This window comes from Podarcis liolepis (genome assembly GCF_965112155.1).
Source record: "Podarcis liolepis genome assembly, chromosome: 1".
Classification (NCBI taxonomy): Eukaryota; Metazoa; Chordata; class Lepidosauria; order Squamata; family Lacertidae; genus Podarcis; species Podarcis liolepis.
This window is the reverse complement of record NC_139554.1, coordinates 73,496,429-73,640,607: the sequence shown is the minus strand read 5'-3', so window position 1 is coordinate 73,640,607 and position 144,179 is coordinate 73,496,429. Positions and strand designations below refer to the sequence as shown.

At 44.7% G+C, this 144,179-nt stretch overlaps 3 protein-coding genes across 4 annotated transcripts; 1 reads left to right on the top strand and 2 right to left on the bottom strand.

The window, feature by feature from the left end:
- Positions 1–34,482: 34,482 nt before the first annotated feature.
- On the bottom strand, positions 34,483–38,123 carry CDKN1C (cyclin dependent kinase inhibitor 1C). The gene is made up of 3 exons (XM_083494146.1): positions 36,500–38,123; positions 35,841–35,967; positions 34,483–35,267 (listed from the first exon to the last, which is right to left on the bottom strand). The coding sequence occupies exons 1-2, from the start codon at positions 37,092–37,094 to the stop codon at positions 35,846–35,848; spliced, it is 717 nt and encodes a 238-aa protein (XP_083350272.1). The 5' UTR covers positions 37,095–38,123; the 3' UTR covers positions 34,483–35,267; positions 35,841–35,845.
- An 18,627-nt stretch (positions 38,124–56,750) lies between these two features.
- Positions 56,751–130,282, top strand: SLC67A1 (solute carrier family 67 member 1). The gene is made up of 11 exons (XM_083488980.1): positions 56,751–56,876; positions 62,637–62,855; positions 64,104–64,201; positions 65,358–65,503; positions 65,945–66,077; positions 91,650–91,765; positions 92,934–93,044; positions 96,770–96,870; positions 119,268–119,369; positions 124,998–125,118; positions 129,995–130,282. Exons 2-11 carry the CDS (start codon positions 62,673–62,675, stop codon positions 130,180–130,182), a joined length of 1,299 nt encoding a protein of 432 aa, XP_083345106.1. The 5' UTR covers positions 56,751–56,876; positions 62,637–62,672; the 3' UTR covers positions 130,183–130,282.
- Positions 130,283–132,575: 2,293 nt separating this feature from the next.
- Positions 132,576–136,664, bottom strand: LOC310703189 (pleckstrin homology-like domain family A member 2). 2 transcript variants are annotated; one of them, XM_083495349.1, is made up of 2 exons: positions 135,144–136,664; positions 132,576–133,022 (listed from the first exon to the last, which is right to left on the bottom strand). In XM_083495349.1, exon 1 carries the CDS (start codon positions 135,612–135,614, stop codon positions 135,183–135,185), a length of 432 nt encoding a protein of 143 aa, XP_083351475.1. In that variant the 5' UTR covers positions 135,615–136,664; the 3' UTR covers positions 132,576–133,022; positions 135,144–135,182. The 2 variants fall into 2 exon arrangements, with proteins under 2 accessions (XP_083351475.1, XP_083351474.1); XM_083495348.1 differs by having other exon boundaries at positions 132,576–133,019; positions 135,144–136,662.
- Between the last annotated feature and the right edge of the window lie 7,515 nt (positions 136,665–144,179).

Below are 144,179 nucleotides of genomic sequence, written 5' to 3'. Positions count from 1 at the left end.
CTCTTTGCTGACAGAGAAACTAGGGGTCCATTTCACCAAATTTCTCAAGGAAGGAGAATAAATTCTCCAACAGTTTCTTATAGGCAGGGCTTAGTAAGCTCATCCTGAGTTCAGACCATTGGTCCATCAAGCTCAACATGGTCGACAGTGATTGGAAGGGACTCTCCAGATTTTCAGACAGGGTTGTCTCCCAGTCATACCTGGTGAAACTGAGACCATCTATGTACAAAGCAAATGTTCTGCCACTCAACTATGGCCTTTTCCTCTGAATGGCTTGTCATTTGCAGTGGCACTAACACAACCTCTTTCTTTTCACATTCATCACAATGCCTCAGACCAAGCATCGTTCAGGGGCATTGTGGGCTGCGCAGGTTTGGGTGGAGGGTGGCAGCAGCCAGAAAAAGGGTGGCTATTCAGCCAACATTCTGCAAAGTGACCTTCTGAAGAAAAGTAATAAACAACTTATCAGAAAAATGTCATCTGAGAAATTTTGTCTTGGATCTAGTAGGGTATTGCAATTATGACATAGTGAATTGAGCAGAACGGAAGGCGAGAGGTGGGTGGTGAATTTTTGCCTCGCATGGAGCGCTGTTGAAATTTCAAAGACCAAAATTTGCCCTGGTGGAGTTAAGGTGGGATTTTTTCCCACCTGGCCAATGGAATTCATGCATTACACACATTTAGGTGCATCTTTCTGTGGGTTACAGGTGGTCCTGATTGCCAAGAGAAAGAGAGCATTACATGCCTTTCTGGAAGGAGAATCAAAGCAGCTAATCCAAAACTGGATGTGGATTGATAGACCGAATGGTTAGGAAAGTTATGTGCTTGAAGCTGTTTGCCTCAGTATCAGTGAGAATGGCATCAATTCTGAATGTAGCATTAATTAATATAACAAAAGCAGCTGAAAAAAGTAATTAATTGAAAGGAAATGGATCACAGTAGTGGGAGTGAGGTAATTAATATCCATGGTGTGACTAAAACTGAACTAGCAATCGGATTAGGGATTTGTATTATCACAATGTTTTGCAAACTCAGAGTTGAAGTTTTGAAGTCATTACAAAATGTCTTCACAGGAGAAGCACTGTCCAGGGCTTAAAGGTTAGCAGAAAAGTTAAAAACACAGATTAAGGAAGAGTGGGCAAATTTCTTTTACCATTTTCAAAAGTTTAAGGTTAAAATCGTAAATCACGTTCTGTGGAAAAGATCAAATCTGCTTTGAGCCCTATTAACCTTCATGTTATTTTAACCTAGTCTCTTGTGTTCTCCAGTTATATGTATTAAGCTTCAAATGCATTCTGTGACAGATATTATCTGTAGCTAACATCACTGCTCCCAGTGAAATTGCTTTCGTCTTCCCTCACTCCTCCATCTTCAGTGGGGCTGCATGGAATTTCCTGTTTTTCCAAAGAATGCACATGCAAAGACATAAACAAGACTGTGCGTACTAAACAAAATTAAAATGTGGTGCCCAGGCAATTCAGACTCAGCTCTACAAATAGCTGGATTTTGTGACATTCATGAAAGGTGCAATTTAAAGAAAGTAGCATAAATGATCTTATTTTGCATAATTAACTCCAGTTTTGCTAATCATGAACACTGTCAGGCAAGAAGCCAGTGGACATTGTAGTCACCCATCTTTCTGGCTTCAAGGGTTTCAACAGACCAAACATTTTCAAGTGTATCTTTACAGCCCATAAGGCAAGGGTGCCTAACCTATGGCCCTCCCCATGTTGTTCAACACCATCAACCACATTGTGAATGTTTTGGAAAATCTCGCTCAATAGTTTAAACGCCAGCAGAAGTGGCTTCATTTTAACTCAGTACTCTGAAAATAAATGGTGAATCTGTAATGTAATTCTTTTTTTTCTTCTTGAATAATTACGGTGAGAAAAACATAGGAATGATATTACTTCTACTCTCTTGTGGCATTTTGTGATCCGCATTGAGACCAATTTTGTCAACCCAGTTTGCAGTGTCAAACTAAACTGGTGCAAGAGTTAGTCTATGTGCCTGTCATAGTGCTTGCTTGACAGATACGATTTGATGTGTGAATGGCAATTACAAGAATGGCCTCCACTCTTCAGAGACCATAATGTCAACTGTTACAGTGCTGCCTCATTTACACATATATTTATTTATAAAAAAATATTTATGTACCACTATTTATAAAATATATCTGAGCGGTTTGCAACAACTGTGCATAAAACCATACAATAAAAAGCAATTAAAAATTGAATTGAATTTAAATGAGCTAAGTATTGTGGAAATATGTATTCTCATGCCCCTTGCGTAGGGAGGGGAGGGCCATTCCTATTATATGTGCTAATGGACGGCAGCCAGGGCACATTTGCTGCTTTCTTCCCCTTTTTGACCAAGTCTCAGCAAGCTAACCTCAGTTGTGGGCCAGATTTTGCCTTCAATCACATGCTGAACCTATTGAGGGTTTGCAAGTTGAGTGGCAAAATGAAATCCACGACAGCTCCTGTGCATGTCATTTGGCAGCCACATAACCGCAACTAAAAATCAGCTGGTTTAAGCAAAAACACTTTCTGAGGCTACAATGGATTAAAGTGGTCCCGTGACTGGGCTCTTTACCAGTCAGAGGCAGACACTGAACTGCCTTCTGAACATGCAGCAAAAGGAGAACTAATGGTCAGGGCAGTTAAGTCTCAGAACTGTTCACTGTAATACAGTGGTACCTCGGGTTACATACGTTTCAGGTTACAGACGCTTCAGGTTACAGACTCCACTAACCCAGAAATAGTACCTTGGGTTAAAAACTTTGCTTCAGGATGAGAACAGAAATCGTGCTCCAGTGGCACAGCGGCAGTGGGAGGCCCCATTAGCTAAAGTGGTGCTTCAGGTTAAGAACAATTTCAGGTTAAGAATGGACCTCCGGAACGAATTAAGTTCTTAAACCGAGGTACCACTGTATCTTGTAGGTAGGTTTGATGCTCCACTTCCAATACTAGTTCTTGCTTTGAACGGCCTATTGTCTCTGCTCTGCTATAGAATATAGACTAGACAGCAACTACAGGAACCAGGAGGAAACAAACCTAAATGGTGCCAGTTGTCAAAGTCAGGGGTGTCTCTTCTGCCCCTTGAAACTAAAGAAGCAGGCAACAAGACCAAGTTTTGGTGGTAGGCAGTATGATAACTGCCCATAAAATATTTTTCCTTGGTCAAAAGGAGTTACCGTATTTTTTGCTCTATAAGACTCACTTTTTCCCTCCTAAAAAGTAAGGGGAAATGTGTGTGCGTCTTATGGAGCGAATGCAGGCTGCGCAGCTATCCCAGAAGCCAGAACAGCAAGAGGGATTGCTGCTTTCACTGTGCAGCTATCCCTCTTGCTGTTCTGGCTTCTGACATTCAGAATATTTTTTTTCTCCTCCAAAAACTAGGTGCTTCTTGTGGTCAGGTGCGTCTTATAGAGCGAAAAATACGGTCCATTTCATGCCTGGACTCACATTTACATCATGAGTCCTGAGGGCCCATCAAGTCCAGCATTCTGTTTCCACAAGTGACCATCCAAATACTTCTGGGAAATTCGGAAAGCAGGTCATTTCGTTCCCAGAGGTAACAGCTCTCCTCTATTCTTTGTTTCCTGCATTTGATATTCAGCATGGGAGAGACCTCTCCTCCGTGAATTTTACTAGGCCCCTTTTAAAGCCATCTAAGGCAATGGCTACCACCACATCTTGTGATACTGAATCCCATAAGTCCAGTATGCATTACACAAAATAGCGCAGGAGACATTACATTTCACATTTCATATAACATCCTTAAAGCACAGAAAGCATTATATATCATTGAGCATCAGTGCTGAAACTGAGCCAGTAGAGGGAGCACATACAACAGTGTGCTTTTGTGGGTATCATAAAAAAAACTTTGTGACAACTTGCCTGTGATTGTTGAGAAGAAAATGTTCAACAAATTTTGTACGTGTCTCATTTGACCTCCGTGGCCTAGAAACCCTTAATCTCACCTCCTTCTTCAGGTTGTTGTTTTTTTCTTGTTTTCAGTAGAAAGTGTATTCGCAGAAATTTGATCTTTTCCCATTAGACAAAAATTTAAAGCGAATGTCTTTGTGTTTCAGTGTGAAGTTTTGTTCACCGAACTGAAAACATAGCTTCTTTAGGAAGGGCAAAGAATACTAATGTAGATTTATCACTTTTCTCTCCTGAAATCTGCAGGCACTTAAGTACACACACTCGTGTGTATTGTCATTTATTTTATTTGTCTTATGCCTTTGTTAGCCTTGCCTGTGCAAGCCTTCCTGCTGCAAGATTATCTATGAAAAGCCTCTTCAGAATCAACAGAGCTAAAGATTTGACTCCTGTACAACTAGCTAGCAGGACTTTTGCTTCATATTATACGAACATCATTTCCTGCGTCAGAAGCAAGTCACCCCTTGTGAAGGACAGATCCAAGAAAGGTCTGTACAATATATTGCAGTCGATGTTAAATTGTTTTCTCATGACTCAGTTCTAAGACTCCATGGTGAATACCTGCTTGGCTGTGGCTGATGTGGTGGTTCTTTTCACAACATACTTGGTTTTTAATAACAAATGTGAAACTGCCAGTGCTAACTAGCCCAGCCCAGCCCAGCTCAGCTCATCATTTCTAGCAACATAGGGCTATTCACCTAGGCTGTAGCATGCCTGATATGGCATGCCAGCATCAAAGCTGCTGTGCAGCACTTGACTGAATGTACAACAAGAGGAACAGGAATGGAAGTGGTGACCTGCTTGATGCATTGCATCCACACACCTGAGATCAGCCAGTGAGGACTCTCAAGGGAATTGCAAGTACCTTGTAGCTGAACAGACCTGCTCCACATGCTTTGGCACACTGAAAAAACCTTGTTGGCTCCTGCCGCTTCATGCATTCAGCACCAGCACTGGAAAGCACCCAGCTCAAGCAGAAGGGCTGCAGGTGGAGATCTCTCCAGGCTCAGCTCCAGGGATAGAAACTGCTGCTGCTGCTGCTGTCACTTTCCAAGAGGAGGATGCAGTGACTGAGATGGCAGCTCCCTCTGCTTTACAGAAATGTGTCCAGGGAGATCCATCAAGCCTGCTCACCTTGAACTGAGAGCTTCTTGGGGCTGCTGTAGCTGTAGCTGTCCTGAGAGCCACTATATTGGAGTCATGGAAGAGGCAAAGTACGGTGAAGAGGGTAGATGGCCTTCTCTTTGTCTCCATCCACACATGGCAATTGTTTGTTGTTACTTCCTACTGCCAATCAGCTATTGCTGTCCATGATGAAACTGCGTAGTCTGAAGTCCAATGATCAAATTAGCACTGTGCAATTTTCATAATGCATCCTCCTCACAGTGAACTTCCTTGGATCTGTGGGTTTGAGTCGCAGCAAATAAAAATTCCCTCACCATCTCCTTTGGCCTGGTCGAAGGCGAGGAGTGATTGGTTACAAAAAGTGTTCTTGAAGAGTGTGTGTGTGTGTGTGTGTGTGTACACTTGAATCTTGCCAACTCACTTACCATGGGATGTTTAGGGCCATCTGCCACCGCAAAAATACAATACTGGATTCTTGAAACGTAAAAACAGATCGTAGGAAAAGACATGTTTTAATGAACTGAGTACAAAGAAACATGGTTTAAATAAGCTGAAAACAGAAGCAAGGTTCAAGGATCTGTTTGTTAAATGAACACCCCAAGCCAAATTGTGTTTTTAGTGCTGGAGAATGTTGGCTGTCTGGTTTCTGCTGAATGTCCCAGATCTCTCTCACTGGGATTCATGTGGGAGAAGCAGGGGGTGAATGGTAGCCTTTGTTTGGCTTTTCTCGAGGAATCTAATTATCATGTATCAATTGATTGCAAAGACCAGAACAGTGACTCTCTGGAAAAGCTTTGCGCTGAAGACACTGAGCTCATCTGCATGGTAAAATGCGGGGGGGGGGGGGGGGAGAGAGAGAGAGAGAGAGAGAGAGGGAGAGGGAGAGGGGGGGAGAGAGAGAGAGAGAGAGAGAGGAGTGTTTCTTCTCACTCTGGATAAAAATGTGGTGTGAGCAACACATAGTCACATTTAACTTGTACTATTGCTTGCCCTTAAACTGGAGTTGGTAACTTAGCAACTTTAGGGGCGGGGAGCCATGTCTTTGACAGCAGCCGATGAGTAGAAATCAGCAGGCGAAGCTTTCCAGGGTAAGAAGATAAACATTGTCACCTACCAATTGAGGCAAATCAAGCTGCTCAACAGGGGGTGGCTCAAGAGTTGGAAAACCAAAATTAAGCTCCGGACTGACATGCCACTCACAACACTGCGACAGTTTATGTTTGTACTTCAGTTTCTCTGTAAAATGAGATTATTAATTTGGAAAGCGTATGTTAAGTATATTAAGTGATCAGGGCTATGATAGCTTTACCACCCCGTCTGTTCATCGGAATGTGTACCTTATGTCGTGTGGCATAGTATAGAAATCCTCACCATAGCTTTCTTTATTAATTGTGGTTTCTTCAATGTCACCTTCTTTCCTTTCACATGAAACTTTATTTCTTTTTAAAAGGATAAATTCTAGGCTTGTACGTGCTTTGCTCTGAATGTGTGTACAAGTTGTCTCTACATGTGCCAAACTGCTTTTGACTCCTTCATGTGTCATCCTTGTATGAAGGATCCTCATGCACAGGAGAAGCAATGGGACTGTTCCTCTATGTCTGAGTCCATCCTTGACACCTATATGTTGAACATGGACATCTGATGAAAAACCTGCATGCAGAGAGCACAGGGTTCTGGAACCCTGATTTTGCAAGGTTCCAGAACATGCATAAATCAGCATTCACTATGCAGACATTCACACCCAATGCATGGGAGTGGGGAGTTTTGCTGGCCTCACTCTCCCTCACATCCCCTCCTACCCATGAAGCTCCCCCCTCCTCAGATACCTCCTCTAGACTTTAACACTAAGAGGTAAAAGGTAAAGGACCCTTGGATGGTTAAGTCCAGTCAAAGGCTGGACTATGGGATGCGGCGCTCATCTCGCTTTCAGGCCAAGGGAGCCGGTGTTTGTCCACAGACAGCTTTCCGGGTCATGTGGCCAGCATGACTAAACCACTTCAGGTGCAATGGAACACTGTGACAGAAACCAGAGCGCACAGAAATGCTGTTTACCTTCCCGCCACAGCGGTACCTATTTATCTACTTGCACAGGTATGCTTCGGATCAGCAAGCCCAAGTGACTCAGTGGCTTAGACCACAGCGCCACCCGGGTCACTCTTTCACACTACAGGAATGTTGATCCATCAAGCCATGTCACAGGATCACCACAGCAGAGTCAATAACAAGCAGCTCTAACAGGCCAGGTGCAGTTCTCTGCTAATAGGATTATCGATGCATTTTGTGCATTTGGCCATGAGCTAGCATCAAGTCTGAACCTGTGCATGTTTATGTGGAAGTAAGGCCCAATGAAATGAACCAAACAAACTTTTCTTTTTTTACATGCATGTAGGACTGAAGTCTGTGCACGCAGCACAATCCTATGCAAGTTTAGTTGGAAATGAGCCACACTGACTTGAATACATCCAAGTTTGTCTAGGTGCCAGCTTTGGAGTGCAACCCTATGTATACTTATTAGGCCATCAGCCACACTGAATACAGCAGGTCTTGCCTAGTGTGTGTCAGATTAAACTAAGTCTACAATCGTATGCATACTTACCTGGGAGCAAGTTGTATTATACGCAGTGGGATTTACTTCTATGCAGATAGTCTTAGGACTGCACTGTACAGTTGTTTGGTTTTGCTTTCTTCTTGCTACAGATTAATAAAGCTTTAGTTGTGTCTTTGCCGCTTATTATGTGCTCTTTGGCATATGGAGATATTTCAATTTATCATTTGGAAGAAAGGGCTAATGAAGGTCACCTTTGTGAACTGGGAAACATTAGGGCTAACATTTGTGAGTTTATCTCGTCTGGTTAGCATGACACATATTTGGTTTAAGTTGGTTTTTTTTTTAAAAAAAGCATGCATAAATAATTGCACATGCCTATTCTGTGTAGCCAATCTATACCATCCTTTCCTTCAAGAATGTACAATCCTGAACTGTCAAATAATTCCCTGTCCCACCTCTGAAGAGTAATGAAGAATTCCCCCTATGCAAGCTGCAGGCAACTTCCATTCTATTCCTTCCTATTCCTTTCCAAAAGCAGTGGAGCCACGAGTCTCCTGTCACTCAGCCTTCTGCCCGGCTGATCATTGTGAAAAGAGCCACCCAGATGATAGAAGCACATGAATATTGACTGCAAACAAATGCGGACAGAGCGGCACCTGGAGGCCCTAAATACAGCCCTGGAGCCTGGAGGAAAGGAAGGGAAAGGAAGGAAGGCCACTAGCAAGAGCAGGGCACTTCCACTACACTCCTTCCTGGAAGCTGCAGGTCCCTTTGTGACACTGGCCTTCTCGACACCCTCACATTCTCCTGAGCAGACTGTGCAGGAACCAGGAATCTGCCTGGGTCATGTTGCCCCCATTGAGTGCTCCCACTCTTTCCCTCCATCACTGGAAAAGTTCACAGATGCAGCTGCAGCACTTGTTGACCCTGAGCCGAATGTGTGAACAGCCTCCACTAAACAGTATTAGTTTTGCATGGAGATCAGGTGTGTTCGTTCACACATGTCAATTGTCATATATTGCTAAGTCTGGGAGACATTTTCCAGGTTGGTGTTTCCTAGCAGACCTGTGAAACTGCTATTTGCATTGCTAGCTGCAATGGCTGTGAAAGGATGGAGAAACTCCATAGCTCAGGGGTAATGCATCTGCCTTGCATGCAGAAGGCCCTACGTTTAATCTCCAGGTAGGTGGAAATGCCGCCAATCTGAAACCCTGGATAGAGCTGCTCCCAGTCAGGGTACATAATAGTGGGCTAGATGGACCAATGGTCTGACCCCTGTATAAGGCAACTTGCTAAACAGCCCTCCTTCTCAACCCAGCAAATGCAACTATACCTCCTCCATTGGACAATCCCATAGACATGGAAGAAAATTGGTTATGTTTTAAGATTAAAGTAAGGTTTATTGATAGGGCTTTCCTTGGATAAAACTATGATTATCACTTTAAAAATCAACATGCCACAAGACCCTGTTGATTTTGCTGCAACAGATGGTAACATGGCTACCTGTCTAAAAACGTAATATAGTGTGTTTGAATGAGTGCAATATGTTGGAATGTATAATGAATGGAACCCACAACATCAGGTGTCAATTGCCCTGTTCACTTTGCAATGTAATAACATCATTTGCCAACAATACTCAACTCCTACATAAGGCAAAGAGGCCAATCTCTACACAAAAGAATAAATAGACACAGATATGACATCGGAAATGGCAATACAATTGAAAAACTAATGTTGGAACATTTTAACCTCCCAGGATACACTGTAACTAACCTTAAGGTGGCCACATTCAGTATTGCGGGGTTGCCAACCTAGTCTCTACTGCACACTAAGTGAGCATTTCAGGACTCGCGGTAGGGGGTTCTACGGCACAAGCTGAATCCTCCTTCCATTGAGCACTGGTGGGTGGTAAGGAAATTTTACCATCAAGAAAGATGCATTAGTGGGCGGTAGGTATAAAAAGGTTGACTACCCCTGCAGTATTGAAACAAAGGAACTTCAAAAGGAGTCAGCAAGCTGAAACCACTACAATTCGTAAAAAAGTTCAATGGTATCACTTGTGGATTGAATCAGAACAACAGATTTTTAACACACTGTGTGTTAATTAACTTTCCAATGCCAGAATGTCTTTGTTGTTGTCATCATCATCATCATCAACAACAACAACAACTGTTTGTGAATTAGTGTTTTATGTCCAGAATGGTAGCCATGCTGTTGCAGCAAAAAGAACAGAGAGTCCTGTGGCACCTTAAAGACTAACAACTTCATTCTGGCATAAGCCTTTTTGGACTACAGTCTACCTTATATATACAAACTAGTTTTTTGCAGTTATATATGCATGTGGTTTTGTATATTTTATTTTTCTCTGACTTTGCTCTTTACAACTGCACCACCTCCAACCAAGATTTGTGTATGTGCATGTATATGTGTCTAGCTATCCAGTTATCCAGCAGTCTCCACTATAATTCATATGTCTGAAGGCCCAGCAGAGTCAGAGGCAGCTCTGAGCTGTAAGTGGATGGTGGAAGAACGTGTGTGTTCTAGAAACCACGAAATAAGGAGAAGAGGGGCGGCAGGAAAAAAGGGAAAGAATGGAGTGGCAGAAAGCATTGGGGGGGGCGAAAGTGAGGGAGGGAGATGATGTGGCTGTGTCCACTTTGGGCTCTGACTCCAGCCGATATTGACCCTGGTTCTGCATACTGTCAACTGTGTCCTTGTAATTGACTTTCCTTCCGTTTAGCAACTTCCATATGTGTGTGTGCAAAATTCCTCACCCCTGTTTTAAATGTTTTTGCTTTCCCCACATGCACAATGCAAATGTAAAAATGCCTTGATTAGCATGCATAAAATTGGGCAGAACAACTGAACTTCACCCCAGGAAGTTATTTTCCTGCATCCAAATCTGCTACAATAACTGTATCTGATCAGTAATGCTGTGGATTCTGGAGAACCCATTCTTAATCCACCAGGGAGCGAAAATAATATGTGGAAGAGTACACAAATGAGTTTATGTGTCAAGAAATGGTTTCCAATGTGTGTATAGCTAGTTGGCTCTTTATCAGGAGCCAAGGTTTCTTTACTTTGAAGAAATATAAAATCAGTCACACGCTAGACTCATCAAATTGTCACACAGTCTCATCAAAGACAGGATAAAATATGTACGTAAATACTCTCCACACCAAAGAGCAAGATGTTTTAAGCAGACTTTAAACAGGAGTATTAGCACTCAGAACAAGCACTCCATCATTATTTTGCATCTCTGGGGGAACATTAAAAAGATAAAGGTACCCCTGCCTGTACGGGCCAGTCGTGTCTGACTCTAGGGTTGTGCGCTCATCTCACTTAAGAGGCCGGGAGCCAGCGCTGTCCGCAGACACTTCCGGGTCACGTGGCCAGCATGATGAAGCTGCTCTCGCGAGCCAGCACCAGCGCAGCACACGGAAACGCTGTTTACCTTCCTGCTATAAAGCGGTACCTATTTATCTACTTGCACTTAGGGGTGCTTTCGAACTGCTAGGTGGGCAGGAGCTGGGACTGAAAGATGGGAGCTCACCCTGCCACGGGGATTCGAACCGCCGACCATACGATCGGCAAGTCCTAGGCACTGAGGTTTTACCCACAGTGCCACCCGCGTCCCCGGGGGAACATTAGGTGTACATTTAATATCCTTTTTGATATGCCTTGCACTTTGTTGCATAGACTATCGGTCATATGTATGTATAGTATATACAAACACATATAGCCAAATAGACACATGCTTGTATATGTGTGATGAGACCATGTGACAATTTGCTGAGGCCAATACAGTATGACTGATTTCATTACCTGTTGTTTCCCCCACTGAAGAGACAGTTGGCTAGAGGCATGATTGGGATTTGTTTCTTGACTAGTACTTCATTCTCTGTTCCCTTTTATGCATTGCTTTTCCTGATGTTGTGTCTGGCACATCCTTAAACACAGCCTAGAGTGGCCTCACTGGGCATATGTGGAGGTATTATGCAATGAGAAAGATGGATTCTATTGACCTCGCACATGCTGCTGAAATCTACTAGAGAGTCCTACTTCATTTTTACAGGGATTCTGGTTGGGTGAAACCCTGAATCCACTGCCAGGGTTCAGCTAGACTTGCATTTGAAAATCCCTATTTTTAAAATGCCTAATTTGCAGAACATTCACACTTTTGCACAAATACAGTGTGAGGGGCTTAAGGATACTATCATGTGTAAACAAACGTTTGTTTTGTTGTTTCTGGGTCTCACACTTTAGATTGCAGTTTATGTTTACATATCTGCTCTCTTTGTTTTGCTCAGATAACTTGAATTGTCTTCCACTGTGCTTCAGTACACATCTATATAAATATTCATTGCCTCATTTGCTGATCATTCCCTACTTAAGAGTGTCTGCATTCGATCCTGCTGCTATAGCCCATTTGGGCTTCCCTGCAAAGCAATTAAGAGAAAGTCTTAAAGGGATTTGGGGAGGAGTTATTATATGCTAGAGAAACTAAACTAGATTCCCCCCCCCACTCCGTTGTAAATGCAGTTACATACTTATTTCCCCAACAAAGTCTTCATTTTACTATTAAGATTTTCCAGTTATGCTGCAGAACTTAATGTAACTACAGTAGACAGTACAGTCAGGCGAATTCATCAAAGTAAGGCCGGAGAAAGGCAGGCCCATAGATGCTTATGTCATTTATTCACCAGCAGATTTCATTGTTGTAGCTGCTTTGGCTTGTCAGCTCTGTCAGCAGAACTCCTATGCATTTATCTCCTGCTTGACAGGTAGAACTGCAACTGGTGCCACCTCTCCTGGCATGGAGATGCTGTGACAATAAGCTGAGACTTGCATCGCAGCAACTTTGACTACCCTGTGTTTTCTTGCAATGCATCAGCTCCTATTCATGCAGTCAGTCTTACTTTTTTTGTTTCCTTTGCTCCCTCCTCGTTTCACCCCCCCCCATCTTTGATCACAACTGAGTGTCTTCTAAAGTTATTGCTGTGGAGCTCACAGTGTGACTAGAACCAGTCATCATCATCATCATCATTAATAATAATAATAATAATAATTTATTATTTATACCCCAGCCACTCTGGGCGGCTTTCAACAAAATGTTAAAATACAATAGTCCTTCAGATATTAAAAGCTTCCCTAAACAGGGCTAGGGCTGCCTTCACTGCCTCTTAGCCTTACCTACAGCACAGGGTTGGTGTGAGGATAAAATGGGTTGGGGTCAGGAGAGAGATGTACAGTGCCTTGAGTTGCTTGTGGGGAAAGACAGATATAAATGTAGTTAAATATAAATAAATATGGATGGGAAAGTGGAGGGTGATAATACAATATTTCAGTACACCTAGATGTGGGACGGATGGATGGGGGGACAGGATACACCACACAGTTGTGTTTACAGAAGTCACATATAAAGACAAAACATTTCTGGCCTTTTAAGGAAGCAGTAGCTGGGGGAAAGTTGGCAGTGCCCCCATTAAAATGGATTCTTTCAGGGTGGGGCTTTCCAGACCAGTCTGTTATCGTCCCACTCCAGGAAAAAAGATTTCACAATCTACTCTGAAGATCCTTCTTTAACGAGGGCACTTACTGGGTTGCTAGAGCCATGGAAGCCTGGCAGTGTGGTGTGACAGCATCCAAGAGTCCCAATGAATTTGCCGGGACTTATTCCCAAATAAGCATGCACAGGCTTGGACGGCAGGCTTCTTTGGAAGTAAATGATGATGTTGAAACTTATGGGTCTAACTAGCTTCCAAGTCAATCTGTTTAGGGGTGGTCTGTGTTAAAGGAAGGGGGGATAATTGAAGTAGGTGCAGATTGGCTTTCACTTTGACACAATCTGTATTAACTTTAACAATGAAAGAGGTGGCAATTAAAACGGTTCAGGAAACCCGATTTTCTTATTGTTCCAGTTGTATCTGTCTCTACAGCCAGAGTGGGCATTGTAACTCTCCAGCGGTTTGACTTCACACACACACACACACACACACCAGGAGCACTCTTCTATTGTCTCCCAAGACACCTGGATGCCAGCCAGCCAACCAGTTCCTTTTAGATTTCTCTCTGACCCTGGAAAACCTTTTGCTCTTTCAAGATGGTTCTTTTGGGGGCTGCTTGTTTTCCTCCTGCAGATCCTGTTCTTGTGAAAAGAAACAGATCCAAGAGAGCCCCACCAGAAGCTGGAACCATGAGCAGAGGAGGGTCTGGAAACCAAGCCTTATGAGGAACGGTTGAAGGAGTTGGGTATCCTCAGCCTGGTAAAGAGGAGACTCAGTGGAGCTATGAGAGTTTCAAGAAAGGAGCTTCTGACTAAACATCAGGAAGAACTTTCTGAAGGCAAGAGCTGTTGGACAGTGCAATGGACTCTCTTGAAAGGTTGTGGACTCTCCTTCCTAGGAGGTTTCTAAGCGGAGCCACCTGTCATGGATGCTTTAGCTGAGATTCCTGCCTTGCAGGAGGCTGGACTAGATGACCCTCGAGGTCCCTTCCAACTCAACAGCTCGATGATTCTGTGAAATATCAGGGCAGGAGCCGAAGGAGCAGCATCAGGGAAAGGGACGGGATCTAGCAGACCACTAGCTCCCTGCTTTTGATCTCCGCAGGAGAACTGGGGTGATGGTGATAGTCGCGGTAAATCTGCACCATGAAATCTCCGCTCTCAAACCGCAAGTGCCGAGTGGTTTGGCGGGTGATGGTCCCAAAGACTTCAGGCTGTCACTCGCTGCAAGTTCCCTGCAGAAGCTGCATCTCCTCCTCGCATCTCTCCCGGCTATTAGCCGCCTATTACGGAGGTGTGGTGCGCTGTCTCGGGCGCCTATTTCATCCCGGCCTGCCCTCCCTCCATTTCCTCCTCCTCCGCCGGCCGGCCGACCCCCCCCCCAACTCCATCCCCATCTCAGACAGTTTTGATGAGTGGTTTTTTGTCCGGATGGTTTGTAATGGTGCCTGTTTTGGGGTGTCCCGGGGGGTCCGGGAAGCTTTAATTCGCTGACAAAGGCTCATTTGCAGGTCAATGCCGTGGCACACTCGCCTCTCCCCTCCGCCTCCAGCGCCTTTTGTTCCCCCTCGCCTGCTCCTCATGCCAGATGGCCGCGGAAAATGCTAATTTCTCTCTCTCTTTTCGCCTTTAATTGCGGCTCTTTGCAGATGGGGGCTGCGGAGTGTGTGCTTCATTCAAATGAGATTTGCTTTTGGGTTTCCAGGCACGTTTCTTAAGTCCTATCCGAGTCAGGCAGGGATTAGTTTGACAGGGAAGTGATTAGATTAAAATCTGCACATGGGACTTGCTTCTCTTCTCTCTTTCTCTCTCGCCAAACCCTCTAGGAATAGCCTGTGGTTGAGACCCCAGCCTAAGAGCTGCTCCAGGATGGCAGGTCCCTCGCTTGAGGGATGACGCATCACAGAACTGAACAGGCCCCACAGATAATCTCCCCAAAGACTTTCCAGAGGAGCCTGTCCACACCTTCAGCAGCCAGATACAGTCAAGGTCTCTCCAAGTGAGGAGTAGTCTTTGGCAATCACTCGTAGCTGAGTAAGATTGTCTTCCATGAACATGGTCTTAACAGTGTGTCTGCAAGTGGCTTTGGAGGCCAATGCTGAATCCACACGGCCTTCCACAGTGGGGACATAGGTTTCTGCGCCGGGAGTTAATTATGGTGAGGATTTGCCAAACATGCCTTCCTCTTAGCATATTTCTCCCTTTCATCCTGAGTTTGTACTTCTTCAAAGTCCATGACACCTTTGGTAAAGGCTCTTCTCCAATCGGAGCGCTCGCAGGCCAGTGATTCCCAGTTGTCAGTGTTTATACTAGAGTTTTGAATATATGCCTTGAGAGCAACTTTAAACCTATTTTGTTGTCCACCGGGATTACAATTTCTTAAATTGGGAATAGAGTAGTTGCTTTGGAAGACGATAATCAGGCATCTGAATGACATGACCAGTCGAATGAAGTTGATGTTGAAAAATCATTGCTTTGACACTGGTGATCTTTGTTTCTTCGAGTTACAGATAGGTAGCCGTGTTGGTCTGCCATAGTCAAAATAAAAAAATTCCTTCCAGTAGCACCTTAAAGACCAACTAAGTTAGTTCTTGGTATGAGCTTTCGTGTGCATGTACACTTCTTCAGATACACGCTGTATATACACTGTGTGTATCTGAAGAAGTGTGCATGCACACGGAAGCTCATACCAAGAACTAACTTAGTTGGTCTTTAAGGTGCTACTGGAAGGAATTTTTTTATTTTGTTTCTTCCAGTACACTGACATTAGTTCAACTGTCTTTCCAAGTCATATGTATTTTTTTCTGGAGACACTGTTGATGGAATCTTTCAAGGAGCTGGAGATGGCATTTATAAGTGGTCTATGTTTCACAAGCATACAGTAAAGTTGGTAGTACAATAGCTTTGTAAACAAGCATTTGTGTTTCCCTGCGAATGTCCTGGACCTAAAATACTCTGCGTATAAATGGAGAGAAAGCTGCGCTTGCAGAGCTCAGGTGATGCTGGATTTCGGCATCAATGTCATAGAGCTTCAAGCAGGTAGTAGAGAAGCACTAGATGCTCAGATGTTCCTACCAGACCTGCTATATAATGGGAGAAAGTCCTGGGTGGAGGGAAGCTGCTACATCTGCACCATTTTCCCACCACCTTATTTTCCTTAGGAGGAAAGATTGTGTGAATTTTCCACATATACAGGTGTGGAAATGTGGGGCTTGGTAGAAATATGCACCTTTATGGCCACTGAGTGTTCAGTCACCAGAGGTGAATATGTAAGGAAGTGCCTGGCCATTTGCCTAACAGAACACCTAAGCCAAGCTATAGAAAGGTGCCTTATATGGAGCAACCTCGCTGGTCCAGGTAGCTCAGGAATGTCTTCCTCTGGCCTAGCTGGCAGCAGCTCACCAAGGTTGCAGAACAAAGTTTCCCCAAGCTTCACCTGGAGATGCTGAGGACTGAACCAGTGGCCTTCTGCATGCATTCAGGCCTTCTCATTCAGTAACTGTTGCTCATACATGGCATGCAAAAGGCCCCTGCTGGGTCAATCCTTGATAAAGCTGGGAACAACTCCGACCTGCAACCCCTTGAGCCAAACAGTTTAGAGCTGGGATGAGGAACCCAAGGCTCACAACCTAATTTTATTCAAGAGATGGCAGAGAGAGAAAGACTGTTGTGGAGAGGGGATTCTGCAGTCTTGCAGTGCAGCAAACACGGCCCACTTGGGCTTGACCAGCTATCAGCTGCAGCTCCAAATCGACTTTTCCTATGGGTCAATGGTAGGGAAAAGGCTTCCCACCCCTATTTCAGACAACATTAAGCTAGACAAACAATTGCCGGACTCAGGAGGAGTCAGCTTCCTATGCTCTGCTTTTGAATATTTCTTCACATAAAAGAAGCTCCCTGCAAACATAGTGGGGGAAGAGGTTATATTCTAGTTATTTGTCAGCTTTACTATCTGCAATGTGCTTTTAATGTGGAGCAGCATTCAGAACTGTGCTCCCCCTACTCATAGTCTGTTACACTGCCCATTTTACCACCTCAGCACCTCATGTGGTTACATGGGAAGATTCAGCGCTGCCTGTCATTTATATTGGACGTCAACTGCAATCCTAAATACACTCACCAGAGTGTAGAAACCCTATAGAACACAATGAGACATATGTGGATAGAGTTTTGTCCTTTGCCTTCACAGCAAATCTATAAGGCAGACCATGATTTTTTCCATTGTACAGATGGGGAATTAGTTGAGGGTGGCACTAGATTCTCATTTTCTAGAAGACCATGGTTAAAATGTTGATCAACTGAAGCATGCTTTTAATTAAAAAAAACATATTTAGGGTGAGAGAGAGAGAGAGAGAGAGAGAGAGAGAGAGAGAGAATATTAACATTTATTTTTATTTATAATTTCCATACAATGAGTTAAACATTTGTTCAACTCATCACTTGCATCTCCAAGAAAGATGGAAAACATTCATGGAGACAGACTTAAATATACAGCATGATAGATGCCCTCCTTAAAAAAAACCCTACATTTATTACATTGCAAATAGGATTAAAATATTTCTTAGCCTGTTAAAGAAACCAAGCAGCCAGTTCATTCATTCTTTCATTCACTGAACTGGAACATACCTTGGAAGCATGGTAGGAATTCTCTGGTTAGTCCACCCTAGATTGTATAAGTCATAAGGTAACTGGTGGGGTAGACTTAGAGGTTAACTATATATTACAGGCAAATGTGTATCACAGATCCCAAGGCTTCCCCTCCCCCTTAAAATAAAAAGCTGCTTTGAGAGGAGTTGTTGAAAAATGTAGAAACAATGCTGGGGGAAGGTGCTTCAGCCTCTTTCAAACTCATTTTTTCTGCTCCAAATCACTCCCATAAGATTCCTATCAGATGCTTTGAAGGCAAGCAAGGAACTGGAACCACGGTGGGGATAGCTTGTGAGAATGCAATTCTGCGCTGAAACGTTGCAGGTGGACATGGGGTTAAGCACCCACACTGCATCTCCACTCCAGAATTGCCTCTCTTGAAGCAACATTGATGCGTAAGGTGCTTCAGTGGTCGTCCTTTATTCATTAGGATGGAGAATGAAGGTAGTTTCTGAAGTGGTTAAGGCCTTTGTTTCCCATGCACCTCTTTTCTCTCACTGATGCTTCCGGTTAAACAAGTTTTGCACATTTGTGGAACCACCTAAAAACATGTTTCAACAGGTGGACATGGGATGAGCATATGCACTAACAGCAGTGATCTCTCTTTCATGGGTGTAGCCAAGGGAGGGCAGGGGGGCAGCTGCCCTCCCCTAGATCAAGTAAAACAATAGAAGTCACTTCAGTTTTGCCCCCCACCCCAAAATCCTGGCTATGCCCATGCCCTATTTCAGACCATCTTAAACTCCGAAAAACAGACGACTGCCTTTCTCTAGCTTTCGTTTGATGATATCCCCAGGGCTCCATTGCGTTTTTGTAGTTGCATTTAATTTAAAGTGATATAAAGGCTTAAGATGAAGCCTGTTGAACTCTAATCTATGGAATAGAGCAGGGGTAGGCAACCTAAGGCCCAGGGGCCGGATGTGGCCCAATTGCCTTCTCACTCCAGCCCGCGGACGGTCCAGGTTATTTGTGGGACCTGTCTGGTATTTTTACATGAGTAGAATGTGTGCTTTTATTTAAAATGCACCTCTAGGTTATTTGTGGGGCATAGGAATTCATTCTCCCCCCCCCCCTCAAAATATAGTCCGGCCCACCACATGGTCTGAAGAATGGTGGACCGGCCCATGACTGAAAAAGGTTGCTGACCCCTGGAATAGAGCGACGGAGCTGGCTGCCCAAGCCAGGCCTCATGCATTTAATGCATTGCAGATGCACTCATTTCGCAGGGCACACATTATGGGACAATCTAAGTTGGTTAGTGGTTGTAGCCATAGCTGTTCTAGAACACTTGCCTAGGGCAACCTGATTGAATTAGGCAAGGAAAGGCTGTGAGATCTGTGCTGAGCTCTATCCACTGATTTGTTAGATCAGTCTGGGCAAGATGGTTTGTTTTTAATGTTGGGAGCGAATCTTAATGGCACAGAGACTTAAACCAGAATCCTACAACATGACGTGAAATGTGTGCATCCGGAAGCATTAAAGCAGTTTCAAGCATGTCTGTATCTCTGTGCTGTGACGTTTGCCCCAAGGCAGTTTATTTTGCAGGCCTATCTTTAAGCCCAGGGCAAAAGGGAAAGTCTTAGAAGTTCAGTGTGCAGCTGAAGTCTAGGGCACTGCAGGACTGGGGACAGCTCACTCAGGGCAGCAAAACTTCCTTTCCATGGAGACAGGGCAGTGTGGTACTGGCATGCACAAGCCACTAGCATGGCTTTGTAGCTTCTAAGCCTGTGCTTTAAAGTTCAGCATGTTAGGCTGTGTTTTTGCAAGTTTGGCACCTTTTGCTTTCAGCGTATGTAAGCATCATGAAATGAGGGGGAATTACACCATTTGATCTATTGCTTTTTCCTGTATTAATGTTGCCAGTGCTGGCTGACTGCCAGCTGGTTCATCTGCTGTTGTAGCTTAGTGGCTTGTGAGCTAAGAAACCCTGGCTACAAATTCCACCTTCTCTCGAATAAGTCACCAGTCCTCAGTCCCTACTGATCTTATGTTGTACAGGCATAATGACACAGAGCTATCTTAAGCTTGGAAAATCCAAACATAGGAACATCGGAAGCTTCCTTATTCTGAGCCAGTCCAGTGGTCCCATCTAGCTTAGTACTGTCTACACAGACTGGCAGGCTTAATCCCACTGAAAAGCAATACAAGAAACTTCCAAGCAAATCTGTTTGGAACTGGGGTGCAGTTCTTACAAAAAAAATTGTCCTTAAAAGCAACTAACACAAATAAAAGTGCCACATCACAATCCAACATTTTTAAAACTGCATTGCACCCAGAGTCTTATTAAAATACTTCCAAGTTGCTGTGTCACCCATTTGGTGGACTATCCTATATGTTCTTTATTTTTTTAAAAAATGCAAGAACCTTTATTTGCTTAGAGGCTTGCCAGTAAAAAGGCCTCAAGTCTTAATCCGCTTTCTGCTACACACCAATGAAACTTAGGAAGCTCTTTGACTATTGACTTTTTCATGTGGAAACCGATCTGCTGAGACTGGAAGTGAAAAGGGGCCGTTCCTTGGAAGAAGAAGAAGAGGCGGGGGGAAACCCCTCTGAAACTTTGAAGAAGTCGTCATCCTTGGCCTGTGTTATAGCAGCAGCAGCAAAAGCTTTCTGATCCTCAGATTTGTAAACTTGTAGACATAATAATGCCATTTCTCTAGTGTTAGCAGGTGTCCTGTCTGGAAGTTGCTGCCTCAGTCTCCAGCAGTGCTGGGAATTAGAAAATTGTCTGTCTTTCCTGAACCGTGAAGTGCTTCTCTTAAATAAAGGCCAGGTCAGATGTTAAAGGGACATTCTTGTCTTCTGAAGCCGAAATAATCTACAGTCACGTAGAGAAATGAAGGCACCCTTCTCCTGAAATGGTCAATCTCTTGATCGGCCCATTATATTCTGAAGACTGAGATAATGGGTGAGCAAATAAATAAATACAGACTCCTCTGCTTTCTTGACATTTCACAGTATTCCCCTTTCAATCGCCAGTGCATGCTCCATATCAGTGTAACCTCTAATCATTTTCCTGTTGAGCCTCGACCTTTATAGCCAATATATAATTTCACTGAAAATTATTTCAAGGCTTCTTTTCCCCCAGCCACCCTCAGCCCACTTCCCTGTAATCCTTTCTTTTCTTTTTTATTTTGCTGGCATGGTGTTGTATTGCTTTTACTGAGTTTAACAGTCATGTATCTGTGGGCATCTAAAGATAATAGAATAATCTGATACTATTTCTGTTTTGTTTCCAACTCTCATCCTAATTATTTTGGATATAAAACAATTAAGACAGAAATCCTAACACATTTACTTGGAAATAAGCTCTACTGAAATCAGAATTACTTTACAAATAATTAATAAACCAAGTTGAGTGCAGGGCCATGATCAGAGGCACAGATGTGCCAATCTACATGCGCTCTACGTGGGGCTACCTTTGAAGGTGACCCGGAAACTACAACTAATTCAGAATTCGGCAGCTAGACTGGTGACTGGGAGTGGCCACCGAGACCACATAACACCAGTCTTGAAAGACCTACATTGGCTGCCAGTATGTTTCCGAGCACAATTCAAAGTGTTGGTGCTGACCTTTACAGCCCTAAACGGCCTCGGCCCAGTATACCCGAAGGAACGTCTCCACGCCCATCATTCAGCCTGGACACTGAGGTCCAGTGCCGAGGGCTTTCTGGCGGTTCCCTCACTGCAAGAAGTGAGGTTACAGGGAACCAGACAGAGGGCCTTCTTGGTAGTGCTCCCTCCCTGTGGAACGCCCTCCCTTCAGATGTGAAGGAAATAAACAACAATCTGACTTTAGAAGACATCTGAAGGCAGTCCTGTTTAGGGAAGTTTTTAATGACTGATGTTTTAATGTATTTTAAATCTTTTGTTGGAAGCCACCCAGAGTGGCTGGGGAAACCCAGCCAGATGGGCGGGGTAGAAATAATAAATTATTATTATTGTCTTAACTGGTGGGCAGGGTTCACAAGGGAACAGATGACACACGCACACAGAGAGCTGTTTAGGACTTTAAATGTTAAAACCAGCACTTTAAGATGAACTTGGAAACAAAAGGGTAGCCAGTGTAAATGATGGAAGCCAAAAGTAGTGTGCTCCAGTCTCCAAATTCCAGATAGCTTCCACATTCTTAATCTTTGGAATCTTTTGAATTGTCCTTCAAGGAAACTCTGGATAAAGAGTTTTGCAGTACTTGAAACTGGGCCTTGGAAAATGAGTGTTTCAAGGAAGGAGGTCCCTCATACAGAGTCTACATCGCTTCAGCAATAACAGAACTCTGTCCTGTGCCAGTGCCTGGCTTCAGTTTTATTTACCTGGCAGAAGCGTACCTGCCTCAGGATATATTCATTCACCCACTATTAGAGGAGTAGGGAAGACCAAATACATTGTCCTGTTGAATATTTTTATTTAAATTCTGAAGATGGAAGGCAGGCAGGGTTTTTATGGAATGGCTTTGGGGAATCAAGACTTCAGGAGAGACAGCTGTAGAGTGAATTCTGCATTGTGTTGTCAGGCTGAATCAAAATGGGGTTTATTTTATTATGAGCTGGCCACCCAGCTGCAGTAACCTGATTAGTTCCGTATATATTGGCAGAAGTGTCCCACCATATCTATTTTCCTCCCCATAATCAATTCAGTTTCCAAAGAGGCTCCAGATGGGCTCTTTGCAAGGCTTTTGATTAAGTAGCATAACATATACAGCAGTCTGTCCTCCCGCTACCCAAAAATACAACACACTTGCTATGAACTCACTCCCTTAACAACGATTGAGGAAGGCATATTTAGGAAACAGGAGAAGGAATGAGGGGTGATGAATATGCACAATTGTTATTTACACTGAATACATTGTGACAAAAAATGGATGGATTTTAAAAAGAAAATGAAGATATTCCCAACGTTTACCCCTTGTCTCATCCAAAATTATTTCTCTGCTAAATAACAAATGCTGGTGTGAAGAAAGAGACCTATAGGAAATTAAGGCAAGTGGCTGAAAACAAGGTTTGCATAAAAGAACTAATATTATTAGCCTTTTTCTTCTTGCTGCACAAATTAAGAAGGGGAATTTTTAGCTGGACTTTAATAGGAGCTGTCCTCTGTAAGGTGGGGAACAATGTTTTTAAAAAAACCATCTGTGTACAGCTCTTAATTAACTGCTATCAATGAAATAAGGAATTGCACAAAGATTATTTTTTTAAATATACCCAAGGAGATGACAATAACGTGAGTCTGTTCATGAGCTACCCCTCAAATATTACCTATAAATGGATAGATAATGGTTTCTTTCGGTGACAGAAGCATTAATTAAAGGAAGGACACAGGGAGACTGTTTTTAAAAATGGCAATTTAGTCAAGCTGATATTGTTTAATTTATACACAGGAGTTGCAGTCACCAATAAATGTTCTCTAGCTGGGTCTGAGGAGGCAAAGAGCGATTTCCATCTGAGCATTTGGCGAGGGAAGAGTCTGACAGCCACATCAATAGAAAAATGAAGGTAGATTTTCCCACTAGCCAGCTTTCCCTTAATTTCCCTGCAGTGTGCCTAACCCTTTGGGAAAGTGCTGTAGGATTATCGCTTAAGGACACTCCTTCCATTCCAAGGAAGGAGGATTTCAACATGCTAAATTCACTTTCCGGCTGCTGGACAGGAGGAAAATGTTTCAAAAGGAACATTGTAACCTCTGTTCTTGGAAGAATGAGCAAAGACAAAGAGAATTTCTAGTTCTCATTAACTCCAGAGGTTAATATTATTCTAATTGGTCCCGTTCTTCTATTGTCACATGAATCCTATATAGAAAATGCTTGATGCTGTAATATTCCTTGTAAACTAAAACTCTGCCATCCCCAAAACGCAAAGCTTCTAAATCTAATCAGTGTGTAATGCACACATCCACATCCTTGTGACAAATGGCACTTTAAAGTCCCCTGACAGATGAAGAAGCCTCAGTTAAATATTTCAAGATCTCCGCTACACAAGTTTCCTCTAATGCATGCACTTTTGGGGGACATCTGTCTTCGGCACCTAATAAAGTGGTCTAGGTATAAAATGAACTTCATAGGATTGCTTTGACACTAAAGGCACATATGGCTCATAATTAGCTGGATATCTCTTATAGTTAAATGATTCCTCCCTCTCTCTCTCTCTCTTGCCCATTCGCATCAATAATAGAAGCAAACAAAGTTCCAATTGTTCCCTGTTGCGGGACATTATGTGCCTGAATAAATGGATGTTGGCTGTGTCTACATGGATTTGCCATATGGCTACAAAGGCCAGAAGAATAGGGGCAGTGTGCTTTGTGCTGGGAATAAGAAGGAGGCAGTGCTATGCAGGGTGTAGCCAGTCAAAGTCGAGAAGGAAAACAGAACAGCACACCTTCCAAAGATAAAAAATGAAAAATCATACTCCCTTGTCCTCTCCTAGGACAAAGCGACTTGGAAAACTATTTCTATTGTTTCCAAGTGGATATTCACATATTCGGTACCCAAAAGGTGGGCATTTGTTAACCAAGTCTACAAGGGATGCCAATTGATACTGCAAGAACTGAGACTGCAGAAGGGGAGTAGAATCGGGCTCAAATTCAGAGGCCGAGTAAAATGGCTCTCTGACTGTTCCTGAATCATCTCCAAGGAAATTTTTAAAAATCCAATGGTTTTCCTTATCTTGTAGAACCCAAACTCTGTTACTTTGTAGCAGGAAAATACGTGGTAGCGTTTTAGTTTCCTCAAGGATAATTTTGTGTGCAATAAATTCACAGCCCTTACTCACTTGTTGTGGCCAAAGCAAACTCCTCTTTCAGTAGCAGGGAAATTATGCTCATCTAGCACTCAAACCAGAACGTTTCACCCACGGAAAAATGCACTGTGCTCTCCAGCTGGCACTTCACTTGAGATAATTTTGTGTGGATTGTGCCATAGTGCACCTTTCAGATAATTCATTGACATGCCCTCTGAAATATAAGACTGTCAAATAATTTATAATAAAAAAAAATTGGCCATCTAAAATACATTTGACAGTCTCTCATCAAAGGCTTGTGGCTAAACTTTGCAGCCGTGGGATGAGAAGACAGGTCCTCTTACAGATTAGAAACTGGTTAAACAAAAAGAAGTAGAGTGGGAATAGATGGACAGATCACAACAGAGAAAGATGGCATGCCAAAATGGGTTCTCCCAAGGATCTGTACTGGAACCAGTGCTGTTTAACTTTCTCATAAATGAACCGGAGTTAGGAGTGAGCCAGTGAAAGGCCCAAGTTTTAGGATAACACCAAATTATTCAGAGTAGTGAAAATCCAGGTGAAGACTTTCATAAGGAAGAACTGAGAGCTTCATCCTAAAGTGATGCACACTACAGCAGAAAATCTTCACACCAGATAAGAGATTGTGGGGCCATGGTAGATAGCTCATAGAAAATGCCTTCTCAGTATGAAGGAGCTGTGGAAAAAAAGCAAATTCCATGCTGGGAAAAAGGAATTTCCTGGAGGGAGGTCCCTGAGGATCAATATTGGGACCTGTGAGCAGTAATGTAGCCAATGCTGATGATACCAAATTGTTCAGGAGGATCTAAACATAAAGTTATTGTAAGGAGCTCCAAAACTGGGTGAATGGGCAGTAGAAAGGCAAAGCAATGTAAGCATCATACTGAGGCATTAAAAAAGCCTAAGCCATTACACCCTAATTTTATATATAAGTTAACAAGGTCTGAAATCACCAGGAATAAGACCTTTGGGCCATAATGGATAGCTGATGAAGGTGTCGACCCAGTGTGCGGCAACTGTGAAAAAGGTGAATTCCATGTTAGGGATCATTAGGAAAGGGGTTGATAATAAAAATGCCAGTATCATAATGACATTTATACAAATATACAAAAATACCAGGAACACTTGGAATAATGTGTTCAGTTCTGGTTGCCTCACCTCAAAAAGGTCATTGTAGAGCTGAAGACAGTTCAGAAAGGGCAGCTACAATGATCAAGGTGTTGGCTGAAGTCCCCTATGCGGAAAGGTCACAATATTGGGGACATTTTAGTTCAGAAGGAAGCGCACAGAGATGATAGAGTGTATAGAATTGTGTGTGATGTTGAGAAAGTGGACGTCCAATGAGCCAATTATCTTTCATAATGCATAAGTGAAGCTGAATCTTGGAAGATTCAGCAGGCAAAAGAATAGTACTTCTTTACACAGCACATAGGCAAACTATGGAATCCAATGTCACAAAATGTAGTGATGACACCAACTTGGGTAGCTTTTAAAAGAGGTTTACAGAAGCCCATGGAGGAGAGGGCTGTCAGTGGCTGTGTTCTGCCTCCACTGTTAGAGACAGTGAATACCAGTTGCTGAGAATTACAAGTGAGGAGAGGACTGTTGGACTCGGGGCCTGCCGGCAGGATTCCCATGGGCATCTGGTTGTGAGAACAGGATGCTGGCCTAAATAGGTCTTTGGTCTGATCCAGCAGGACTCTTCTTACATTGGACTCCAGCTCCCATTAGCCCCAGCTAGCATAGCCAATAGTCAGGGATGAGGGCCACTAATCCCCCATTCCTGCTGTTACATAGGCATCTGCCTTATAAAAACAATTCATATTGTAATATGTATAACTGACAAGCATACTAACACATTGTCAACTTGCAACTTTTTCCTAAGAGAGAAACCGAATCAACAAATTTCTAAATTATTTATCAGCCTGTGATAATTTTCAGTAGACATTTGTACACCACCTCAGCTTTTGCCCTCTCTTCTAATTCTGTCAATTCACCTAGCTATTATTATAACAGAACTGAACAACACAATGCCCTGTTTCCATGACATTTTGGAAACTCAAAAGAGTATTATTTTCCCCCCTTCTTTTGACATTTTGGTGCTTCCAGGCTGTCACTATTTTCGGGTGGGATTCAGCCACACTCTGGCAAATTCAGAATGCAGAATCATAACTTGATTGGAAGGTCACCTGCTTCCCAAAAAGAACAGACTTTTTGTGATAAGGAAAGTGACTGGAAAATATGCTGGATAGCGTGGGTATAGACTTGCTTTGATCTAACTCCCTACAAACCATTCAGGATGAATATTGAATAAATGGTGTCCTGTCTACAATTTTCCTGGTTTCTAACTTCTACAAAGGCTTCTCCACTCGTGATGGAGCATACATTTCTATAAAGCAGCAGCAGCAGCAGCAGCTGCAAAAACCAATTTGGGACTGTCCTGCAGCATCCTAGCCTGGATTGGAACACCCACTAGTCTAATGCTAAACATAATGTCCACCTCTCAACATCCCAAGATTTCAGCCACTGGCTTGCTGCAACTTGGAGCTTTCATAGGCATCAAATGGAAGTGGACTGAGGGTACTTCCAGACTGGGCCTTGATATTGCAAGCAAGTCATTGAGATATTGCAAATGGTTAGTTGGCAACAGTTTTGTTTGTTCTTTTAAAAGCTTAAACCCAGAATAAAGGGTAGCTGAATACAGACTTGCATTTTGATGCCAATGACATAGGGCAGATCTGAACCATACATTTAAAGGACATTGAATGCATATTTCGGACACATTACTTCCCCCAAGGAATCCTGGGAACTGCAGTTTGGTAAGTGTGCTGAGACCTGGAGCTCTGTGAGGGGGCAACAACAGTTCCCATGATTCTTTGGAGTAAATTGTGTGCTTTAAATGTGTGCTGGGTGTGCTTTGAATGTATGGCATGGATCTGCCCATAGGTGCCCACATGGATGAGGTGTTCTGATCCCACAATAAGCTCCCATCTGGAAGCATCCTGAGAGGGTGGCAGAAATTCGTACTGGTGTACAAGGATGATAAACTAAGGGCAGACCACCCCCCCTCCAAGGGTCAGGTGTGCTTAAGCTCACTCATTTCCCTGAGCTCTGGACTGTGGCCGATTTTGACATAGCGTGTAACAGCAAAAATACTGGAAAAGCCAAAATAAAAAGCAAAACAGGCAAACGAACACCCCCACTCCCCAAGATAGCTGAAGTGCTGCTCTTCAATGGGAGCTAATCTCTAGATCTTAAAACCCTTGCGGGAGCATCCAGAATTCAAGGTTAGCTGCTGTGCCGCTCGCCAAGCTCTTTGTGTACAGATAAAATAGGATGCTTTGAAAAGCAGCTAAACTCCTAAATCAGTTTAATAACTGCCTGAGGGTGGCTTCTTGCACCTTAGCGGAGGGCTGCAGCCGCCGAGGCCGGGCCATTTGAAGGCTGAGGCCTGCGGATCTTTCATTTCAGAAGCTCCTATTCTTAGCCATGGGGGTGGGGTGGGCTGAGACAATGGCAGCCCCAGAGACACCTGCTTGCATGAAAGCAAGAGAAAAGCCCATAAATCCTGGAGGATCCAGCTGCCTCCCTCCATGTATTGTTGGCGTTTAATAAGGAGGGGGGAGGCTACTTTCCCCCCACCCACCCAACTTTCACCTTTCAAAAGGGACAATTGCCTCCAACCAGCGCCATAGGCAGAGGCCTATGAAAAACATCCAGTTCTCTTGATTAAGTGATCATACAGTTTGGACGTAAATCAAGGTTACTTTTATGCCGAGGGGGCGGTGCCTGAGCTTAATCCCGGGGAAGAACTTCGAGGGAGAGACGATTTTGTTTTAAATCAGTACAACCGGCTGGATTCTTAAAAAGCTTCCCTGGCTTAGAATATGTGCTGTGTCGTATGGGACTTCTCTTACTCTTTTTAATATAAAAAGAAAGGAGCGGGGCACCGGGTGGAGGGGAGAGAAGACATCCAGAATCCAGAGGCCGCTTGATTCATGCAGGAGTCGAAAGGCCTCTCACAATAACTAATACTCCTGCTAAGAGGAGTACCTCTCAAGGAACCTCCTCTAAGGAGCTGATATCCAAACAACCCCACAGACCGACCCTGTCGTTCGGAAGAAGATACCGTCGGCGATCGCTTTGTAGCTGAAGGTGGGGGAGGGGAAGGGAAGGGAAGGGAGAACCCGAGGGGAACAAGTTCACACACACGCACACACTCCCAAGGCAGGGCTTTTCTATCAGCTGGGTCCGACCAAGCCCAACTTAGCGGGGCAAGATCAAAGCCAGGATCCCACAAGCGGGAGTATCACTCCTTTCTGCAGACTGCGGAGAAATCCAGCCTGGCTCCTGAACTGCACACGGAATCTCCTCCTGCACCCTCGACGCCGTGCCCGATCCCCCCACCCCCGCTCCCGCTTCATTTCCCGCTACACTCAGGTCCTAGCAAGCATTCATTGGAAGGAAGCGAGTGGTCCCTGGAAGGACCGCTTCTTCCACGTTGCGTGCAAAGGATCCGGAATGGCGGCTCCCAGAGTTTCAAAACACACACACACAGAGAGACAGACACAGACACACACACACCCCAACAGCGCCTTTCCAGACTTTGGTTTCCTGGAGCCCTTGCAGCCGCCTAAGGCCGCTTTACGACGACTATTTTCACGCGACTCCGCAAGTTTAAAGTAACTTGGCGGGGATAGGCGGGAGCAGGTCCCGCTCCGAATAGCCCCTTTCTCTGAGCGACCTGTTACTTGGAAGGAGGTTCCCTGCATTTGGGTGCCACTGACTCGCAAGGAAGCGCCCTCTTTGAGCGGGAAGCGCGCCACGAGATCAAAGAAACTCCGCCGAGCTCGGAGCTGCGGGGCGGGAGGAAGGGCGGAGCGAAGGCGGCCGAGAGCGCCGGGTTCCGAAGGGGCGGAGGAACCAGGGTCACTCCTGTGCCACTTATGAATATTAGAGCGCTGCGTAACGGGGGCGGGGGGGCGTGTAAACGAGACGCAGAAGTTACCGTAAAGCCCAGAAGATATTCGTACACACACAAAAAAGACTCCAGACCAGTTTCACTTTACTGCCCCTAATTACCTATTGTTCGACGGGTAATTTGGGGAGACGGATTAACAGCCCTCCCTTAGAATTGCAAAATCAATCTCCTTTGCTCAAGCTACTAGAATCCAGATCTTCCCATTTACGACGCGATCCTAAATTCTAGATCTGTTTACTCGGAAGCCCCACGAATTGGGGTTGGATCGACGATGCCGTCAGGCCATGAATCTGGCTCAGTAAATACTGCAGTAGGGCTGGGCGGGAAGTCAGTAGGGCTGGCTGCTTACCACATTTTGAAGCAAGTGAAATAACACACGTGGCCATCTAAGGAAGGAGGAGCCGTCACAGGACCATCGAGTTGGATTATTTTTAATGGGTTAACCTCCTAAGTAAAGTTGCACTCCTACAACTCAATACAGTACTAGGCATATTTACTCACACTTACTCTGTGATAACCGTGCACAGGATTGCAAGCCTCTGCACACTCCGCAGGAAAGTAAATGGGGTTTTCACCGCCTGAGAAATCACTGTTTAGGGACAGGCACTTCTGCTGACAGAGGCTTAGCGTAATAGAATCATGGAGTTCAAAGGGACCCTGAGGATCATCTAGTCCAGCTCGCTGCTACTGCAACCTGCACCATTGAACAGTGATCAGTATTAACAGGTTGATATAATCTGGGTACTGAACATGACAAGATTTTGTTTTGTATGGAAAATTGTCTTTCCAATCCCCCCATCAGAAGTGAACTCTAGTTCACCAAAGCTTAAGGAATCTGTTCATCTTTAAAGTACCAGCTTTGTTTTGCTGCTGCAGGCTAGCATGGCGGCTTATTTTGAAGCTTCCAAACATGGACCTATACTTGAGCAAATCTCACTGGTTTCATCCTATTCTCTTTATGAGTAACTGAATTTAGGGGACCATCTACTGCTTATAAAAGGCTCATTCCCAAGTAAGCTTGCATCTGATCCTAATTTACATTAAAGTGCTGTTTTTTACCTATAAAGCCTTAAATGGCTCAGGATCGCAGAAGTGCAGAGTGTTTGAGGACTGGGACATTCGCAGGGAAACGAAAATGCTTCTTTACAAAGCTATTGTACTACCAACTTCACTGTATGCTTGTGAAACATGGACCACTTATAAACGCCATCTCCAACTCCTTGAAAGATTCCATCAACGGTGTCTCTGAAAATTTTTACACATCACTTGGGAAGGCAGATGAACTAATATCAGTGTACTGGAAGAAGCAACGATCACCAGTGTTGAAGCAATGATTCTTCAACATCAACTTCGTTGGACTGGTCACGTTGTATGGATGCCTGATGATCGTCTTCCAAAGCAACTACTCTATTCTGAACTTAAAAATGGAAAGCATAATGCTGGTGGTCAACAAAAGAGGTTTAAAGACTGTTTCAAGGCAAATCTAAAAAAATGTAGTATAAACACTGACAACTGGGAAACACTGGCCTGTGAGCGCTCCAGTTGGAGAACAGCCTTTACCAATGGTGTCATGGGCTTTGAATTACAGATAGGTAGCCGTGTTGGTCTGCCATAGTCAAAATAAAGAAATTCCTTCCAGTAGCACCTTAAAGACCAACTAAGTTAGTTCTTGGTATGAGCTTTCGTGTGCATGCACACTTCTTCAGATACTTCTTCAGGTATCTGAAGAAGTGTGCATGCACACGAAAGCTCATACCAAGAACTAACTTAGTTGGTCTTTAAGGTGCTACTGGAAGGAATGGGCTTTGAAGACATTCAAACTCAGGATGCAAGGGAGAAACGTGCTAAGAAGAAGGCATGCTTGGCAAATCGACACCGTGATCAACTCCCGCCTGGAAACCAATGTCCCCACTGTGGAAGGACGTGTGGATCCAGAATTGGCCTCCGCAGTCACTTATGGATTCATTGTTAAAACGGTGTTTATGGAAGACAATCTTACTCGGCTACGAGTGATTGCCAAAGAAGGAGGAGGAAGGTGGCAATATAAGAATGGGCTTTTTCTTTGCTGGCTCCCCATTTGTTGAATGTTCTCTAAGGAAGCTTGCCTGGCCTCTAGGCAACACTGATCTTTAAGTAACTGTGGCCTTTTAGAACTGGGTGGGATGTTTTTAATGTATTTCTTTTTCCTCTTGGTTTCAATATATCTCTGTGGGTCCCCCCCTTATTTGTCCATCTGTTTGGTTGTAAGTTTCTTTGGGTTGCCCTGGGCAAGATAAAACATCTCAAATTCAATAAATAATAATAATATCTGTTTACTTCTGAGTTCGGGTTGCAATTGGACTTCAGTAAGTTTTGAGGAAAGCTTTTGATTGCAATTTTATGTAAAGGTAAAGTTCCATTGAAATCAATGGTTCATGTAAATAAGAATACTATAAATTTTTACTTATATGTGTTATCTGAAAATAAGTCCCATCGGTTTGCTTGGCACTTATTTTGAAGTCCCTTAGGCTCACAGCCTTAATCTATCTGGCTATATTGTATGTGTGAGTGAGTGAGTGAGTGAGTGAGAGATAAGGCACATTTAATTAAAGGCCAAGATTTTGACATTCCGGGAAATTTATGGCTGTGCTGGGAAGGCCTTTGGAAGCATGCACAACAGATGCAATATTTTGTAAAGATATATGCTATTGTGGATAAGACCAGAATGGCTCTCAGCTATTGAGTTAAGGATTAAGGGCTCCCTGAGTGCATTGACATGACAGAAGAGCCACTGTGGTTTATCGTGCCAATGATCCATAAATAACGGGTCACTAGGAGATTTAATCGGCCAGTTCAAATCTTTGCAGTAGTGTACGAGGGGTGTGCCAAGGCATGGCACACGTCAGGGGAACTGGAGGCTGCAGAGAAAGAGACTGAAACAGGGTACTGGTTGTTGAGGTCCTTCCATTACATCTCTTTATAGTGGCCAGATCGCAATATGTGGAGTACCTCTCTGAAATGCAACCTGCATTTTGTTGTGATCATTGGCAAAATATTTACCGAGTTAATTAAATCGAAACACTTCTCTTAACAATGTAGTCCTAAACTTGGAATGACATCATATAGAGTGATACTTTTTGTAGCATACTGACGGATGCCCGTTTGCCATTTTAAGCTCAAGAGAGGAGATGGAGCCAATCATATCTCACAGGCTCATGGACCTCTTACAATGCACATTACTGAAAGCAGGTGTTCGTTACATCAACACAATTGCTTCTAGGCTGTATTGGGCACTATGTTTTATGAGTACATCTTAACAACGTGGTGCACATTCGCTGGAAATGAGCTGGAGTACAGAATTATGGCAGAAGGTCCCATTGAGCCATACTTAAAAACATTTTTTCCCCTTACGGACTGCAATCAGAACCACATTTGCTTCCACAGAAATGAATGGGGCTTCTTTTGAAGTAAATATATTCAAAAGATGGATGTCAGATCTTATGCAACACTAACACTAATTGCTCAACTCCCACCTAAAGACAAATGTTATTGTTATAAAATTTCTATACCACCCTTCATTTGAAGATCACAGGGCAGTGAGAGAGTACACATACCTTTTAAAGACATTAGCCAATGATATTTTCAGGAGATACAAAATTCCTTCCTCATGGCTTTTCTATTGACAAAATCAGTGTGCCTCCAATACACACACAACACCTAGGAAAACTGGCCCTCTAGATGCTGCTTCGATCCCCAGCTCACAGCCATCATTGCCAATAATCAGGGATGTTGTCTAGAGGGAGGCATGGCACATCTATGTTCCAAGATGCAGGTAGGATTAAGGTTAATAGCCATCCTACATGCAGTAACTACAGTGTTGGGGTACTGTTCAGGGTTTTTGTTGTTGGGGGGGGGTTGTTGCTGTTATTAAGAATTGCTTTTTGTATTTTTTAGATCTTTTAACAATTTTATTTTTGCATTTTTCAAAATTTATCATATAGATCTTAACAGTTCTTTTCCTCATATGATCTTATCATATATGGGGAAATTGTTCAGTTTAGTTGTGTACTTTCTGAAGTTTTATTGTTTGTGACCTTTGTTGTATTTGTAATTATGTATTTTTTTCATGTTAACTATGGAAAGGCAACATACAAATTATGTATCTCTGTACCTTGAAAAATATCACTTGCCAGTTTTATGCAAATCACAATGTGAAAGGCACAGCTAGTAGTTCACATTCAGTGCTGGACTACTTTTTTTGGTAGTCCATGTGATACAGTAAATTTGTGTTTTGCATGAACAGGTGAGTAGATGTCTCTCCAGTGTGAACCATACCAGACTGGTGGTACTGGGACGTTCACGGCAGAGAATTTGAATGTGACTTTTATTTGAATATGACTTAAGGATGCTTGTGTTTTATGGCTTACGTTTTTCCTTGCACTAGTTAATAAGGCTAATAATGATCCCTTCTGATGTTAGAGGGTGGTGGTGCAAAAAAAAAAAAAAAAAAAAAGATTAGGCCATGCGAGTAGGCTCCCTGCTTCAAATCTCCCATCCCAAGGTGTAGACAGGTAGTGGATCTGAAACATGGGGATGAGACAGTATAGTAGGGCCAAAGAGATACCCAGCTTTTCTCTTCAATGCAGGTATCCACTCGGTGTGGGAGAGAGACAATGGAATAGGGCTAAGATTGCCTTGAGTGTGGTTTTTGTGCAGTACAACGTCTGCAGCCAAACTTTCTTATGCAAGTTGTTTAATCAGGTGTGAGGTGAACATAACTTTAATCTAATGTCAGTCTATCCATCAGGTTTGCTCTCAAAGTACACAGAGGCTGACAGTCCTGCTCTTACATAAGGAACCAATGACCGTTATTGCATAATATTAACAGTGATCTTACACTGAATTTTAAGAAGCCAAAGAAAATAAAATTGTGTGCACTGGGGTGGGGGTTCCAATCACAGAGTGATAAGAATAAAAGCTATAAACACCAAGGCAGCTTATTGACATTTGATTCCTTTTTATTTTAACATTGTGGCATAAATTTGCAGTGGCAGTGGTACAGACCGGCTCAGGAACCATTGTATCAGATTTATTTTCAAGTAATAACTAATTTTGATTCATAGCTACATTTTGTGAATGCAAAAAAACCCACTATAAAAATAAATTTACATTTTTGTAAATAACAAAAAAGCAAATATATAGTGCCCTTTGGCTTAACCAAATAAGAAAAACAAAAACCAAACACACAAAACAGACTACTGGGTGTCAACCAAAGTTATCTGCTTTTTTTTTTCTTGACATAAATAGAAAATATAAGTTAGTATAACTCTTAAGTTGTTTTTTTGTTTTGTTTTTTTACAAATATACATTTTTTTGTTTGTTTTGCACTGAGAGATCAGCAGAGATTAAACATTTATATAAATGACTTTAAAGCTTTTACACTTCTGGCCAGTGTACTCACATTAGGCATAATACATTTTTAATATATATAAAACGTAATACATTGCACAGTTGTAAATTAACACTGCTCCGTCAGGTGGCTTGTAGTCGGGCCACTTTTGCTACATGGAGGTACAAGCAGTTCCTTCTGGGGCACGAGTAGAAGAGGAGGAACGAAAAAACAAAACGGGGAAGAAGAAAAAAAAAAACACACACACAACCAGGGGATTCTTCCTCCCTACTCTGGGTCTCTCTTGCCAGTCCCTTTTAACGTGTGGAGGAAGGGCCTCTCAAGCTCTTGTGTTTCCAAGGAAACAATCACTTCGGTGTTGTAGTGCAAAATCTGCAAGAGAAGAGCAAGCGCATACATAGCACAAACTTGCACAGAGGACTCCCGGGCGACGTCGCAACTGGACGGAGTTGTTGGCCGATACAAAGAGACTCCCCCGCCCGCGCGCCCCCTCCTCCTCGCTCTCCCCTCCCCGAGGAGCAACTGATGAGTCAGCAAAAGCGGTGGAGGAGGGGGAGGAATGGCTTTTAAAAAAAAAGAGAAAAAAGCAAGCAAGCCCCATGCAATATCTGACCATCAGGAAGTTACTCCAGATCGGGGGCCCGGGGGAGAGGAATGGGGAACACACCCAACTGACCAGTCAGGAGAGGCTCCTTTTGCAAGCCTCCGCTACCTTCCCATTCCCTTGCAATCCCCGCCAAGTTTTGGCAGCGGCCCCAACTGTTCTGCAAACGACCAGTCACGCACGAGAGGTCGCCCCTCTCCGAGAGGCAGGGCGGAGCAGAAGGGGCGAGCTGCTTCCCAAGGCCGATCGAAAGCCCCCTCCCCCCCCCCAAATTAAAAATTGCACCCGTTTCTAAGTATTAAAAAAGAGCCGATCTTGACGTGCACCCATCGCTCGCTCACCTCGTTCATCGGAGCCTTTTCCGGGGGGTCTGCTCGGCGGGGACAGCAGAGACCGAAGCTGGCAAGGCGCTGGGATGATCCCCGGACACTTTCGAGTCTACGACTCTTTTCCGCTTGGCGAAGAAATCTGCGGATCAGACCAGGAGAAAGAGGGAGGGGAGGGATTAGCAGGGATTCGGTGCGTGTGCGTTATTTTTTGGGGGGTCACCCGAGCCAAGAGCTTCGAGCTGGAAAGGGACACACCCCACCCTCGGTCAGGAACGGGAGAAAAACAATCGCGTTGCACACCAGGGACCCGCCCTGCTTGGCTCGCCCGGGCGCCGCCACGGAGCGCCTGGCTCTGGGCTCCCCCTGTCGGCGAGCGGCGGGCGCCGCAGCTGCTGGGGTTTGTTTACGTCGCAAAGGGGAGGCAGCCGCCGCCGCCGCCGCCGCCGCCGCGATGTGCTGCGTAAGCATTTTCCTTCCCCGCTCCACCAACCCCCGGGTACCTGCGCGGAATTTTAAGCAGAGGCAGCGCCTCCGGGCAACGTTTTAAGACGCCGCGCAGATGAGGAAGGGGTGGGGCGCCCCCATAACTCGGGCTGGGAGGGGCAAAGTGGAAGCAACCCCCCCAAAAAACAGGCACAAGTGCAACCCAATCCGACGGCGGCGCTGCTTACCTGTGATGTGCGCTACACTGGCCGACGACGCCCTTTTCAGCGCCGCCGCGGCGCACGGGACAGGCTTGATTATAATCCCTGAGTAGCTGTGGAGCTGAGCGGCCCGGTTCTCCTGGTTGAGGCGCTCCTCGCCCGCCGACCTAGTGCTTTCCAAGGGGGCCGTCTTGCCCGGAGAGCTGAGCGGGGAGGGGGCCGAGGGCACCCCCGTCCCCTGGGGATCGGCCTCCGGAGGCGCCTCCGCGCTTCCCGGAGGCGGCGGAGGCGCCTTGGAGCGGATCACCAGCACCGGGAAGCGGCACTTGCCGACCTGCAGCGTCTCCCGGTAGAAAGCGGGCACGGCGCCTCCGTCCACCTCTTCCCACTGCAGCCTGCCCGGGCCGCCCAGCGGCGTGTCGCTCTGGAAGTTGTAGTCCCAGCGCTTCTGGCCGTCCTCGCAGATCTCCCGCAGCTTGCTCTTCAGGTCCCGGTTCAGCTCGTCGTGATCCACGGGGCCAAAGAGGTTCCTGCACACCCCGGTGCGAGCGTGCAGCGGGAAAGTCCGCCGAGCCGCCAGGCGCTCCAGAGCCGAGGCGCTCGAGAGGTGCACGTTGGACATGATGGTGGCGGCGCCTAGTAGTAGTAGTAATAGTAGTAGTAAGAGGGAGCGGGCAGGTTCCTTCCTTCTCCGCCCGACGAGGCAGCGGGTCCGATCGCCTTGGCAAATCCAAATCACAACCCCGGAGAGCAGGGCTGGGCTTTCGCCGCCTCCCTTCGCTGGGGGCCCGGAATAACCTGCGCGCGCCCCGATCCCCTCCGCCTTAACCTGCCCACCTTCCGCGCCTCGCTCCGCTTCTAGCAAGCCTGCCTGGGGCTGCCTCGCTTTTTAAAGCTCTCACCGAGTGAGTTCGAGCAAAACATCGATTAACATAATACTATTTCTCTGCAATAACACTCTTGCCATTGGTAGACGCTCCATTCTACCCAGGGCGTCGGACCGCCTCCCCAGGCTCCTTATTGGGTGAAAGGCGAAGTGTGGCAAGGCGCCAAAACTGTCCTTCTCTTTGCCATTGGATAGCGTGGCTTGTCCGTCACGGTTGTGTTTAGAAAATTGAGCGGGGGGGGGGGAGTTAGAGAGGGAGAGGAGAGAAGGCGGTGGCGAGTATCATGCGATTTAAAGAGATGGTTGAGTAACATGACACCCAGCCCACGGCTCAGCTCCCTTTGTTTGCAGTCGGCGACGGCTGCTTCTCTGCGAGTACTTTTTTGTTTTGTTATTGTCATTGCGCTATTTTTTTAACACGAGAACTAGTGGAAGCACAGAATTACTGGAGGATTGGGTGGGTTTTAGGTTTCTGTTTGTGTTTGCAAGATTGAACAACTTTTCTACCCAGCATCTGAAAGTAAAAAATTCAAACGGCTTTGTGTAGAACACAAAGGTTATATGTACAGTGGGGCTCCAAACGTTAACCGACTTTCAAGGAGTTGACTGCAAAAGGCAGCGAAGGGAACGGATTAATCCTAATATGTTTAGCATTCTTAGTAACAAGAGAGTCAATTGCTTGATAGGTTTTGAAACTGCATCTGGACTGGGACATGTAGGAAAATGAAAGCATTCTGTCTTTTTTCATTAAAAGAAAACCACTTAATCTAAGCTTGCTGTCTTAACTACACTGAATTGCCAAAGATTAACTGACTTGTGCGTAATACATCTTTGCAGGTCATTGCAAATGTTGCCATCTGTGGTTACTGGAGTGGGAGTTGAGTTGCCGAACTCTACATCTGCAACCAAGTGTCTGAGGCATCCTGATGGGAGTTCCTACAGGGCTTCCAGCTTTACCAGAGTGAGGATTCCCCCCCCCCCTTTGATGCGCCACCCCAACAAAAGAAAAAGAGTGAGCAAGCAGAAGAGTACTCTATTCTCAGTTTGGGTTTTTTTGATCTTGGCAGCTTTCACCAATCTGGTGCCTTCCAGCTGTTTTGGACTACGGTTTCCTTCAGCCCAATCCAGGAGAGCCATGCTAGCTGGGGCTAATGAGGGCACCAGGTTGGCAAAGAAACACCTGGATTAAAAAAATACTGGACCCCGCAGTTCTCCATATCTGTTCTTTATCACAGGAGGAAGGTTTAGTTTATATTCCTTCTACCATTCTTCATCAGGTTGACATCTAGTTGACTACTGTGAGCAGATGGTGCTGGACTGCCTGATGCAGCAGATTCTTCTTACATTGCTAGTATTTAAGGTGTTTTGGTGCTTTGTGCTTGAACATCCTGCATTTCAGGGCTTGTCTACACTTCTGCTTGTCCCATGTTTAAAACGCATGAGTCCAAGTGGTTTTCCTCTTGCCCTGCTCCTTTCCCAGGGAAAACCTGCTCTTTAGTTTTAAATTGGAGCAAGCTACAGCCTAGAGAAAATCCAAATTGCCATTTGCTCTGATTGAGCACTAAAGAGCGTTTTGGGAGCGGCATGCAAGAGGTATTAAAGTCTTTTAAAGAAAGACTCCCATTCTAATTCATTTCCTTGAGTTGTGAGTGGACGAAACTTTTCCTCTTCGAGGGAATAGCAGGGGGGAACAACACCTCCAATCTACTCGTGATAAAAAAAAATCACAAATATCTTTCAAGAAGTAGCAGAATGGATTTGATACAATAGTCAAAAGTAAAATTACTTGAGCTCACCGAAGGTGCTGCAATCCAGGGGAGTAGTATTGGCCTCTTAAATCAGGAGGACGTGAACTAGCATTGGCGGGTGGGGGAATGTCATTACAGCCCCGGTTCCTGGGGGTTTTATCATTGAAATGAAACTTCCAAGAGGACCATATGGCGATTTGCAAGATGGCCTGCAGTCCAAAAAGATGCTGTTCAGTGAACAGTTCATAAAAAGGCTATCATGGTTCAGTGACACTGACAATACACCTCATTAGGCAAGACGTAAACCCCTGTTGGAAGGGTTTTTGATGGGGCAGAAAGAAGAAAAGGTCAGTCATCCAATCAGACCTCCAAGCGAAAACAGGTGATGAAATATTAATTCCTTTGATTTAACAACCTATCAGATCTAGTCCACAAAAGAGATGATGGGACCAAAGCCAATCCCGCTTTGGAGAGTAAATGATCATGGTATACACAGTTATCCTTTTAGCGATTGGTACCCTGCCAAAAGAAGGCAGAATTCAGTTTCTTTTCAAGCCTTAGTAATGATTAACCAATAAAGTATAAGCCCCACAGACTAAGCTTTGTTCACTTTAAAGTTTGTGTTGGTCCACTGTGAGCCTGCCTATCCTATAGATGTGTGTCCATGTATCCGGGAGCAGATAACACCCTGGGCAAGGCGAGTGGAGCCCATGAAGTCAACTGCGCTGCATGTCAGCTGCACTCCAAGTGAAACAGCTTGTTTGAATGTTTGGCATAGAGCTTGTGCTGAGATATTTGGCTCTGCAGGTGGCTTAAACGGAAGGCACCTAGGTGTGTGGTCCCCATCTTGTCCCCACACATTCTGTCATCCCACGGTTTGTGCCACACAGCCTCTTCTTTTGGTGCTGCTCTTAGGGTTGCCCACGTCAGGCTAGTGATGCGATTATTTAATGTTCTCTCCTGAACAAACAAAACTTTGAATTGGCTTTTATTGTAGCGATTGTTACTATCTAGAAAAGGCAACATGAATGCAGAGTGTTTGAATGCAGAAACGTATATTGTACTTAGAAAGTATATGTTTCTTGATTGTGATGATTGTCCCAAGCATTTACCCCAGGGGTAGCTAACCTTTTCTTGGCCTGAGGACCATATTCGTCCTTGGTCAACTCTCCAGGGGCTGCATAGCAGCATTAGGCATTGTCTCCCCATGCTCTCACACACTTAATCTCATGTGCATGCATACACAGCCCTCAGCTAATCCATACAGGTCAGCTGAGGAAAGAGCTATCACTGGCCTGCTTTCCATTCATTTGCAAAAAGCAATGACATTGAAGACCAATTCTGTGTAATGGAACCCAGCCACCACCTCTGCCACCGTCACTTATCCAGCTCTATAACCAGTGTGTCCCCCCCTGGGGGGGTACTCAAGGGAACCTTCCTCACCCCACATTTTCAAAGTGTGGCACCTACTGTAACAACTTCATGGTGAGTTCTATTGAAAAAAGCAATGTCTGTAACAAAGTGCTTCTCGTTGTTGTTGTTGTTTGTTGTTGTTTAGTCGTTTAGTCGTGTCTGACTCTTCGTGACCCCGTGGGCCAGAGCATGCCAGGCACTCCTGTCTTCCACTGCCTCACGCAGTTTGGTCAAACTCATGCTGGTAGCTTCGAGAACACTGTCCAACCATCTCGTCCTCTGTCGTCCCCTTCCCCTTGTGCCCTCCATCTTTCCCAACATCAGGGTCTTTTCCAGGGAGTCGTCTCTTCTCATGAGGTGGCCAAAGTATTGGAATCTCAGCTTCAGGATCTGTCCTTTCAGTGAGCACTCAGGGCAAACTAATCTGAGGCCTATTTTCTTGTACATCACACTCTGCCCGTCATTGCCTGTTGCCATAACTATGTCCTGAGTTGCAAGCTAATTTTCCTGAACTTTGGTGGTTGTGAGTTAGCTATCCTAATGCTTTTTGACTGTGGTGTCCTGAACCATACATGGCATCAGCACAGTGGCTCCTGACAGGCTTGGTTCATCATTCTTGGCATTTTTTTCTGATTCTTTAACTAGTATTAAGCCAGAATTCCCTGTTTTGAATGTACTGGGGAAACACTGACTGAACCCAAGAAAGAATCTTCATTGCCGAAGCTCATACACAATGCAAGGAGGGGGGAGTGTTTAGTCCCAATGCTTGTTCCTGGCTTCATAATCCTTGAGTTGTTGCTTGAACTTGACCATTGTGTGGGCTCGGCCATTGTTGTGCAGTACTGTAAATATTCACTTCCCAACACAGTCATTCATAGAACCAAGCGACTGGATTTTGCCACAATTGGTTTCCTGGTAGGGAATCAAACAAGGCTAATGTTAATGAGTTAGCATTAAGCCATTAGCCTCACATAAAGCTGACAGTAGCATTAGGCTTAATATTGATTTCCAAGAATACTGATGTTTCAGGTTCTCTCTGAAGACTCAGTAGCGGTGGCAAAATGAAAATATGTGTTACTGACTCTTCTGTTGCTCGCTTGATGTTACTCCATGCAAACATGGAAATATTCATGTGGCAGAAGCATCTGAGGCCCTGTACTTAGTTTCCCAACTGAGCTCAGTGGAAAAGTTTCAGTCTTCTTAGCACAGGGGTAGCTGTCCTAGTCTGGCAGGTGTAGGTCATGGTTAGGACACAAGCCTACAGTGTACAAGACCTCACACACAAGATTGCCAGACAATGGTAGGGCAAGACAGGCATGCAAAGACAAACCAGGGTTAGGCACAAGGAACCAGACTGAGGCCAAATTCACAGCAAATATTAAAACTCTATGATACCACTTCAAACTGTCATGACTGCCCCAAAAGGACTCTGGGAGCTGTAGTTTATTAAGGGTGCTGACAGTGGTTAGGAGGCCTCAATTCCCCTCACATAAATGATTCTCAGAGTTCCCTGTGAGAAGGCGTTGATTGTTAAGCCACTCTGGAAAGTTTAGCTTTCTGCAATAAGTTTTATTGTGTTATATTCTGCCCTTACACCTAAAGTTGCCCAAGGTGACAAATACATCTGCAATTTTTCCTGAGAAAAAAAGGCATTCTAAAACAGGTAAAAAGATGGTAATCTTAATAATTGATCAAAATGATATCTCTAGAGAACACAGATACATTAGATCTGGAAAGTGTTAATAATAGATATGGGTGGCGGGCCTACCTTGGCTACAACAAAGTGAAAGTTCAGAGGATTAACTAACCATATAGTAAGGACTGCTCTATACAAGGTGTGGACCAGCTATCAACAATTATTAGAACCAAAAACGCCATGGTGGCTGTCCCCGCTAGAGGCATTTGCAGTAAAAAAATTAAATATGGAAAGTAATTGGGCAAATTATAGTCAATTATTAAAAGAAGATCAGGAACAACTGAAGCTCAAAACATTTGAGGAGATAAGACATTACCTCACTGACTGGCTTCAATATCATCAATTAAATAATGTATTTAATTCAGACAAAAAAAACAGAGTTTTGGAGAGAAGAATCTAAATTATGAAAAGTATTATTAAAAAATAATGATATATTAATATTCAAAGCTTATAACCTTTTATTGAAATGCGATCTAAAAGATGAGGAACTAAAAGAAGGTATGGTCAAATGGGCGCAAGATATCGGCCACACAGTATATATGGAACAGTGGGAAAGGCTTTGGAGGTCAGACATCAGCTTTACTGCCTGTTATACTGTTAAAGAGAATATAGTGAAAATGTTCTATAGGTGGTATAGGGGACAATGATACATGTATGATGATGAAGAAGAAGAGTTTGGATTTGATATTTCGCTTTATCACTACCCGAAGGAGTCTCAAAGCGGCTAACATTCTCCTTTCCCTTCCAGCATCACAACAAACACTCTGTGAGGTGAGTGAGGCTGAGAGACTTCAGAGAAGTGTGACTAGCCCAAGGTCACCCAGCAGCTGCATGTGGAGGAGCGGAGATGTGAACTCGGTTCACCAGATTACGAGTCTACCGCTCTTAACCACAACACCACACTGCAAAGACAAACCAGGGGCTGTGAGAAAATTAAAAAATTCTAGGGGTGTATTCACGAAGAGCTAAAAAAAGATGTTTAAAACTTCTATTGAAAAGAAACCAGAGGCATATTTATTAGGTGTTTTGGGAAAAGACATCCCACAGGATACGAAAAGGCTATTTTTATATGCCACAGCCATAGCCAGATTATTACTTGCTAAAAATTGGAAGGGAGTTGTTATCCCAACAAAAGATGAATGGATAAGTAAACTATGTGAATTTATAAAACTGGCGAAGTTAACAGCAGCCATAAGACATCAGACAAATCAGAAATTAAGGAAGGAATGGCAATGCTTTGGGACTGTATGAAAAAATACTGTTCTAAGGATAATATGTTGATATGCATAGACTAAGTTTGTAAAGTAGATAATCAGACAAAATAGATAAATAAGGAATAATATTTAAAAGACGCAAAGTTAATAAGATTAATAACTAGACAGAATGTCCAGTGGTGGTGAAGGGAAGTCACATATTAGACGGTATTGGTTTTCATTTATGTACAGCGTAAGTTTCTTTTTCTTTCTTTTTTTGTATGTCTATTTTTGGGTATGTCTGTTCGTTGTTCTCTGTATGTCTGTTTTTTGAATATATATATTTTTTAAAATGACAGCGAGCATAAAAAAGATCTGCCTTGTACAATCCAAATGGAATTTGTATGTCAACACTGAAGTCTAAATTGTCCGCAGTTAGTGCAGAATGCTGCAGTATAACTGCTGACAGGATGGAGACCTTATTGGCATGTAACACTTGTGCCCTGGTGGCCAGTTTGCTACTGGGCCAAGTTCAATGTGTTACTAATAACAACTTGGGACCAGTGTATCTGTGTGATCACCTTAATAAATTTTATTTATACATACATACATACATACATACATACATACCCCACCCTTCCTGGTTCAGAAAGCCGGGCTCAGGGCAGCTAACAGCAAATTTTAAACACTTAATTGATGCAACAAAAAACAGCATAAAATACAATATAAAACATGGATAACAATAAATTCAGAATTCAAAAATCAATTTAGAGGAAAATCCATCCAATAAACATTAGATGATCACCAGGGCTAGCTGGCTAAATTAGTCCTATTTGGGCCAGCAAGGAGACCAGGGGAGAATTAGCTGTGGGATCCCAGAGCGGGTAATCTTCATAAAAAGGAGGGTGGGGAGGAAAGGGAATTAAAGATAAGGCTAAGTTCAGATTGAAAGCCAGACGGAATAGCTCTGTCTTACAGGCCCTGCGGAAGGAAGTTAAATCCTGCAGGGCCCTGGTCTCATGGGACAGAGCATTCCTCCAGGTCAGAGGCAGCACTGATATAGACCCACTTGACCACTTTGCTCTGTGGACTGGCACTGTTCCAAGTGCCACATAATACCCATTCCATATTTGTAATAAATTGACATTCTACTCTAGCAGCACCCACACTTTGGGTGTGAGGCAGGCACTGAATGTGCTGGTTTGTCGTGTCTGGAGGCTGAAAGCCAGCAAGGGAAGGCAGGCAGGCAGGCAGTGAGGAGATTCTGGTGGCAGCATGGCCTTGAGCTGAGTGGTTAAGACTGCACTTATGAAGCTTGTAATGCCCCACTCCTGGGATTAATGTGTGCGTGATCAGACAGATCGGCCGGCCTCCTCCTCCCATACATATATCCAGTCCTTTCTCCTTGCTAGCACTATTATTTCTGCTCTCAACGTCACTAGTGCTGATGCTTGTGGTAACAGTTCAATTTAAAAACAAAACGAGAGAACTGGGCAAAACCATTTTACTTCAGCAGGAGGGAGGAGAGGGGGGCAAGGAAGGAAGTAGTTGGGGGCAAATAAGGCAGGAAAGTGTGACCACGCAGCCTTTCGCAATGGCTCCAACCACCGCTCCAACCAAGTGAGACAATTGCAATAGTCAGCTCACCCCATGCACTTTAGCTGATCTCCTTTTAAAGCCATCAAAGCACATGGCTGTCACCACATCTGGTGCCAGGAAACTCCAGCCATTAATTACGTGCAGTGTGACAACGTTCTTGCTTTCCTCTGTCTGGAATCTGCTGCCGGTCAGTTTTATCAAGTTGTAGTATTTTATCGGGTTGTAGTATTTCCAGCACTGGTAGCTGTTTTGAGATGGGGCAGGGAGAGCCGGGTTTTTTTGTTATTGAATCATTAATTGCTTTTCAGTAACTAGAAAAATGGTGCACAAATTATATTTTTTTAAAAAAGAAAAGTAAGAACTTTGTTCCATGAGTGTATAGGGGCATATTCAGTCCCTTTCATCATGATCCCTAGCATATAATCTGCCTTTTTTCACAGCTGTTGCATGCTAATTTAAGTTTTCTTTGAATTATTCACCATGATCCTAAGATCATATTCCTGGTTAGTCACCATCATTTCAGACCCTTTTGGTTTATATTTGAAGATACGTGCATCACTTTACCCTTATATTGAACCTTGTTTGTCCATTCATCTAGATTAGTGAGAAGCCTTTATAGCTATTTGCAGTCTGATGAGCTTTTCACCACCCTTAATAATTTGGTGTCATTCCAACACCTGGCCAATTCAACGTTCCCTTTTAACAGATCACTGATGAGCAAATAAACAGCATTGCCCCCAATACAGATACTTGAGGAACTCTACTTTTACTTCCCACCACTGCAAGACTTTTCCATTACCTCCTACTCTCTGCTTTCTTACTAAGCCATAAGACGAACAATCTTCTTATCATGACTTGCTAAGGTTGCTCAGGAACCTTTGGTGAAGGACTTTGTCAAAAGGTTTTTACACATCTAAATACACAAATAAACCTGATGATCAACATCTGCATACTTGTTTAATAGTTACTAGAATTGTTAGGGCTATTTGCTAAAGAATAGTACAAGGAATCTCCAGTTTTTGCTTCGATGAGATTTTAAATTAGTAGTATAATATTCTACCTAATCTAGTTCACTATGGAGAGAACACCAGTCACTATTACAAGTGCTTGCTGCCAACACAGTGTCAAGCATTATCTTAAAAAACTAAAACCCTCTTTCTTCCTAATCAAACCTGCTGAACTCTCCTCTACCTTGCCTTCTCCTTTTGCTGTTCTGCCGAGTCACTTTGTGGTTGTGATTCCCTCAGTTTATGCCTTCCACCTGTGTCACTGAATTATTCCTGTCTGATTCTCTAACTCCCATCAGCTTCAGCCAGAATGGCCAATAGTTCGGGATGATGGCCGTTATGCTCCAGCAGCAACTGCTCAAAGGGTCCCCACCCCTGCTTTTTCCTCTTAATTTACACTTACTCTAGGGGTAGGTGTTGCTGGGAGTTGTAATCCAAAACATCTGGAGGGCACCTGATTGGCCAAGGCTGGCCTAGATCTCTTGATTCAGTATGTGCTGCTGGAACACATCTGGAGCAAGGCCGGTGCCTATGCGGCTTTCATCAATGAAAATGCAACGCAACAATCACAAAGCCACATATTATGAACAATATAGGTTAAGAAAACAATGCAATCTGAAATGGCAATCAAGCCAGCTGTTTTTTAAACAGCAGCAGAAATCACACAGTCAAGGCCTTTTAAAATGAAAACATTTACAAAGGATTGTCTAAGAGAGAATAATGAGGGAGCAACTGGATTTCCACAGAAGGGCTTCCCGAGTTGCCAAAGTGGTAAAATAAGCTTGACTCTGTGGCCATTTCTATAAGCCAGAATACATTCTTTACATAAAACCCCAAGGTGCCCTTGGCTTGGGATATATCCCATACTACTTAATGGATGGTTAGGAGTGGACAATTGCTGTATTTTGGTTCTCTGTTCATCGGCGTCAGGTCAATGCAATGCACAGCTTGGTGGTGTGGAATCTAGTTGGAATCCCAGAACAATCACAGCAGAGTCTTGTGTCACAAGTATGTAGTTGTTTTTGATAACCCTCTAGAAGCCAAACAATTCCCAAATGGAAACCACTCCATTCCTCTCATCCCTAGCCTTATGCTAAGCAGGCTGCTGATCCACAGAATCATAGAAATGTAGTTGGAAGGGACCCCAAGGGTCATCTAGTCCAACCCTCTTCAGTGCAGGAATCCTTTCCACAGCTGTCCCTAGGTGGCCTCAACCACCAACCCTCTGGTTAACAGTCATGCCTTTGGCTTGTAGGCAAGATGGTTCCTGCTTTAGTGGTTCTGTCAGTCCTACAGACCTCCTACTTTGGGGAGTCTTCATTGGTCCCATACTCTATCCCAAATTTCCATTTTCCTGCCAGTTCTCCTTCTCCTTAAAAAAAGCAACAATCCCTGAAAATTTTCAGCATTTTTTCCTTCGTTCAGGTAGCAAGTTCTGGCTCACTGCTCTGTGCTGCATTCAATATATCCTCTTACTGCACACAAATCAGTTGTATGGCTTGAAATGCTTTGCTCCAGAAGTGATCTATTGGTCTGCCCTTCCACAATTATAAATTAGAAGCTAGAACACCTATTGTTCTGAGGGCTGCAAATCTTAAGTGTGTGCTTGCCCACAGTTTTCAGAACATTTTTATTGTACACAGCAAGCCCCTGGCCACATGGTCCCATGTCTGCATTTTCAGTAGCATAGGGTAAGCAGGGTCAGGCTAAGTAAAAATAAAAGGCAGATAAGGAAGGTGGGCAGCACCCTGGAGAGCTCCAAGTGGACTCCAGACAGGGCAGGCTTGAATGTTGCTCCAGTAAGTGGGAAACTCAGACTGAGGGCTCGTCCACACTTACCTTTGCTCTGCTTTTCTAGGCACAGGTCTGCGTTTTAAAACTCAGTCGGTAGAACATGAGACCCTTAATCTCAGGGTTGTGGGTTTGAGCCCCATGTTGGGCGAAAGATTCCTGCATTGCAGGGGGTTGGACTAGATGACTCTTGTGGTTCCTTCCAACGCTACAAATCTGTGATTCTGTCAAGAGAATTGCAGAGGTAGCCCAGCGACTGGCCCCCTCAATATGGCCTGAAGTGCACTCTTGGAGATATTTTTTCTACCCTCCTCAGGAGAGGTAGTTGCCCAGTAAAAGTGGGATCCAGTATAAATAGCACCTTTAGGTTATATATATATATATATATATATATATATATATATATATATATCCCTTTAAAATGTCTTTGCATTCTGTGAAAGCCACATTTAGGTGCTCAATATTGTGTCTGCTTCTTGAGGCTGTCTCTATTTGCACACAGGGTGAAACGCAAATATAAATAATAATAATAATAATAATAATAATAATAATAATAATAATAATGGTTACATTCTTGGCCTCCACCCTCTTAGGCCCATTCCAAATTACCTTGTTTTCTGCACTTGACATTATCTCCATGTAAAACCAGAAGTTCTTAAGTGAGAATTTAATTTTCAGGTTGGAGTGGGGGTGAAATTCAGAGTTATTTGGGGGAAGCTAAATTATCAAAAGGACGGACGTGGGTGGTGCTGTGGTCTAAACCACAGAGCCTAGGACTTGCCAATCAGAAGGTCCTCGGTTCGAATCCCCATGATGGGGTGAGCTCCCGTTGCTCGGTCCCTGCTCCTGCCCAGTTTGAAAGCACATCAAGTGCAAGTAGATAAATAGCTGCCACTCTGGTGGGAAGGTAAATGGCATTTCCATGCACTGCTCTGGTTCGCCAGAAGTGGCTTAGTCACGCTGGCCACATGACCCGGAAGCTGTCTGCAGACAAATGCCAGCTCCTTCGGCCTATAGAGGAAGATGAGTGCCACAACCCCAGAGTCATCCGTGACTGGACCTAACGGTCAGGGGTACCTTTACCTTTAAATTATAAAAGGTTTTGGGGTGGAGACTGACTTGGAATAAAAAGAGAGGGGACAGAACCCCCTGCCCCAACCCCACCCCATCTTTCCATAACCATACTTTTGGCAGTAGCGGTGGAGCTCCTCCGTGTTTCCATTCTCCCACAACTTACAACGCTCCCTTGGAACAACACCAAATCACTACATGCCATGTTACTTCAAAGGCACTGTGGATTGCAGAGACAGCCCCTGCTGGCAGCCGCCCCTCTCCCCTGTACAATGCTCCCATAATTATACTATATTAAGATGTGGCCTAAATTTGTGGTGGTGGTGGGGAAATACCAACCATCAGAAAGGCCTGTGGAAAGGAGTTCCACCCCTGCAAGCAAAGTGTTTAGGAAAAGGAGGAGGAAGAGGCTGCTACCCCTGCCTGTCTCATTATGGAACATGAGTTGAGCCAGGAGGAAAGGAGTACAGCTCTGGGATGTTTTTCAGAGCAGGCTTGAGGGTGTCATCTGCTGGAGAACTGAGGTAACTGATGGATTCTCCTTGCTGCAGCAAGTGAGGTGATAATGAGGCTTTCAAGAGTTACTTTTGTTTGTGGCAGATTAGCATGGAGGAAGTCGCAGAAGGAGGAAACTAAACAAAGGCTTCTGTCCTATTTCGTGCTATCAGTTTAAATTGTAATGCCTCCTTGCGAAATTCTTTGCATTTCTCATCAAAAGCTTAAAGGATGCCTTTCAGGAAGCTGAATATTTTTTGGTCTAATGTGGTCTTGAACCTATGCACTGTTAAGCTTACAGTGTACCTCGGGTTAAGAACTTAATTCGTTCTGGAGGTCTGTTCTTAACCTGAAACTGTTCTTAACCTGAAGCACCACTTTAGCTAATGGGGCCTCCCGCTGCCGCCGTGCCGCTGCTGTGTGATTTCTGTTCTCATCCTGAAGCAAAGTTCTTAACCCGAGGTACTATTTCTGGGTTAGCGGAGTCTGTAACCTGAAGCGTATGAAACCTGAAGTGTCTGTAAGCCAAGTTACCACTGTACTGCCAGTCCCAGGCGACGATGCATAGGAGTGCAGTCCACGTGGTCGACTGATCTGGGATATGACCCCATGTTTCCCTAGCCAAATTCCAACATTATGCCCCCTTTTACCAGCTCACAATTCTATCACTGTCCGCTGATAATCTTAATAAATAGGGTTCTATGCTACGTACCAGCACTCTTTGTGTGTGTGTCAATAGATCAACACAGCTGCATGCATTTGTTGGATTCATGAGGACTGTCACGATGGGCTCCTGCACTTCAAGATTTACAAAGCACTGCTGTACCTCATAAAATTTCCATTTTCCAAAATCGGTGAATATTTTCACCATCCCTCCAATCTCAGAAATATCCCCCAAAGTGTCCCCTTGAAATGTGTGTGTGGGATTTAGGGGGCATTATCACTTCACTAATGCAAATACACATATATTGTACCAGTTTAAATGTGGAATAATTGGTTCTTTGGTGTGTGATGATGATGATGATGATTATTATTATTTTGCTATGAGTACATGGTAGCCAGTGTATGTTTTGTTATATGACTAATTGCAACAGAAGACAATTTAGTGTAGCTTTATTAGATATATAAAAAGGGTGGTGGTGGTAGGTTGGGATGGGGATGAAATTTAATTCACTTCTCATTTAAAGATTAACCCACTTCAGTCACACTGTCCGCAACATTACGCATATCCAAACATAGTCCTTCTTCCAGATTCATGTAGTGGAGTTTTGAAAGGAAGCTCTTCAGCCAAGTAATGTTTACAAAAATGCAGACACCAGAGCAAATTGTGCATAAAAATGTACCTATAAGCAAAAATAATGTACAAAGATACATTCTATTCAGGGAAATTGCTTTGCAAAAATGTGTATATTAGGCAAAATTGCATAGAAAATTTGGCATATTTTAAGAAATTCATATTAAAATGCTGATGGAGTCTCATGAGGACTTTTTTTAATAAAAAAAATCACAAACTGGTGTGGAAAATTGGAGGACTGAGCTTAAGGTTGGAAAAATGAGAGGTAGGCAAAGTTTCTCATGTCACAATACTTTAAAGTGTTGAAAAATTATATGTTGCTTTTGAAATCCCTTATTTCCATACAACAGAGAGAGAGAGAGAGAGAGAGAGAGAGAGAGAGAGAGAGAGAGAGAGAGATATCTCCTTTTGGTCTCCTCTGGTCATTCTGTGACACACTTTTCTCCTTTTATTCTTGCTGAAGAAAAAACCCCCACTCATGTTAAATTTCAAACGATTTGCATGTAGAATTTTCTGAGTTCCAGAATTAGCCATATCTAGAGCTAACATACACCAACACTGAATCTATGAATGTATAATTAGAAGCACCATCTTACGTTTACTCATAAGTAAGCACCACTGAGTTCAATGAAACTCCCAGGTATATATGTTCTAGTTCCTAAGTTTATTGTTCTAAATGCCATGACAAAACTGCAGCAACAGTATCAACAAAACAATACAGAATAAACATCCACAGCACAATCAAAAGCCCTTAATGAAAGAGAGAGACATACCAGAGACACCAACAAACTTAAATCTCTCAGGTATGTGTGCATAAGGCATTGCAAATTGCCTTTGTGCCCCCCCCCCCCTGTGGAATGGTCTCCTAAGTGAGACGCACCTGATGCCATCAGTGACATCTTTTTCCTGCCGGGTTGAGATTTTCCTCTTCTGGTCATTTGATGGATTATAATCCGGTCATGGCAAGGTTTTATGTTCCTTGTGATCCCCTTCCAACCCTACAATTCTATGATTTTATGCTTCAACCTTTGTGCAGAGATTTCAAGAGAAATGTACTTAGCTAACAGTAGCCTCTGGATCTAAGTGACTATTTGTGGTTCTTTGGTGCCCTCTAATGTTCAAAAAGCCATGAAAATCAACATTCAGTACTAACTGCCAATGTGAAAAGCAAAACACACAGAGAGACATAATTTTATGTGTATTCCGCCTTTCCACAGTTCAAGGCGGCTTACAGCATGAAAAAAACAACCCATAACTAAAGCATAAAAGTAGCCATAAACAATAAATAAAACATTTTAAAGAAACACACAACAGAACGGAACAATTTCCACATAAATCACAGCAAGATCTAAAATAAAGGTACCAAACAAAAACCCAACGGCAACAACAGCAAAAAAGAAAACCCACAACAAAATTCCATAAACCCCAGCCTGAAAGTCTGTTCAGCAGCCTCACCTTTTGTAGCTGGAGTCAGTCAGGGCCCTGCCCTCCCAAGCCTGGTGAAAAAGGCCTGCAAGACAGGGAACAGGCCCTCCCCAACACAGGGGGTCAATAGCCTCCAGATTCTCAGGAGGCTCCACTACTTTTTAAAGTTGTGTAGAAATACAAGTTCTTCCTGGTGCTGCTGCTGCTTCAGCATTTTGAAGGGGGGGAAATTGTCCCTCTAAGAAGCCCTTCCAATATACTTGTCAAAAAAGGACATTCATCCTGCAGAGAAATCCTTTCATGGGTTGGATAGGACTTGTCAGTACAGTATCAATGTGTTCCTTGATAATCTTTTTTTTTTTTTTGTATTTTGCATTCAAGAGGATATGTGACTTCATCATTTGGGAGGAATGGAGAATGAGATTCTAATGTGACAGGCTGGCATAAGTCAGGGCAGCATATAATAGACAATTTCCTCCTCAAAGCATGACCCCAAAGACTTCTTCCTGTCATGTTGTGTTCAAATTTCGGTGTGACACAATTCAAAATGTGAAAGGTACACACATAGACAGCTCCTTTGAAATGAGCAGGCCCCGTGCAAGAGCAAGGCTCTTAAGACAGCTCCCATTCGTTTCAGTGGTGGGGGGAGGGTTGCACAGGCAAACTTCCTGATGGATCGGGTCCTTTAAGTACACAATCCTGACTACAATCCTAAACATATTTCATTGGAAATAAATTCTGTTGAAATGATTGGGGCCCTCCCCCTCCAAATAACTCTGAATAGGACATAAATCACGCTATACCTACATCTGCAGATTAAATCCTTCTATAAAACCACTTAATCCTTCATTTAGAAATATAAATACTGAATTCAAACTGTGGGGGCTCATTTCTGGAATCGTTGCAATGCTGGGAATGCAAAAGCTGGCTATCATTTCATTAACATCCAAGACGTTAGGAAGATACTGGAACGAGGCAGGGTTCTCGAAAGCCTCTTGTGGTTTGTCAGAGGAACGCTGTCAATTTCCTCAGTGCACGCTACATTTTGCAAACAGCAAAAGAGTTTTGAGAGAGGGTTGCAGGAGGACTTGAGCCTCTTTGGGGCTACAGGATGGGATGCACCCAGGACAGTGAAGTCCTCCTATCCTCCCAGGATGTCCATTGTCTCTACTTGGACAGGAAGGCTTGACTGCAATGGCTATGAGTTCTCCTTGGTAGCAACAGCATCTGCTGTGTCTGGTATCTGACCTCTGACTCTCATTCAATGCTATACAGTACTTGTAAGGACTGAGCGGATCCAGTCAGTGATCCAGACCAGGATTCTGGAATGCTCTGGCCTAAGCAAGCTTAGTCCACCCCAGGACTTTTGGGAGTTCTGGAAGCAAGAACTCCAGTCTGTATGTAACCCAGCAAGGAAAGTGCTCTGTAGTATACTATGCTCTTTGTTTAGCAAATGGAGTCTGCATCTAAGTTCTGTGTCCCAGGCCCCTGAACTTAACAGTACTAAAGAGAGTGCTTCTGTGTATTGGCAGGATGCCTCCATAATTGCAACCTGCCACCACAAGTCTTTCTAGCCCTTGATTCCCTGGCCTTGTATTTAAATAATAATAATTAGGCATTTATAAATGAATACACTTGCTTGAGCGACTTTCTACCTCTTACCATGCTGCTCTCTTGATAAGACCTCAGATATCTCCTCCAGTCCAACACCAAATGGACAATTTCTACACAACTCAGGTCCAATCAGTTTGAATAACCTGATAAATCTAGGTGCTTAGACCCAGAGTGTCCCTTCCATGAATGGAAGGTCTCCTCTTGCAAAATAATAATAATAATAATTTTTATTTGTATCCTGCCCTCTCCGGCTAAGGCTGGGCTCAGAGTGGCTAACATCATAAAAACAACACAATAAGCATAAAAACAGACATCAAATAATTAAACTACATCTTAAAATTAATTCAGTTAAGTTAAAATCTGGGCAGGTGGCAATTATCAGGTTGGAATTGAGAGTGGTTAATAATGCCAGGACCAACTGTTCCCACTGGTTATACAAGGACCTGTGAGTGGGTTGGGAGCCTCCTTTGGGCTTGTTTTATACAAAGGAAAGTAAGTAAAACTGCATCCTACCCAAAGGCCTGGTGGAACAGCTCCGTCTTGCAGGCCCTGCAGAAAGATGTCAAGTCCCGCAGGGCCCTCCTCTCTTGTGGGAGAGCGTTCCACCAGGCCGGGGCCATGGTCGAAAAGGCCCTGGCTCTAGTCAAGGCCAGTCTAATTTCCCTGGGGCCCAGGATCTTCAAGGTGTTGTTGTTAGCATGCCATAAGGTCTTCTGTAGGGTATACCAGGAGAGGCGGTCCTGTAGGTACGAGGGTCCTAGGCCGTATAGGGCTTTAAAGGTTACAACCAGCACCTTAAACCTGATCCTGTACTCCACCGGGAGCCAGTGCAGCTGGTATAGCACTGGGTGAATGTGATCCCGTGACGAGGACCCCGTAAGGAGTCTCACCATGGCATTCTTCAGCTGCTGGAGTTTCTGGGCTAGCTTCAAGGGCAGTTTCAACGGACTGAGATGGAGTAGAATCTCCTGCTGGGGACAAAGGGGAGGCAATTTTCACTGATTTCTCCTTCCCTCCTCCCACGCTGTCCCCCAACCACCCAGAGTAGCTTTTCAGGGGGCTGCAGGGGGAAGGAGGAATTGCCGTCCCCACAAATAAACCAACCCCCACTCCACCCCTATCTTCAGCTTAACTGTTTTTATGACTTTCTATAGGCACTGACAGTGCAATACAATAAACACCTATTTGGAAGTACAGTATGCTCCATTTAATTCATTTGGATTTACTTACTTCTAAGTAACATTCACAGGACTACACTGTAACCGCAACTCTGACCTAGGTGTCCTTTTGCTGTAGGTGTAGGAAACCTGTGGTCTTCCAGATGATGTTGGAGTACAATTGCCATCATCCTTGACTATTGTCATTGCTTTCTGGGGCTGATGGACTTGTAGTCCATTCAGAAAGCCACAGGTTCCCAGCTTCTGTTTTGCTGAGAATCATTGCACATTTCATGAGCTGAATGGATTTAAGGAACGTTTTATTTTAGCATGAATTTTTATTTTGAAATTAAGTGTAAAACATAGCCAGCAAGAAGAACACACCAACAATACAAGATCACTAATTAAGTGTAAAAGAAAGCTCACTGATTACAGTTGTTATCTCTTGTGGGATGATTAGCGTAAAACAGTCTGTAGAGGAATTACTGAGAGTTTGGATGTATAAGTTATGCAGCCAAATCAAAGTCAGAAAAATGTGCATCTATATTTGATTTATGTGATCTGAATGTGATCAGACGCTTGAAAGGAAGTTTTATTTTATAGTATTCTAGTATGTTGTTTTGTTATTAAACTTTAGGCTCTCTCAGGTTGTATATAGCCTAAAACTTAGGATCTGGTATACAGTAGATATCTAAGTTGCTGAAATGTATCGTAGCCAATTGCCTAGAGTGGAGCTGAAAGGAACGGCATGTGCAGTTTGAATTTCACCAGAGAAAGGCAAAACAATTTTTAATTTGGGGAGCTGGCAGGCAGAAAAGAACAAATAGTGGGGTTTTCTTTTTCTTTGGGAACAGAACTACTTGTCTTCCTGCCAGCTTGCCTGCTACCTGTTTCAACTTGAACATTTGTGAACAGACATTGCAAAACATGTCCCCATTGCAAATCTCTAGAGCTTTCTCCTCCAAAAGATGCTGTTTTACATTGTTTCAATTGGCCTGCTATAAGTATCATACTTTTCTTGCCTATTTCTTTTGGAATTCGCATTAATGTCGTTCACTCCTTTGGGGGCCTTTGTGCCAAAAGTGATGTAGAAATAAAACAGACCATAGCAAAAGAAAGGTGATCCTGTGAATCTGCCTTGGATCTGTTCACCACTTGGGAAGTGGATGAGACTGTGAGGAATGGGAGGAGAGGGAGGGAACTTCTCAATTTTAAATTTGCAATAATCTTATTAATTTTTCACTCTGTATGGTCTTGGACACAACTCAGTCATCTAGGTGAAAGAAACAGCAGAGAGACTGAAGTACTGCCTTGGTAGTGTGCAAACATGGCTTGTATTTGGCACTTTTTAAATATGAAAAAGGCACCAAATGAGAAAAGAAACCTGGTGAAATTCATGCTGCAGTTGCAAAGGAAGAATTGCTGACTTCAAGCAACTGTGCCTTGAAATTCCAATATGGAAAAAGCACAGTTCCCCCTCAATGGATCTGCTAGTGTGAAGGAAGAGATCTTTGGATGCCATGAAGCAATGGAGTAACAGTTCTGTGTGTTTACTGCACAACAGAATGGCTTTCTGGGCAGTCACAGAGTCACCAATGTCCCACCTGTCTTTCACTGTTAACCTTGGAACAGCAGAGCAGCAAGCTACCCTCAGAGAACAAGCACACCGATGGTGAGAGGAGGATGCCAATGTTCTGTGATCAGAGGACAGTCTCTAATTTGCAGAAAGTCTAATTGCCTTTGTGGCAGACATTGTATCACCCTGGCATACTGTAGAATATACTGTAGGCTCTTTCGATAGCAAAGGAATAGCTGTTGCATCATTGCTGGAGCCTTTCATAGCTTTACTGCTCTGCTCCCTGTTGATAATTTTTACACAGTCCCTATTAGGTATAAACCAGGAAGTCGGGCTTTCTTTCTTCACTTGTGTAACTTGGTAGTAAATGAAAGCTGAGAAGGGCTGTTTATGCTCAGTTGAACTGAATGTTGCAGTTGAGTCGACCTTTTGTTAGTCTGTAAGTATTTTTATTTTATTCAATAACAAATATGGTCATTAACTATTGTTCAATAACAAATATGGTCATCAAGTATTGTTTTCATTCACTCATTTTGTAATTCATTCTGCACAAATTGTATTGCTGGAAATGTTACTAGGTGCCATTGGGGCTAGAGCAACCTGAGTTCACCAACTACCAAGTCTGTTTTTGCCTAGCAGGCTACATCTTTTGAAGGAAGAAAGGAAACAGTAACCAGAATGTGATCAGATATGCACTGAAAATCACTCTGCGTTTATTTTCCAAACCATCATAGAAACATAGGAAGAATGGGGGCTTGTGGTGGCGGCAAACTCATATTCAAAAGTTGTTATATAGTTTTAAATAGTACTTGACTGCTGTTGAGGCCAAGTTATGGTCTGAGCAAATTCACCCACAATGCTTCACTCTGAGGAAGGATCCCATTTTGTTGGCAGTGGGTGGGCAAGGCAAGGGCTGAGATAGTGGGTGGGAAGGGGAGAGAGGGAAAGGGGATGGAGGAGGAGAAGGTTGTATCAAAGTATGTGAAACTAAGTCAGAGTTAGGACAGCAGTCAGGGAGAGAAACAGGTTAACAACTGAATAACCCAGAAGTGAATCAGTGAAAGTATAGCGAGAGCAGGAGGGTCAGAGAGAGTTCGGAGTCGAAAGAAAGCTTGTTTAAATAAAGTTATTTGCTTTATGATACTCCCGCTCGACTCTTAGGGTTCATCCACACTTCACCCTATGCTTTCCAGGCATGGGTCTGAGAGGTTTTCTGTTTGTTGCTGTTATTAAGGACTCTAGAATCAACTTGTTGTTTTGGGGTGATCAGAGGCAGAATTGTTTGTGGGACAAGAGATCAGCATTTGTACGAGCAACTGTTGCGAGAAGCAGATTTAACACTGCATCAGTGTTAAAGGCAGAGATAGGCAGGGCAGCAGAACTTTCTGAAGCAAGAATTAAACCATTAGCAGGCACAGAAGAGACACAGGTGCAGGACACTGGGGTATGCAACATAGCGATGGGGCACCCAGGATACAATGCCTGGGATACAATGTGGGAAACAACATGTAAAGAGTAATAAATAAATAAAAATACCTAGCATATGTGGACTGCAGTGGGGGGGGGGGACTGGGGAGGGACTTGGTTCCAGGTGCAATTTTTTAAGGGGGTGTCACCAGGTGCCTTCACAACAAGCTCCGTCATTGGAGTCTGGCTCTGGCACATGAAGGAGCTGTGTCTGGGCTGTGGCGCTCATGCCTGGCTGCAGCTCTGTTCCTTGGTCAGGTCTGACCCGTAGGTGGAGAGCAAGAGAGTCAGCGGCAATGCTGCTGCCCACCCTCCTCAGCTGAGGTGCGCTTTGTGCCCAGCCATGGCAGCTCCACCCCCAGGTCGAGTCTGTTCCAGGGGCAGGGAAAGGACAGTGGGTGGTAACACTGCTGCCCACACTTCTGGCTGTGGGGCTTGCGCCTGGCCACAGCTGTGCTCCCAGGGCAAGTTTGACCGGGGGGGGGGCGGAGAGCAGGAGGAGAGTTGGTGGCAGCTTCTCTACCCCTGTCCTCACTTGGACTGTGCTGCGTGGAGGGCGACCTCTGCATCCCGTCCTCCTCAGGAGGCGTGGGCATATGCTGTGCCACTGGTGCAAAGCACATGGTAAGCCAAACCATTTTCAAAGCCTGTGCAGGAGGGTGAAGAAACCTCTGAGACAGTGAAAACAGTGCAGGAAGACAGTGATGAGTCTGAACACTGTCAGGATATCCTAAGATTGACTTTGGGATCACCATATCCAGATGTTCACATAGTAGGAAATACTGGGGGAGGGGACTAATACCTACCGTACCACACTTTTCTTATATGCTGTTGAACAAAAAAATGGTTTGCTCTCTGCTGGATTGTGAAGGAAGCTGCAATGCGCTGCCAGTGACAATGGTTAATGAAAAGACAGACATTGAACCGTGTCACCATAGTATCCTGAAATCTGTGGGCAAGTGCAGAGTTAAGATTTGCAACAATAAGTTTTATTGCTTAGAATTTGTTATTGTGAACGGAGAGACCATCGATGGGGAGCAAAGCAGTGCAAGCCATGCAACTGATTCAGGTACAACATTAGAATAGAGTATATGTGCCACGGACCAGTGAAGAGAGCCAACCAGCTGCCTGGACAATGGTGAATATATTGCAGATGTTTGGTGGTGTTTTTCAGGGAACGGGACATCTAGCAGGGAAGTTGAATGTGGATCCATTGAGAACTCCCCAAAGAAGGGTACCAATAGCACTGGCAGAACTGCTGAAGCAGGAACTGACCAGCCTACAAGCTAAAGGCATGGTTGCCGCAGTAAATTAGTTCAGCATGGATCTTATTTATTTTCTGCAAACCCTCAGGAAGGCTGCATATTTGTATTGATCCTAAACCTTTGAACAGAGCATTAAAATGCAGCCATTACTCACATCCATTGATGGTGTAGGAAGTGACCTACCCTGAGCCAAGGTTTCCTCTGTGTTTGAAGTAAAAAAATGGATTCTGGCATACAGAACTCAGCTCAGAGTCAAGCTGTCTTGCCACTTTTGCAACTCCTTTTGGCAGGTATATTTGGCTGTGGATGCTGTGGGCCCTGCCTTGAAGTATTTCAGCATTGACTGAATCAAAAAGTAGAGAATGTTCCAGGCCTCAAAATCATTGCTTATGACATACTAATTGTGGGAGAAGATGATACTGGAAAGGAAGCAGCAAGAGATTGTGACAAAAAATGAAGCATGTTTTTGGAGAGGTGCAGAGAAAGAAATACAAAACCCAAATAAAGTCAGGTTACAACTAAAGGAAGTGCCGTACATTGGCCACCTGTTGACAGCAGAGGGTCTGAAAGTGGACTCAGCAAAAGTAAGAGCAATCCAGGTGTTACCAAGACCTAAGGATGCAAAGATTTTTGGGAATGGCAAACTGCTTGGCTAGCAGATTAGTGTGAGCCACTCCGATAGCTAACATAGGTAGAATGGGAATGGTCAGAAAGTCGTTTGAGAAGATAAAGGACGCCATAGCCAGGAGTCCTCTATGAAGGTATTACAATCCAGGGGAGTAGTTAGTGGTACACAATGTGATGCATCTGAAACAGGGCCAAGAGCTGTGCTGCTACAGAAACAGCAGCCAGTTGCATTTGCCAGTAGAGCACTATCAGAAACTGAAAGAGGATATGCACAGATTGGAAGAAAGAACTGTTGGCTGTAGTGTTTGGCATGAAATGCTTCCATCAACTTACATTTGGCCAGAGAGTGCATGCACAATTGGACCATAAGCCACTGGAAACCATCATGCAGGGGCCATTGCTGAGTGCCCCAAACAGGCTTCAGCACATGTTGTGAACCACCCTGAGATCTACGGATGAAGGGTGGAATAGAAAGATTATCTCATCATGGTAAACTACTGCTACAACTTTGGGGGGAGAGATCCACTGCCAGATATTATATCTGAGACAATTATAAAGAAACTAAAGTGCCATTTTGCCCACTATGGAATAGCAGATATTATATGCTCTTGACAATGGACCACAGTTTCAGAACATTCCAAAAGCAGTGGGAATTTGATCATCAGACATCCCCAGAGCAATAGAACAGCTGAATCAGCTGTCTAAATGGCTCAGAGAATTTTGATCAAAGCCAGAAAAGCAAGGACTGGTGCATATCTAGATATCCTGGACCACCAGAACACATCTTCATAAGGTTTGGATGGGAGTCCAGCACAGGGAATGATGGGTTGAAGGACAAATGCCTTGTTACTAATGGGTGTGGCTTACTACAGCCGGAGAGCTCCAATAGATGAGCTGAGCTGATTGCAGAACAGAAATTAAGACAGGTATACTACTGTGACAAGTTAACTAAAGACCTATTCAAACTATATGTGAGCGAGCAAATTTGGATACAGCCAGTGGAGTGACACAATAAGGAGTGGAAGAAAACTGAGGTCGAAAGTCAACTGGACACACACTCGTTTGAGATGGTAACTCAAGAGGACCAAGTTTTGAGAAGGAATCAAAGGCAACTGGCGCAGCAATCAACCTGTACACTCAGACTAGCAGGACAGACAGAAGAGAGGCGACTTCAGGAGCCAAAAGATGCCAGTACAGTTGTTGGCCCACTGCCTGTAGAGAATTCCCACCTCCTCTTGCACAAGTAAATGAGAGACACCCCGGCTCACACTCATCTCAATCCTGCTTGGACACCACCTTTTTTGGTTGCCACCTAGAAAGAATTATAACTCCTGAAGTAAAACAGATAACCCCATTGCCTAAAAGACTATGTCTAAATTCAAGGGGGCATATGGACTTTTGAAACTCTATAGTTAACTGTAATAATTGTTCACTTAAAGTTATGAAAGGAAAGATGTATCAGTTATATGTGGAACTAAGTAAGAGGGAGAGGAAAGCAGTCGGGGAGAGAAACTTAGAGAGACACAGAGGGAAGGTGCAGGTAAAAGGAACAGCTGCCCAGAAGTGACTCAGCAGAAAAAGGACAGAGAAATCAGGAGGGTCAGAGAGAGTTAGGGTTTATCCACAATACGTTTTGCTCTGCTCTTTCCAGGTACAGGTCTATGCTTAAAGCTCCATGTCCAAGCTTTGTTGTTGTTTTCTGGCCCACAACTTTCCCCACAGAAACCATTTTTAAATGGTCATTATTATTATTATGGACGGAACAACTAATGAAGCAACTTGAATAGGAATGAAGTCAGGCCCTGTGACCAACAAATACACTCCATCTCTGTACTAAAATACCTTCCAGCCAATTGATTTTGAAGCTTCCTAAGCCATTTTAAGTTTCTTATCCATTCTGAGCTGCAGAGCGTTTTAGCATCAAGTCCAGAGCTAGCAATCCAGTGCAGTGCGTAGGCAGGTCCAAGCATCCTTTATCTCCAGCAGAGCCACAACAGCGGCAGATAGAAAGGAGGAAACAAGGAGAAGGAGAGGGGAAAGGAAAACAAAACAATAGAAAATAAAAGATAAATAGAGGGGTGCCTAGCAGCTCTCTCTTCTGGGCATCTCTTTTTATCTCCACACCATGGATGTTGCTCCGCCTCTTAGCAAAGCAGTCTGCTTATCGACGGGTACCAAGGTCACTCACTTCAGCAGAAAGTCAATTTGACCCACAAGCAGGTTTTTGTTTTGCTTTTTGTGTTTCTCAGGGCTTGCTCAGAGTCTGAACGTTACACTGCTGCCATCTATTTTAGTCCATCATGGTTGCTCTGGGACTTGCAGAACCCAGTGATTCCTTGGGCTTGGCAGAGCCAGATTAACAAACCCCACAGAATGCAGAGGGACTTACTTCCTTGCACAGAATTACACTGTCGTTTCAATTCTAGTTTTTTCTTCTTATTATTACTAAAGCAGACCCTGTCAAAGAGGCCAGCTTGACAGTTACCTATCCTGAACGTCGTAACAGGCTAGTGAAAGAATGTGACAGTCGTTCCAGACGACTGGCTTATTCGCACACAAAACTGGTTGCTACCCCACACTTCCTAGTGCAATTGTCCCATCACTTTCCTAACTACAAAAAGTCTGATAAGTGTCAGAAAACTGCACTGGAAAGTGCTAGATCACAGCCACTAGCTGGCAATGTTCCGTCACCTCTGTGCTGCAAACCTATCAGCAGGAATGCTCACCGACTTGACTGTCACCCTCCACCTCCACTGAAAAGCATGACCTTTGTACCTTCTCTGTTAATGAGCTTGTGTTCCTTCCCAGCTGAAAGGTCATTCTGTTTTGTATTCCTCCAGACCAAGGTGTGTGCCTGACGGTTTACCCAGTGCAACATGAACCTAGGAATCCCTTCAGAGAGAGAGCAACAACAGAGACGGAAATTGAGAGATGAGCCCTTGGAGAAGGATGACAACACCAGAATAAATATGACCTCAAAGCAAAGGCTGATTCAGCTCACTTATCTGATTACAGTTGTGGACCTGGCCTGCATGTTCATGCAGATTGGGATTGTTCCAGTGAGTATATGGAGTATAGATTTTTACTAGCTCCACCCATTACTTTCTTTTCTAAAGGAAAAATGCTCTAGCAACTTCCTGATCTAACACCAGCTCCCTGATGCAGTATAAGCAAGTGTAAGTGAACGTGATTAAAATCCCCATATCTGTGTGTGTCCTTGTCTCTCAGCCTAGCCTCCCTCACAAGGTTGTTGTGAGGGTAAAAGGGATTGGGGAGAGAACCATGTGCACCCCCTTAAACACATTGGAGAAAAGGCAGGACATACATATATCAAATGCTTAACTTCAGAATCTACCATAGAAGAGGATTTGTGCAGGAAGAGTGTTTAGTTTGATGATGCTTCCTTGATCTAATTCAGTTGATCTACTGACATAAACTTTGCATTCCAAGACGTGAGAGGGATATTGTAAAATACTGTATTTTAGACCTGTCGAAATCAATGTAGCTACTTAATTCATTTCAGCAGATTTATTCTTTAGTGTAGCTTAATTGGATAGCACTCATTTATTTATTTTTAATGTTGCCTGAGTGGTGCAACTTCCACACTGTGTTATATAACCAGCAGTACCCTCAAAATGTGTGTGAGAATGCCAAGTAGCTAATGGGAACTGGTGATCAAGGAAAGCTTTTCACGAATTACTTGTAATGAACACCCTTAACAGATTCTGCTTGTGGTATCTGCATATCATACAACCTTGGTCTTCAACTGGATCAGGAGCCAATCTAAATGAAGTTGCACCAGAAGTACCACCAGAGAAGAGAAAGGAGGCCATCTATAGTATGGGCATATATTCATTGTGGGTCATGTATTGCTGCAGGCAAGTTGTGATTAAAACTGCCCACCCCCAAAGAGTCTCACAAATACTGCTCCCAGGTGTCCTGTGCTGTTTTAGTGCTCTTTGGAGGACAAACTCATAGGACAACATAAATGCTTGACTCAGCAAAGCTGATGGCTGGAACAGCAGCTTGTGAGACTGAAGACATGATGTGGTTCTGTGCCACAGAGGGCAATTCTGTTAGGTGACAGCATGTTTTGAGCCAGTGAAGGAGGCCAAAGGAGGTCCTCTGCTTTGGGGCTTAAGAGGACATTATTTTGGCTTGAAGGGTGACCTTACAAGTCCTGCTCATGCGAATTTAAGAGACTGCACCATGGCCTCACCAACATTTTATGATTTAGTATTAGTTTCCATGTCATTCAGAAATACAGTATAACATACACCTTTCTCTTTGATTTCACCCCCTTTCAGTATCTGGCAACCAGCCTGGGTATGGATGCTGTTGAATTTGGCTACTTGCAAACAGTCTTTGGTGTTCTTCAGCTTCTGGGAGGTCCCATTTTTGGGAGGTAAATATAACAACCATTCTTGGGAACCCTGTGGAATGTCAGAATTGTTTGGAGTTAATAACACCATTTTATTTTTAGCTCAGGGAAATAATTTAAATAGCCATCTGGATTTCCCATACTGGCAGCAGGGGAATGAAAGGCTCCTTTACTACTGTATTGTATACTAACCAACTCTATATTCCCCCCCCCCCTTTTAATGTTCTGATTGCCACTGGATATTAGCCAATGCAGGAACTGTTAATAAGCTGTATGCACACAAGTAGCTGTTAATGATAGAAAAGGGAGGGAGGAAGCTGCACAACAAGGCCAGCATTCATTTCCATTTCTTTTGTATTTTTAATTGGATGTTGAATGTGGGTAGGTAAGAAGTCATAGATTTGAATGCTGACAAGATGATTGCAAACCTTGTCTTTCAAAATACATCAGTCCGTGGACAAGGATGATATCTGTGATGTCGGATTAGCAGGATTCTCATTTGGAGGCTGGATAGCTCAGCTGGTTAGAGTGTGGTGCGGATAACACCAAGGTTGCAGGTTCGATCTCTGTATGGGGCAGCTGCATATTCCTGCACTGCAGGGGGGAGGGGCTGGATGCCTATGGAACTGATAGCTTACCTTGAGTGGATGCTAACTGGCAGAGCTTTTCCTGGGAAGTGAGTGAATAGGGGTGACCTCCCCAGTGCTTTGGGGTCCCTTGTGCTGGCCCTAGTGGCCCCAGCCAGCAGCCCCACTTCCTGGCAGGACCTGCTGACTTCTGCCAATCGAATGAGGCTCCACTAGCAGTGCTGCCACTAAAGCATCAGCAAAAGGGGGAAATGGAACCTGGGTTGGGGAGAGGTTTCTGCCTCTACAGCAGAACACCCCCCCCCCCCAAGGAAACCAGGAGGAAGGAGGAGGGGGCACTGCTGCCACCATTGCCATGAAGGCAGCAGAGGTGGGAGGGAGGGAGAGTTGAAGGCAGTGGAGGATCCACACAGTGTGACTTGGCCCAGCCCCACCCAGGCACTCCTCATCAGCCCTGTTGAACAGCCAACCTTCCCTAGGATCTGTGTTTATCTTAAAAGGCTGGGAGAACTTCTACAGTTTAGTGGAGTTTTGCTTTTATTGCTGCATACCCTGTTCTGTTTCTGAAGATGCTGCATCTCTTTCTGTGCCAGGTTTGCTGACCAGTTTGGAGCCAAGACTGCCTTGGCCATCTCATACGTGGCTGGATCTCTGTTCTTCTTGCTCCTGTCTGTGTCCACCAGTGTCCCTCTGCTCTTTCTGTCCAGGGTCCCCTCCATCTTCATGCATGGACTACCAGGTGATGTTATTAGATGATGCAAACGTTAGCATGGGTCGACTCAAGGGCTTTGGCTCCCAGAGTCAAACTAAGAAACTGCTGCTCGTGCACATGTGGATGATGTGAGTTAAGGTCCGGTCGATACTGGGAGCAATCTGGAGGGGATGAGAGGAAGTTTTTCGCCTCTCGGGCAGGTTGGCATACGTCTGTGGTAAGAAGCCATTTTACAAAATGGCCACGGAACAATCTTCTTGCAGCACCTCCCTCATGAACTAAAGCACCCACATTCATAAAACTTGTCAAGCTATAGATTTGGGGGTGTAACGATTCCATGGTTCATCATGATATTCACCCAAGAACTCTGCCCCTGAAATGCTCATTATCATATTTTTAAAAGGAAGAGCAAAGACTTTAGATAGTACACGATGGTTAACCTGGGTTTCCCCTCCATTTTAAAAATAGGTGCTCAAATGGTGATAACAGATTTGACCACCGCTGACGAACGTGTTGATGCTTTAGGAAAGCTTGGACTATGTTTTGGAGTAGGAATGATCGTTGGAGCTTCCTTGGGTGGCACCTTAACCTCAAAATTTGGGTGAGTGGTCAGGTCTTGTTTCAGTTAACCGCAATGCCCTACTTTTAAAGGAATGTATTATTCTCCTTTGCAATGGCCAAAAATTGAGGTTCTGAGGTAATCTCACATAGCAGTATGCACAAAGCTGAGACGGGTCGAAGTCTACAACCCGGAACACAGTTGTGCTGCTTTTAACCCATTGCTCCCTATGCTCATTCATTGGGAATGAGTCCCACTGAAGTCAGTGGAACTTACTTCTGAGTAAGTGTGCAATGGCAGGGCTATTATTATCATAGATTTCTGTATATCTCATGATGGTTTTCTACACCACAGATTTAAGGTGTATGTGGTTGGTGCCCATTATAATCCAATACAGTGGTACCTCAGTTTAAGAACAGCCCTGTTTACGGACTATTCGGTTTACAAACTCTGCAAAACCAGAAGTAGTGTCCCGGTTTATGAACTTTACCTCAGTCTAAGAATGGAAGCCGAACGGTTGAAGGGCACCGACGGCAGGAGGCCTCATTAGGGAAAGTTCGCCTCGGTTTAAGAACGGATTTGGTTTAAGAACGGACTTCAGGAACGGATTAAGTTCGTAAACTGATGTACCACTGTAGTGTGTAAGGCAGCTGAGCAAACTTATTTCACCCTAACACACGTTACAACTATGCACTCTTATTGCAAATATTAATTGAAAAGCAGAGTTGAACGTATAATGGCGAAATAATTTTGGTTTGAAATAAGTGTAGACAAAGAGATATTGCTGTATATGGAGAGTCTGGATATAGAAATCTTAGAATAATTTAAATCAAAGGCCAGAGCAGGCAAAATGGGGCTCATCTGGCTTTAAATCTCTGGTGGCAAAGTGTGAACATGCTTGTCCATTAGATGGCACTGTTTCACAGCCATAATTTCCCCCCTTGTTGGTTTTGTGTTCTTTGGCTGTGCATCAATGATGCTTCAGCTAGCATCCATCTTATATTTTTTAAGGGGCTGGAAATGTAAAACACCCCACTGTCCTGTTTCTTGAGCGTTTAGGTTTGTTTGTATCTTAAAAAGATATGTGTGAAGTCTGTGTGTTCCTTCTTCCCTGTGACAGGATGTGCACCTTTCCTTTTAAAAAGGACAAGAGGCTCAAACTGCTAACCTTCCATGTGCAGGTGGCGCTGTGGTCTAAACCACTGAGCTTCTTGGGTTTGCTGATCAGAAGGTCAGTGGTTCGAATCCTCATGATGGGGTGAGCTCCTGTTACTCTGTCCCAGCTCCTGCCAACCTAGCAGTTCAAAGCACACCAGTGCAAGTAGATAAATAGGTACTGCTGTGGCAGGAAGGTAGAAGGCATTTCTTTGCTCTCTGGCTTCTGTCATGGTGTTCCATTGTGCCAGAAGCAGTTTAGTCATGCTGGCCACATGACCCGGAAAGCTGTCTATGGACACATGCTGGCTCCCTTGGCCTGAAAAGCGAGATGAGCGCCACAACCTCATATTCGCCTTTGACTGGACTAAACCGTCCAGGGGTCCTTTACCTTACAGCAAGTTACATGGTAGTGGGAAAGAAATAGTGCCCTTTTATAATTATTGGGTTGTCTTTGGTCTTGCTTTTATCATGTATTTTCTTTTTTATATATATTGTGGTTTTATATTGTGAACCGCCCTGAGATATACGGGGCTTAGGGCAGTATAACAATTTAATAAATAATAATAGTAATTAATAATAAGAAACAGCACACAGGTTTTCAGTCATTCTGCTTCAAAACAGATCACCCTCCGCTACCCTTCTTGCCCCTACAATTCCCTCTATGGGGCTTTAGACAGGAACATAGGGAGCTGTCTCTTTGTGAGTTGGGCTGCTGCTTCATCTGGCTCAGCACTGTCTAAACTGACTGGCAGCAGCTCCCCAGGGTGTCAGGCAGGAACTTCTTCCAGCCTTACATGGAGACATTAGGGATTGAACCTGGGACTTTATGCATACAAAGCAGGTGTTCTGCCCACTGCGCTGCAACTCTTCTCCCAACCAAATCTGCTAAAAATCCCCTCTATCACACAACTTTTAAAGGAGCAAGAAAGAGCCCCATCTCCCTTTTCATCTGGCCACCCAGAAGAGAGTACCTTTACCACTCTCACTGTCAAGAAGCAGCCACAGCTGAGGACCAACCAAAATGCCATTCGGGATGCTTTGCTTTAATGTCCACTAGATGGTGCAGATGGCTTGGGAAGAAGGAGAGGAATAGTACCATCAAGGCTTGTTGTGGGGATTTGTCGGTGGTGGTGGAGAGGAACCTAAAAAGTTCTGGAAGTTTGTGACACACGCACACAAACCAGTGGTATTTTACACAGTAATGAGAACAAAAAAGGACACATGTGCAAATGCTGTTACTTTGGCTGTGTTTCATGGAAGAACCATGGTTTTATGCAGTGCTTTTTTCTTGGGGGGATGCAGGGGTACACATACCCCTAAACATTTTGTGAATCTTTGTACTTTTGTCCATTTACTGTATTTGTTTTTCCTGATTTGAACCATAAAATGGTGGTTTTCTTGAGTCAAAATGAGAGTACCGCTAAACATTTTTTTTTAGAAAAAAGAACTGGGTTGAAAAGAAGAGAGAAAGATGGGCAGAATCAGAGTGGGAGATGCTTCTCACTCCCCAAAAATATATTAAGTGTCCTTTCTGCAGCGAATAGATGACATACAACCACAAGTAAGACAAAACAAAGCAAAGCAACACAATAAGAAAAAATGCAGAAACACAATTGGGGCACATTCAGACCATACATTTAACTAAGGTTGCCATATTTCAAAAAGTAAAAAGCAGGACACCCCGAAAGCTTCTTTTTAGACAAACCCCACAATTTTTTGATTGCCTAATACCCAGGACAAAGCACCACCCTTCAAAAATCCCCCCCCCCCCGAGATAAATGACACCTTTGAAATCTCAGTAATGTCTGGGAAAATCTGGACGTATGGCAGCCCTAATTTAACAGCCATGGCTTCTCCCAAAGAATCTTGGGAGCTGTAGTTGTTTAAGGGTGCTGAGAGATGTTAGCTAAACCACTCTTTCCAGGTTTCCTATCATTCCCTCTTCACAGGGAACTCTGGGAATTGCAGCTCTGCGAGGGGAACTCCTAACACCTCTCAGCACCCTGAGCAAACTACAGTTCCCAGGACTCTTTGGGGGAAGTTAAAGTGGGATCACAGTGCTTTGAATATATGGTGTGAATGTGGCCTCAGCCACTGACTGCATAAAAGCAAATTGCCTTGAGAAGGACTTTATGAATGGCGTTTGTGGCCTTTAAAAATGGGAGCTTGCGAATAAATGTTCTTCCTAGACTACCCTCTCCTGTGACAGTGTTCTGTTACACTGCAGTCCTCTACATGCTCAGCCAGGTATAAATCACATTGTATTGAATGGGGCTTCCTCCCAGGAAGAATGCATAGGATTGCAGCCTTGCTTCGCCAAAGGTAGCTAGCTACATTTGAAGTCCTGCATTTCTTATCTTAAGGGCAGGTCTGCAATGTCTTCTGAACAAGCTCTCTGAGTGCTCCAATGTGCATGCGGAGTTATTTAATGTGCAGACTGTCCCATTTTGTTGTTGTGGGGGGGAGCAGATCCATCCACACACGCAAATGGGGATGGCCTTGCTGTTGGCAGGGCTCTAGCGGAGGAGACTGGAGTTCCTGCGAACGAAACCACGGGATTGGCCAAACTTCGTGCCCTCCTCTTAACACATTCCAAAGTTTTGTTTTAAAAATGGCCCATTTGTGTTAATTGTTGCATAATTTCCTATAAAGTCCCACCAGCTTTCTGTTATGCATTCATGCTTTACTGTCCTGGAATGGTTTTTCTGTTTGTTTGCTGTGATGCCATAGGGAAAGAATGTCCCTCGGGTTTTCTGCCCACTTTGCGTTTTCTTGTCACTATTATTCAAGTGTGTGTGGCATTGACATACTTGTGCTTTAAATGCAGAAGAGGATAATTTTTTTGTTTGGCTCTTGGACCTATGTCCTTGGTCCTTAAGAGGTAGTGAGTTTTAGGACAGTCTGCACTGGCAAAACCTGTCCTCTATTTTCTTGAAGCATATTTCCGCCTGTGAAATAAGCTTCCATTTCTCTGCCTCTTTCTGAGGACTCTCTCAAATCCCTTTAGAATATTGGTGAATGGAGAGTTGAACTCACTTCGTTGTGGCAAGGTGCTTGTGGGTGGCGTGTGGGTGTTTCTCTTCCCATTTAACGTTTCTCGTGCCACTTCACTTACCAGTACTATGGCACCTGCAAAACATCTCAGTAAATATCCCCTCAGAAATCCACGCTGCACCCCAGGGTGGGTGGCATGCGCACACCATTTTGTTGCTTTTTCTGCTCTCTTAGATGTGGCAGCCATTTTGTGTTGCGCCACTCCCATATTCATTTTGCACCCTGCCACTCACCCTATGGCAGCCATTTTGTGGCTGACGTTTATGGCACTTGCACTAAATTCTAAATGCTATGAAGCAGGCTAGCGAGGGAGGCTGGCTGCCAAGCACCTGAGAGTGGTGCACTCACTTTTGTCTTAAGAGAAGTCCTTCTTGCTTCCCCCAACCCACACACAGTGCCCAAACTTAGATCAGGCTACAGGTTACATGGTTCAGAAGTGACAGCAGAGGTCTAAGATGCATAGCTAGGCAGAAGCTAAGTCATTGTCCCAACACTTGATGCACCTCCTTTTTGAAGGATGGGGCAGGCACAGTAATTTGTGTGGTTGTTTCCCCAAGTCACAGGACTGGGCAACCAAGTAGGCAGTCCTACAAGTAGACTGGGTCTGCAAGGTCTGCTGATGCCAGCACAGCATCCTTGGCAATGGAGGAGAAGTTGACACAGCTAGCTCACTGTTCATTTTAGCCTCAGGTGCCTCAGGCGGTGGAGGCAAGTCAGGCAGCGTTCCCATGGCGGTCAGGGTATCCAATATTACTGAGGCAGACCTCTTCTCTTCCCTAACATCTAGATCATCACCTCCCAAACCTCTGGGCACATCCTCATCACCCACTTCTGCACTCTCATTCATTCCTCCTCTGCCTCACCCATGTAACATCAAGCATGTATTTATGGGAGATGTGTGAAGATTAATAAAAAGGTAAAGGGACTCCTGACCATTAGGTCCAGTCATGACCGACTCTGGGGTTGCGGCGCTCATCTCACTTTATTGGCCGAGGGAGCCGGCATAAAGCCATGTGGCCAGCATGACTAAGCTGCTTCTGGCAAACTAGAGCAGCGCACGCAAACGCCGTTTACCTTCCCGCTGGAGTGGTACCTATTTATCTACTTGTACTTTGGCATGCTTTCGAACTGCTAGGTTGGCAGGAGCAGGGACCGAGCAACGGGAGCTCACCCTGTCGCAGGGATTCGAACCGCCAGCCTTCTGATCGGCAAGCCCTAGGCTCTGTGGTTTAACCCACAGCGCCACCCGCGTCCCTGTGAAGATTAATAGGTGGGCAACAAATGACAAAGTAAAGTGTCCTTAGCCTTCCCCACACAGGTGCTTCTTCCATGGTACCCATAAGAGGTTTGAATCCCAGCCAAACTGACAACTATCTAGGTACGGATGGCTGCTAGACTTGGAGGCTTCTACTGCTGGCAGCTTTGATCCCTGAGCAGCTGGGATGTTCTGTACCACCATACTGGCTCGGACAATAGGTTTAAGAGCTTTTCCACCCTACCAGTGCAGTGTGATACTGGTTATTAATTAGATGAAATGGGGTGCCATTCTTACTTGCTTACAAAAGGCCGTTCTTTCTCCATGTTTATTGCTTATAGCAGTATTGGCTCCGGAGAATTATCACGAAATTCCTTCTTTCTCCATCACATTGGTGGAATGGAAAATCTGTGGGTGTTTAAAGGGGTTAAGCTTGGACCACGGCTGGAACAGGGCAAAAGGCTAGAGCTCTCTGCTCTGCTTCTAGACAATTTACCCATTCTGGCTTGAGAAATCTCTCTTTCTCTGTGTTACTGTAGAAATGCTGGTATTTCTCAGCCTAGAATGGTTATGCTGATTAGCCAAGCAGTTTGCATGGGTGACCCAGGACACAAAAAAATCCTTTGTTCTTGATGACAAGGCATTTTGGAAACTCTGGTTCCCATGGGATGGGGCCAGACTGTTCTTAAACTGTAGTGGAATTTTGGTAAATGACTTTTGCCTGCTGAAGATTACACCCTTCTCCGGATCATTTATCCCAGAAGGCCTACCTGCTCCCTGGTACGTGTTTCTCTCTCTCTCTCTCTCTCTCTCTCTCTCTCTCTCTCTCTCTGTGTGTGTGTGTAGTTGTGTTCTACCCCCAATCTCTGCCGAGTTGTGGCAAGATTTCAGGGTTCCAAGTGCTCACCCAGGGTCTGTGTTCCTTTGGCGAATTGAAGACATGGCAGGGGCTGTCATAGCTTTAAGAAATATGATTTATTCACATATTTACATCTGAATTTAGAAGGAGGGAGTCCAGATCTTACAGCATGGTCATCTCAAGAGTGGCTTGTTCACAGCAGCAATTCAGCCCTGTACTTGAGGGCATCTGTCCCAGCTTCCCTTCATCCAGCCTGTTCAAAGATGGATCTCTTGTCTTTTTTTCTCCCCCTTGTTCTCTGCACACCTTGCTAAAGACACTCTTTCCCTGTCACCTCTCTGACACACCCCACCACCTTTGGGAACCTTGTGTCATCCCAGGCCCAAGGATTCCTCTTAGATGGGCCATCAACCTCTTTTGTCATATTAACAGCTTGGCTTATCCCCAGCTAGCCATGTGAAGCTGCCTGGGCTTGAGATCTTCAGTGGAATGGAAGAGCCCTTGGCCTAGTTGTTAATGGACCAAACTTTGCTTGTTTCATGAATTTATGAGTGTGCTCAAATTTTATCTCTTTACTGACCCTAGAGATTATGGTGAGCACGTCCCTCCCCAAACTCAACATCATAGAGACAGAGACAGAGAGTACCTGGTGGATCAGGCCCATTTAATCCAGCACTCTGTTCTCACAGTGGCCAAGCAGATGCCTCTGGGCAGCCCACAAGCAGAACCTGAGTGCAACATTACTAGCCTACTCTTCATTACTAAAGCAACCACAGAGCAGGTTACAATCAAATCAAACCAAAATACTTAATACAACTATCTGATAAGAAAACCGTCAAACCATAAACCCCACCAATAACAACTGATAGAATAATTATAGAATTGTAGAGTGGGAAGGGACCATGAGGGTCATCTAGTCCAGCCCCCCCGCAATGCAGAAATCTTTCACCCAACCTGGGATTCAAACTTATGACACTGAGATTGGCCAAATGTAGAAGAAGAAAGAAGCAGCCTGCATGTGGGGAGCCTTTTGTCCTCCAGATATTGTTGAACTACCACTCCCATCACCCCTGGCCATTGGCTGCTCAGAGTGGCTGGGGCAACCCAGTCCGATGGGCAGGGTATAAGTAATAAATTGTATTATTATTCTGATGAGAACTGTAGCAACATCAGTAGGGTCAGAAGTTTCCATCACCTGCCCTAAGGGCTGCCTTGAACCGGATCTGTAAAAGGAATGGATTTGCATTTTTCTGTTTGACTTGCTCTCTGGGATTTAGTAGGGTCAGAGCACTTGAAACCACAGGTCCTGGATGCTTTTCTCAGTTTCAGCAAAACATTCCGTTCCCTGGTCCCACCTCTCATTGCAAAGAGAGAGCTATTTGTTTAGGTTCTGACAGAGCACACATACCTCACCCGGCAATTTCCCTGGAGGAATGTGCTGTCGCACAAGGGCACACTGCTTTCTCCTTTACCCAGGTAAGAACATCCTGGGGAGTAGCTGAGTTGAAAAGAAAAGTAACAAAGGATCTGGTGGCCCCTGAAAGACTTAACACAGGGGTCAGCAACCTTTTCCAGCCGTGGACCAGTCCACCATCTCTCAGACTTTGTGGTGGGCTGGACTATATGGGGGGGGGGTGAACGAATTCCTATGCCCCACAAATAACCCAGAGATGCATTTTAAATAAAAAGACACATTCTACTCATGTAAAAACACAATGATTCCTGGACTGTCCATGGGCCAGATTGAGAAGGCGATTGGGCCGCGTCCGGCCCCCGGGCCTTAGGCTGCCTACCCCTGACATAACAGATTAAAGTCCACTTCACCAGACGTATCTGGTGAATAAAAGACCGTGCATCATAAATCTGCCGGCACATCTTATTCTTCTTCCCTAAGTCCTGATCAGTGCTCAAGCTAAATATTTAGGATTCTGTCTGCCATCCTCTGAGCGAGGGGTGGGGAGCCTGTGGCCCTCTGGATGTGGTTGGACTCCAAATCCCATCATCCCATGGGCTGGGCTGATGGGAGTAGGAGTCCAACCGCATCTGGAAGGTTGCAAGTTCTCCATACCTGCTCTAAGCAATAACCTCCTGTGCAAAGCAGGATGTTATAACATAGTATTTCTGAATTTTAACTTTCCTTCAAAATATATTTTTCAGGTATACTGTAATTGTCATTCAATGTTCCTATATAAAACACTCAGACTGCAGTCCTATCTATCCATATTTACTTGAGTGAGATGCCCATGTAGGCAACCCCTGCCTTAGAGTCTCTGAAGGCTTTTGTTTCTCAGGGCATAGCAGGGTTTATAATAATTTCCTACTTCCTTTACTTCTTTAGGTAGAGAATGGCATTTATTGTGTGCTTATTATGTTTCACTGCTATGTTTTACTGTCTTGTCTACATTCTTTACAAAGTTAAACTGAGTCTCGAGCTTTCTTCTGTTTTTCCCCTCTTAAATAATAAATCAGTTCATGCTGTTGCTTCTTTTTTTAAAAACCCCATCAGTTTTTATTTGTTTACAAATCCTACCCAACAAACCCTGTCTCGTTCCACCCCAATCCAATGGTTTCTGACACTCTGCCCCTCAGCAACTCCTCTTGCCATGTTAAAACCACAACATTTAAAAAAAAACACAATCAGATCTCTGTGGTCCAAATATCAAATGTACACTGTTGCCGTGGCTAAATGCGGGTGTCAGTTTCACCACAATTCTCTTTTGTAAAATTCCCATCAATTACCATGCCAGCTTTTGAGTGTGAGTATGCCAAGGTATGTGAAGCATCCACATTCTGAATATTTCCTTTACAGCTGAGACCCAGCCTGGTTTATGAATGGCTGTCTCCATGCTCACCAGGGAGAAACGCGAATCATGTCCAAACTTGCTTTTACCTGGGCAATGAGGTGTTGCAGCAACAGGGTAGGAAAAGGTGGTGTGAGGTATCATTTCCACATGGCAAATCAAACTCTGCCTTGGGTTCAACCCTTGGGAAACCCAGCCAGATGGGCGAGGTATAAATAATAAATTATTGTTGTTGTTATTATAGTAGGAAAATTGAACCAAAGGGAGGCTTGGGAAACCAACTTGCTCTTTCCTCTTTCATACCTCTGCTCATTCCTAGTCATCAGAAGTAACCAGATAATTTTCTTCTCAGATATAGTATGATCTTCTTATGGCTGGGGGTAATCAACATGGTGTGTTCCCGATTTTGTGGACAACTCCCATCATCCTCAACAATTGGCTATGCTGGATGGGGACTGATGGAAGTTATAGTCAGGGCCAGCCGTTTCATTAAGCTGATTGAGGCAACTGCCTCACACAGCAAATACTCAGGGTGGCAGATATCCCTTGAGTCTCCTAAGGTAGTCTCCCCCTCATAAGATAGCCTGATTCCTTTAGGCATTGTGGAGGATATTGTCCCCAAATCACTGTGGAAGTGAGGTCCCATCCACACCGTACATTTAAAGCACTTCACTTCCCCCCAAGAATCCAAGGAACTGCATTGGGTTAAGGGTGCGGGGAATTGTAGTTCTGTGAGGGGTGAACTACCATTGTCGGAATACTTTAGAAGAAGCCATGACTGTTAAAGTGATGTAAATGTGTTTCAAATGTGTGGTGTGGATGAGACCTAAGATTCAGTTGCCAACCTAGTTGTCTTTGGCAGAATATTTGAGCTGCTTCTGTTGGATTATTTTAGACTGCAGTCTTATTCACTATTACCTGAGGGTGAGCCCCACGGAGTACAGTGGGATTTACTTCTAGTAAACATGCATAGAATTGGACAGGCTGTGATCAGCCCTTTGCCCTGAGGTAGGATGGCCAGTTTAATGGAACAGAAGATGGAGTCTGGGTTTTGTTTACCACTCCAATGCATTTAGGTCCAATGCTGTTAGACCTGCTCAAAATGAAGCTAAAATCCCTGTAAATTAACTGCTACCTTGATGTTGCATCAGGCTTTGATGTGCCTTAGCTGTTGGTATTTTTAAAAGCAAAAGCTAATAAATGGCATTTTGACTTCCTCCTCCAGCAGCTGACTCTTAGAGATATGCAAAAGAACCAGCCTTGAGAGATTTAGGAATATAAAGGTTTTTTTGTTTGCCCTGTTCCTTATGTCACCGCTCAGTGATGCAAATGCCAGCCCCCATGGAAGGGCACAGAAGAAAAGCCTTTCACATCCCTGACTCGTTCCGGAATATTCTCTCTCCGATGTTCATGACTAGCAGCTCTTTGATCTACACGGACATGGCCTAGCTGCCAATGAACAAGAGGATTTCTACAGCATTGCGAAAGCAAAACAAAGCCCCAAATAACACAAGGCAAATGTTTCATCCAGACAATATGTTCCGGCAACTGCCAAACTGTTATTCCGTTGGCCACAGGCAAGGACAGCTGTCCCGTTTCCCCGGAAATTTCACGTCAGAGTTCATGGGTTCATTCCAGAGCAGGAAATGATGTGGTTTATTTCATTCCTGGGGTCTACTGTGATGCAGGAGCTACATTTCGTGGCTGATGAGCTAAGTGGGGAAGAGGAAGGGCAAGTAAGCTTCCCCTTTGTATAGGACTAGGACTTGAATCACACAGCCACACCATGCTTTTGTTAAAGGTGCTGAGAGTTAGGAAACCCCTTACAGCGTTACAATTCCCCAGCACCCATAACAAACTAAAGTTCCCAGGATTCTTTGTGGGAAGTCGTGACTGTTAAAGTGGTGTAAGAGTGCTTTAAATGTATAGTGTGGATGTGGCTTCAGAAGAATAAAACATATGAAGAAGACCTCTTGTAAAAATGTGTTGCTTATCATAAAAAAAGTCTTACCACCATGGTAAACATTGTACCAGTTGAAGTATCCGAATGGCATTAGAAACAGCAGGTCTTTCTCCTGAGACCCTGTTCTAAACAGAAGATGCAGACCCTGTTGTAATACGAAAAGGATGAGAGGGGGTTTGTTACGTTGAACTTTATTTGAATCAAGGACATTGCCAGCACTTTTCTTAGGAGTGGGTTGACTCCCTGTGGGTTGAATTATTCGTTAATACCAGACCTTTCAGGAGAGGAAGGCCTTTAGGTGACCACAGGGACAGTGAGTTTTTATATCCAAGAAAAGACGTTTAAAGATTTCTAGAATCTTTCCTTGCTGACACTGAAAGCTGAAAAGGTGCCCTGATAATATGACTTTTAGAAGAAGCTATAGGCTGTGTACACACTGTACATTTAAATCATATTTAAATAACAGCCCCCTACCCAAGAATCCTGGGAATTGGTAATTTGTTAAGTGCCCTGGGATTTGTTACTCTGAGAGTTAAACTACATTTCCCAGGATTCTTTGAGGGGGGGGATATAATTTAAATGCATAGTGCATAATATGCAGCCAGTATTGTTAAACTAATGGAGAGCTGTGGGGAGATATACCTCATAATTAAGGACACCTTTTATCAAATAAATACATGACATGAGTAATGAATAGCTGTGGGCCTCATTCACATTTCTTCCCCACTTTATCATTTGGAACCATTTCAAATGTAATTGCCGTGTGGCATAAGGCTTTCATTGACTCTGAACTTTATCTCAGATGGAGAGGAATGAGGATGTGATTGTCCTGTTGCTGTGCAATTTAGGCTGACTGCAAAAAGGAAGCTGGACATGTCCAGGCTTGCTTTATTCAGCCCTGGCCTGATTTGTTTGGAGAGGAATCTGTCACTGATAGGCCCCCCTCCCCACCAAGACCCAACAATGACAGGAATTTTTAGTGGGATAGGGGATCGTATGTCAGTAATGACTGCTTGAAACCATTCCCTGTCACAGAGACAATTTGTTCCTTTCTTTATAATCCCGAGAGAGTGGATGGCCCCCAGAAGAAGGTGACCTACTTTGCTACCCTGTGGAAACCAAAAGAGCCACAAAATTAGTGCTGGTTTGCTCTAGGGTGCCTCCAGAATGTCACTATTTTGCACATGGGGTTCAGGAATGTACCAGAAATTTATGTTTGCCCAAATAAAGTGAATCTAAGTGCTCTATAGCCCTGGAGCAACAAATGCATTATATTAAACAAACCAGACTTTTTGCTGTTAGGAAAGTGACAGGGGGAATGTGCTGAAAAGCATGGGATGAGTGAATGATGAATGGGAAGACACCTGAATCAGATCGAGTGCTCAGTAAAGACCAGGTGTAGTCTAACCTCTAAGCTTTGTGTGAGCGGATCAGGATGAATGCTCAATTAGAAAAGGTCATCTGGATGACACCTAACTTGTGCTGTGTTCACGCTCCCATTTGTTGTGCACTCTCTGCATTTCCACTGCTGGGTTTTTAATCCGTGTTCAAACTATGTTATTCAAAACAGTTTGAATGTGGCCTGACAGTGCAATTCTAACCTTGTGATTACGGTAAGTCCTGTTGAATTCAGTGGTGCTTATTCCCATGTAAGTGTGGTGAGGATTGCAGCTTAAATTGCCTGTATCATCCTGCCAATAGTGAAGAGAATTTTCCCACTAGATTTACCACTCTTTGTGCCCATCTAGCTAGCAGAGACAGACTTTAAAGCATAGCTGTCAACTTTCAGATTTGAAAATAAGGGATCAGCAGCCTCACCTGTCCCAGGGACAGTCTACAGGATATCTAACAATCTGGGATAGCAGCGGGAAGCAGTGGGAAATGGCGCTGGAATAAGGGAATTTCCCACAAAAAAAGGGAAAGTTGACAGCTATGCTTTAAAGCAATGACCAGTCCCTTCGGCAATCCTACATATTGAGTTGAGCTTCTCACCCTTTTTCTGCCTGATAACTGGGCAAGCCTCCTTGGACGCAGTTTGTAAGCCATATAAAACTAGGAAAATTGTAAACCTCCTGATGTTTGTGGCTTCAACTCCCATCAGCCCCATCCAATATGGCCAATGGCCAGAGGTGATGGATATTGTGATCCAGAAACATTTGGGAGGGCAGAAGTTCCCCATCTCGGATGTAACACGATAACTGCACACAAGTTTTGTATTGCTTTGATTTCCTTGACATAAGGCAACTGTAGTATGTGCAGCATCAGAGAAAGCAACTAATTGGAGGTGTTGTAAAAATAGTAACAGAAGATTCCTCCTAATGACTGTAACAAAAGGGCCTGTCCATTCAGGCAGACCTTACAAGCCTTAATTAAGGGCTTCAGCTTCTGCCCGGTTTAAATGATGTGATTCATACTGCTAGCTTCAAGAACTACTGTTTCAGGAAATATATCTGCTTAACAAATAATATCACTTCCTTGGATGAAGATATGTCAAGGGACCATACAAGAAGTACAAGCAAGGACTTGATTATTCTTAGCTGACTGCAACTGTCTCCACTGAAAAGTGTTGCATTTGTGTTCACATCAGATGATGTGAAAGTTCTGCATGCTGTGATTGGTTTCTGACTGCTTTTTCACACCACTAAGTATGCAAATGACTAAGGTGCCTGTGAATTAACATCCTGAATCTCAAGTTCCCTTTCTTCTGATGGAGTCACTCACTCAGAGGGTTCTGGATCTACAGGGTTGAGCATTCTAGATCAATGTGGTCCATGTGGCTGATAGGTTCTAGTACAGGACCAGCTCAAGCTGTTTAGTACATATAGCTGGCTTCCCACATGCACTTTGGGGATGTCCTTTTCAGAAAACACACCAACTTTTCACAGGGTATTTCTCATACTTCCCACATCCTTGATTATGCTTCATTTGTAGAAACTGCAGTGTGGAATGTCCTGTTTGTAGGTTTCCTCTCTAAGATATCAGTTTGGCCACTGTGGGAGATAGGAGACAGGCCTTCAATCTGATCCAGCAGGATTCTTTGTATGTTATCTCCCCGTGCAGACTGTACACTTATTGTGAAGCTGATAACATCTGATTGCAAACAGAGCGGGGGAATCATTTGGGTAGGTGTGATATGTCTTTAGCTGCTATATTTCTATAGCATCTGTGAACTTCAGGGTATGTTACAAACATCAATAAATATAATACTATGGCTATGAGGCATTAGAGCCAAGGAACTTTGTCTCAGAAACCACATTATCTAGATCAATCTAATGCTGTCCTTTAAAGCCCTAAATGGCCTTGGTCCAGTATACCTGAAGGAGCGTCTCCACCCCCATCGTTCAGCCTGGACACTGAAGTCCAGCGCCGAGGGCCTTCTCGGTAGTGACGCCCACCCTGTGGAATGCCCTCAGATGTCAAAGAAATAAACAACTATTTGACGTTTAGAAGATATCTGAAGGCAGCCCTGTTTAGGGAAGTTTTTAATGACTGATGTTTTAATGTATTTTTAATATTTTGTTGGAAGCTGCCCAGAGTGACTGGGGAAACCCAGCCAGATGGGTGGGGTATAATTAATTAATTAATTAATTAATTAATTAAAATTGAAATGACTCTTCCAGAAAAAGTCTGTTGTGTTTTACAAACTCAAAATTCCCCAAGAATGAATTTTTACTACTGTACTGAGTAGTGAAGGCATGGAATAAGGGTTGCCTTCTCTGCATTTTCAAGTGTTTTGAAGTCCACAACTAGACCAGGATTGCATAGGAGAATTGGTAATAGAGCTCATTTGAGGACGCACTTAACCTAAGTGGGCTGCAAAGAACTTCCTGAATCACCATCTTAAGACTGTGACACACTTGAAGCAAAGCCTGTTTGTCAGCCAGCTGGATGAAAAATCCATTAAATACTGCCAACATAAAATTGTGTTATTGCATTTTTAAAAAGAAGAGTCCCAAGGTCCACCTGCCAGGAGAAAGTAGGCAACCTTGTTTACATTAGCAAAGATATGTTTGAACTCTGCATTTTTCCTGCTCAGTGCATATGAAAGTAATTGACACTCCAGATTTAATGATGCTGAGCTGTTATGGATGAAATGTGCAAATCCTCCCACATTGTGGTCAAGCGTAACTGATCTGCTTCTCTTCCTGTAATTAAACCAGAGTTTTTTTAGAAAATTGCTGCTCTCAGTTCCCGCAGTGAAATTGGCTGGCAACGTCATGTTGCTCCCCATTGCCTTGGGAAATAGTTCTCCAAAGCATGCCAAAAATATTTCATTCATTTAATAGGGGATGTGTTATGCTTGGGCTGATTTTACTGAAGAGAGCATTTAGCTAGACAGCTTCCCATTGTCTTAGTTTCCTCTCTGGAAAAGGGCTCGCTACTTCATTGCTGGCTAAGTTTGACGTAGTCAGCCCTTCCTGAGTTCACGCAGGCTGTTTTTACTTATGTAATGTCCCAAAGCACATAGGCCTTGGCCTCTTAATTCATTAGTATCTTGAATCAGAACACCCCCCTAAGCAGGATTTCCTGCTGCAAGGTGTAGCAACAACAGAAAAATCTGGCTGTAGCTCAGGGTTGCATTGATAGCATCACCACACCTATTCTGACAATTCCACCCAGTCTTGTGATTTGGCTCCCATGCAAAATTCTAGCAGACAGTGGAGGCATGGGAAGGGAAAGGTTTTGTTGTATGTCAACTGGACAATATGACTGTTTCTTTAGGCTTTTGTATAGGGTGATGCTTGCTGAATGGGACTTCAACAACAGAAAATGTTGCTCAGTAGCAGGGTTTGCATGCGAAAGGTCAGTCTTGTTCAATCTCAGGCATCTCCAAGCAAGGCTGGGAAAGGTCTCTGTCTGAAACCTTGGAGAGCTTCTTCCAGGCAGATAATATTGAGCCAGATAGGCCAGTGGCCATGGTATAGGACAGCTTCCTGATGACCAATCTAGAACGTTGGCTATGCCTACCTATACCTGTAGGGTGCTGAGGAATTTCTGCTTTTGGTGTGTTCTGTCCATGGTATATGACTGTGGTGTTTGAAATATAACCAGTGCAAGAGGAGATCTCCAGTCCGAGATTTGTAGCTGGCTGACAAAAGATGTCTTGTAACATCTTTGTGCTTGTGAAACATGCAACGATTCCTTGCTATGTTGTTCAGCAATCTATGTTTCTTTTGATTAGATGGAGCAACACTGAGCTTCGAGCCTCATGCACCTACAGCTCTCATGTAGTTAGACACATAGTCAAAAGCGGTACTTGAAAGTAGCTGAATTTGCCATGAATGAAGGCTTTATGTTGCTTAGTTTTGAAGTAGGCATGAATCATTGAAATTCAGTTTGTACGTTCTTAGATCTCAGCTGTGACCTTATTGAAGAGGAAAGGAAATGGAAATAAGCAAAGAATGTAGAATACTCAGTCCATAAAGTTACAGAGATTTTCGTGAGGGTGGCAAGATCCCTCTCATCTAAGAATTGGTGCAGCTTTCATTTAACTGATAATTCAGTCATGGGCACATTCAACACATGCATAGACTCTTACTGTCATCATGTTCCTATAGGATAATAATAATCCCATCAAACGCAAATGGGGAACCCAAGACTAAAAGTATATTGAGAAGTGTGACATCAGTATGCATACTGCTCAGTGCAGTATGTTTCCAAACACCAGCTGCTGGGAATCACTGGTGAAGAGAGTGATGTTGCACTCAGGGCTTCCCATAGGCATCTGGCTGGCCGCTGTGAGAACAGGATGCTGGACTAGATTGGTCCCATTTTGCCTGATGCAGCAGGGCTCTTCTTATGTGTGATGGATGCATTTGAAAGAGGCAGGAAAAAGACAATGGTGACTTGGGGAGCTGATTGGAAGAAAGTGAGTTGGAAGGGCCAGGAAGACAGCAAGGGGGGAAAACTTCCATGGACATATGGGAAGTATTCAGTTTGATTTGCATTGAGAATAGGAAGCAAGAATAAGCAGCTAAACTCATCTAATAGTTTTTCAAATTTTATTTTATTTATTCAAGTTCTGAACCACCTTTCATCATTTGTGATCTGAGGATGGCTTGCCACACAGTCACCAAAACACTGAAAACACAAACATTCAATCCAGCAGTTTAATGTCAACTTAAAACAATACGAGCCAGACACATATCCATTTCCTGTGCACCTTTGTCAAATCAAATATATGGATCTTCAACTGGTGTCTAAACCCCAAAACGATGGTGCTAGTCATGCTTCAATGACGGCATTGCTGTCCAGTCTGCAATTCCTAGAAAACTCAGTTTTCTATTTTAAGATGTACTGTTTAAGATCCATAAACATTTGAGAATGTTTGTAGATGTGGCTTAGATATTGCCTGGAAAAGAAGCACACTCCATCCAGCGACAGTTTTCTTTTTATCTCTCTACAGTGATTACTATACAAATGCAGCTACCATTTCTGTGTTTGGGTTGGTTTGAGATTCACCAAGGAAACATTAAATAGTGCTGTCCCTGACAGGTGATAAACCATGAATGGCTGCAGAGTGCAAAACCAATTCTGCAGTATAAATGTTTATGGCAGACTGTTGAATTGTACGTGCCTCCTTCAAGGTACTTCCATTCCAGTCAACCCTTTCCTTGGTTGAAGCCTTTACACACCATGTCCAGTTTTACGTATAAATGCTTGTGACTCAGACAACACAGTTTATCCTCGGAGAGAGCTTCAAACATGTCCGTCTGTATTGTGAGGCAGGATTTCACCCAAGGGATACATAAACAGGAAGACATTTAGCCATAAGCAAACAGTGCCCCTAAACACACAACATTCCAGCAGATTAACAGGCCATTGGGGAGGCAGGCTGCAGGTCTAGACTCAAGTGGGATGAGGCCTGTTGTTAGAGGCAGAAACGGGGTGACTCCTCCTGCAGTTTTAGAAGTTTGACAAGCTTAGGCAGCACTCCTATGCACCAGGGATACTCCAGATGTTTTGAACTGCAGCTCCCACCATCCCTGCCTATTGACAAGTGGCTGGAGTTTATGGGAGGTGTAGCCCACAACATCTCACTACCAAGGCTATACACAATTACGTGGGAGGAAACCCCCTTGAGCTCTGTAGGGCTTACATCTGAGGAGACATGCATGGCCCTTAAAGCCATCCCTCGCTTAGTCAACATATATTTCTGGGGCCTGTATATCCCAACAGAAACACTGCTCCATGTTGTCCCTGGGATCTCAAGGTCCCTGTTTATTAGGGTGGTGGTCCCCCGGTTGATCTCCACACCCTGATACCTTCTTCCACCTTTGCATAGAAAAAGCCAGCAGGAACTAAGGAACTCTGGAACTTGTACCGTATTTTTCGCCCCATAAGACGCACTTTTTCCTCTCCAAAAATGAAGAGGAAATCGGGGGTGCGTCTTATGGGGCGAATGCCTGCAAGCCTCGCGCCCTCGGCAGGAGGTCCCACCGGGTGCGCGAGGCTTGGGGCGGCAGCCTGTCGCCCGAAGCACGGGGAGCCCTCGGGAGGGCTCCCCCTGCTTCGGGCGAGTGTCTGCAAGCCTCGCGCACCGGGCAGGAGGTCCCACCGGGTGCGCGAGGCTTGGGGCGGCAGCGGACTTCTAGCTTCTAGGTGCGCGCAAGCAGTCCGCTGCCGCCCCAAGCCTGGCGCACCCGGCAGGAGGTCCCACCGGGTGCGCGAGGCTTGGGGCGGCAGCGGACTGCTTGCGCGCACCTAGAAGCTAGCAGTCCGCTGCCGCCCCAAGCCTGGCGCACCCGGCAGGAGGTCCCACCGGGTGCGCCAGGCTTGGGGCGGCAGCGGACTGCTAGCTTCTAGGTGCGCGCAAGCAGTCCGCTGCCGCCCCAAGCCTGGTGCACCCGGCAGGGGGTGCGCGAGGCTTGGGGCGGCAGCGGACTGCTTGCGCGCACCTAGAAGCTAGCAGTCCGCTGCCGCCCCAAGCCTGGTGCACCCGGCAGGAGGTCCCACCGGGTGCGCCAGGCTTGGGGCGGCAGCGGACTGCTAGCTTCTAGGTGCGCGCAAGCAGTCGGCTGCCGCCCCAAGCCTGGCGCACCCGGCAAGGGGTGCGCGAGGCTTGGGGCGGCAGCGGACTGCTTGCGCGCACCTAGAAGCTAGCAGTCCGCTGCCGCCCCAAGCCTGGCGCACCCGGTGGGACCTCCTGCCGGGTGCGCCAGGCTTGGGGCGGCAGCGGACTGCTAGCTTCTAGGTGCGCGCAAGCAGTCCGCTGCCGCCCCAAGCCTGGCGCACCCGGCAGGGGGTCGCGAGGCTTGGGGCGGCAGCGGACTGCTTGCGCGCACCTAGAAGCTAGCAGTCCGCTGCCGCCCCAAGCCTGGCGCACCCGCAGGAGGTCCCACCGGGTGCGCCAGGCTTGGGGCGGCAGCGGACTGCTAGCTTCTAGGTGCGCGCAAGCAGTCCGCTGCCGCCCCAAGCCTGGCGCACCCGGCAGGGGGTGCGCGAGGCTTGGGGCGGCAGCGGACTGCTTGCGCGCACCTAGAAGCTAGCAGTCCGCTGCCGCCCCAAGCCTGGCGCACCCGCAGGAGGTCCCACCGGGTGCGCCAGGCTTGGGGCGGCAGCGGACTGCTTGCGCGCACCTAGAAGCTAGCAGTCCGCTGCCGCCCCAAGCCTGGCGCACCCGGCAGGAGGTCCCACCGGGTGCGCCAGGCTTGGGGCGGCAGCGGACTGCTTGCGCGCACCTAGAAGCTTGGGGCGCACTGAGCTCAGCACGCCCCAAGCTCCTGGTATAGCGCAGCGATCCGCTAGCCCTGGGAGAGCCCCGCGGCTCTCCCAGGGCTAGCGGACTGCTTGCCGGCACGCAGAAGCTTGGGGCGCGCTGACCTCAGCTTGCCCCAAGCTTCTGGATTAGCGCAGGAGTCCGCTAGCCCTGGGAGAGGCGCCCGGCTCTCCCACGCTAGCGGAGACCTTGCCTGCACGCAGAAGCTTGGGGCGCGCTGAGCTCCGCACGCCCCAAGCTCCTGGTGTAGCGCAGCGCACCTGGGGGGGAAATAAAATTTTTTTCCTTTTTTCCCCCCCAAAAATCTAGGTGCGTCTTATGGGCCGGTGCGTCTTATGGGGCGAAAAATACGGTAGTTGTTGAGAGAACTATGACATAGAGAGACAGGCATCACTGTCTCTCAAGCTGCAAACCCTCTTGCCTAGAGTAAACCACCAGAATCAAAATATTTAATCTCTCTCAGACATCCAGAGGGGCTATAGCGCATCAGAAGTGGGACAAGAAAAGGCACAAACCCAGGACATTTGTGGTATAAAAAGTTACAGGATTTCAACAGGAAGGTACAATATACAGTGGTACCTCAGGTTAAATACGCTTCAGGTTACAGACTCCGCTAACCCAGAAATAGTGCTTCAGGTTAAGAACTTTGCTTCAGGATGAGAACAGAAATCGGGCTCCGGCGGTGCAGTGGCAGCAGGAGACCCGATTAGCAAAAGTAGTGCTTCAGGTTAAGAATGGACCTCCGGAACAAATTAAGTACTTAACCCGAGGTACCACTGTATACAGAGATTGGAAATGAAGCAGTGTGACTGCCCCAATACTTTTGCAGGAACCAACAGCACTGAAAGCAGAATAGCATGTGACTGTCCCAATACCATCATGAATAGACCACAGTCTGTGTGCCATGCACACACATATGGGAAGAGGACCATGAGGCTGTGTGGCGTGCCAAGTTTTCAGAAATAAGGCGAGTCCCTGGTATGTCTCTAAGCAGTTCTGTTGCACTTAAAGCTTTTCTATCTTTACCTACATAATCCCTAGAAAAATCATCACAAGACTGCAAACACCGTAATCTGTTATCATGGTTGGTTTCCCTGCACAGCTGACAGAGAATGGAATCTGCCAGTGGTATGAAAGCTGGTCCAGGTGACTTGGGAAGCTCTGAAAAGCTATCAATATTAACTTTCCCTGAATATACACAGCAAAATATGTGTCAACATGAGACCATTTTTGTCTTTGTTATCAAGTGGATGGATGTTAGAAGCTTCCGTCCAGACAGGAACTCGCCAGCCAACTCCTACTAAACACCCAAAAGAAATTCAGAAAAAGGGAATAACCCAATAATGTAATTTGGCTAGTTTTTGTTTTTGTTTTGCTGTTCCATAGGGAATTTTAGTCAGTCCTAGGCCACATTCACACCATATATTTAAAGCACCATGAAACCATGTTAAACAGTCATGGCTTCCCTCCAAAAGAATTCTAGAAGCTGTTAAGCATGCTTATAGTTCCTAGAGTATTCTGTGAAGAGGGATTGATTCCTGACCCAACCAGGAACCACCCACCCCAGGGTTATCTGGTTCCAGTGTCATGTAGTTCCCCTTGTTCCATCTGCTTATGCTTGATAAGGAATGAAGAATGGCCCTCATTCAGATCTGGGTTGGCCTGGAAGACCTTGTCAGCATTGCAGCCTATGTGTGATCCTTCAGAGGAAAGCCGGTCCGGCCCAGCCATTAGGCAGGGTGAGGCAGCTGCCTCAGGCAGCATGCCTTTGGGTGCCCTGCTTGCTTCACCACCAATATTGGCAAGACCGTGCCTCACACCAAATCAGCATCATCTTGCTTGGAATAGGCACTGATGGTGATGCTGGTTCTCCACGATCGGCAGTTGCAGCAAGGAGTGTAGTGGCAGCTGAGCAGGCAGCAGCAGGAGCAAGTATGTGGTGGTGGGAGAGCGGCAGCAAGGCAAGCTGGCACTTCCTGGTTAGCTTGAAGCGGCAAAATGAGACGCACTATCCCTGCTTGAGAGTTTGGTAGTTTAAAGCCTTTCAGTGATGGTGGATTTTATCGCTGGGATTTCATAGAGCTGGCAATCTGAAATTATTACCTCAGCACCTAGGACTTGCCGATCGCATGGTCGGCGGTTCGAATCCCCGCAGCAGGGTGCGCTCCCGTCGTTCGGTCCCAGCGCCTGCCAACCTAGCAGTTCGAAAGCACCTTCGGGTGCAAGTAGATAAATAGGGACCACTTACCAGCGGGAAGGTAAACGGCGTTTCAGTGTGCTGCGCTGGCTTGCCAGATGCAGCTTGTCACGCTGGCCACGTGACCTGGAAGTGTCTGCGGACACTGCTGGCTCCCGGCCTATAGAGTGAGATGCGCGCACAACCCTAGAGTCTGGCAAGACTGGCCCGTACGGGCAGGGGTACCTTTATATATATATATATATATATTTGCTTTCGTAGATTTTCACGGGTACAGGAATGCAGGTTTTGGTGTCTTCGGGTGTCTTCCCGTGTAAGAGTTGGGGTGTCTAGGCGACGTTTCGACGAGGTCTCACTCGTCATCTTCAGGCTGGTGCTTTCGGCTTCTTGTTACTGGAACAGAGCAGGATCTCAGTGTTTGAGTTCCTATAAATACTGTTGAGGGGGTGTGGTGTATACGTTTGAGGCTATACACCACACCCCCTCAACAGTATTTATAGGAACTCAAACACTGAGATCCTGCTCTGTTCCAGTAACAAGAAGCCGAAAGCACCAGCCTGAAGATGACGAGTGAGACCTCGTCGAAACGTCGCCTAGACACCCCAACTCTTACACGGGAAGACACCCGAAGACACCAAAACCTGCATATATATATATATATATATATATATATATATATATATATATCCCGTATTTTTTGCACCATAACACTCACTTTTTTCCTCCTAGAAAGTAAGGGGAAATGTCTGTGCGTGTTATGGAGCGAATGCCTACGGGTGGTGGTGGGGATCTGCTGCAGTTGTGAGCAGAGGATCCATGGTTCCCCTTCCTTCCCTCCTCCGTGGCTCGCTTTGAAACAGCAAAGCGGGAGAAGAGCCGCTGAGTGGGGAGGAGAGAGGGATGGAGAGCCTGCTTGCTTTAAAGGAGCAAAGCGGGAGAGGAGAGCAAAGCGGGAGAGGAGAGGAGACGAGTGTAAGCGGCTCCTGTCCAGTTGGCTCCTTTAAAGCAAGCAGGCTCTCTGTTCCTCTCTCCTCCCCACTCAGCTCGCTAAACAGCATTATTAGCAGCATCCTTCTCCACACACCCCATGCATGCTCCTTGTCCCTTGAGTGCTTTTCCTTCCCTCCCCACTTAAAACATGGTTACAAAGCATGGATCCACATGGATCCTCAGGATTTTTGCACTGGGTCACCCCAAATTCACCATCAGATCACATAGCATGTCCATGGCTACAGCCTCCACCAAAAAAATCACGCACCCACTGTTGCCTGGGGTCGCAGTGGTGCAAAAACGTGGTTACAAAGTATGGATCCACATGGATCCTCAGGATTTTTGCATTGGGCTACTCCAAACTCACTGTCAGATCACATGTCTGTGGCCACAGCATGAACCACAAATATCATACATCCACTGTTTCATTTAGAATATTTTTTTCCTTGTTTTCCTCCTCTAAAAACTACGTGCGTGTTACGGTCTGGTGCGTGTTATAGAGCGAAAAATACGATATATGTGAAAATGAAAAGCTTGAATTGTCGTTGACTACCCCACCCATGCAATTTTGGATCCTACAAGCAGAAGCAGCTACTGAAGCTGATAAAAATCTGTTCAGGTCTTAAAGTGTTGTGACTGAGTAAATGGATTAATTTTGTGGTTTAAGATAACAATTGCTTTGGCTGACACCACCCAAGAAGATTGCAATTTGTTGAAATGTCTCTGTTTGCTTGAGGTGTTTTTCAGGAGGCTGATCTTATTCTCAAATAATCAGAAATTTGCTGTGGACTGTTCAAATTCCCATCTCCAGCAGTGCTTATGTATATTTTGCCCTTTGAAGTTCTTCAGTTGCACATACTGAGAAACTTGACTCTTGCTTTTGAGTTTTAGCAATAAATGGCACCATGATGCATCTTGCTGCTATTCAACAGCTCCTCCATCTGTTTTGAGAAAACACTTGAGTCTCCTAAAAATCTCCTAAAGGATATTGTTTCCTGCTTGACAGGGGGTTGGACTCGATGGCCCTTGTGGTCTCTTCCAACTCTATGATTCTATGATTCTATGATTCTATGATATGGTGAACAGCAATGCAAATACATGTGAATAATGTGCCGTACTTTGCCTCTCACCTCCAAGGCAAATTCCCTTGCAGCTGGGGTGGGAACCAGCCCCTCCCAATTTCATGTGGATGGCAAGGAGAGGAGTAATTGAGAGGAAACTGGGTGGCCGACGGAGAAAAGGGTGGTAACAAAATGAGAGAGAGAGAGAGTGCCTTGCCCACCATGGACTCTGCCTCCCTGCCAGCATGTGACCCCCAAGAGATTACCCCCCCAACCAGGGACCACGTCCCACTACTGAAAAAAATGTTCCCTAACTTGCCATGCACAGTTACACTAACGTAAACATTGCCAGTAAGACGTGGGCAGTCATTGTGCCCACAGCCTTACTCAGCCCTTTGTGTTTTGTACAGCTTTAATCTGCATTGAAGGAGAATAGTAATAAACCTCAGTGAATATGGAAGAGAACACAATTATCTTTCAATGGAGAGAAGATGATTTGATATACATGACATGAGGCCACCACAAAGGAGACCATGGTTTCCCATGGCCTCTTGTTTAAGTTTCGGCAGCAGGGCCTCTTTCGAGCCCTGTAGACTCCACTCCCTTCCTCCTCTTTATCATTCTTGTTTGCCATTTCATAGTTTGCTTTGTGCTGACTGGAATAACATAAAATGAAAAGTGTGTTTGCTTCTTTCCTGAAGTTTTCATCGGCAACGCCACTGTCTGTTATGAGGAAGTCAGGTGTGTGTTTGCTACAAGTATTGGTCACCTACAGAGAAACCCTGTACATATCCGCTCAGAAGTATGTCCCATAGAGTTCAATGGGACTTTTGTCAGATAAACAGGTGAAGAGCTGTAGCCTGAGGGAGCAACCCTAACTCCCCATCCCTGCCCCACAGCCTGATGGGGCTCTGCAGTGTAGCAGGGCTAGCGCTGCATCTGTAGCCCTGCTGAACACAGGAGCCAGGGTGGAAGAGGCAGGAACAGGCAGATTGCTTGCCGGTGGACATCATCACATGATGCCAGCGGGGCTGGATGAGGCTCCAATGAATCCCAGGCTGGCTCAACCCCACTGGCTGCATGCCCCTAGAAAACCCCACTTTGATGCTTTCCGGGAGTGGCTGCAGGTTGCAAGAGGGAGCTCCACACCAGTGGAGTGAAAGTGGCAGCTGCAGGCAGGTTGGCACAGGCAAGCAGGGCTAGCTGGAAGGACAACATTGCCCACTCCAACCTCCCACCCCCAGGTGGGGTGCAGGGAGAATTCAGTCTGCTTTGTGAATCGTGTAAAATACTAGGGGATGATGAGATGATCCCAAAGTGCCCTTCATCTTGGAAGGCAGGGCTTGGAAGACTGGAGGGATCTATATTTGAATGCCTATATAGGCTGCTAAATTAAGAGGATATTATGTAAAATTTAAATAAAGGAATGTTATACATATAAGATTTTGAGGCAATGGATGGCTTCCCCATAGCTTGGCCTTCCCCATATTATCCCCATAGCTTGGCATTCATAATAGCTACTTTTACCATTTTTGTTTGTTTGTTTTCCATCGACAGCGTCTACTTTCCTTGCTACGTTGCACTAACAGGATGCCTCGCATGTGCATTGACAGTCCTCGTTTTTTTCCCTGCGCAGACAAAGCCGCAGTTGAAAGGAGATGCTGCACACCAGAGTGAGTGCTTACCATTTCTGACCTTTTGGGACGACCGATTACGCTTTAAAGACTAAGCTAAAAAGGATTTCGGTTTGTAAGCCGAACATGAGCAACTTTTCCATCTCCCATTATCCCTGGCCATTGGCTGTACCAGCTGGGGTTAATGGGACCCCAAGTCCAACAGCATCTGGAGGACCACAGATTGGTCACCCTCCCTGATGTATTATTATTATTATTATTATTATTACCCGTCCTTTACCAGGGCAGGTTCCAAGGCAGGTTATAGCCATTTAAAAATACAATATTGAAATCAATGTAAAGCAAATGCAATCAAAAGAACAGGGTGGGTCCTAAATATATATCATCTCTATATGTATAGTCAAAGGGCAGAGTAAAGAGGTGTGTCTTCGGCGTGCGATGGAAACTCCATAACAAAGGTACCAGGCACACCTCTGTGGGGAAGGAATTCCACAACTTAGGGGCTTCCATAGAAGTGAGGTTAATCAATATCAGGCCTCTGTGTTGGTCCATTATAACAAGAACCAGGGGTTCCATCGAATGAAACATTTATTAATACTAACCAGCATTCTCAGCAGTGAATACAAGATTTCACAGTACATGTATTCTTTAGGTTAACGTAAGGTTAACTGTTTTTTAGAGATGAATTAGATCTCTTTTTTATCATGTTATAGATGGGCTTTCACATTTTAATTTTATTCTGGTTTTTATATTTGGCCTGAATGTATGTTTCCCTTTGTAAAAAGCAACTAATAAACGCAAATAACAATAATCAGCGATAACAGCTATTCAAGAAATTAAGCCCTTGTCTGCAGCTTGCTTCAGATTTAAGAAAGTAATGGATAAAAGTTCTTATAGAATCTAGGCACATAACTACTATACTTTACACTGGAATTTCTTGGGATTAGCACCAATGAATTTAATGGGACTTACTTTTGAAAAGTTGTGCATAGGATGATACTACTGTCAAAGATAAAATTCTGGAGTGCATGTCTATTGCATGTTCAATGCAGTCATGTTCCATAGGAAGGGCACCTATGCTAGAGAGAAGAGCATAGAAAGTGTTCCTAAAGAAAGAAACCATTGTGCTCAGATATCATATGACTTCCTTGCTTTCTGGTGCCCACCTGGTTTCCCAGACTTTAACCTACTTTTTAAATTTTTCTAGGTGTGTCCCAGTCCACTAGTGTATTTAGTCTCAAAGAAACTGTTCGCCTAATGAAACTTCCAGGAGTAATGGATGTTTTTTTAATCAAGGTACTTTCTGGATTTCCTTCAGGTGAGTGCTGTGAGATTTTTTAAATATATATATATATAAGATCTCCAGTCAGATATGATTGTTGCTTAGGGATTATTGGCATCTTTTGTGTTTCTGTCTCAGCAGAAAAATGTATTCCTTTAGTGGCAAATCATATAATGCTTAGTGTTGCATACTCCAGTATAACTAATGAGCTAGGTCGGTTTATACCTGATGGCAGACAGCATGTGGTCAGTCTAAGAGTGCATTGGGCTACCACCACAATCATTGCTGCAGAAATTATTTAGGGGGTTTGGTTTTTTTAGCCTCCACCTGTAACAGATGGAGTGGTGGGGCAGAGATAAGGGTGATGTGGTGCAAACACACTGCCAGGAGCACTGGATTGACTCTGCTGGTACGTTTACACCACACTGACCTAGCCACCCTCTTGATCTTCCCACTCCACTTAAACAACAGTAACTCACCTGCTTGGAGGTCAGGTAAGTGCCTCTGGCCTACCACGCCATGTCCTGCTGGCCTTCAGCACCTGAGGCCATTAGCAAGTGGCCAAATTAAAATGAGGCCAGGGCTCTTACTGCTTTAATACTTGTGCAGAAGAGGGAATTTCAACAGGTGTAGCTTTTTGTGTAAAAAAGGACCTGGGGAATCCTTAGCACAGGAGTTAAACACACCATCAACGTAATGTCCAGCTTGTGTCTATATTTAAAACTCATTATTGTAACTTCTAATTACACAAGCATACCCTTATACTATTAGAGATGCTGCATGCCACTTCAGAAGTGACTTGCTCCGTGGGGTGGACCTAAATCAGTAGCCTTTTGCTGCTTAGTAGGAGTGGTGAGGTCAGGGCTGCTTGGGTTGGCTCTGCCAGTGCTCGCACGTAAGCCCTGCCTCACTGTGTTAGTGACACCCCTCACAGCAAACTATTCCTGAAGCTTCTCCCCACTAGGCAAGCAGCTTTTGTACCACTTACTTCAGTATCTTAAACTCAATATCTCTGTGCTTTATGTACCATTGCGTCACTTCTTAAATCAAGGAGAAATTCTCGGAATTCAATACAATACAAAACACCCTTTCAATTGCAGGTATAGCATGGAATGTTTTTCTTACAATATTGAATAAGTGGGCTCCTATTCCCCCCCCCAATAATACTCTGCCATTGTTTAAATAGATTACATTTGAATGAATGAAAAAGAATTTGGGTTTGTAAGCTACATGTGGGCAAATTTTCTGGCTCCAGCTGTTATCTCAGTCCTGTATCTTCCCTTTTCAATCTGATCCTGTGCACATTAAACTGAATGGGTTCTTTTGTCCCCATATAATGCGTCAATCTTGCCATTAACATGGGTTCCCAGATTTTATCAATCCATTCATTTAGAGTTGGCATAACCTGTAATCTCCATTTACTTGCGTATAGTATTTTTGCTGCTGTCAACACCTACGAAACAAGGTCTTGTGTGTTCTTTTTTCATCAAGCCATCTATATAATTGAATAAGAAGAAGGAAACAGGGTCTAATCCTATCTCACATCCCACAATTTTTACAATGAAATTGTGTGAGCACTACCACTGCTTTTTTTTTAAGCTTCACTCCTCTGCAGTCCTTAATCTCCACTGAACTTGGTGGGACTTTCTTCTGAATAAAGATGCACAGGGTTGGGCTGCCCAGTGCTCTGATGCTCTTTCTGAGCCTGTCTCTGCGGCTGCTGATCCAACCTGCTGGGACCCTGAGAAGGGCTGAGATAACATCTTAAGGAGATTTGGCTGTTATCCACTTATTCATGCCTCAATGCTGGAGGGATAACCTTCCGATAAATGTTCTCATTTATTTTCATCTCGTTGCTCCAACCATATAATTATTTTTAGTAATGTACACATATGTAGAGCCCAAATTATAGTGTTGCCTGTATTTATATTATAAGCAAAGCTGTGATGTACACAGGTTAGTGCTGTGCTGACAATTCCACAGGTGTCCATCTGCCCTGTTCTCCATCAATTAGAGAAAAGAAAAGAAATTGTATTTGAAAAATATCAAAGCGGAGTGAAAAATTCAGTAATCTTCCCAAGGGGTTTGTCACACTTGCTTTACTTCTGAGGTGACTGATGAGTATTTGGAGATATCTTGTCTTTCATCCTACACATCACCTCACTATTGGGCTGCACTCTGCAGCCTATCTGGCTTCCTCTGCTTCAGTTAAAGGCCAGGGTAAGATATCACCTTCCTGTGGGATTTTTCACAGCAGGAATTGCAGCCAGGGAGGCTGCAGATTGCTGTGGAAATGCTTACTGAAAAGAAGAACACACACCCTTGGCCACCATTTAATGATGAGGCAAACTCAAAATCCCACACCCACCAAAGTTCTAAAGAAATCTGAACATTCCCTGAGAGATAATGCAGAGGAATGGAAGCCTCTTTTTCAAAGCAAGAAAACTTTTGAGAAACTGACAAAGCACTAACACATTTCACTTAATTATGGTATTCTCCAAACAAACTCACTTTGGAAAGCATGCCTCTGCTGAACATTACAGTCCCGTGCACACTTTCCTGAGAGTAAGCCCGATTGGACTCAGTAAGACTTACTTTAAAGCGCTTGTGGATTGGCTACCCTGCACATGTGATGTAGATGTGGACTTCATCAGTGCTAGACTTAACCATGATCTAGTGTTCACTGCTTAACTCCATAGGTTAGCTGTCCAAGAACATAAATTGATACTTATTTTTCTACAAATGAGAGGTATATGTTTTAGTGCAGATAAGCATTTACTTACTGACTGCATGTGTGTATATATATATATGTACGTCTATCTATCTATCTATCTATCTATCTATCTATCTATCTATCTATCATCTATCTATCTATCTATCATCTATCTATCTATCATCTATATCTATCTATCTATCTATCTATCTATCTATCTATCTATCTATCTATCTATCTATCATCTATCTATCTATCTATCTATCATTTATTTATTTATCTATCTATCTATCTATCACCTATCTATCATCTGTCTATCTATCTATCTAATCTATCTATAGCCTGCCTTTCGGGCAAGGAGCTCAAGGTAGCACACATAGTTCTCTGTCCTCCATTTTGTTCTTACAACAACCCTGTTGCTGTGCTAAGGAAGTGTGTCACAAGGTCACACAAGTGAAACTTGTGACTGTGTGGGGATTTGAAACCTGGGCCTTCCCAGTCCTTTCCCAACACCCCAACCACTACACTGTGCTTCAGACGTCTTTGGGTGAAAGAGAGCAAGAAAAAGTATGTGGCATTGCAATTTTAGACATGCCAAATGATTGGAGTTTTAAAAGATACCACATTTAAGGGGGGAAAGTATAGTTCAGTGGCGATAAAGCACATAGTAGCATCCTGTGTGGTGGCAAAAATGAAGCACCAATGTTCTCCTGGCTTCCACACATGGTGTGTTGCTGGTGCTTACTGCAGGAGGAGGGTTGAGGCCTGGGGAGTTCAAGGGTTGTGCAGGAGCCTAAGGGTGAGAGCCTGAGATTGGCTCAGCCACACTGCAAAGCCCCAAGCCCTCTGCACCTCACCACTTCTCTTCTCCCACAGGTAGGCACCAGCAACATGCTGCATTTGAGACCCAGGAGAACAGCAACACTGTACCTTTGCAGGCCACTACAGAAACATAGTTTACATGGCTTCTGCCCCATTATCTCTAGTTAACAGCGCTGAGCACTGCCACCTGGCTTCTAAAAAGAGGCTGCCTTTTCCTTAACTTTAGGTGTGTTCCTGATCATGTTTTCTATCGTATCTATCGATTTCTTTGGTCTGGAAGCAGCGGCGTCTGGGTACGTGATGGCATATTGTGGAATCCTTCAAATGGTAAGGAGGTTGGCACTGAGAGCTGCCGTGATCTCTCGTCTCCCAAAGTCTTTTATCAAAAACTTTTCAAGAAAGTCCAGCCAGGGGTTTGGGTGCCTCTAGCCTGAAGATACACTATGTTTCAATAACGATGACTCAATGAGTTGGGGGGTGGACTTTCACTGTGGTGAGGACTGACTGGGTCTGGCCCACCCATTAGGCAGGGTGAAGCCACCGGTCTCTGTGGGTGCCCTGCCTACCACTGGTGCCACTTCTCCAGTGGAGGTATATGGGGAATGGCCAGGACCAGATTGAACAGAGAATTTCTAGGTGCTGTGGGAAAACTGCAGCAGCACAGGCCGTCTCTCCTAGGCCACCTCACCTTTATATCAGCCTTCGGGGTTCTGCTACACACATGGAGCAGGGCTCCCCATTTCAAACCTTCTCCCTCATGGTAGGGAGAGGGGCTGGAAGGAAAACAGTGGTGGGAGTAGGGGCAGCAAGTGTGACACCGCCCTTCCTCTTGTGCAATTGTTGTCCCCTGAGGGGAGAATGCCTGAAAAGGGCTTCTTAGGCCTATTGATCACCTCTCTGTTTCCCCCCACCCCCCAAAAGGATTTTGTTCTCCAATACAATCCTCTCTGTGTACTCTCTTTGCAATATGTTGGTGGGGTATGTTGATGGTAGTTGTGCGTTCCGAATATTTATGGCACATTTCTAACATAAAATGTTTGTTAGCATGAATCCCAAGAGGCAGTTGCCCAAATAGGCTTTGGACTTGTGTTTCTCCAACGGCAGCCTCTCATATCACATGGCAAAGAAATGGGGCTTTCAAATACTTTTGTGATATTTGAAGGTTTGTGATATTTCATGGGTGTTCACTGTTCCCAGAAAAAGGTCACATATCCTCCTGTAATACTTGCAAATCCTCAGGCCTGTCTAAAGTATCGCTCTCTGTGACGCAGCCCATGAGTGCTAGAAAGTTCTTCTTTTTAGGCTGAGTTATTATAATATTTTTATTGTGTGCCTTTTGTTGTTGTTGTTGTTGTTGTTGAATTTATATGCCACCCTATACCTGGAGGTCTCAGAGCAGTTCACAGAATAAAATTGAAATATAAAACCACAAACTACATAATAAAAATAAAAACAACAACCCAATAACACCCCTCCAAAAAAACCCCCCACATTTTAAAAGGGCATAAGACACATGGCTTACAAAAAGAGTCATGAGGTTTATCAGATCAGCCTTCAAGCCAAGTCTGTATGTAAAACTGTCTAAAGGTATCTGATGCAGACGCTGTGATAATTGTCATTTCTGCTGAATTCATTTGCAGGAAGCAGCCCTTTTTGGCTTTGGATTATATAGCTCCATTTTCTTCTCCATTGTGTTGAGGGTTATGGAAGTTAACAAGTCGGTGAATTTCATCTGACTATAATTGGATGGTTGCTGTTTAGCAGATTTTATAGACAGCTAATTAAAATAATAGAGTGCTAATTAGTAGACTTTAAGACATTCTCCATCATATAAATTATGAACATGTAATTTTCATTTCAATGGAAAGAAGAAAAAGAAATAAAAGAGCAAAGGTTGATCTTGGGGGTGGGGGGACCACTTTTGTCTAGTGGACAGGATCAGTAAGTGCCCCACCCCTCTATGAGCCACTTTTTCATAGAATCATGGAGTTGTGGTTTTGGGAGGTGCCCCAAATGTCATCTAGGCCAACCCCTGCGATTTTGACAGGTGGGTGGGTTCACCTTCCTGTGATCACATGTGGATCCAAACCCTCCCAGCGGTTCTCAACCTGTGGGTCCCCAGATGTTGTTGGACTACAACTCCCATCATCCCTGAGCTCTGGCCTTGCTAGCTAGGGGTGATGGGAGTTGTAGTTCAACAACATCTGGGGACCCACAGGTTGAGAAAGGCTGCCAGACAAAAGCAGGCCTTGCTTGGAGCACTGTTGCAAATGATCACTCTGAAGCTGTGCACTCCTGGTTGTGCCTGTGCAGTGGGGCTTGCACTTGGTGCTTTTTAAATTCTGTGCCGATTGCAAATCCACTGAAATTGGTTGCACAGGGAAACTCCCAGCTGCATAGCAGAGCAGATTTATTCCAAAATAGCAGGACATGTATTTGGCACTAAATTTAAACAGCACCAGATGTCACTCCCACTGCAGAGCAACCATCAGGAGGGCACTTTAAGGCTCTGAATTGTTCCTTTGCAACATTCACTTTACTTGCCCCACATCTGATGTTGAGTGACAGGTGAGCTTGGATGGGGCCAAATGGCCTTACAGGCCAAATTATGAGCTCTGCCAGGAGTCATTTGGGTTGTGTGCTGAAGGTTCCCCATGCCTGACCTATCCTAGATCAGTATTCTGTTCCCACAGTGGCCAACTGGATGCATGTGGGGATGCCTGTAAACATGTGCAGCTCTGATTGTTTATGGACTATATAGCAATACATGCGATTTTGGAAGGAATTCAACATCATGCTCCTCTGCTCATTCCACAAGTGGAAAAATTTTTCCCACCCCTCTCTCCTTTCCCCATGCAGTGTTTCTGGGGTTCTCCAGACCCCTGCCCTGAAGCCAATTTCAGGGGTATAGGGGGATATGGGGGAGAGCAAGGGGAGAACCCCATTGCTCAAGCAGACATCTTTGTACAGGGCTTCTGCTGACAGGACTCATTCAGTGGTGTGTGGTGTAGTGGTTAAGAGCGGTGGACTCGTAATCTGGGGAACCGGGTTCGTGTCTCCGCTCCTCCACATGCAGCTGCTGGGTGACCTTGGGCCAGTCACACTTCTCTGAAGTCTCTCAGCCCCACTCACCTCACAGAGTGTTTGTTGTGGGGGAGGAAGGGAAAGGAGAATGTTAGCCGCTTTGAGACTCCTTAAAAGGGAGTGAAAGGCGGGATATCAAATCCAAACTCTTCTTCTTCATCATCATCATCATTAAATCCCATCGTGTATGCCTTTTATTTTGTTGTCCAGCAAATGTCAGTCCCACAGTTTTGCTTAGATTGAAATATAGCAGACCTCACAGGAGAAACTCTTTGAAATACACAAATGTGTGAATTACTTTCTTTTTAAGCTTCCGGATGGGAAAGTGGCTGATCTTATCACTGAAAGGAAGGAGGCAATTCTATCAGTATCCTGTTTGCTTTAAATCTCCCTGTGTGTTTGTGTGTACATTCAGAAAAGAATGGCTTGGTTATATGAAAACTCAAACAGACACACACCCATTGTGTTTCAGAAACAGTGAGGCATCTGCTGTAGTGGGAAGAGAAGACCATTTGTTTATGTGTACTCATAGCATACATTCCACATTAAGAACAAGATTGGGAGGGGTACGGATCGGGCGGGTGGGGGAAATGGGTTATGCTCCTGCAGAAGAAAATTCCCCAATCCAGAGCCAGTGCCTCTTCAATGCATCAAAGATTTGTTTTTTTGCTGCTGTTCATAAAATAAGTGATCTTCTAAAGTAGGGATGGCTGATCTGCAGAACAAATGTGCCCCACACCCAAGAATTTTAAGCCATTTCTTCTCTGTTCATCTTCCTTCCCACCTAAGAACATTGCCCCTTCACTCTACTGCCATTCTGATTTTATGGTCATGAGAAGCTTGTTTGTCTATTCAAAGCATGTGTTTTAATGTGTTTGCCAGCGTTTAGTTTTTATGAGCAGCCCCTTCGGACTTGAAAGAGGTTCGCCGTTTCCTAAAGGAAGGAACTGTGGGCAAATTATGTCGATCAAGATCTAACACTGCCACACTTATTATGTACACATGCTGAGGAAACAACTTGGCTTCAGTGGTGGGTGATTTGTTCAAGACTGGGAACCACATCAGAAATACAAACTGGAGAGCTGCCAGTTATTTCCATATATGGTTACATGCAATTATAACATAATTTTCATATCATTTCCCCAGCCCTGGCGAATGCCAAAGGAGAGGTGACAAACACTTTATTCTACTATTTCTTTCTTTATGATGAAGCCATTATTTGAGGAAGCACCATAGTTCAGTGGTTTAACTCCTGTTTGAAGGCCGAAGGTACCAAGTTCAATGTCTGGCACCACCTGCCTAAAATTCCAGACAGCTGCTGCCAGTCAGTGTAGACAATGCTGGACTAGATGAACCAGTGGTCTGACTCACTACAAGGCAGCTTCCTATGTTCTGTGTTCCTATTGGACACAAGTGGGGTGAGGCGGCAGGAACTTGAGACAACCACTGAAATCTCTTCATATATATGTGTGCAGGAGCACCATCTCTAGGGGGCCCCTGAGCACCCACAAAAATTTTGTTGTGGGTGCTCGTCACTCCTACCACAGGGCCCCCGATGCAACTTCTGGTACATCGCGAAGCACCAGAAGTCACATCCAAGGCCTTGGAGATGCTGTCCAAGGCCTTGCGAGACCTCGGCACATGACATCATGATGTCATGTTGCAACGTGATGTCATGTTGCTCGTGCTGGGCACCTATAACCTGGGGCCCAAGTCGGGGTGTGTGTATGTGACCTGGCATTATATCTTCCAGAAATAGTTTTGTAACTATAAGGGCTGAAAACTTAAAATAAAAAATAGGTGCTGAGATTCTTTGTGTCAGAGAATTGCACAAACTTCACATGTGTGGGGAGAAGTCTGTGCTGCCTATGCATAATGCCTGTAGCAGCCCGTGGGGCTGCACTGTTCCGAGTTTCCAATGCCCTATGTCGCCTGTTACTGAGATGGTGAGGGGGAGGGCAGTGGGGAGCTCAGCATGGCGTAGGCACAGCAGCAGAGCCAATCCAACCCTTCTGACATGGCATCCATAAAGTGCCCAACTCCCTGCTGCTCCCTCTTGGCATCTTTCAGCGATGCGCAGTGTGGAGCAGGCGGAAAAGCAATGCAACCCTATCCGCATAGCCCTGCCAGTCTCTACTGCTTAGTGTGGGAAACTCTTCTGCATCCGTGTACATTCTTAAGTGTGTAACTCATCTACATTCATGTACATAAGAATATCCAGCAAAAGTACAGCCGCCTTTCTCCCTGGACTAGCTTGCAACACAAGAGTTAATCATATGTCACTCACTTTCCTGGACTCCTCCCAGTTCTAATTAAATGACAGTAAATGCAAAATCTAGTCCACAGGCCAGGGTGTCAGCCAGAATTTGGATAATAAATGTACAACACCCCAACCAGGAGGAGGCTAAGGTTTCTATTATTTCTCTCTCTCGGTTCATGAGAACATAAGAGCCTGCTGGATCAGGCCAAAGGAGACCTGGTCCAGCATCGTGTTCTCAAAGTGCCTTGACAAATGCTCTGGGGAAGCTCACAAGAAGAACCTGAACACAACAGCACTCTCCACACCTGCAGTTCCCAGTGATGGGTGTTCAGCACTGCACTGTCTCAAACTATAGATGTAGAACATAGTCATCATAGCTAGTAGCCCCTGCTAGCCTTATCCTCCATGAAGGATTCATACAGCTGCACAATCTTAGAAAAACAGGAAATTCCCTTATCCCATGTCAGACTGTTGATCCATCTAGTTTGGTGTTGTTGTCACTGGGTGTCAAACAAGAAGCTATAGCTGGAAGTACCAGGGATTAAGCCTGTGACCTCCTGCATGCAAAGAGCATGCTCTACACCTGAGCTCAGTGCATTCTTTTTTCTTTTCTTTTTTAAACTTTATTCTGATGGAAGTACTTAAACAATCCCCATATAACACCCCCCAAAATAAATTCCATGCATATACAATGTAAATGATTAAGTCAAACATTAAGCAGGTTTGTACAATAGTGCAGAGTTGATTATATGTGAAGCATCTTCTATGTCCCAGGGTCAGCTGTGAGTAGCTGGTGACGATGGGACAATCACTGTCCTTTCCAGGGTACCAAATAAACATGTACCGTACAGTTTCAGAATCATCTTTGGTCTTTGGGTTCCTCAGTGCTCCAAGATGCTTCATTACTTTCTCCGCAAGAGCTATGTCCCATAGTCTTATCCCATCATGCCTCCAGAGTTAATTTAGTAGCTGTTTTCCATAATTGTGTCAATATATTTCTAGCTGCAGAAGACATGAAGAAGATTAGTGGGTCCTGAAATTGTAAATTCTTATGGTCATATGTAAATAGAGTTGATGAAATAGAGTCACCTGTTCTGTAATAAAGAAACTTCTTTGCATTGGCGTAGACCTAAAGTCCAGTTCTCAAACCACTGCTGTTTTATGCTGCCAGTGTCAATGTCTTTGTGCATTGCTGATATAATAAAATAATAATAATAATAATAATAATAATAATAATAATAATAATAATAATAATTTATTATTTATACCCCGCCCATCTGGCTGCGTTTCCCCAGCCACTCTGGGCGGCTTCCAAAAGAATTTTAAAATACTATGATACATCAAACATTAAAAGCTTCCCTAAACAGGGCTGCCTTCAGATGTCTTCTAAAAGTCTGGTAGTAGTTGTTCTCTTTGACATCTGGTGGGAGGGCGTTCCACAGGGAGGGCGCCACTACCGAGAAGGCCCTCTGCCTGGTTCCCTGTAACTTGGCTTCTCGCAGTGAGGGAACCGCCAGAAGGCCCTCGGTGCTGGACCTCAGTGCATGGATGCTCATTAACACCCACATTGTGATAACGTGTTCAAGTCCTAATGAAATAGTGAGAAGTAACTTTTGGTGCAAATTTGTCTAGTGTCCCCAGTAATTATGCGAGTCTAGTTGCTCAAGATCTTGGCCTTTTTAGTGGACCAACATTTTCTTTTCATTTCTTTTATTTGGATAACCTTTCTATCTTTGTTCTCATCCACGAGTGTTTCCTTTTCTTCTTCTTTTTCATACAATATTTGGCAAGGCTTCTGGGGCTTGATCACCAGGTGAAAAAGGATGAAGGGGCGAGAGGAGACAAGATTTAGGGCCATGAATAAGATTAAAGAAGTACAATAAGAGACTTGTGGAGCACATTGTTTTCCTTTAAAAGGATAATTCTTAAAAGTGTTCTGACTTGAAGCTGACATTCAGAATATGGAACATGACCAAAGTTGGAATTGCTCAAGGCATACCAATAAATGACAGTGGCGTAGGCAGTCTCATGGAAGGAATCCAGAAGCAGAATCTAATAAGGAAAATGTTCAGCCATCATTGATGTGTAATTATTTGGAGCTGTGCCAGTATACATCCAGCAGGAAGCTCCCTACACCAAAAGAAGAATAAGTAATAAAATAGGGTTGAAGTCCCCCCCTCTGCCTCCCAAGAGACCTTGATTTTACAGAAATGGATTAGCCATATGATGTACAGTGTATTTAAAAGGCATCTTCCAGATCAATGACTAGAAGTCTCCTTAGGGCTTAGCTAGACATGACACTGTATTTGCCTTTTATGTGCATGTTTTTAAAGCTGCAAATAGAATTAGCAGGAAGGGAGGATTTAACCCTGCTGTGATCCAGAGGAAAATCCCTCCCCTACAGGTGCAGTTTGCATTGGGGGAAATTCCCTGTTGGCAACCACTTAAGAAGAAAATTTTTCTTCTGGAGTTCAGCAGGAGTGGGGAATGGATTAATTTCCCCCTCCACATCTACAATCCTGAGAATTATCATCAGGAAAAAAAGCTTATTCTATTTGCATTTTTCTTTTGAAATACAAAGATATATTAAACATCACGTCTAGTTTGGCCCTTAGACAAAACACTACTATCTGTGATATCAAGAACACTTAGGTCACACTTTCTTTCTTTAAGTCACTCAGACGTGTGCCATATCCAATTCATATGCCCCTCTTTAAATGATGTTGCTCATTCATTGATAAACTTTGATGAAATAATTCCATGCTGGGAATCTACCTGCACAATCACCTTTATGTAAATAGTATTGGTGTCTGGTTTCTTGCTTATGATGCATGGATGTTGAGGGTATATCTACAGTATGTACTTGCGTGGGATTTATGCATTGCACAGCATCCTCGGGCAATGCCTGCTGTGGCTCCATTTACAAACACACCCTGCCCTCAGCAACTAAGCAGACACCATTTTATTTCCTCACAGTGTTCCCAATATAGCATCACTCTGGAGCATGGTGGAGAATTAAAACATGTATGCGATGCCTTTCCATTAAAAAAAAATATGTCCAAGGCATTTCCCATGGCAATATTTCTGTACCTAAGGGAAATTCAAGAGTTTTCCAATATAGAATTCATTCACTGCTGTTTTGACTGCATTTCCCCCTACCAAAATTATTATTATTATTATTTTCATATAATTCTTTCAGAGCTGTGTGCTCTCCTATGGCATTGCATCAATGCAGGAGTGATCATTAGCTGCATTTTAATGAATAAGAGCACAACCCACGGTGCTCCACGGTTTCAACTTCTTTGGAGACCATGAGCTCCCCTCCCCTGTGCTGAAAGGGTATCTATCCAGCTTTTGTAAAAAGAAAGGGGACAAAAATAATCACGACTATTCCCTACCCTCCCTCTCCCAGCACCTGGATGCAATTTGAACCTTTGGGAAAGCTAGAGCCTCTAAAACCTCAGATGGTGCTAAGCTTTTATTCTGAATCCACAACTGAATGAAATGAAAACTGAGATTTGGCCCAGAGGCTTAATTAAATATGAGCCAATCGTCTGTTTTCTTGCCATAGAGCTCTGGCTTCCAGCAAAACATCTGGAGGGGAAAAGCTATTACTGGATGGATCAGAGAGGAAGGAAGGTGCAGTGTGTGCACTCTCATTAAGTCTCTCTGCTTTTTCATCTGAACATCAAACTTAATTCCAAGCTGAAGGAGCAAAACCATCAAGCACTGTGGCTGCTGTGTGACCTCCATGCACTCATTTTTTAAAAAAAAAAGTCTATGCTTTTTCTTTCCAGGCAAAGGCCATCCAAAGCAGCTTACAGTGGAGAAAAAAATTTGTAATGGTGGAAAATCAATATGATATAAAAAAGAATAAAACCCATTCGGATTCTCTGTAACATAATCCACTCCAGCCTCAATCCAGCAAATTCCCCAAGAGAAGGCCAATTGAAACGAATAGGTCTTTAATACTTTCTAAAGACCCTTAAGTGTAAACACCAGCTACAAATCTACTGGGAGGGAGTTCAAAAGTTGTGGGAGCACCATGACGAAAACTCTCTCTCTGATGGCCACCCACCTCACAGACCCAAGGGGTGGACACAAGAGGAAGGCCTCCTATTGAGACCTCGTTGTGTGGGCAGGATGGCACAGATGCAGATGGTCCAATAAATAGGCCAGGTCCAATGATTGAAACTTCTTTGTCCCAGAAATGCACTGGAAGCCAGTGTAGCTATATAACAGAGGTGGTGTTGGAGCTCAGCGAGCTTTTCACCCTTTAGTTTTTATTTGCAAGCATGTAGACTATATGGGTCATAGCCCTCACAGGCATGTGGAGCTGTGTAGAGTTGGCGTAGCCATTTCATGGATGTTACCTGAGCAGTTGTATCTTCAGCTGGCCATTGAAGCTGAAACTAGTGCCGTGTGTTACAGGATAAGGAGATTTCAGAAGCTGGTTAGTGTTTCCTTAAGGAAAAGAGGCCCCACACCTCAAGGTTTCTGACATGGGTGCTGTTCCCCCCTTAATCCTAGGCACTTTGAGGCCACTGCTGATCACTCTTGAAGAGTGCAAGAAATGTGTTCCACTCAGTCGCACGTTATTGGGACTTGACATATTCCAGGGGTGAGCCATGACATGGAAATCCGTTCCCAGGAAAAGCACTGGTGAGCTGGAGCTTAAGCTAGGCGTGTAAACTGTTGTGGTGGCTGTTTCAGTTTCTTACCAGCCCTTCTCCCTAAGGTCCCTAGGAAAGTTGCCACAATTTGAAAATGCAATATTAAAAATAGTTTCCAGTTACAGTCACAAGAATAGACTGGGTCTTAAAAATATATATCTCAGGTGCCTAAGGCCAGGGCAAAGAAGCTCATCATCATCACATGTCAGAAGCTACATAATGGAAGTGCCAGGTTGTGTGGAAGGAATTCTGCAGCTTAGGGGCTGCCATAGAGAATGCCTTCTCCTGTGCTGCCGCATCTGCCACCCACAAACCTCTGAGGAAAGTGAAGGTATCAAGAGCGGATAGAGAAAGCAATTTGCTATTTGGTTAAAAAATCATCACAGGGCAGCTGTAAATGTGTGAACATAGGAAGCTGTCGTATATCAAGCCATTTATCTCGGTGTGGTCGTCACAGGCTAGCAGTCGCTCTCTAAGATTTCAGGCAGGCCTCTCTTCCAGCCCTGCCTAGATGCTCTAGCATTGAACTGTGGTCCCTTCCCTTAGGGCAGAGCCAGTCATCCATAATGTCCAGCCATTGGGGAAAGTTTGCTCTTCTGTAGTTTCATTTAGACATGTAGGCATGGTAGTGCCCACCTTATTGAGTGTCCCTAATGCTACCAGCTATCCCATGGTGAGTTTATGGCCCCAAAGGGCAAACCCTTGTTCTTTGCTTCCTCAGAGAGCAAGAATAGAACTAATGGGCTTGAGGTAACAGGGGGGATAGATGTTGGTTGAGTATCAGGAGAATATTCTTCTTGTATTGTATAAGCAATTCAGCAACAGCACCAACTACCTGGGCTCTTCCTCGCTGGAGTCTTCAAGCAGAGACTGGGCAGACATCTACTGAGAACACTCTAGTGCTGGATCTCCTACACTGAGCAGGGGCTTCGCATATAAGGACCCCTCCAGTGGTTCTAAAGAGTCAGCTCTAAGTTCTTGTGACAAAAGCACGCTGCCATTTGTCAGCTGAAAGCACAGTGGATGTGCAGTGAATATGGACTGGCGATCTGTTTTCTAATGGCAGGATATCAACATCCTAAAAGTCATCAGTGAAATCAGAGCCAACAGCTGTGTTTGTTCTTTCCACGATCTTGCTAGGGCAGGGTTTTGATCTGGCTAGGACAAGAAACCTTGCTGTATACACACACGTGTGTGTGCATGTCAACACCCTTCAGATTATTTTTAGTCTCTTAACACTAAAAAAAGAAGAAGTGCTATTTGTAAAGCCACATTTGAGACTTGTTAATGGTTGTCCTTGGTTGTAGTGATCTGCTCTTGTATGTCATGAAAGAGATCTCTTGTCAAGCTGCTCTTTGAGTGAAAGGTTGGTCTAGAAAGGCAAATGGGGCACTGCCCCACAATTTTCAGTTAACCTACCTATCTTATTACAAACATTCTATAGGGGTGGGGGAGGTAACCATGACTGCCAGCTTCCTCTTCCTTAATTTCAGGTGTCATCTGCACTATACATTTAAAAGAGTATTATACCACTTTAAACAGCCACGGCTTCCCCCAAAGAATCCTGGGAAGTGTAGTTTGTTAAGGGTGCTGAGAGTTGTTCAGAGTCCCCTGTTCCTCTCATAGAGCTACAGTTCTCAGTCAATTCTTCTTTTCAGGGAACTCTGGGAATGAACCCCTGTGAGTAGAAGAGGGATCTCCAAGCAACTCTCAGCAACCTTAACAAAATACACTTCCCATGATTCACTGGGGGAAGGCTTCACTGTTTAAAGTGGTATGGCAATGCTGTAAATGTATATATTAAGTTGGAGACAAAACGAGAAGTAGTTGGCTCTGCCCAGGGGTGCCAACCTGAATAAAATATGGGGGGCAGGTAAGCCCTGCCCTGCATAATTAGTCACATGATGCAGTGCACACACACCATTTGAATGGCAATGCCCATCAACTTTTGGGGAGTGCCCCCTCAAATATTTCATTGGGAGGGCGAAGACCCCTTGGCCCTGGCTCCTGTGGCTCTGCCTGTGATTGGCTCTGGCTCTGATTCTATGTACCATTGGCCTCTCTTCTGTCTAGCCTACCAATCCCAATGGGCCACAACTGCCACTGGGTTCTTTACAGACAGATTCGAAACCAGATGGATGATCTTGCTTGCCATACTTGGCCATTGGGTTTTCACAGAGCAATGCCGACTGTTTATACCCTGAGAGGGTTAGGGGCCTGAGGGCAAGAGCCCAACGTTCTCCAAGTGTTCTGGTTTCCTAGCTGTGCTTTGTGGATTAACACTGCACGAATTCTGCTGATGTTTTTAAATACTAGTAGAAGGAGCTGAAGCTGAAAGCTGGTTACTTCAGTTCTGGCCTTTGAGTTCCGTATTCATCAGAAACCTCTCCAACATAACAGGCTATTGCATGCCTTTCAAGTTTCTATGAATATCTTTTATGGTGTGTGGGTGTGGGTGTGTGTGTGTGAGAGAGAGAGAGAGAGAGAGAGAGAGAGAGAGAGAGCTGATAGAATATTATGTATTAATAATTGTATCGAAGGCACCTCCCAAGGCTGACTTCTATCCCAAAAGGAGATTAAATTTTATCTCCACTGTGTATTTTTCTCCTTTCAGATCTGAAAAGATCAGCTGGAAATGTGGCGCGGTAACCATTGTTAATGGCGCATGAAGAGAAGAAAGACAGATTTTACTGTTTGGCTATATTTGCTGGGAGTTTCCAATTAAATATTTCCACTGCCGCTTCAGACGCTTATCTGTCTTTGAAAGAGGACAAAGACAGAGTTGTTTCACCTGCAGCTTGTGTACATAGCCATGGGCGGCTCTTGTTATGTCACTTGCAAACTATTTCCTTCCTCTTTTGTGTATTGATGACAGAGCAGATTCCTGTTAAGGTAAACTGAGCCTTCTGTTCACACACAACTTCAAAGAAGGTTATGTTTCAAAGGCAAGCACAGTGGGGCCAGATGGGGTGGGGGAGAAGAGGTCCAGGCAGCCCCCTGTGTGCTGTGTGGGACAGAAACACTTATCAATATTTAAGATTGAAAGTGGAGGCGAGCTGGATGCCTAAACCAAAGATCCTTCAAACACGTCTCCACAAATTTGCAGTAAGGGAAGCAAAGCTGAGCTGACGTCTAATGCAAATAGGCATATAAAAGCTGCCTTAAACCACTGCTGCTTCTAGCTCAGTCTGCAGCTAGGATGAGGGACCTGTGACCCAGCCAGCAATGGCCAGCTGTCAGGATCAGGGAACAAAGGGAGCTGTGGTCCTGCACTATCTGGGAAGCCAGAAGTCCCCACCTTGCTCTACATAGTTGGGCTGCAGCAGTTCAGGATTTCAGACAGCCCTAGCTGGCGATATTGGGAGTTGAGTCTGGGAACATTTGCATGCAATGTGTCTGCTCTGTTGCTGAGTCACTCAGGGCCCTTCCCTGTGGAGTTCTTTCTGTATCTGCCTGTAGCCGCTGTCTGTATCAATTGCCCATCCTGAAACTCTTGTGGGCATAGGCAAAGCTGCAGGAAGGGATTTGCCTGGAAAGCAGGCGGATTTCACTAGCAAAGCTAATGTTGCACATCACCAGTTTCAGCTGAGTGTCAAGAAGTCACACAGCATATATGCTACTGATCTTCGTTTGGTGGGTTGGGACCCCACAAGCTGTGCTTTGGGGCAGTCTAGGTTTGAGCACACCAGAGGTGCCAACACCCATTTCTTTTGGCAAAAAGGTGGCAAAAGAGGGTTAAGCTAGGGTTGCCATATTTCAAACAGTGAAAATTCAGACAGAAAAGCTGTTGAGTGTTGTTGAGCTTTTTGGAGGGGGCAAAGCTGTTCTGAGGCTGCCATATGGACATATGGTATCCATAGTTAAGCAGAAAAGGGGGGGTCTGAAGGGAGAGAGAAAGAGAAAAAGAACGCAGATTTATTTCTGTTGCATTCCTGTAGCTTTGGATGTTGTGGTTCTACATCTTGTTTTTTTATTTGATTTGTTGAGTGGCACGCAAACAGATAAATACAAGGAGGAAAAAGCCTATGTTGGGCTGTATCCAACAAAGTTTTTCTACTCCTGCAAAAACTTCTACTTGTGCAACATGCCTTCTCTCTCTCCTTTACTCACACACTCCACACTCCTTCTCCAAATTTGCTCCAGAGGATTGGTGAAAACCCTTAAACAGATTTAGGGGCACGGGGAGAAGAGAGGGTGGGGATGTTCCATCACGTAAGCAGATGTCCTTGTGCAAACAGGACAAGTTCATTGGTACAATCCACTCTAAATAGTGAAAAGTGGGTCCCATGTAGCAGGTGAGGTTAATGGCAGCTCTTGCCAGAGCCTGGAAAAGTTGAGAACTATGGAAAAAGATACTGTTTGGGATACAGTGTTCACACACTACTTAGGTGACAAAGTATAAGTGTGAGAATGTTTGCATGAATATCTCCTTCAGAGATTTCTCTGCAAAATTTATTTGGACAGAAATGAGGACAGGGCACAATAAGTGAGCATGTATATCTTTACCAGCCTCCTCAAACTCATGCTCTCCAGGTGCCTTGGACTACAGTTCCCATCATCCTTTACTATTAGGCATGCTTAGTGGGAGTTGGAATCCAACAACACTAGGAGGGCCACAAGTTGCTCATCCTTAAGGTGTAACATAGGCAGTAGCTGCCCCACAACACTGCTTGCAGTCTCCTCTGAACACCCAGAGTCTGCACAATTGTCATACTTCCTCCCTTTGTGGTACAATATTTTTCATTCTCCAGTTTTCTTCTTTTTTCTCTTCCCACTCAGGTGATCTTTTGTATCTTCTCTCATTATTGCTAATATTTACAACTTGGAAACAAAATGAATTACTGCATAAGGTGCTAGTATCTCTTACAATAAACTGGTGAGATCCTGTTTTCAATTAGACAAGGTCTTTTGGGACGCATCCAGATGTACATACCGTATTTTTCGCTCTATAACACGCACCCGACCATAACACGCACGTAGTTTTTAGAGGAGGAAAACAAGAAAAAAAAATATTCTAAATGAAACAGTGGATGTATGATTTTTGTGGTTCATGCTGTGGCCACAGACATGTGATCTGACAGTGAGTTTGGAGTAGCCCAATGCAAAAATCCCGAGGATCCATGTGGATCCATGCTTTGTGACCACGTTATAAGTGGGGAGGGAAGGAAAAGCACTCAAGGGACAAGGAGCACGTGTGGGGTGGGTGGAGAAGGATGCTGCTAATAATGCAGAAGAGGGGTTTAAGGGGAGAAGGAGCACGCGTGGGGTGGGTGGAGAAGGATGCTGCTAATAATGAAGAAGAGGGGTATAAGGGGAGACGGCTCCTCTCCTCTCCCACTTTGCTCCTTTAAAGCGAGCAGGCTCTGCTTTTCTCCCTCCTCCCCACTCATGCTGTTTCAAAGCGAGCCACAGAGGAGGGAAGGAAGGGGAACCATGGATCCTCTGTTCACGACTGCAGCAGATCCCCCCCATCACCCGTAGGCATTCCCTCCATAACACGCACAGACATTTCCCCTTACTTTCTAGGAGGGAAAAAGTGAGTGTTATGGTGCAAAAAATACGGTAATTTTCACAGTGAGTCTGCAAATGGAAGACCACTCGGCAAGTTTGGAGCAGAAGTACAGGCTTCTCAGGACTTCTGGGGTGGCGCCATCGGCAATGGCGGACTCCCTCTGAATTGGAGGGACTAGCTCTGCGCGAAACGGGTCCTTTCCGCTACGGCGAAGCGGGGACCCTTTTAAAAATCACAGGCGGATGAAGCCTGTGACCATGGGACTCGGCGGGCACCTTTAGCGCCATCCCAACTTGCAAAGGAACCCACTAACGGGCTCCAAAGTGAAGAGGGGGAAGTGGCGCGGTGCTGTGAGTCAACTGCTATTTCCATGGAGCGAAGCCGCACAGCCATTGCCAGAGAGCGCTGCCTTTTTCCTGGGACAATTTGGCCTCTAAAATAAGCACCCGTGAGTACTTAAACTTTGAACAATTGAGCTTTAAGTAAGGACTGGCGAGCAGAAAGGAATTGGACTTAAATTTTTTATTTTAATTTGGTACTGAAACGGGAAGGTCTAAACAGGAAGTCAGCCTTCCGTTTCTTTGTAAACAGAATAAAGCAAAGACAACGTAAACTAGAGCTCAGAAAATCGCTTCTAAAGGATTGGCTTTCATCATTTAAAATTGTTGAACCCCCCTTCGGCAGCAGGAGAAGAAGGGGGATCTTTTCTGGACTGTTTAAACCTGCAGAAGTGAGTTTAAAGTAAAGTAACTTTCCATCGTCCTGATCCTGGAGCGGGGTGTCAGGACTGACGTTTGAAGCTCATTGACCAGAGACAAACGCTTTTGACAGATAACTAAAAGAAGAGAAACATAGTGATTCCATTGTTTCCTTTCGCACCTTAAAGGAACAAATATTGACAAAATATCTGAAAAAAGGAAACTCTGTTGCTAGGCTTGTCTTTAAAAGAAAGATTAAATAGAAGTTTTCCCCCTAGAGGGAGACTGTGAAACTGTAACCAACTCCTGGGAGCTGGCAGCTGTTACAGATTACAATCGTGGGAATAGACATCTGACCTTCAGGACAATGTACTCAGAAGCTCTGTTGTGTGCTTTCTATAAAACAAATGCCCTACTGGAACAGCTACATGAGAAGACGAATTTGATGGCTGATTCGATTAGAAATTTTGAACAGGCAGTGGGAAATTTTGAACAGACAGTGGGAAAATATGTCAAGCCCACCCAGGAATTAAATCAGGAGTGTGCCTTGACAGAAGAGGCCCAACAGGAATATGAACTTTTGGATTTGACAAATGAACTTGGAAAAAGCCAGATTTGGAAAGAAAAAGTTTGGTTGGGTCTGGAAATGGGGGGTTGGATAGACCCCCCCCCATGCAGGGATGTTTGGACTTTTCAAGTCTGGCAATGGGCCGTGAGATGTTTGGGATTGTGGGGGCTCTCAATTTTGGAGGGATTTTGAAACATGTCTTTAAATACCACATGGAATTTAGTGTCGATTATGGAAAAGGGGCTGTCGAGCCTTCTGTCGAGAAGGGTCAAAAATATTGCTAAAGCTGGAGTTCCCACGAGTGAAACGAGCAGGAGACAAGGGAAAATACAGTTACAAATATGAAGAAGAGCTGCAGAAGGGACATGGAAGAGACTTAAGGGCCTCGGATATTAGGATACCAGGTTAATGCGCCAGATTGATGGGATAATGAGGACTGACAAAACCCGGGACCAGGAGGAAGGGAAGCTGGATAAAGATTGGATTTGTTTTTATCTCCTTTTTTTACTACTAGGACTGTTTTACAAAATTGATGAATGTTAGAAAAATGCTGGAATGAAATTACTTGGCTTTAGTAAAAATGTTTAAAGAATTATGCAAGAATATTATGGTTATGAGAAGTTGGTAAAAATAAGATTTAAGTTTTAAGTTTCAAGGTTTTTCATAGTAAGATAAGATTAAAATAGTTTAAGGTAATGTAATGACAGAATATTATGAAATATGGAAAGGATTTGCTGTGACAATTAACAACCAGGATACAAGGAAGGGGAGGAGGAGGAGGTTAAGGAAAGAGGGTAATGATAGTTGTGGAGTTGAGAATAATGGATTTGTTTTTAAATGTTTTTAAAGGTTTGTGGTGTATTTTTGTCTTTTTTTCTCTTATTTTGAATTTGTATATGTATGGTTGAAAGTGGCTTGTTTTTTTTTCTTCTCTACTTTGTTTTTCTTTTTTTATTTTCTGCGGGGTTAATTCTTACCAGTTACATTTCTATACCACTTTTCCAGAACATTAATCCCCAAAGTGTAATGAACAAGAAGGGGCCATATAAAACAGGAAATCGAAAGATTACTAACAGAAAACTCCCAACATCATCTCTCAACAGGAAATAGCTAAAGCTCACTAGCAGAAAATCTCAACAGTTGAGTCCCCAAGGAGCCTTTTGGGTTGTATGAGCATAAGGCAAGCCCCCAACAATGAATCTTCCCCTTCTTTTCCTTTCCCCTGCAGCCCCATGTACCCCTGCCCCCTAAAAGTCTCTCCAGAGAGTCTGGGGACCCTATCAAACATTGCGGGCTTTGTCATATGAGACTGCAGTGGGTGGAAGGAATTACCCAAAACAGGGTAGAGGAATCTTGCATCAGTAGAGCATAAATTTCTTCTATCTGAGTTTGGTTAATTCCTCCTGTGTCCCCCTGCGGCCTCATATGATACAGCCCACAATGTTTGGTAGGTCCCCCAGATCCTGGCTTAGATTTGACCCTTGGGGTCCCTTCCAACTCTATATTTCTATGATCCTTCGGAGAGACTTTTCAAAGGGTAAAGGGGGACTGGAGAGGAAAGGAATGATCCACTGGGTGAGCTTGCCTTCCATAGAAACATCCAAAGCTGCCTTATTATTGAATCAGACCATTGGTCCATCTAAACTTGCTGGCAGCAGCTCTCCAGGGTTTCAGACAGGAGATGTTTGCAGTCCAGTAACACTGGGGATTTCACCTTGTAACTTCTGGATGTAAAGCAGATGTTGCACCATTGAGCTATGGCTCAGGGAAGAAGAAGAAGAAGAAGAAGAAGAAGAAGAAGAAGAAGAAGAAGAAGAAGAAGAAGAAGAAGAAGAAGATACTTATACCCCAGCCACTCTTGGCGGCTTCCAACAAAATATTAAAAATACATTAAAACATCAGTCATTAAAAACTTCTCTAAACAGGGCTGCCTTCACATGTCTTCTAAAAGTCTGATAGTTGTTTATTTCCTTGACACCTGATGGAAGGGCGTTCCGCAGGGCGGGTGCCACTACTGAGAAGGCCCTCTGCCTGGTTCCCTGTAACTTGGCTTCTCACAACAAGGGAATCGCCAGAAGGCCCTCAGCGCTGGACCTCAGTGTCTGGGCTGAACGATGGGGGTGGAGATGCTCCTTCAGGTATACTGGGCTGAGGCCATTTAGGGCTTTAAAGGTCAGCACCAACGCTTTGAATTGTGCTCAGAAACATACTGAATTTAACCCAAAGATAGGTTCACTGAAGTCCGAAAAGACTCCACTGTTGTCTTCCTCGTACAGATCATAGAGGAAAGTCTGGGTAACACAGAATATCTAATCCTCTGTCTGTGAAATATACCATTGCTGAGTCAGTGACACCGAGCTCATAAAACACTTGGAGCCTGGCGTAACCTCCACCCCTTCATGCAATACCTGGTGGATGAGCAGGTATGATTCATGTGACTTGTTCATTCATTCCAGTGGGAGCTAGCCTTCACAGCAGCGCTTTGAGGTCTCGCCTTCTGGTGTGGAAATGTGCAAAATTCTAATGACGGTTCACTTTTAAGGAGGTGTTTGATAGCATGAAGCTGTGATGCTGCTCATCCACCCTCCATGGCAAGGAGCCGCAAATTACTTGTAATGTTGTGCTAATGATGGCTTGAAGCCTGAGGTTGCATGAGAACATGCAGAGCCTGATTCTGAACGGCCATTATTCTGTATCACCCTATATAATGCCATAGAATTAAAGCTGAAATGACCAAAGGCCAAAGCTTGGGTGTTAACATGGCAATTATTCTGCAGTCCTCTGTAACACTCTCACCTCTTTCCCTTCCTTTTCCCAGCTACTGTCAAGCCATGTGAATAAGAACCTGTAATCTGTTTGAGAGTTCAACACCCAGTTCCCTTTGAGCTGTTGTGAAAATGGGAGTTTGCTCAATCCTTTCGATTAATGAGTTCCTTTTCACACGTGAAGGCTAGACAGGAGGGCGAGGAAGTTCACCATTTGTCTTCCTGAAGAGGAGACTGTGACTGTTCGTGGTCGATGGTAGACTGTGTTGCTACCTAATTTTGGCCAGGATTCTATGGCTTTAACAGAGGTGTACCAAGCAGAATTCAATGGATCAAGTATATTGCTGGAATGAGATACACCGATGGGGAACTGAATTTTATGTGTTCAGTTTGGGTGTATTTGTGATTTATTTTACAGTTTTGTAAACCGCTTTTAGGACCATGTGGTAGCAAAATAAACTATAAGCTTATTAGGACATTTACATGTCTTCACCTGCTGAATCTCTTGCCTGTCGGGCAGTTGTTAAAGGCACAAGGATCCTGCCCAAATAAAAGGTTCTTGGAATTTTCCCACTTTCCTCTTACCATGAGCATTGCTACAGTCATAAAGGCAGGCATGTGTGGTACTGACACTTAAGCACTGACACATTAATAGGTCATTCTTCCCCCACCCCCGTTATAATGTGTCACACATATGCATCATAGCTGTGATGCAATTAAGTGAAATGCAGCAATGGAAACCTTGATTCTCCTCTGGAATAAGTTAGGTCACATAGGGTTGCCGTATTTTAAGGAGCACAAAAGAGGACATATTTGTCGACATCTACTTTTAACTATGGATCGCTATGACGACTCTCATTTTACATACCCATGTATGCACTCTGGACATGTATATACTCTGGACTCTGCCATAAGCCCCCCTGCCACAGCTAACTCTCATCAGGAGCTTCAGTTCTGATCTGAGATCAGAACTAGCAAAAAAAGGACAGCCCTTCATCATCTGTGCTCTCATATCTGCTTCACGGCCTCTTCTCCCCTATCACACTGCCTGAAGCTGATCCACCCATAACCACAGCCACCCTGACTGGGCAATGATTAGGAAATGATGTCCATGGCCCAGTGCTCCATTTTCCTTATTTGCTAGCCATTTGTCCAGACCAGAGCCCCATGGCTGTTTCCCACATCAACTGTTTCTTTTTTTGTGGGTTGTTTTTTTTTTGGACTTGGAGATAATATCTTTGCTGGACAAAGAATGTTGTTTGAAGTGTTCCTGTTTCTGCAATTGTATTGAGCAGATTACCTCTGTGTAGGAAACTTTTCAGTGCATGACATGACCATTTGGTCCACTTTCCTCCTCTTCCTTGCATAGGGGCACAGCCTCAGGCACTTTGAATTGCTCTTGGGGTTAGTCCTTTCCTGCTCAGTCGTTCAGCTGTACATGAGCTCTTATTACTGATACTTCTGCACCCTCCTTTTCAGTGCAGTATCTTGTTATGACTGGTGAAGGAGAGGAATTGATTTGCTACAGCTGTGCAGTTTGTCTGTAATTATGATAAAACTGTAACACAATTACAGAACATCACCGAGCATTTCTTTTGTTGTTGTTCCTGTTCTTCCTTTTGTTTACCAAAGGAAGGGGGAGAAGAAAGAATGCACAGCCCACTGACAATTTATGTACACATATATGCATAAAGGTAACCACAGATTGAAGCTAGAAAGAAGAGAAATACAGTGGACCCCCGGGTTATGTTACCTTCAGGTAACGTAATCTTTGGGTTGTGGAAGTGGGTTTGCCGCTCGTGCATGTGCAGAAGCGCTCCTCCGGTTACGAAATTTTCAGGATACGGCCAGGCCTCCAGAACGGATCCCATTCGTAACCGGAGGTACCACTGTACTGATAACAGTTTCTGAACAAACTGAACAAAAACAATATATAATTTGAAAAGAAAAGAACAGTGAGGTTTTGTCTTTTAGGTTAAGCCTTGATAAGAACAGAGTTAAGTATCCATCTAAAGCATGCAGAGAAAAGCTCCCTCAGAACTCCGCAGCCAATCAGCGCACATGTTACCTCAGTGAAGATCATGCCGATCTAAATGGTTGCTTAGCAACACCATCACCACTCCCTTGCGTAGTTGACTGACACTGGAACTAAAATTAACCCTTTCTGTTACAAATTGAATGATCCCTGCTGTTACACTTTCAACAACAAAGAATTATTCAATATCGAGGCATTGACGTATGTGGCTAGGCCTGCTGTGGTTTGCTACAGTTTTGCTGTAGTTTTACTGTGGTGGTGGTTGTTTTAAAAGAGGATAATTGGATAAGCCTGCATGTTTTGTAGTAGATGAGTGCACAACCTGCAAGGATTTATTTTTCATTTCAAAACTAATGAAATTTGACAAAAATATGAATACTCATGGAATGATGTGGGCAGACAAGATGGGAGCTGTGTCTCCCACCAGTCACAAATGAACTTACTAAAGAGTTCCGGGGACCTGCGACACTCATATGACTCAGGTCCATGTACCAACTGCAATAAAGCTCAAGTGGCCACACAAACCAGAAAGTTTCCCATGGCCCCAGCTATAAGGCTTGATTAGCAAGAACTTCTCCCCTCTGAATTGGCATAGCGTCAATGTGGAACTGAGTTTATTAGAAAGTATGTCTAGGGAACTTGGGAGCCATCCCTTAGGGCAGGGTGGGGGGAATATAATTAAACCCCAAACCCTATAATTACTCATACAGTGAAATGGCACACCTAGAGGAAGAACCTCCCAGGAGATCTGTGCATTTAAGAACTATTTTCAGGATTAGGTTGCACCGTCTCATTTCCTCTTTTCCTACGTTTGCAAGCTTGCTCTTCCTTCAAAGTGATCCCAGGTGGTCTCTATCCAGGCTGTGTTCAGGGCCATACACATTGATCTGCAGCATAGAGTTGTTTCATGTGCCTATAGACATAGACATGCACATGAACTTAAGAAAATCAAGCCTGCTTGCTCAAGCCAATGACCCAGCTGGTCCAGCAGTCTGTTCGGACAGATGACACTCACAGATACAACACAGAGTTTCTGGGCCTTCTTAGTGTACAGAATCAAACATTCACTCTGGGCTAGAAGCATCTGAGAATTTAACGTTGTCTATGTCTCTGCCCTCTCTTTCCCTAGGTCGTCCAGGGCCTAGTAATTGGGAGATTGACAAGTCGTTATTCAGAGTGGACTCTGCTCATGTTGTGCGCCCTTGTCTTCTGCGGAGTGGGTGTTGGTATGGTAAGGTACCAGGCATGCATACATTGCCTGATTAGGCTGTGCTTTTGAATACTCTACACTAGATGCTATGCAAGTGAACATATGAAAAGTATTGTGTTTGACATAATCTGGGAGTTTTGTCTGTTGTGTTATATTAGTGGTGGTCCATTCACACTTTTTTCAATTTTTTCCCATGTGTGTTTGTGTTATGACCAAAAGCTCTACCAGGCTTCCATATCAACAGTCTGCTTCCTGTCATGGTCCAACTAGGACAAACCAGGGGGGGATGATTTAAGCCATTACTTCCTCCTGGAATTTTTAAAATGTTTGCAAGTTAAAGGATGCTTGGAATGGAGTTTCCCAAATCTTTCCAGAATGTCCTGGGTTCAGAGAAAATATAAAAGCCAACATTTTTTTAAAAAAAGTATAATCAAACTTCTGCTGTTTGCGTTACATTGTCCAGAAGGACAAAAAAGACATCTAACCACACTATTTTAATTCAATATCGTTGATCCTCCAAACCATCATTTGGAAGATGGGAATGTACTGCAGACTCAAGAGTTCCCCTTTCAGATTCCCCCTTCATTTCCAGGTGCAATAGTGGCAGAAAATTATGGTTACCCTATAGCTTAGGGCCCCACTCTCTTGGGGGCCCCCAAAAAATGTAAAGGGGAAAAAAACCTGGATGTACATTTCCAAAATATAAGATAAGAAACAAATAAAATAAAACCTACATACAGTTAGAGCTTAATAATTATTTCACTATTAATATACTTCTTCTTAATTGTATTTCACTGTTAATATACGTCTCCTTAATTGTATTTCAGTTCAACAATTACTTTGATAAAATACATATTTTGTTATGTGCAACTGGCTTTAGATACCTATTAGGTCCATAAATTACCATATAGCATATATTCAACACAAAAAACAGCAATAATTTGTTGTTGACAAAGGACAGCTGGAAATATAAAGGGCCCCATTACCTTCAGTAGCTTAGGGCCTCATCAAACCTAAATCCGGCCCTGGTTACCCTGGCAACTATGGTTGCAAACTCTGCTTCCAATCATGGTTTGAATATTACTACTAACCATGTGTTTGAAAACTCATGAGGCCACCACCTGGCTCTGGTCAGTGGCTGGAAACAGGAACATGCTTTCTTTGGTTCCATGACTGCAGGTAGGCAGTAGATGTTAACCCTTGCTTACCTGATTTGGCTATTGCAGCAATCTATTTGGATGCTGCACAACTTGGAAACAGAGTTGGGCTGCAAAAGAGGATGGGGCTCCTGCGCTTTTAACAGTTGCCATGCAAGTGATACCTGCTGAAATGCCACCTTCTATGCAACTTTTAAAGGGGCAGGACCTCTCTCTTCTTTTTCAACTGGTCATGCTAATCACAGCATGTTACCTCTATGGTGGAGCGCCCAAACCGAGCCCAAACCGGTTTCTGCCAGCAGCACCTAGGATCCCTGTTATCAACTTGGTTCAGAGATTACCATCATTGTTTCCACAAGGCTCTCCTCACTGCCGCAGAGGCCTTAAAGGGCCCAGAAATGCCTTCCCATGACAACTATTGATAGGAAACTACAGCTGCGGCGCTGTTTGCAAGGGAAAAAAGCTTTATAATCAAGGACCTGCCAAGAAAATGTCCCATCTCTTATGGGCTGGGAGGAAAAAGCGATCTTGACGCAACTTGGCCAGAGCTTCAGGAATATCCCTGTCTGAACTAAGTGTGCAGTTTATATATCTGCTGACATAAAAACAATTTTATGAGCTCTGCAGCTCTTTTAGGAGGAGGACATTTAACAAAGATCTCCAGTTACAACCCCAACCCAAACTAATCACTTCCTTTCAGTGGCCTCCAAAATATGTAGAGCTGAAATTAACAGAGAGGCCAGCTGCACTGAAAAGAATCCCAGCAAAGGTTTAGGGTAGCAGTTGAAGGAAAAAATAATGGGAAATAGAGAGCAGTAATGAACAGGGTACTCCAAATCAGCCAGAGTTCAGCCTCATTGCCTTCCAAACCAGCCCAGATCCAATGGCTTCCTTAGGAAGAAACTATGGTTTGGGGAAGGACTCATGATAGCTCAGTCACATAGTTCATGCAGAAAGTCTGAGGTTCAACCCCTGGAATCTCCAGTAAAAAGAATGAGTTGCAGATAATAGGAAAGACTTCTGACTGAGACCCCGGAGAGACCCTGCCAGTCAGAGTAGACAGTGCTGGCCTAGATGGACAAATATTTGACCAAATATATGAACAGCCCAATGAAAATTTTTAATTTCACCATCAGTAATTGCTTTTTCTTATTAATACTTTTTATTAAGCCTTCCAAAATATTTCAGCAATAGTCAATAAAGCAGCAATAAAAACCAATAAAAAGAGCTAAAGAATCATTTAAAAGATTTGAGTTTTAATCTTGCACCTAAATCTCATTAATGAATGTCCCCCTCAGATCTCTTTAGGGAGTCAGTATAAGTTTTGATATGAAATCCAAGCCTCAAGTGTCATACTTAAACTTCGTGGGCTGCTTATCTCTTTAAAGTATTTGTAGTCAGAATCAATTTCTCCTGAGCAACGTTTTCGCTGCCGTGTCAAGATGTTAAAGGAGTGGGGGTGGGGAGCCACCATGCGCTGTTCAGATATGATACACTATGCATGCCTTTTGTCCTCAGGTGTCACACAGAAATCTTGTTTGCAGCAGTTTGGGACTTGTTGCAATTTCCCCCAATATCTCAAGGTGCTGTGAGTGCAATTGCAATGAAGAAGGCAGCAAGCAGTTTTACAAAATAATTCCTATTGATTTACAAAGTCTTCTGGCCACAGGCAAATGGTAGATGCAGCAGCAGATCAGGTCAGGTGGGCAGGTGAAGCTTGAATCCTGAGCTTTGAGAGCCACCATTTGAGGGTCCTCCCCAGCCTTTGGCACCACATCTTTTACCTGTGCCCTTTTCTCAGTTAATCATGGCTATGGTTCTGAATTGTTGTGGCCACCCATTCATGGTCAATACCTTGTCAAAATATCTGCAGGAAGTGACAGCAATATTTGGGGGCTCCTCCCCCTCTCCCCCACTGGATATTAAAAAGTGAAAAGGCAGGTGGTGTGTTACTGCGCATAAGGCGTCTAACAGTAAAAACTCCTACTAACCCACCTACACTTTGAAAGGAGATATAGATTTAAAGGGTTGTTCCCAAAGCTACTTGAAAAGCTGGGTGTTGGGAAACACACCTATATCTTTCCAGACTCCCTGAGAGATCGAAAGTTGACTACCAAACAAAGAATGTAAGAAGCCGCCTTATTATTACTTATTGGTTTGATTTATCAAATTTATATCCTGCCCTTCCTCCCCAAGGACCCCAGGGCAGCACACAGACGCACAATCTGAAAGAAAAGATTCTAAAAACAATTACAGTAAAAAAATATTCTAGAAGCAGTTCCACCCAATTATCTTGGAGTTGCCAGGGTCAGTACTCTTCAGCCACCAAGTGCCTGGATAAAAGTGAATGTTTTCAAAATCCTCCTGAAACTTAATGGAGACAGGCACACTTCAATAGGGAGGCCATTCTACAACCAGGGTGCCACCTCTGAAAAGGCCCTGCTGGGCAGTCCCTAGCAAACACACCACCAATAAGGTAGGTCAATTGGCTACCAAACCATACATTTAAAGCACATGTACAGGATACTCACACCTGAAAGATCCTGGGAACTGTAGTTTACTCTTCACAAGAGTTATAATCCCCAGCATCTTATTTATTCTTTAGGGGATTGCTTTAAATGTATGGTCAGGCAATTTGTCCTGCTAGCCCAGGCTTCCTCAACCTCAGCCCTCCAGATGTTTTGAGACTACAATTCCCATCATTCCTGACCACTGGTCCTACTAGCTAGGGATCATGGGACTTGTAGGCCAAAAATATCTGGAGGGCCAAGGTTGAGGAAGCCTGTTCTAGTCCAGTGATGGCTCTCCTGAACAGAGCAGCTCCCCAGTGTCTCAGGAATAAGAGGTCTACCCAGTCGCCTTCAACCCAGTACTGTACTAATAACCAGGGGTTGGACCTGAGACCTTTGGAAGGCAAAGTATACAGAGTGATGGTCCCTGCAGTTCTGGAGGTGGGTTATGAGTGCATTCCCAAATTCAGAGTCTCTGCCTAAGCATGTCTTCAGTGCTTTTGTTTTGGTGATAAAGTTCTGGAAGGATCTTTGAGCAGCTGCACGATAAGAAAATAATTACATTCACTTCTTAGGCACACTGATTTGCATTTATACTTGGGAGACATTCCGGCTGACAAATGTTCAACTGATTCATTAGCAAGTGAGCAGGCCAGACAGGTCGCGCACACACACACCAGTTCTGCACTCTGTAATGCGCTGCTGCTCGTTTGTTTTGACAAGCACGGTTTGGCTTTAATTATCTGTGCTAATACATTGCTGGTAAATATTGTGCAGGCAGTCTTGGGTTAGTAATGAGCACTTGAATGAGACCACATTACAGCTCTCTCTGCTGTTTAAATTGCCCCTGCAAAGGCTGAGCTAGATGTGACACATGGCTGGCATATTTCTTCCCCACAACATTGTTTAAAAACCAATTGAAGCCTTGGGAACCCCCTTTTGGAGGGTGTTTTTTTGTGCTTTTGCATGTGTATACCATTGGGGGAAACTGCACTGCAACTGCACATCACATCATGGAAGAATCTTAAAAACAGCTGTAGCTCTTGAGGTGGTTCACTGGATGAAACCTTTAGCAGCCACTAAGTGGTGATTGAGAAGGGAGAGAACTTCATGCCAGTATCTTTAAGCACTGGGAGGTGATGGAGGAGCTGGCAGGTGGGTGTTGCAGGATCCTATTGCTTTGCAAAGATACCACTGCTGAGTAGATGGTCATTCCTGCTGACATCTGCAGCCTGCACCCATGAGAGAGACTACCCAGTGTGAAGCCGGCCACTTGCTCTGTGCTCACACATGCACACCACTTTCCCACAGCCCTCCAATACTTAAAGATACAGACGGAAGTTCCTCTCTCCTTTCAAATTGCATTGCAGTGTCTGCTGAAGGTTTCTCTGTAGGAAATCACCATATGACCCACCACAGCTTAAGATGGGAGATAAAAGAAGTTCTTTGCTGGCTCATTAAGTGAACTTGTGACAAATCATTTTTTTAAAGTCAGGTGGCCTCTCTCCTTTCTGAAATCCAAATGCCTTCAGATGTTTGGTTGTGACACTGGCACTAATCAGAACACATAGGTTCCTTTTATTAACACCTAACAATAAGCTACCTTACAAAAAAAAGGCTACCAAACTACAGAATCAAGTCAGTAGCTGCCTGTTTCAGATCTAAGGAACCTAGTGGCTGTCTTTTATTTAATAAGGTTCCATCCTTCAATCAATTGACTTTCAGCTCTTTAAAAAACAAAAACCTGTCACTTTTTGTCAGCCACACATGACTGGTGTAGAGCAGAGATGCTCCTCTGTATTGGCACATTTTGGCTCTGTGGGCCTTGTCACACTCGTGTCTTGCAATGTTTTTTTCTTTATCCAAGTCTTCCTGGATACTGATACTGATACACACACACACACACACACACACCCTGCTACCTTTGTTGTATTCTAAAGCTGGCATTCTAACAGGCTTTCCTGCTTTGTCCCATCTCCCAGGCCCTGATGACCAACATTTTCCATTATTGCCTCATTGTGCCCCCCATGATATTCTCCTTCGGTACTATAGCCGTCATTTCGGACATCATCCTGACCAAGTCCGTCCCTGCTTCTGACACTGGTAAGACCGGCTCCTCCGCCGGATGGATTTCCTTCTCCCTCTTTCTTGATGAAACCAGCTGGATGCAGTGCTTGATTCCGGTTCACTTCTCTGAAAACGCTATGCACTGCCAAATGTGTGTCTTGTGCTCTGCCAGAGAGCCCAGCAGGAAGAATGCCCAGTTCCAAAGTCTCTGCACATCTCACATGTATTATTTTTTTAAACAAAGGGTAGCCTTCAGTGGGATTTGCTTATTTGCCAAGCCGGCGAAGACTAGTTAGGATCAGTAGGGCTGGAAGCTGCAAGGGTGCCTGCAAGGAAGCCAGTGACCCATATTGACTTAATGAGCCGGTTGCCGAAGAAAGAGACAGAATCTTGCAGGGCTTCCTGGGATTAATGTCCTTGGGAAAGACCTGTGCTGTGTCCCTCTGCTTGGAGGTAGGACCTAGGTGTCATGTGGCCTCCTATTGCACCAGCACCTTGGGACCACCTCTTGGCTTGCAGCCTAGCAGCACTCATACATAGGTGCAATGTTTGTGAACTGGTGCCTCCACAACGGGGTTATGTGCGTGTCCACCACTGCAGTATGCCTGATTCCAGCAACCCCACTTAGAGAGGCATCCATGCTCATGCACTGTCACTCTGCAAGAATGGAGCCTGGTGGTGGCACCCATGCACTCTCAAGGCTCTTGCTTGAGGGCCACCACAAGTGATGAATGGGAGTCCTCGTAATTCTTCACTCTTCTGAAGAATTCCATGATGGCGATATGCAAGCTGTACCCTGGTGCTTCACAGTGTCTCCTCGGAACAAGCACTTTACCTAAGCAGAAGACAAGCCATAGTGTTGTTGTTTTTCCAGAGAGTTGAAGGTGGTTTGAAAATGGGGCCTGCCAATCACCTAACTTTCAGCTCTGGGGAAAAAAAGGTTTTCCAGGTTTTTATACAGACTTCTGGGATAGTTCAGTTGGTAAAGCATGAGACTCTTAATCTCAGGGTTGTGCGTTCGAGCCCCACATTGAGCAAAAGATTCCTGCATTGCAGACAGTTGGGCCAGATGACTCTCATGGTCGCTTCCAACTCTACAGTGCTATGATTCTATGAAAATCCTGTCAGACCTGTTTGATCCCGGATTATAGCAGGATCAAAGGAATATGTATGTGCAATGGCAAGCAAAGGGCCTCTTTGCTTGCCATTGCACATGCAAAAGCCAATGCAATTCTGGGCTGCATCAATAGGAGTATAGCATCTAGATCAAGGGAAGTAATAGTGCCACTGTATTCTGCTCTGGTCAGACCTCACCTGGAGTACTGTGTCCAGTTCTGGGCACCACAGTTCAAGAAGGACACTGACAAACTGGAACGTGTCCAGAGGAGGGCAACCAAAATGGTCAAAGGCCTGGAAACGATGCCTTATGAGGAACGGCTAAGGGAGCTGGGCATGTTTAGCCTGGAGAAGAGGAGGTTAAGGGGTGATATGATAGCCATGTTCAAATATATAAAAGGATGTCACATAGAGGAGGGAGAAAGGTTGTTTTCTGCTGCTCCAGAGAAGCGGACACGGAGCAATGGATCCAAACTACAAGAAAGAAGATTCCACCTAAACATTAGGAAGAACTTCCTGACAGTAAGAGCTGTTCGACAGTGGAATTTGCTGCCAAGGAGTGTGGTGGAGTCTCCTACTTTGGAGGTCTTTAAGCAGAGGCTTGACAACCATATGTCAGGAGTGCTCTGATGGTGTTTCCTGCTTGGCAGGGGGTTGGACTCGATGGCCCTTGTGGTCTCTTCCAACTGTATGATTCTATGATTCTATGATTCTAAGTCACTTACAGCCTGTGTTCAGACTTGGATTGGGAAGAGCCAAGTTCAATTTCTCACTTAGTCATAAACTTCGCTGGACGGTGTTGGGCCAGTCATCTCCCTCAGCCCATCCTAACCTCACAGGATTGTAGTGAGGATACAACGGCATTGTATCCAATGTGGAATGTCTCCAGCCTTATGCCACGTGCACTCTACATATGCCAGGATATTCCCATGATTATTCTGAGAACACTTCCTGTGAATCATATGTTTAGTTTATTATTTCTTTGTTTACTGTTGCATTTATAGCCCACCTATAAATGGGCAGTGTGGCATGTGGGGTTCTGCCCCCCTCACCACCTTATCCTCACAGCAATCCTGTTGGGCTGAGATGCAGTGACTGGCCCAAGGTCGCCTAGTGAGCTTTGTGGCTGAGTCGGGATTTGAACCCGCCATACCAGCTCTTTGTGTCCTTAAAACATGACTAAAGTGCCGTTTGTGGTTGCTAGATCAGCATGAGCTGTGGATATTATCAACCCTGGAAGCAACCCTACGCTTCTGAAATGAAGAAGCTGAGAGGGAAGGTTTAAAGGCAGCAGCTGGCACGGGTTCAGGCATCTTCTCAAAAGAGCTGTTATAAGGGAATTGGAGCCTGCTCTGCTTGCTTCCTGAGCCCAGAGGGGTAGCCGCAGTCACATATGAATGCTCCCTCAGTGGCCTAATCCCAAACCTGATTTGCATAGATTATTAGGTCACAGTTCAGAAGAATTTGCCAGTGTCTGGTTGGGAGCAGCAAAATACTGGTAATATAGCCTAGGAGCAAAATGTAGGGGGAACAGTGTACTGGGACCCAGAGAATATGAGAGAGAGAAGGGTGGGAGGGAGCTGCATATAAGGGGTGGTGGTTTTGTATTTCCATTCAAGTAGATGTGTGTACTAGAATAATAGGAGCACGTAGTAGATCAGGGCTGGGTTACCGGCAGAGACATGTCTAGAATCTGTGCTATATTTAACAAGGGATGTTTTGGGTCTGTACTGAAGCGTGTAGCAATCATGAGCTTAAGATATGATATGAGCTTGCATATCCCAGTCGGAAAACCATATGTTTTCAGCTAAGGAAAATAAGTTGCTAGTGCTGTGAGGTGCGGAGGGGCTGGGCTTCAAAGAGGGACATTAGGGACAGCATCTATCACTGGAGAAAATTTCGCAAAGTCTTTCGACTGCTCTTATTAAAGCTGTTTCTGGCAATTAATGCAGTGTGGGTGACTCCCAAAGCAGCACAGCTATTAAAAGTGCTTCAACACCCATTTCTGGCTGTGGGTGGAACTGCACGTTACCCGACCCACCCATCGATTCATTTAAAGACACCTCCCTGCTTTACAATCATGCATTGCCAGTTGAAATGTTTTCATTTGTGGGTTTTAAATAATTTTTTATTTTTTTAAAAAAAACAAAACCTCGATCTTTTTGACAGTTTCTTCACCAGTTGCAATTATTTCATTCATGGCTTTTCTTGTCAAACAAACTGAGGTTTTCCGGTGAGGAGAATTGCTAGACACCTTAAGGAACATAAATCAAGGTCCTTTTTCAGGAGGAGCATGCATGCCTTGGGTGGACAGTGTGGGGGGAAAAGGTAGAATTTCTGAACCTTTGGTTGCCATGCAAACTGCAGCTGCTGAAATCCCTTCTTCTACACAGCCAGCCAAGGTGCAACAGCCTTGCCCTTTTTTATCACCTGGCCACCCTGTGCCAATCACCACGCAGTGTGCTCCAGTCAGGTGAAGCTCAATGCTTGCTCGAACGGCCTCTTCTCCAGCCATCCACTCATCAGATTCTGTCGGCGTGTCAGCCATCTATGGAGTCCACTCTTCTCAGGTTGCTGTTTCTCCTGCCCCACCCTTTCCGCTCTCTGCTGCAGTGCCAGCTGCCTCCATCAGTCTACAGTCTTCTTGGTTTCTCTTTGGGCCGGATGCCACTCTGCCCTTCCCTTCAGCATCCAGAACAAGCTGTTTGGGTGTTAGGGGATAGGTCGGCAAAGTTCCAAGCTAAGGTCACTTGTTAGCACCCATGGTGGGGTGACCAGGTCCAAAAAGAGGGCAGGGCTCCTTTAGTAGCTGTGTAGAAAAGGGAATTTCAGCCGGTGTAGCTCATCATGCAATTCTGTGCAACAGAATTAAACATATGCTTACATTTCCTTTTGATACTGGTGGCCTGCTTTTGCGCATCATGCTAAACCAAACTGTGGCTTAGCGCGATCTCCTGGGAAGGTGATAGTGGCTACTTTGCTCCTCATTTTACTGCTGCACCGTGCTGACCTAAGCATTGGTTTGACTTAGTGCCTTGTCCCAATTTGGTGGTGTTGCACTCTCCAGATTAACCGCAAGTTGTAAACCAAGAACAGACTTTGGTTGCAGCTCATGGTTAGCCCGGAGAAAACTAAACCACAAGCCACAGTTCGGATGACATGTTTAGCCAAACCATGGCTTAGCTCAGCAGAGTCTGCCAATGAAACCTGCAGGGAGGAGCAAAATGGTCACAATCTCCTTGGGAACTGGCACACTCACACATTTATGCTAAGCCATGGTCAAAGGCACTGACTTGCCCCTCCACATTGAAGGGGTGCGGTTTCACATGACATATGATTGACATCATATGCATGACATCAGCGGGCAGTAGGGGATGGGGGCCTCCTCAATATTGGAAGGGCTCAGCCTCCTACCCAAAAATATTGAGGGGGCTAAAGCCCCTTCTGCCCCCTATAGTTGGCACCCCTGGCCATGGTTTAGCTTCGTGTGACATGCAAACTGGGGCAGTGGGATTTACTGGTGCTTCATCACACCCATCCCTTGTAATGCTGGTGAGGTACCAAGTTCCATGCTTGGAAATGGACTTCTCTTTGTTCCTTATTTCAATTGCAGAGTTGTGTGAATTGTGTGAAATCAGATTTATGGTCTGCCACATTACTGTGTTTAGGACTGGCATATGAAATCCCCGATTGCAGAAATGCTAAAGACACATTGGTCTAATACGCTGGTGTTGGAGTAGATACTGACATGAATTTTGATCTGCAGAATTAATTTTCTTTACGTTTTCTTCCCTAGGTGCCATGCTGGGAATTAGTTCCTCAGTTCAACCATTGACAAGGACAATAGGCCCAACTATAGGAGGATTTTTATACAGACGATTTGGGGTCTCATCCTTTGGTTATTTACAGCTGCTGGTTAATATACCTCTGTTTTTCTACATCTTGAGGAAGAGGATCCCTCACAATGAAGGGAAAGTACAGTAATTAAGTCTTCAGATGGTGTGCTGATGAGAAGATGTGCTATAACTCTATTTTAGGACTTTTAATTGCCCTATCTGACAGGAAATAAACTAATTTAAACCAGCTCCCTTAATGCACTGCAGTGTACTGTAGATATGGTTGGGTAACTGTTGATGTTGGAACTGTTATCAAAGCCTAAAAGCTCTATCAAAGCATTCCGCACCTTTGATTGCAATCACACTGGGGATCTCTGAAGGCTCTGCAGATGGAATGTTCTTTCTTTAGATAGCAACATGTATTTCTGCCAGAGCCTCAACAGAATTTCTATTGTAAAAAAGAGGCCTAGTTTGGAATACACGGTGGGGGAAACAGAAAAAAGAAAACCAACAATTTCAAGTTACACGTGTCATGTCGATTTTGTCTCTAAGAATAGGATCCATGAAGCCACATCTCATCCCAGCCAGAAGCTCACTGCCAAATCCTAGAATTGTAGAGTTGGAAGGGACCCCCAAGAATTATCAGGTCCAGCCCCCTGTAATGAAGGAATCTCAACATCCAATTTGAAATTAAACCAAACCCTACCTAGCTTTGCAACTGTGCTAGCAGTTTTATTGTTGCACCCCTGTAGCTAAATAAGCCAGCCACTCTCGGACTAATCCCCACCCATTGCAATATGAAGAGAATACTGAGCTACTTTATGAGATTGTCTTTAAGGATTAAAAAATTGTGCATTCATGGCACTTTGAACACTCACATGATCTATATAAATGCTAGGTTCTATTAGTTGCCTTGATTCTGCCCTGTGGCATTGTCACTCCTTACCAGAGTGCGTGGTTGTATCATTTGGAACAAGTAGACAGGAGGAGCGTCAGAGATGGAAGAGTCTGCTTCTGGGCAGAGACCTATTCCAGTTGGCAGTCACCCCTTTCTGAGCCTGCAGATCTGACAAGCAGACAGCAATACTTGAAAAGCTATATCCTCTCAAACAGAGCGTGACTTCCCTCAAGTCAGCAGAGGTGTCATGCAGCTGACTCAGTTAACCTCACACTTACCAAACTGGCAAGCTACACAGCTGTAAAGTGGTTAAACTGCTCTGCATAGCTGAAAGTGCTTTCAAAGCCATGTTTCGCCCTGTGTGTGCAGGCGTTGGGCTTATAGTCCCAAACATCAGGAGGGCACCGGGTTGGGGAAGGCAGGTTTCAAACTTCTGGTAAGTGTTCAAAGATCTTTGCACACCGTAACTTCAGCAATCCTTTTAGCATGACACTAAGGCAGTGAGTGTCAGTGTAGTTTCGTGGTGAGCTGAAACAGTGGGACATGTTCCACAAGGTACAAAAAGTGTGGCTTTTCGCATGGCTAAATAAACATGTAGTACTCCTTCAACACCTGCTCCCCACAGCCCTGATCTGTTGCTGTTCTGATGTCTTAAGTTTCAAATTCTTCCTCTCAGCAACAGTGCTGGTGTCATGCAGGAGACTGGTCTGAAACACATTGCGGCAGCCAACCAGGGCTGCTATGAGGGTGGGGAGGGGAGTCACCTTTTAAGAAGGTATCGGGGCCCCACTGAAAATGCTCAGTGAGCATTCTGCTCTATCCTAGTGGTTAGCAAAGCACACAGGAAAATAGCCTCTGCCCTCCAAGCTCAAGGTGCCCCTCCATTGCTGTGCTCTACCCTTGTCTATGCTCTTAGTGTAGAACTTGGATGGCTCAAAAGGGAACTTGCTCAGATGGAGCTGAGAAAGCGAGTTCTCCATAGCAGTGAAGAGGTACTGCCTTCCACCACAGTACAGTGGTACCTCGGGTTAAGTACTTAACCTGAAACTGTTCTTAACTTGAAGCACCACTTTAGCTAATGGGGCTCCCCACTGCTGCCACGCCGCCGGAGCACGATTTCTGTACTCATCCTGAAGCAAAGTTCTTAACCTGAAGTGCTATTTCTGGGTTAGCGGAGTCTGTAACCTGAAGCGTATGTAACCCGAGGTACCACTGTATGTTGCGTCGCTGAGCTATGTCACCAGAAGATCTTGAACTGCAGCCACCTTAAGGCACCACACTGGTTCTCTGCATGCTAGTGTGAACTGGGTAGGCTGACGGGTTTTTCTTGCAGTAAAGCCTTGGTCTGGATAACCTTTTGATTTCTTTTTATGATCCTGAGAAAGTATTCAGTGAACTGACCGCTGGTCTGACTCAGTTGGGCTGCTGCGCTTTTAAGACAGGCCAATGGGGCTACTCTACATGCATTTCTATCCTATCCCCGGCAAGGCTGAGCCCCCACTCTTTATATCTGCAGACTCCTAAAGACACATTTGCAATTCTGCTAATACAAGGGCTTTCCTTAGTAGTACCCCATTGTCAGGTTGCAAGCAGAGAACCGCATTTCCACATCTGCTGATAAATAAAACACTTCACCTCAGATATACAGTAATAAAAAAGCATTTAATTTGGAATGGACATATTCAAATGCCAGAAGCAATTTTAAGACAAACATGTGCTTAAGGATATTTTATCAAAATAAATACAAATATAGATATTACAAATAATTTAAACTGGTTTTGCATCAGCAGGTGCTGAATATTCTTTGCATTTCATAAATAGAAAAACAATAGCATTTTTTTGCAAAGCTAGGCATCCTGCTCACACAGCCATGCTTTGCCCTATGAGTCTTTTTTTTAAAAAATTAAAAAGTCTTTGGTCTGCAAATGCCTCTCGTAGAAGAGCCTGGCCTCTTTGCTCAGCCACCTCATCAGACCTGGGAAGAAGCTGGGCACTCCTAGCCTTCTCCTTTGCTTTCCTTCATTGGTGTCCTAATGTCCCGGTTCAGTCTAAAACAACTGATTTTCCTTGTCATCCAGAGGTACAGTCTGCTGAAAACAAGAGAAAAGCAAATTATTAGTGATGCAGCAGGATAAGCAAGCTAGTAGCAAAAATAATAATAATGCTAAACTAATAGCAAGACTGCCTTTTTAAAACCTCAGGGATACAGAAAGATCCTGTAAAGAAGCATCTAATAGTGTCATCCTTTTCTGAGGCTTAGCCACCATAGGCTAGACTTTAGTAGTTCTGAACGTTTACTTACAGCACAGTCCTAAACACGGTCTCCTCAGAAGGCAACCCTACTGAATTCCATCCATGGGGCTTATTCCCAAGGAAATGGAGCTAGGATTACAGCCTCAGGAACCCACTGAGGTCAATTCATCCTACTACCAAATATACAGAGAAAATAAGAAGCTGCCTTAGACAAGAGTCAGACCACTAAATCTGTGTGGCAACAGCTCTCCAGGATTCAGGCAGAGAGTTTTTCCCCCATTCCAATGGGAAATGCTGGGAACTGAATCTGGGATCTTTTGCATGGAAAGCTGTGCTAGCTGGGGCCAAAAGGAGTTGTAGTTCAACACCAGGCTGGCAAAAGTTATTATGGCATATTAGCTTTGCTATAATAAACATGTTAGTCTCTAAGCTGCCACAAGACTCTCTGCTGGTTTTCCTGCAACAGACTAACATAGCTACTCCTATGCAAATTATTGCCTGTTTAGTTATTTGGGTCAAATAATAATTTGAGTAATATCACAAACAGACACCCCCAAACTCTACTGCAGAGACTCTCTGCAATGAGTTCTTAGTGCAAAACTCACAACATCCCAACCTTCCTGCAAATATCCATTCTCATCCAGATGACTTGTAATAACCAAACTATCGAAACCAGGGACAAGGAACATGGTATCCTCCAAGTTATGTTGGAGTAAAAATCCCCTCATCCTTGGTCACTAGCCATGCAGGCTGCATTTGATAGGAGTTGGAGTCTAACAACTCCTAGAGGGGTACAGTGTTTCTCATCCCAGGAACTCCTAAAAGTTTGAACAGCTCCTCTCTCCCAACATCCTGGTCCTAACTTTTTTCTCCTTTTACTTGGAGGCAGATGAAAGTCGCCACTTAAAAATAAATGGCAATTCCTGTCTGGAATATGGGTGTGTGCTGAAGCAGCACATTGGTCACACAGAAAAAGCCATTGCCTGGGAGTTCGTTAAGAAGAGCCCCAGATGCAGACAGGTGTCACCCTCACTTTAGCCATTTATTCTGGATTACCTTTAACAAAGCCAGAAAGAGCCATTATTTGAGGAGGGCATAGCCCAGAGCCACCTAGCCTCTTACAATTCCTTAAATGGGACCAGCTGAATTACACGAAAAGTCAAAATGCAGCTTAATTTTTTATAGATAGCCTGGCCCCACTGCAGTTTCAGAGTTCTGCTTCCTTGGCAGATGCACACATTATGCCAATTCTAAATCTGGGAGGAAACCAAGGCACATCCAAATATTCTCATTTAAAATGATTAGTTCATCCACAGTTTAAGCTGATGGAATTTAGGCGGTTTAAGACAAATGCTCCTGTTAACTTCAGTGGTACCTTGGTTTACGAACTTAATCCATTCTGGAAGTCTATTCTTAAACCAAAGCGTGCTTTCCCATTGCAGCAGGGGGACTCAATTTACAAATGGAACACACGCAACAGGAAGCGAAACATGGTCTGCTTCCAAGGAAAAGTTCACAAACCAAAACACCTACTTCTGGGTTTGCAGCGTTCTTAATCCACGTTTTTCTAAGCTGTTCTTAAACCAAGGTACCACTGTAGTGTGTTACTGACGCTAATCTACGGTTAGTCAATGATCTGCAAAATCATCTTCTAGAACCAAGCTCTGCTGCCCACAGGGAGGTTACGCGCAACAGATTCCACCGAATAAGCTTTCTCAACCCACGATAAATCCTGTATGGGGTAAGAAGGGGAAGGCCACTGAATTGCATACAAGTTTTCCAAAGTTGCGCTGGTTATAGACGGAGTGGTTGTGATCCAGCAGGCCCTATGAAGCAGAACAGGTCTTAGGGTTTTGATTCAGATTAATCGACTCAGAGGATCAGTGAGTGAAGATGGGGAGGCGGGGAGGGGGCGAAGTCAGGGGGCAAACGAGACCAAGACGGCAGCACTCGCTCACCTTAGGTCACTCTCTCGCTCGGGGGCGCGCGTGTCCCGCTCAGGGGGCGCGCGCGAGGCGCCTGTCCCGGGTGGCGGCGGCCGCGTGCTCGGCGGCCTCCTGGCGGCTCTTGAAGTCCTCGATGGCGCGCTTGTTCTGGAAGTCGATGAGCGCCATGGTGATGGAGGCGTTCCAGCAGCTCTCGCCCGGGCACCGAAAGTCGATCTCCTTGCGGTCCGTCGTGACGATGGTGAAGTACACGTACTTGCCCGTCCGCTCCACGCAGTCCACCTTCTGGATGGAGCCGAAGCGCAGCTCCTTCCCGCCGCCGCCGCCCCGGGCCTTGCCGGCCTCGGGCGAGAAGAGGCTCAGGCTGTCCTTGCTCAGCACCACCGCCTTCTTCTTCCACAGCTGGAAGAGGCTGTCGCTGCGCTTCTCCAGCTCGCCCTCGCGGATCACCTCCGACGGCGACGCGGTGGCCGGGCCCTTCATGCTGCTGCCGCTGCTGCTGCTCCCCGCGCTCGCCAACAGAGCCGCCGCACCGAGATCGCCTCGAGGGACCCGCGCCAAGGCCACGCTCGCCCGCCTGCCTGTCTTGCCTGCCTGTCTTCCGACGGGGACGCTGGCCTCTCCCGCCGGCTCCGCGACGCTGCTGCTGCTGCTCGGGCTGCTGCGCGTTCTTGCGGGCGAAGAGCCGGCTGAGCCCTTTATGGCTTTGGGGCCGCCCCAGGCCCCGCCCTGCCGGCGCACCTCCGCCCTCGCGAGGAGACCCGGGATGACTTGGGCGCTTCTTCCTGCCGCCCACTCGCTCGCTCAGCCCTTCGCCCAACCCGCCGCCGCCCCCCCCTTCCCGCGGCCTCCCGGCGGAAGCGGATTGATCCTCAGCCCACCCTCGGGGCCGGGAGGCGCCTGACACTGGCGGCTGTCAAAGCAGATCCTCCCTGCCTTTCCCTCCTCCAGGTCGCTTTCCCTTAGCCTTAGAGAGCAGCTCGTTTCCTATCTGCTGACGTGTTGGACTTGCCTTGTGTTCTTATTCCCCCCCCCATTAAAGCTTTCGAGGGGGTTTCCTGTTCCATCCGTTGGCAGTGGGTCAGGATCTGCTGAGAGGTCTCTTGCGTAGGTTGCAGTAGATCAGCAAGGAGATCTACACACACACACACACTAAATTAGGCTGCTGAGTTTAAGGACTTTTGGGGGGAAAGCTTGTGTTAGCCTGCAGGATGCCTGAGTCTCTTGTAATCGCTTGGGTCCTGGATCCAGCAAGGGTTAAAATCTAATGGAGGACTCCATTGCTGAACTATGGTCCTTATCACCACCAAAGTATGGGTCCATAGTATAACAAAGGAGGTTGTTCTGTGCCAGAGGGGAAATGGTTGGTGGTCTCCCACCCACCCTCACCTGACTGGTAGTGAAGAAGACAAAAATGCAGAGCTGTGTGAGCTGGGCTGGAAGCAGGCAGAAGCTAGTGAATGAGAACCATGCTTGATTTCTGCTTGTATCCAAGGCTATGACTATGGGAGATGCAGGACCTTCTGTGTGACGTTAATGCTATAGAATAGAATCATAGAATCATAGATCCAGTTACAGATAGGTAGCCGTGTTGGTCTGCCATAGTCAAAATAAAAAATTCCTTCCAGTAGCACCTTAAAGACCAACTAAGTTAGTTCCTGGTATGAGCTTTCGTGTGCATGCACACTTCTTCAGATACACAGAATCATAGAATCATAGAGTTGGAAGAGACCACAAGGGTCATCGAGTCCAACCCCCTGTCAAGCAGGAAACACCATCAGAGCACTCCTGACATATGGTTGTCAAGCCTCTGCTTAAAGACCTCCAAAGAAGGAGACTCCACCACACTCCTTGGCAGCTATGAGCCCCTCCGTTGTAGCATCAGGTTATATGATATATGTATAAGTAACCCATATATCATAAAGACTCCACAGTCTCTGCTATCCCTCTTTCCAAGGAAGCAGAACCTTAGGTAAGCGCATGGAATCCCTGGAGTATCTTGCCCAAAATTGGTACCGATTGCGGCTTTGCTTCTCTGCCGCTGGCAGAGGGAGCAGACCAGGTAGGAACCTCACACTTTCTAAGGGCTGGGCCAGCTCTGACCCCCCTTTTCCCCCATCAGCAGCCAGCTACGTTTTCTAGCCTAATGGTAGGGCTCAGTTGTAAAATGCAAGAGCCACTTTTGTAGAGTTATATTTTGAAGAGCAAAAGAGAGGACACATTTGCCGATTTCTGCTTTTAACTATGGATCGCTATGACATAAAAAAGGACCTGTCCTGGAAAAAGAGGACATATGTGAACCCTACTTTTGAGGAATTAACATTCCTCATAGAGAGCGGAAAAGAATAAATAATTTGTGCTCTATGCGTGTGAACATATGAGGCGGCCTATCGCAGGCTTGAGGTTTCCTGAAACAAAGGAAACTGAAGGAACAACACTTAAGATAAAGAGGCCTAGCCCTCCTCCATGAGCCAGACCTAGCCCAGCAGCTGAATGAAATCTGGGAGGCGTTCCAAGGCTGCAGCTGACTCAGACGTAGATAGTGGGCTAGGCAACAGCTGCATTCCTGGGGCCAGTCATCCTGTGAAGTGCAGGCAAGCCAGGGAGCAAGGGTGAGGGCGAGAGCAGAGGTAACCAACATGGTGCCCTCCAGAAAATGGTGGACTACAACTCCCAAGAGCCCCTGCCAGCACAACCAATGGTCAGGGATGATGTGAGTTGTAGTCCAGAAACTTCTGGCAGGCTCCCAGGGTGAGAGGCTGGAAGGAGAAAGGAAAGATCCCAGATAAGAGCTGGGAGGGGCTACTACCTTCTATGAAAGTTAAGAACTACCTTTAAGAGAGGACATCATACCTTATTTTTACTTTTTGTAGCTGTTTTTGTTTTCATTTTCTAATTTACATTAGTTTTCTATATCTATATTGTGTCATGAAATTTTTTTTAATAAAAACATGAACACAGAAACTTGGCACCAGGTTGGCTACCCTGGAAGTCTGCCACCCTAGGCAGCCACCCAGTTCTCCTACTGGTTCAACCGACTTTTAGAGCAAAGCACCATGCCATTGCCCACATGTGGGTAAAATTGAGTCAGCTGGTGTCATAGTGCTGTCAGGTGACTGACAAAGTGGGTGGCTTCACCCATGTGTCATACCTGACCTGCAGGTCAAAATAAGCATCTGGCTTGCTGGCCAGGCCCAGTTCCCCACTCTTGTGTCCATCGCCTTCTGACTTGAGAGCAGAACACAGTGCCCCTCTTGCACAGTTTTTGTCACACAGCTAAGTGCATTCCCTTTCCATTGTCCACAGTACAACCAACTTTTGCTAAATGGTGCCCACACCCGGAGGAGAGTCCCTCAATGTCTCACTGTTTTTTAAATCAACGTTTCCACTCCCCTCCCTGCCCTTTTTATATTTTTATCCAGCTACCTTTAGTACAAACGGACTGCGTTGCAGTCAGAGCCCTTGGACAGGCTTTGAATTGACTTTGTGCACTCGGAAAGGCAACAGAAAGAAGGCATGAATGAAACCCAGATCTAGGCTGAGCAAAGGTCAGGTGTGCAGGCAGGCACATGTTGGCACACGCCCTGCTCCAGATGTCCTGTTTGAAATAATGGGTTTTCTTTCCTGGGAACCAGACGTTTGCTATGGGATTCTTGACTTTCGGTATTGTGCTGCTTTCCAAGGCCGCACCCAATTCATACTAGCACATACTGGTCATTCAGATGATGCCAGTGCTGTTCCTCCAGTCAGCCTACACATCTACCTACACTTGCTAGTGTTTTTTGTTGTTGGGTGGTCCTGAACAAAGCAGACTGCATAAGGGGTTTGGTGAATTGTTTGGGGATCCACAGCTGTGAAGCAAGAGGCAGCAGCATTTCTGGGGTGATGAACTGATAGTATCTCACTGGACAAATCTGTCATTTTGGTTCTCTAGGGCTGTGTACACATTATACACTTAAAGCATGTGCATGCACATGCACAAAAAACTCACAAAAAGTACCTTGAAACTGTAGTTTACCCCTCACATAGCTACAATTCCCAGCACCCTTAACAAACTACAGTTCCCAGGATCCTTGCGGTGGGGGTGAACATGTTTTAGATGTGCTTTAAAGGTATGGTGTGTACACAGCTTAAGTTTCTCATTTTTCGAGTCTTAAATTCAGTTCTCCACATTTCTGCAGCAATCAGCGTTTTAAAATTAAACATAAATCCTCATCAAGGTTTGTTAGCTTTTTAGTGCAAAACTATAGTAATAAGCATATATTTGTAGGCAGTTTTGACTAATAGACAAATTATTGCAAGCTAGTTCTCCTAATATCTTGCATTCTGTATGTTATTTTCACTAATACACATGTTTTATGCACATTTACCCCAATATGCATTTTGCACGTACTCTTTGGTTGGAGAACTGTACTTCAAAATTCAGACAAGTGTGGATTTTGAAGAATACCTGTGTTTCAGTTCACATATTGGATTGAGAAGTGCAAATTAGGTAGGTTCTCATTTAAATGCAAACAAAATCAAATGTCTCCTCCATCCCTATTCATCACATTGAGGATATTGTTATGAGTTTGGTGGTGGGGAAGGCTGTATGCCAAGACTGTTCTAATGCTTGGGTACAGCAAGTGTTAAAATCTAAGCAATGGTTCAAATTCCTGAAATAGCCAGGCTAGCTTTCTGGTGTGATAATGGTATTCTAAATATGGGTCATTAAGGTAACAAAGGAAGTGGCTATGTGCCAGATAACAAATGGGTGCCCACCCTCTCTCAACTGATTGGTAGGTAGTTAGAAAAGACAAAGACCAGAGTTGAGTTGTGTGAGAGAGAGCTAGAAGCTGGAGGAAGAAGCAGGCTGAAGCCTGTGAAGGAGAGATGCCTGATTTCGGCTCACATCCAAGGCTGTGGCTAGGGGTGAAGCAAAACTCTCTTGGAATGTTAACACTGTGAACCCCTCTATCATAGGCTCAGGTGGTATATATGTGTTATTAAACCATATATCATTCCAAAGGAAACATGAACCCTGGATAAGCGCTACCTGGAATCCCTCGAGTCTTGCATCACTTGGAGATTGGGATGGCGTACAACAACATCATGCTTATTGAGAAATGGAGGAGTCTTGAGAATGGGAAATGCAATAATTGGTGTGCCAGAAATTGTCTAGTTTCTAAAGTTTGGGCTACTTAACCTGAAACCAGCTCCATAATCAAAAGCTCCATTATGAACAACCTTTCTGCTGGTATATGAGTTGGTATATGAGTATGTCGAATCTCCTGTGTTGAAAGCATATCTCACACAAGGGCGTTCTATCATGCAGAGAAGCAGAAGTCACTTCCATCCTGTACACCTGCATGAGCTTTGACAGCTGGATTTGCCTACATTTTAACAGTTGGCTGGTTTCTCAATCCATGCCCAGTTGACAAAGGAGCCCATCAATTCTGATAAAAGTAAGTTTTTCAAAAACAGGAAAGGGAATTAAGAAGATTAGAATTCAGGCAGCAATTTTGAACACCTTGAAACAAATGAATCTTGGAGCTGTATTCATTTTTGGGGTGTGTCTGGGGGCGGGGGCAGGGAGGTCCTGCATGAGCAAATGTCATGCTGGACAGGGTGAAAGGCTTTTTGCTGAAGGAATCTTGCCTTTTCCTGCTTCTTAAATGCCTTGAAAATACAGGTTTCTATTATTAAAATTTCAATTTTACATTTAAAACAGCAAATTTTCACCTTGGATTTTTTTTTTTCCAAATCATGCTTGCACTTGGCTGCTCTGGTGCAAGTGTAGCTGGCAATTACAGAGCCAGATGTTATTTAGGTTTCTGGGTTTTTAAAAAATATGGTTTCCATAAGCGATTCTGGTGAGAACACACAATGGCCGTCAACCCACCTTTTTATAAATTTTGGTCCTTTGGAGTCAAATAAATGAGTGAAGTGCAGAACAAGTCAGGAGCTTAAAGGAGGAACCCTACCCCTGCCCATCACAGAGGGGTGTGTTGACTGCAGGATAATCTGCCTGCTGCCCAACCCACCCCTGGATGGAAGGTAAAGGCTGGTTCTTAAAGGGTGGCCTTCTCGTTGACCTTACCCTACAATTGCCTGCTGGCTAGAGACAGCTGGAAAGTGGTAACTAGGCCAATTGTATTCGACAGAGCCAATGTGGCTTCTGCATTGCAGCAGTGAAAGAGTCGAAGGCATGTACATGGCTGGCAAAGCACTGTTTTCACAGCAGCAGGGAGTTCTTGGGTGCGGCAGGTGCTTTGCAAGTTCTGTGGGAGGGGGTCAGCTCATGGGATCGCCTTGTCTTGCCACAGCCCCGTCAATGAATTTACTTAAGTTTTCGTTAGGACAGTAGAAACCAACATATCCTATCATTAACCACCTTGCCCTTTTGCTAAGGCCAAGCAGGATTCAAAAGTGCAGTATGAGAGAGTCCAAGTTACGCAGGCTTCTTCCCTGGTTGGTAGGATGAGCAGATGAAAGGTGTCCCTTTCATAGTTTCGTAATCGTTTCCCCCTATGACTGCCCTGGTCAAAGCTCCTTCCTTTACATCCAGTGTCAAGGGTCAGTCCTGCCTTCTTGGAGAAAGAATCCAGCCTTAATCTTGCCCACTGCTTTGTGACATTTTGATGGCTCCCTGAAGGTGTTCATAGACTTCACCGTGCAAAGCGAATTGGCACTTGAGGATTGTTTCGCTTTCGCTCTCAAAGTGTAGATTTAATCTAAACGTTTTAATGGCAGTAGCAAAGAAACGCTAAAAGGACCGACCATTCAGAATTATCTGCTGAGCCAAAGGAATAAAGGTCCAAAGTGCAAGTGCAAATCCTGAATGGCAGGTTTTTCATTACTGCGGAAAGAGAGGTATTTATTGCCCAGTTCACCAGGCCAGGAATGTGGCATTGAGAGAGATGTGCACACAGACACGAGAAAGAGATTGTTTTATAGCTGGCAACACAGATCATGGAGGAGACAGGGGAGGGGGAGGGAGCAGAAACTGGGACTGTGGCTTTTGGAAAGACAAGCCGGTATAATACAGAAAAGCAAACAGGACGGCATGTGTGTCTGTGACCCATGTTCATACAGAGAGCTGTTGCAGGAATTTATGTATAGGTGTGGGGGGGAGTGCCCCTCCAGCAGATATCATGCACATGCAGCCCACTACCAAAATCAGCACAATCACTTATGTGACTTTTGTGACTTGTCCCCACAAAACACTTCATCACAGTTTCTTCCTATCTTTTCAAAGGGCCTCTGCTGCACAATACCAAATGTAAGAATTCACTGATAAATGTATCTATGTACTGGCTCACTGGGAAACCTTCAGAAATTCATAGACATGTGAGCTCAGCTACTCAGCAGCCCCTCTGCCTGAGTGATTATTCCTGGCATCCTGATACCTGAGTGCCAGACAGGTAGCCATTCCAGAAATAACAAACCCAGATGAAGACAAAATGGTGTGGTTAATGTGGCTGGGAAACAGGAAAATGTAAATGTCTCTTTTGTTACACTTATGGGTGTTTGGTGGAGGGCAAGGGGAACCATTGGGCAGGGTCCAGGATGCTCAGATTACTGCCACCCTTTCATGATGTAACCATGATGTATTAGTGATGTAGTTTGGGGGTGTAACATGGGGATTAGCAGCTAATAAAATTTTGGGTTCTCTTGTTCGGGGGCTTCCTTCTTGTTTCACCTGGTGGCAGGTGGGAGTCCTGTCATGACAGTCTTCAATAAAGACCAAGCCTACTGGCTGCTGTTTTGCTCTGGTATTCCTAGCTGGTGTTCTTGTTTTTTTGTCCAAGGGAGCCCTCAGATTTCTCCTTTAACAGAGCAGAAGACTATGTGCCTCCTAGACTCAGGCATGCTGGTCATTAAGAAAGACAAAGAAAAGCGACAAAGAAAAGGCAGCTGTTAAAACCTGTCTTCCAAGTATGCAGCCCATGCATCTAAGCATCCCTGGGGTGGCTGCCTGTGTCTTTTGTTGTGGGTGGGGATATCCATTCCCATCTGTGGCCATTCATCACTGTGCACGACTACAGTGCAGTCCTACACACGTCTCCTCAGAGAATCAGTAGGGCTTACTCCCAGGGAAGTGGGCATAAGGTTGCAGCCTGGAGCTGGATTGGGCCTGTGCATTCTGGGATTTGCAGCTCTTTCGGTGGATTTCTTTGTGTAAGTTCTTTTAAGTTGCCTGTGGCAAAAAAGCAGCCAATAAATTTAATAAAAATAAAAATAATGGCGGCTGCACTAAAATGTTTACACTATAGATCAGGGGTAGGGGACTTTTTTTTGACCTGTGGGTCACTTTTGCCGACAGGAAATGTTCTATGGTAGTGAAGAGTAGGGTCAGAGGTATTTAGTGCATGGGACTAGAGACAAATGTGGGTGGAGTAACAAATGCGATTCTTATCTTCATACAGTAGGCTAAATAGAAACCAGAGTGTCAGCCGCAGGAAAATCCTGCTCTGCCGACTCCTCTGGTTATGGTGGCATGATGGGAATTGTAGTTCAACAGCATTTGGAGGACACCATGTTCAGGAAGGCTGTGCTATTTATATGATACTTTGCTCATTGGGAGAGTGGATTTGCAGAGCTGCTTCCGCCTAATTAAGGGAGGAGCCAGAGTCCAGGGATTGTGACAATTACTGTCACCACCTGACACTGCAATTAAAAACTTCCATTACTTTCCATGTAGCTTGCCTGGGTTGGTGCTTTGGGAACTGGATTACTTACAAATGCAGGCAACCAGCACATTCCAAGTCTAAGAAAAAATACATTCGGATCTACATAATAATAGCAGCTGTCACAGGCCAGACTGGGGGGGGGGGGATCAAATACTTTAACTACAACCATTTCTCTCCCCCCGCCCCCAAAAAACCAACAACATAAAGTTCCTACCCTACTGTGTTTATATTCCAAGACTATAGGATAGTTAGGTGCATGAAGAGCACTGCACATTTGTAACTTCAGCTCTGCTGTATCCTTGACACACTCTCACACTACGTACATTCTTAGCATTGACTTCAAATTCCTGGCAAGCTGGCCTGCAATTCCTGTTCT

Excerpts from the sequence above, each read along its gene's own strand:
- LOC310703189 (XM_083495349.1), bottom strand. The coding sequence starts at position 135,614 with ATGAAGGGCCCGGCCACCGCGTCGCCGTCGGAGGTGATCCGCGAGGGC.
- CDKN1C (XM_083494146.1), bottom strand. The coding sequence starts at position 37,094 with ATGTCCAACGTGCACCTCTCGAGCGCCTCGGCTCTGGAGCGCCTGGCG. Across the intron at positions 35,968-36,499 it reads CAGTGTAGCGCACATCACAG|ATTTCTTCGCCAAGCGGAAA; the intron begins GTAAGCAGCGCC and ends TCTGATCCGCAG.
- SLC67A1 (XM_083488980.1), top strand. The coding sequence starts at position 62,673 with ATGAACCTAGGAATCCCTTCAGAGAGAGAGCAACAACAGAGACGGAAA. Across the intron at positions 62,856-64,103 it reads TGCAGATTGGGATTGTTCCA|TATCTGGCAACCAGCCTGGG; the intron begins GTGAGTATATGG and ends ACCCCCTTTCAG. Across the intron at positions 119,370-124,997 it reads GCGGAGTGGGTGTTGGTATG|GCCCTGATGACCAACATTTT; the intron begins GTAAGGTACCAG and ends CCCATCTCCCAG.